General features: G+C 46.5%; 1 protein-coding gene across 1 annotated transcript; it reads left to right on the top strand.

The window, feature by feature from the left end:
- The first annotated feature begins 47,487 nt into the window (after positions 1-47,487).
- On the top strand, positions 47,488-137,560 carry LOC125943767 (pre-mRNA-splicing factor CWC22 homolog). The gene is made up of 10 exons (XM_049663272.1): positions 47,488-47,537; positions 64,813-64,902; positions 71,836-71,910; positions 74,072-74,137; positions 75,989-76,132; positions 107,326-107,415; positions 109,563-109,714; positions 123,026-123,145; positions 132,290-132,349; positions 134,886-137,560. Exons 2-10 carry the CDS (start codon positions 64,873-64,875, stop codon positions 136,138-136,140), a joined length of 1,992 nt encoding a protein of 663 aa, XP_049519229.1. The 5' UTR covers positions 47,488-47,537; positions 64,813-64,872; the 3' UTR covers positions 136,141-137,560.
- Positions 137,561-144,179: the final 6,619 nt, after the last annotated feature.

Genomic DNA, 144,179 nt, shown 5'->3' with positions numbered 1-144,179 from the left:
GCCAACCCTGATTCATTCTGTGCGCCGGGCCGCACGAAACCGGGGCACGGGGCTGCCCCGGCAAGTACCGTAAGCCCATAAAGCCCTCCCAGCCGGTCTCCTCACACCCGGCCTCGCCACCACCTCGTACTACACATCAAGGCCGCGCGCCCTTGCTTCAACCCAAGTCCGGCTCCCGGTCCAAGGCCCCGCTACCGGCTACTCCGGAACACTTCCCGCCAGTCGCGGCTCCACCTCAGGTGAGCAGCTGGACAGGGATTGGCTCCCAGCCTCTCCCCTCCATTCCCTCCGCTGCCCCCACCCCGCTGGAACTTACCCTCCAGCGGCAGAACTCCGAGCTTCAGCGCCATGTCACTGCTCTGGCCAAGCAACTCGAGTCCCTTCGCTCCCAACTCCTTCCCCCCAACACAAGTCGGCCTTTCCACTTGCCTCAGTTGCCGTTTCCCCCCATCCTAACCCCAGGTCTTCTTCTCCCCCCGGGCTTCCCAAGCAGGAGCACCCTGCAAACTCGGGCAGTCGCCGCCGCGGTCTCGCAGGATCCCTCCTCGACCCTCCCCCCAATTCAGGTCCCCTGGATGACCTGCCTGCGATCGATACTACTCTTCCCATCCAAGACCGTCTCACTGGTCTCGAACAACGCAGCCTTACCATGGAGCGTGCACTCAGAACCCTACCCGATCTGCTCAGCCAACGCATGGGAGAGACCATTGTGCCAAAAATTATGGCTGAGGTTCTCAAGGCCGTCCAGATATGGGCGTGCTCTCAATTCAGGTTCAAAAAGTCACGCTCGTGCTCGGCGTCTCCCAACGCCACACCGCGCCGATGCAAACTCGCTGGGACCGCTAACCCCACCCCCACCCCCTTCAACCCGGTACTCGTTCCTCCCTCTCCTGCTCCTCCAGTACTGGACCCGGTCCTGGCCCCGGCCCAGGCGATGAAGGACGACCCCTAACTCATCTCTTTCACTATGGCGGTGCCCTCCTCGAGCCCCTCGACAGCTTCACAATTCGAGCTCATCCAGTGGAACTGTCGCGGTTTCGGGAATAGGCAGCAGCGCTCTCAGCTGCTCTTCTTCCTTCAACCCCGGGGCTCTCTGCCGGCCGTCCTGGCTCTCCAGGAGGCTGGTCTCAATCTTTCTCTTTCTAGCTGCTGTTATTACTCGGGGGGCCCGACGACCATTATCCTCGTCCACAAATCTTATCAGCGGTGCAAGTCGACCTCGATCTCACCCTCCAACACGATTACTCCATGATTACGGTGCTCCCCTCAGGGCGCCACGACCGCCCAATTCATGTTCCTATTGTCTATTGCCCTCCTCATCTTCCGCGCGTCACCTTCTGGGAACATTTTTCGTGCCCTTAACACCAATGCTCGTGGCGGTCATTGTTGGGGACTTCAACGCCAGTGGTAGCCCCAGTCTGCACTGGGGCTACCACTATGAGAAGGCCCGGAGCCGTAAGCTCAAGGAGCTTATCTCCACGCTCGGTCTCACGTTGCTCACGGACCCGGCTTGTCCCACGCGGGGGGTGGGGGGGGCAAATCGGCTGCTCGTGGCACGTGTCCGGACCTTTCTCTCACCAAACATATCCGGGACGCTATTTGGGAGAACCTCGAGGAGTCTCTTGGTAGCGACCACTGTCTGCTGCGAATCTCCTTCTCAGCGCGGATAGTGCGCAAAACATTGGGTACGGCCCGCCTCACGGACTGGACTGCGTTTCGAACCCAGCCTTTCCTTCCCCTGTCCTCCCTCGACGGCTACTCCGCCTGGGCCGCCCATGCCCTCTCGACTCAAGGCTCCCACACCCGTGTCATACAGACAACTCAGGCTGCTCCCGCCGTGGACCCGCACCTTCTCCACCTTTAGGACGCTCGCTGCGGCCTCTTGCGCCGCTCGCGTCGCCACAATCGCAAGCTAAAAGCGCGCATTGCTGCCCTCACAGAGGAAGCAGCTGCTTATGCTGCCTACCTCAACGACACAAACTGGGTCGAAACCTGCACGAAGGGCGCAGGTCACATGGGTTACAGGGGAAACACCTCTCTTCCACGCGAGGGGAAACACAACGACAACTGCGTCCGCGCTCTGCACGGGTTCCCTGGCACCTCGGCTCAGCTCGCGGACAAGCTGCGCGACCGGTACCTCTGTCGCACGGTGGACCTGGTTGGGCCGGAGTATCAGTACTCGGGCCGTCCCAACCCTGAGCTTGATGCTCTCTTCACGCTGCCTGACCTTCCGGCTGCGTTGGCCAAAATGAGACGGGGTACGGCCCCGGGGCACGATGGCATCACGGTCACCCTGCTGGCTAACCTTCCCGACTCGGCCTATCTCTCCCTTCTTCACCTCACGAATTCTGTCTGGGATGGGCGCCCCCTCCCCACGGAATGGACCACCTCTCTCGTTACATTTATACCCAAACCTGGCAACCCCGTTGACAACGAGGCGCTCCGCCCCATTTCTCTCACCTCTTGTGTAGGGAAACTCATGGAAGCGATGGTTAGGGATCGCCTTTCCGCCTACCTGGAGCGGGAGGAGACCTTCGCGGACACAATGTGCGGCTTCCGCCCGCATCTGTCCGCGCAGGACGTCCTCCTCCAGCTTCACAGTGACATTATTGATCGTACTACTATGCGCCACAACGACAAAGCCATTCTTGCGTTCGACCTGCGCGGCGCATTTGACAACGTCACACATAGTATCCTCGCCAATCTCAACACGACACATTGCGGCTCGAAAGCGTTCGCATACATCTGCGCTTTCCTTTCTCACCGCCCTGCCTTCATCTGCGTCGATGACTCTGAACACGGGCCGTACCCCATGGGCACGCGGGGCACACCTCAGGGAGCGGTTCTCTCTCCGCTCCTATTTAATCTGGCCATGCTACGCCTTACTGCTCTTCTCGCCCAGGTGGAAGGTATCCAACACGCACTTTACGCCGATGACATCACCGTCTGGACTAATTCTGGCAACCCCGCTCAAATCGAGCAGCGATTTCAACGGGCTGCTTCTATAGTGGACACTTACTTACGCCCCGCCCCCTCTTGTGGCTTGGAGTGCGCCCCGCAGAAATCAGCACTTCTTTCTCCTTCGTGTTTATCTCCACCCCGGCTCTCCTTGCCCTCAGGTCCCATCCCCATGGTCCCCGCGCTCCGAGTTATGGGACTTTTTATCTCATCCTCTCTCAATTGACCCGGGCTCAACCCTTACCAGCCTCCGCCGTACGGGGGTGAGCCGCATGATCGGCAGGGTGTCTACGGAACGTGGCGGTCTGCGAGGGCGGGATGCCCTTCGTTTGGCCCAAGCGTTCATCAGTCGGATCACGTACGCGGCCCCCTACCTCCCTCTCGGACGCCAGCACGAGGCCCAGCTGGAGGCTCTCATCCGGTCTGTGAATAAGCGTGCGCCGGACCTCCCACTGTCCAATTCCAACCATCGTTTTGCGGCTTTGGGGGTGCACAACTCCTACTCGGAGCTTCGGGAGGCTCACCTCGTTAACCAACTTGGCCGCCTGTCTCAGACGTCTCCTGGGCGCCGTGTGATTGAGTGCCTTGCTCTTCAACCTATTCTTCCTCCGGCGCCCCCCAATTGGATTCCCGACTCTTGGCGCCAGAAACTCTGGGTTGCCCCTCTCCCTCGTAATATGGATACTTTCTCCCACCCTGGTAGTCGGGCCGCTCGTGTTCGCGCCCTTACATCCCAACACGGATCTCGCCCCGGGGTATTCTATGTGGATGTCGCGGGTCCTTCCCCCTCTGGCTACTTTTCGGCTGCCGTGATCCACGAGGGAAACACGATTGATGATCTGTCCTTTTGGGCCTCTACTTCAACTGAGGCGGAGGAGGTGGCCATTGCCTTGGCGGCCTCCCACCCCACCGCAGGGGTAATCATCTCGGACTCGCGCTCTCCCTGCTCCCGATATCTTGCCGGTTCCGTCTCGCCCCTCGCGGCTCACCTACTCCGGGCCGCCTCCTGGCGTTCCGTAGCTCACCCCGTCCGGCTTGTCTGGTCCCCTGGTCACGAGGGCCTTCCTGGTAACGAGGCCGCCGATGCGGCCGCCCGCGCACTTGTGTCCTCACCTTAAGTGTCCTCACCTTAAGAGTATAAATCATACCCCGTGCTCCAGGCGCATGTCTGCCGTCGGCGTCGCCGTCGCCTTGAGCTTCAGTATAAAGTCCAAGGGCGATAAAATCAGCGCCGCGCAGCGTATGCGGTATGTGCGAGTGAAAGCAAGCGAGGGTGAGCCGAAGATCGCGGCTCGCTGTCAAAGATACAGCGAGCTAAAGTTAGTTTTCCTGGTACCAGCAAACCTCACTTTAATGAGTTCCTAACGTGCATTTGCATGAGCATGCAACTGCTCTACTCAAGGAACGATGCTATTCGAACTCAAATTGATACGCTTTCCGTAAATATTGGTCGTTGTATTTGGCTACGGGTTGCAAGCCGCGGAACTGCTTTTGATTTGGGGGGGGGGGGGCGTCCTATTCTGGGCAGCAAGGCTCCGGAGGGAGGGTAGGGAGGGGGGCACGCGTTCTATTCCGGGCGGCCCCGGCGACCGCGCACCCCCGCCCGGACCGCTCTATCTTGACAGCCATCTGCGTCGCAGACACAGTCAGCCACGCGCTCTATTTTCGCTGCTTAGTTAGCGTTGATGCGAGACGCAGCACGAAGGTCAATTCGCTTTCGCCGCCGCGCTTCCTCACTCCAGCGTTTTTACAGTGAGAGAGAGAGAGAGAATAAACTTTAATCAAAAGAGCACGCGAGAGTAGGTAGCTCCTCCGCTCTGCAGTGGGTGGTCCCCTCAGTCCAGGAGTCCAGCGGCCTTAGCTGCCCTTCTCTTTCGGTTGACCAGGTTGAGCTGGCCGTCGAGTCGGAGCTGGACAGCGCTGCGTCCCATTGCCGTGTGGTGGGGTGTGTTATGGGTGTGAGCTGTGGTGTGTTTGCGCAAGCCCATACCATGTGGTAAAGCGTTGCACATTGATCGCAGTGTGGACATTTATAGGAATACAGCGCAGGGTGTATGGCGTGGTAAAGACTCAAATGTGGATATGTGTTTGCTTGAAGTTTTTGCCATATTACGGCTTCCTCTAACGTCAGAGCATTATGCGGTGCGGGTGGTGTTCTTCGTGAAAGGCGATAGTGTTGTAGGATGTGCGTGTAGGTTAATGGTATGAGCTCTGGTTGGAACTGCTCGGCACGGTCATCTCGCGGCTCCCGGTGTGCATGCGCTCGGGCGTAGCCGTGTGCCTGCTGATTGCCGCGTGAGGACTCATGCCCCGGAGTCCACACGATTTGTATGTTTGGTGGCAGCTGGTGCGCTCCATTCAGAATGCGTTGTGCGGCCCTGGAATAATTTCTGCATGCCGTCTGAGAGTCCGTCAGAACTATGACGCAATCGCAGTGCGGTCTCGTCGTGAAGGCTAACGCTATCGCTAGTTCCTCTGCCTCCGCAGCGCTCATTCTGGAAACGGACGACGCATTTATTTCGGTCCCGTGATTGTCGACTACGCTGGTGACGAATGCGGTGCTTTTTGCCGGGCTGGCCGCGTCTACGTACAAGACATTGGGGTGGTTTCCATACTTTCTAGCGAGCGCTTGCGCTCGGGCTTGTCTCCGCCCGATGTGGAAGTTTGGGCGCATGTGCCTGGGAATCGGTGAGACGTGCATAGTTTCCTGTATTCGTGTTGGGATTTTGGTCAGTGCGCTGGTCTTCCGTACGTAATATCCAAGACACAGCGTCCCGCTTTGTGCGTAGTAGTCTTTCCTTCTGGCTTATCAGGTGGGCCTGTATGATTTCCCGTGCGTTGTTGTACACCCCTGTCTCCTTGAGGCGAAAAGGCCGCTTCGGGTGGGAGTCCGAGCGCTTGTTTATACGCCTTGCGTATCAGCCGGTCGAGTACCTCCACTTCCGCGTTACTGAAATTTAAATATGGTGCCGTGTACTCAATACGGCTCACAATGAGAGCCTGCACTAGTCGGATAAGGTCTTGTTCCTTGAGTGCCCGCTTCCTGCTCGGAATTCGTTGAATCATGCGCAATTAAGATCTGCGTGGTTGTGTGTTGTAGCTTCTGTACGACATATCCTCCACCCCCGTCCTTTTGTAAGTGTAAGCCGAGGATCCGAAGTCTGTCTACCTTGGTAATTTCTCTAGGGCCTTTTCGCAGGTGGATGGTTGGTGCCGGGGCTGTTGAACGTCCTCGTGAGCGCTTCTCGATTATGAGGCGCTCCGACTTCTCCGGCGCGCATTGCAGTCTGCATGTGTCCGCGTAGCTTGCTACGACGTCTACTGCCTCCTGTAATGCCTCTTGTTGTTCTCCTATGGACCCTTCGACCGTCCATATTGTGATGTTGTCTGCGTACAAGGCGTGTCTGACCCCGGTATTTTCTCGAGTAGGGTTGTGAGCTTCATCATGGCCACATTAAAGAGTGTCGGCGACAGCACTGCTCCTTGTGGCGTTCCTCTGTTAGGTGTGTTTATTCGCTGTGACCTCACATTTCCCAGCCCTATTGTGGCAGTGCAATCAGTGAGAAAAGCCCTCACGTAGCTGTGCGTTCGTCGGCCGCAATTCGTGTCACTGAGATTGGCTAGTATGGCTTCGTGCCCCGCGTTGTCAAAGGCTCCCTTTAGGTCTAGTGCGATGATTGTTTTACAGCGAGTTTCCGCGGTCATCGAGTGAGGTGTGCATGTTTGCCTGTGGGTGCGTGATACCATGCTTGTTCATTTAACTATGCCTATGTTTACAAGCTTATAGGGACGATAAAACTACTATCCTTACTTCGTATAACTGTCCACTGATTGGACATGACAATCGATGCTTCGCCTTTGGGGCGAAACTGCAACGTTTTGAGTTTCCGGAAGAGGGTATTCTTTATTCGAAGTCGCTTCGTTCATTTACACGAATTCTACCAACATCAGCACCTCGACAACACGTTGCGTGAAGACAGACACAAAAGGAAAACCTCTTTACTAATATATTTACAAGCTGATCAACCACTGAAGAACACAGCAGTCCAAAGGCGTCTGCTTCATCGACGCTTTTCTAGATCACTAGCACCGTGGCCATATACTGCACGCAAACACATTTACACCAGTGTTAAAGGCCAAGTGCACCGAAATTTTCCCGGTCTGATTTGGTAATAAATGAGCAGTATATACTACAAAAATCATTCTTGTAAAATGTGCAGGGCTCGTCACTGTTTAATTTTCTTATTAGCAGTCGCATCGCATCGTTGGCTTAGGTCCTAAGCCAACGATGCGTGCACTTGCAGGGTGCTATGTTGGGCGAGGTGGCGCATAGCTAATAAAGGTAATGTGGCGCAATGTAAAACAACATACGGAAGAATAAGGAGACGGCAGAAAGAGCGCCAAGCGGGTGGGCGAGTGCACCTGATGGCTAGTGGATATGACGTTCGGCCGGGGACATCGCGCTACCTCCGGTATTTTTCGCCATTCCGCGGGCAGCCGAGGCGCTGCGCGATCTGGGACCTCATGCCAATCGAGGAAATACGTGTTCCCATTCATGTGTCGCTTTCGGTGAGTGGTTATAGCAGCGTCGTTCACAGTTGCGTTATTGAAAACGCCGTACAATTGCGAGCATCCAATCGTCTTACAGCTGCACTATCTGAAACGAGGCTCTTCATAAGGAACCAGAATTTGTCCCAGCTGGTTTTTGTTATGAAACTCGCAAGTTGGCAAGAAAGAAATACGTTTAAGCAGGGACTAGAATGAATGAGTTAGGAATCAAACCACGTGACGGAATTGACCTGTTTTGCTGCTACCAGCAAACCTCACTTTACTGAGTTCCCAACATGCTTTTGCATGAGCAACTGTTTGTACTGGAGCGCAATGTCATGCCTGGAAGTCAACCAGTGCGCATGTGCAACACGCCTACTGCTTATCGCAATGCTCCTTATATACTCAGCTGCGTTTCTGAATAAAGTGCTTTTTGTTACCTGCTACTCGTCTGGCATACATGGTGTCAGAAGTGGTCACGGCAGTTCCTGCCCGTGCGGCTAGTTTTTTTCCATGGGACCACAGCCTTAACAGCAGTAGTAATTCCTGTGTAGGAGGCAAGAGTTCATCGGGAACGACAACCACGAGCCACAACGATGACTTCGACACTGCTACCACCGCCCAAGCCGCTCGACGCTACTGGTGACATTTTCCACGGCTGGAACATCTGGAAAAGTGAGTTCGAACTTTTTGCAACAGCGACAAGGCTGAATCTACAGCCCGAGGATGTTCAGACCGCTACGTTTTTAATGACGATCGGTGAAGATGCAAGGCGTGTTTACCGCACCTTCAAGTTTGAAAACGAGGAACAGAAGAATGATCGGAAAGTTTTAATGCAGAAGTTCGAAGAGTATTACAGACCAGTTACAAATCTCACCTACAACGAGTTTCGGTTTGGTTCCAGGAACCAGCGCGAGGGCGAGTCATTTAACGAATGGCTCACAGAACTGAAGACTCTAGCTGCGCAGTGTGAATTTGGCAAGATTGAAGATAGACTTCTACGCAGTAGAATAATCCTTGGAATACGGGACAAAGAACTGCAGCAGAGACTTATCTCTGAAAATCCCTCATACGGAAAAACGGTTGAGATTTGCCGTGCTAAGGAACAGAGCAAAGAACACGTCGCTGAAATCCGAGGCAGCCAGGGCGGCAGCACTCCTTTTGAATCGGAAAGGAACATTGACGCTGTAAAAGCAAAAACTGCCACCTGCCCGAAATGCGGCTTACAACATCAAAAACCGACAAGATGTCCAGCAATAGGGAGGTATTGCAAGAATTGTAATGGCCGAAACCATTTTGCTAGTGTGTGCCGCACACCAAGCTCGAAAACGCGGCCAGAAGGACGGCACGTACGACAGGTGGAAATGACTGGCGATGAGGCATACTTCCTTCAAGCGTTGGAGGTTCAAGCGGTCACGTGCGACGAGCACTGGGTGTCAGTGTTAAATGTGGCTGGTATCATGACCAAATGTAAGATAGACACAGGGGCGAACTGTTGTGTTATGCCAGAAACGGTCTTTCGAAAGTTATCAGCGGCACCAGCGCAGAACTGTTGCGCAGCCTTGCGTACGTTTTTCGGTCACACAGAAAAAGCAATCGGAAAGATAAACCTGATTGTCTCTAATAAGAATCGGAGCACCGAGGTTACGTTTTTCGTTGTTGCCCAAGATGTGCCAGTTACATTAAGCGGACACGTCGCTGAGACACTGAGCCTGATAAAACGCATAGATGCCGTCAACGAAGTGTCCGAGATCCTGATATCTGGCTTTGAAGACATCTTCCAGGGTCTAGGACAACTTGAGGGCATCACCTATCGCCTGCAGCTGAAGCCCGATGTACGACCAACCGTAAAACCAGCGAGGAGAATTCCCGTCGCCCTCCAAGAGCCCGTGAAAGCGAAGCTCGACGAGATGGAACGCGATGGTGTCATTGCAAAGATGACAGAGCCTTGCTCGTGGTCCAGCTATATGGTTGTAGTACTCAAAAAGGATAAGGTACGCATATGTTTGGATCCTTCCGACTTAAACAAGGCGATTTTGCGGGAGCATTACCATATGCCTACATTGGAAGACGTACTGCCACGGCTGCAAGGAGCCAAATATTTTTCCACCCTCGATGCCGCGTCAGGGTTCTGGCAGATAACCCTCGACGAAGAAAGTTCGCGTGTTTGCACCATGAGCACGCCGTTCGGAAGGTACAGATTTCTGCGCATGCCATTCGGCATCACATCAGCGCCAGAGGTTTTTCAACGCGCCATGCACGAGGTGGTTGGAAGCTTGGCTGGCGTAGCTGTCGTGATGGACGATATATTGGTCTGGGGAAAGACAAGGCAAGAGCATGACGCGAACCTCGCCGCCTTGCTTCAACGCTGCAGGGAACGCAATCTAAAGCTAAATAAAAAGAAATGCCAATTTTTGCAGGGCAGCGTACGTTACATGGGCCACCTCCTCACTGCCGAAGGGCTGTCACTGGACCCGGACAGAGTTCAAGACATCATGCAAGTGCCCCCGCCGAAGAACCGTAAGGAGCTTCAAGTGTTCCTTGGAATGATAAACTATGTATCTCGGTTCATCCCAAACCTGTCGGTCTCATCCGCACCCATTCGGGAGCTGCTTAAGAAGGACGTCGCTTGGACGTGGACAGAAGTGCAGGAAAACAGTTTCCAAAGGTTACGAGCTAGTCTTGCTACAGCACCAGTCCTAGCATACTTTGACCAGTCCAAGCCAGTGAAACTGTCCGTGGACGCGAGCCAGTACGGTGTCGGAGCAGTCATTTTGCAAGATGACCACCCCATTGCCTATTCGTCCCGCTCCTTAAGTGCCACACAACAGCGGTATGCGCAAATTGAAAAGGAAACCCTAGCCATAGTTCATGGCTGCATGAAATTCAAGGACTACATACTAGGACAACCCCTAGTCACGGTAGAATCCTACCACCGACCACTGGAATCGATTTTCAAGAAACCGCTTTGCGATTGCCCTCTTCGCCTTCAACGCATGCGCCTCACTCTTCAAAGATTCCCTATCAGCGTGATATACAAACCAGGAAAGGAACTTTCTTTGGCCGACGCACTTTCGCGCTTTCCTTGCAAAACAGAGCTGGTGGATGAAACAGAGCAATTTCAAGTCAATGTTGTTTCTTCGTTACCTGTTTCAGATCAACAGCTGCTCAGCATGAAAGCGGAGACTGATAAGGACACCCTCATGACCGAACTCTGCCGTTACGCAAGTACAGAGTGGCCCCAAAGCAAGCAGCAGCTGCCGGATGCTTTAAAACCATACTGGAGCTACCGTGATGAGCTCCACGTCGAGGATGGGCTGCTTCTCAGAAGCAACAAGCTTATAATTCCGCCAGCGAAACGCAAGGAAGTTCTCGGCCTCCTCCACGCTGCACATTGTGGCGAAGATAAAATGAAGGCGAGAGCAAGACAGGTAATGTACTGGCCAAACATGAATGCCAACATTTCTGATGTGGCGAAGTCATGCGCTGTTTGCAACAAGTACAAAAAAAGAAATGCAAAACTGCCCATGCTGAGTCACGAACTACCGAGTTTGCCATGGCAGTTTGTCGGGGTCGATCTTTTCCACCACGAAGGCAATGATTACCTCATAGTGGTAGATTCTTACTCATTTTCTTCGAGGTTCGCAAGCTTAATCGGACTACCGCTACTGCTGTAATCAACGCAAGTGCCGAAATCTTCGCGACACATGGCATTCCCGCCAAACTGTGCAGTGACAACGGCCCTCCTTTCAACAGTGCAACTTTCCAAGCATTCACAAGTCAATTTAATATCAGCCACACCACTTCTAGCCCGTACTACCCTTCGTGCCAACGGCTTGGCAGAACGTGCCGTTCAGGAAGCTAAACATCTGCTAAACAAATGCCCGTTTTCCACCCTTGAATTTTACAGCGCGTTGTTGGAATGGAGGAACACTCCAAGGGACGAACAGTTGCAGTCGCCAGCTCAAAGGCTCATGGGACGTCACACCAGAAGCCAACTCCCGGTTCTCAACTGCCACCTGGAGCCCAAGACGATACCCACGGAAGCAGTTCGTCAGCGACTACAAGAAATACGACATAAACAGCGTTCCTACTACAACAGAACGACACGGGCTCTGCCAGACCTTCATAGCGGAAACAAGGTGTCCGTATACGACACACACAGCAGAACGTGGGCTCCGGCCATGGTGGTTGGTCCTGCGGGGCCACCGCGATCCTACGTAGTGGCTACAGACAGCGGACAGCAGTTACGCCGTACGAGAGAGCATCTCAGGGCCACAGATGCTGCTCAGCCTGCTCAGTCACAAGCAGAAACACCAAAACAGGCCGCGCCAAGTACCCCAGCAGACGCAGTTCAAGCCCCACTTCGAAGGAGTGAACGGGTACGCCAAGAGCCGCAACGTTATCCACTACCAGAACGTAGATAGCAGAGCAATCCTTGTTTGCAAATGAAAATGTTCATCAATGTTTTTTTTTTCTTTTTTCCCTGAAGAAGGGAAGATGTACTGGAGCGCAATGTCATGCCTGGAAGTCAACCAGTGCGCATGTGCAACACGCCTACTGCTTATCACAATGCTCCTTATATACTCAGCTGCGTTTCTGAATAAAGTGCTTTTTGTTACCTGCTACTCGTCTGGCATACACTGTTCTACTCAAGGGACGAGACTACTCAAACTGAAATTGATGCGCTTTCCGTAAATACTGGTTGTTGTATTTGGCTACGGTAGCAAACCGCGCAAATGCTTTTCATACAGTTGTGTAGTTCAGTTTTCTTACAGCTATCTTAGAAGCCTTAAGAGCACGAGTTGGAGGCAAGTTGTAAAAAGAAAAGAATAAGGCTCGCCGATAACTTCTCGCCTCGTAAACGTTGCCTCCGTGCACGTTCATAGTGTGTTCCCTCATAAGGGTGTTGAACCTTTTGAATAGTCGTGCAAATGCGGCGTTCAGACGGTCTTTTCGCCCTACCATTGCATTACGACTATTTTTTATCAATTTGAAATGGATACCTACCGTAGACTTGTGCAAAATTGGGCTGTCGCTGATAGTCAGTGCTTCTATACGTCGCATGCTTGCCCATCTTTAATTAAAGCTTGTTTTATCCAGCTCTCTGTAAAAAGATATTAAGAAGCTACATTGTTGTGAAACGTAATTGGTGTTTCGCAGAGCTGCTGCAGGCTTCGCCATCCTGAGCGACCTCTACACGTTCACGGGCATCACCAACGTGCTGCCTCACATCAACCGCGTTATTAGGGACGCGGAGACCCTCTACAACAAGACCCAAGTAGTGAGCACTTCAATTGCGTCCTGATAACTTGCGGAAAAGTCCCAATGATTCTACCCACGTAAGGCTAACGAGTTACGAGAAAAGTTTCACCGTGCTCAACTCACGCCAGCACCGCGACATTATACGCATCCATGCCGCGCGACAGAGCTCACTGCGCACAAAACTGTAGCTTCAATAACGAAACAGGTTTGTCTAAGCTCTTCGTCTAAATACATCACCAGAATGGACTCGTTCCAGTGGCCATACGCTGTCCGGAATTCGATGAGGCCGGTTTCTGTAAAGCGAAAGTGGAGACCTACCCATTATGGGCAATAGATTTTTATTTAGGCAATGAATTACTAAAAAACCTCGATATTTTGGAAAATGTTCAAGTGTCACGTATCAAGTAGCACCTTGGCAATAAAATACCAATATCACAGTCCACTAAACAGCTCCTATTCAGACATCTAAAGAGGACAAAATTAACGGTACTAAACTAAACTGTGTAAGATGTCACTACTAAGTCGGAATTTTACAAAATTGTCGTCCATATCGGCTGGGAACTGATATATTAAATCTGTCCACATCAGATGCTGTGAGAAATTTAGAAATGTTTCTGAAAAAAAATATTAACGCCCCTCATTAAAAAGAATTGTTCTCTGCAACTAAAGCAAATCACCTGTTTTCGGTTTGATGCAACATATTTGATCCAAATCGGTCCACTGGTTGCCTGATGAGACTATGCCTCTATTTCTATAGAGTTCGCCTTGAAAACGTACTATTTTTGTTGTTGTTGTTTTTTTTTTTGGGGGGGGGGGGGGGAGAAAGGCTAGTTAAAAATTTTGGGACGCCAATATGCGGTTGTGTTTTCTCGTGGTAGTGTATTCTTTTCAACGGATATGCGTTCTCACACAAGGTATTACTGCTATCCCCAAAAACATTTTACACCGAAGTGTGCTCAGTAGAACGCTGAATAACGGCCTGCTCACACTGAGCGACTAACTTCGTGCAAAATAAAAATAGTTATGCGGATCCAGTGTACTGTGGCAATGGATGTAAGTTAAACTTTCTGTGCTGTTTACGTTAATTGACGATAATTGGCAGCTATGTCTATGACGGATGTTTAAGTTCATCAGAGTTTAATGCAATGCTATAGTGATGAATTGGCTTTAAAGGGACCCTAAACCACCCAGAGGTTGAAATTTAGTTGTGGTGTTGCAGTTGTGCACGAGTCTACAGCGAACACGTAGCCTCGAGAATTTTTCGAAATGGTGCCATAATAGCGGAGTTATACGCGTTTGATGATCGAAACACGGCCCTCGCTCGTTTTGCTCTTTCCATCGCTATACACTCCTCGTCGGCTGGTCTCTCCTCGTCGTCGAGTGCTCCTCCAAATGTCACGTCACATGTATACGTCATAGCCAACGCTCTTCTCAGAACACTCTCCACTTCCGGTTAAGGCACGTCCAGACTACCGGCAAATATTAGCCCCGAGAACGCCCTACAGGGGCGCTGCGAGCGCCGCTCGCGTAACGTCAGGGCACGGACTCGCGCCTGTCGTCTGCTGCCGTTCAGGCGCTGTCCGGGCGCCTTCTGTAGTGTTTCCGTTTGTTGCTGTCGTTCCCTGTGCTTGTTTATTTATGACGGTCATCTCAAATACGTTTTTACGACACCTTCATTCGCGCAAACTTATTCAATGAGCTTATTTCCTAGACGAAAATTTATTTCTGAAGGGCAACGCTGCAGTGCCAGCCGAATGAGCTCAGACCAGCCCATTGGGTGTTTTTCATGCGCGGATCTAGACTTTGCAGATTGAGCCATTTGGACCGTATGGCTGCAGCTAGACTGAAGCCGAAACCTCATTCATTAGAAGTATGGGGCTTATTGAAGATATCGTTATTCCCCTGTGGAGGTCAAAAATCAAGTGAGTTCATTTGAGGCTTGCGAAGGAAGAAAGCATAAATATCACCTGACTAATAAAAGCATAAACGCATAAACATAGCACATAAGAATCCAGTTATGATACCATACCTGCAGTGGTGCAACGAGCATGCCACTATGTCTGCTACATATGACTGCTACATTTACCTCGATTTTAACCCATTAAAACGTGTTTGCTTATGACGAGTAGCTCAGGGTATAATATCTAATTTTTCAATTCTTCACAGAAATGCTCGGCAGTAACTCGGGACCTGACATTGCAGTTTATATTCAACCAGCACCACTTGTTTCTTTAACTGCTTCTGAAAATCAGGCCTTTCTTCACCGGTTAATTTCAAGTGGCGGTAAATTAAAGTAAAGCTAATTGAGGCTTACAGCTATCAGCAGAATACGCAAAAGAATGTACCAATATTTATTCACTGTTCCGTGCTACACGTTCAACTCACTTGTGCAATTTACTGCTGCTTGTTTCTTGAGGAACAGACATCATGAATCTGTTAGGCGAACTGACACAGGCTGCTCGGCCCAAATGTTTTAGTGAAATATGCCTTTTGGACCGTATGGCTGCAGATATAACGAAGCCGAAACCTCATTCATTAGAAGTATGGGGCTTATTGAAGATATCGTTATTCCCCTGTGGAGGTCAAAAATCAAGTGGATTCATTTGAGGCTTGTGGTGTCTTCTCTATGAGGCGGGTATGTGAGGTTTTGTTTTATGTACTCACGAAACGAATAGTTCTCAGTTTGTGTAGTTAAACAACGCAGGATCGAGACATGGTGTGGCAGAAGGCGTTTGAATTTTCCTCTTCAGCGCAGCCTAAGCTGCGCTCTATAGCCTCGAGTATACCTTAGGCATTGCAATTGGCGCTTAAAGAACTGCTTCATGGTTTCAATTCGAAGTTGTAGTGAACTGATGGGTTTCGCGAATAATGCGTGCTTCGCCATAACGACACTCGGTAGATTTATTTACGTAAGGGCTATTCCATGATGTCGATGGAGAGAAATGACGGTCACTACGAAACATTTTCTCGCTTGCAATTGATAGGCTCTCGATATAACCACGAAACTGTTCTTTGAGGTGATTGCTGTTATTGTATTCGTTAATTATATACATACTATACGTGACGCGCCGTCTTGTTAACAGCCATGAGCAATGCGTTTTCTGGGTACCTGTTTCAGAGAACGGTGAAAGTATCAGCAAACTTTTTCATGCAAAACGCGCGCCAAACTCTTCCTTTTACGCATTAACAAACAAGCCATATTCGACTAGAACAACTCACCATAGTAATAAGAATCATCATGAAATATTCGCTGTGCAGTTTCCTTGTAACGCGGATTTATAATATTGGCATCAAATACCACTACCAAGATTTTTCTTCCTTGTACAATGCAATGTCTCTCATAGCTAAGCACTAAGGGAATGTTAATTGCTTTGCGGAGCATCATACACAACTTCGTGTGTTGAAATTGCAGACATTCTTTTTACGCAAAGTTTATGGGCAGACACTGCGCCTATACGCATTGCAATACCAGTAGACCCCTTTAATGCTTCATAGCTTGCGATATCCACGCCGAAAATTTTCACGACTCGCGGTTTTGAAGAAGAAACTGCCGTTCAGACATGACAGTAAAAAATGTCACAGTTTCGCCCTAAGGGCGAAGCAATGAATGCGATAGCAACACAGCAATGTCATACGAAGTAAGGTGAGCGGCTTTGGTAGCAATATGAATTGTAGTAAACATGAGCTGATTAAGTAAGCAGGTGTGCTGCGGCGTAAGTAGACCGACATGAAGAGAGACTCGATGACCGCGAGAAGGCGCGTGTGAAACGGTGGTGTTGATGAGAAGCGCTTCCCGTGGGCAGCGCGTGCGAAGGGACACACCTGTAACGCTACACTGCCGATCCGGGCAGCATTGCATGTGTAGCGTGCTTTGGAAAATGTGGCCCGACTATTACTAACTGTGGTGTGAGCGCGCACAAACAAACATGAATAGATCACACTGAATTACTGCAGACAACGACTGTCAAAACGCTGGCAGCAAGCGCATATATACGCCGCAGCAGCGGGCGAAGGTACGTGCGGTCTGTGGCTTTAACGGAAACTCAGCGGCGAATGCACGGCGCAGAAAGGTCAGAGCCGTGTGGAGATAAGAGACAGTGCGGACGAGCGACGAGCGCGGTTGTTGGCAGCGTAGAATGCCCCCCCCCCCCCCCCCCGCGCTCCCTCCGGCGCTGGCTTCCCGCTTCCTTGCTTGCGCGTGGGAGAGATAAGAGACTGTGCGGACGAGCGACGAGCGCGGTTGCTTGCAGAGAAGTGCCCCCCCCCTGCTCCCTCCGGCGCTGGCTTTCCGCTTCCTTGCTTGCGCGTGGGAGATAGCGCGCGTCCCCGCAGCGCAAATAGAAATACGCGTCCCCACACGCTTCCGCTCGGGCATACAGGCGCGCGGCGAACATTTTATCTATAGGGAACCTCACGGCGACGGCGACGACGACGACGACGGCGACGGCAGAAATCTGGTAGAAGTGTCCATATAATTGCTATCGCAATAAAATAAGCCGACATATCCTTCAATAAGTACGGCTCGAGCCACCAATACCCCAAGCATGCGCGAAGAGAACGAGCGCGCGCAACAGCCGAGCGAGCACCGTCCTGGCCGTGACGTCACTCGTAGAGGGCGCCACTCCAACTTCTCGCCGCTAATACCGACGGCGAACCGGCCTCCCGTGCCCTAGAACGTCTGCCGCGCAAGAGGTGTCCAAAGTAGACGGTACTTCGGCCGGCGCACCGCCCGCAGCACGATCAACGGGCAAATCGACGACCGCGAAGCTGTGCGCCTACGCCACCGGCGACGAAAACATCGGCTGCAGCTTCTGCTCCAAGCAAAATAATTTCCGCTAGATTAAAAAAAATACATTATGGGGTTTTGCGTGCCAAAACCACGATCTGATTATGTGGCACGCCGTACTGGGGGACTCCGAAAATTTTCAACCACCTGGGGTTCTTTAACGTGCACCTAAATCTAAGTACACGGGTGTTTCCGCACTTCGCCCCGATGCAAATTCGGCCGCCGTGGCCGTGATTCGATCCCGCTTTCCGCTCGATGAAGCGATGCATAAATTGTACATTTTATGAAAACGATATCGACTGTCAAACGTTAAACATGAACGAGAGCTCTGATACTTGTCGAGCTCAGCTGCAGTGCACGGCTACCGACGGGAGACGACCGGCTCGGCTGTGCTCGCATCGCAATCGACGGCGCCGCTAATATCAGCGTATTTTTCTTTTTTTGTGTACAAATATTGCGAAGAGCGATAACAGCGATAAGAAAATATTGCGGCTCGTGAGGGTCGGTAATTATTTCCGAAGCCCCGTCAGCTTTAGCTTTGAAGTGAACCGGAAAAGGCCTAGCGAAGATATCGGCGCCGTCGAGGGATCAGCGGCGGTGAGGCTGCCGCACAATTGGGTCCCGGTCTCATCTTCTCTATGGCAAGGAAATCTCGCCGTTCGCAAGCAAAACCGCCGTCTAACGGCGGCCCGCGAATGGCAAACGGCGTGCGGCGAGTTACCGTGCCGGTTACGTGGACGGGCCTAGCCGCGCCTCAGCGCTTCTCGGCCACCCGATGTTGCTGCCCTGCTGGCCCGTGCTCATGCGAAGCGTGCCGCTATGGGCCCTGTGTTGCGCGCACGTGTAGAAAGGCCAACACCGTCGGACTCTGTTCGCGCAGCTAATCAGACCGCTAAGCACGACTGTGTTGGAACGTGAGCGATTTGGCACTTGCGTGTGGCGGACTGTAATTACCGATTCGCAAGTGCGCACAAGCGAGCAACACGACGAGGCAGAGCAGGGAGCGCGCGTACCTGCTAGCAGACTAACCGGATGTCGTAGGTTCTTGTTGGACCAATGGACATTGTCACCGCCATTGACATCACCAGATGCACCCTGGTTTCATCGCGACGACCGCTGGGAATACCGGAAAGGCCAGGAGGGGAGGACGGCATTGTTTATTTGATATTGTGGTGCGCCCGCGGCGTGTAGCGCTGCGGCGTTTGACATCGTTAGTCGTGACGGCATTCTGAACTCGATGCGCGTGTTTACTTGAAATGTTCAAAAATATCTGAGGTGGTTTAGGGGCTCTTTAAACGTTACCTGGCGGCCCCGCTGCTGTTTGCCTGCGTAGTGCCTCGAACACACTGCGACACGTGTTTGCTTGAGGCGTTGTCGTGCGCCGTTGTTGATAGCCTACGAGGAAGTTAACACTGGCAATGCCTCACATGACGCAACGCATCATGAAAGAGGTGTGAAAATGTAGTTAAATAATGTGGTTTTACGTGATAAGCCCACAGTCTGATTATGCGGCACACGGCAGTGGGACACTTCGTTTGGTTTTCATTACCTGGGAATAATTAACGTGTACCTAAATCTGAGTACGTGAGCATTTCATCATTTCGCCGCCGTCGAAACGGGACTGCCGCGGCCGGGATGGAACCCTCGGCATCGAGCAATGCCATTGCCACAAAACTACCGCGGCGGGTACAGAAGTGTCAGTTTGATGGGCGGCCGCTTGTGTGGCGTCGCCTGCGGTGCCTTAATGCGGCTTTGCGTCCCCACACCCTACGTCAGTTGTTCGCTTGAAAATTTTGCACGGTGTTTATTTTACAGATGTAGTATAAACGTACCGTAGCGTACTTTGAATCTAAACGGATCCAGCTGGTTAGCAACTGCTGCCGTGTCTAGTATAGTATTGTTTCCTTGCCTTCGTACGTCGCCTTTTTGATCTCCCGCCCTCTCCCCATGTATAGGAGCTTTGAGCGATTCATTTGTTTCGTGACTGCGTCGGCTCACCCGGCTCCTCTCTTTAGCCCCTGTCTACCATTATTTCTACATCCCCTCTGTAATGTTGCACCTTAGTAGAAAGGTAAGCGCTGCAGTTTCTGCACTGCTTTTTCGGAGGGTCACGGATAATTACAGCAGTCGAGAGGGTATTGTAGCGACGCTCTACACTGTTGTACACTCTATCAAATCCAATATGGTCTCCTCAATAACCTCTTCTCCTTCATATACCCGTAGCGAGGTGTCCTTACAGCGCACGCAGCAAGGAATGCTCACTGCAGAATGCTCAATGTGGCAATGCAGTCATACCTAATCAGGAATTTTGGCGAATAAACGCCTAGATACAAAGAATATAAGAAGAAGCGGAAGCCCCTCACAATATTCTGACAGTGTTCATATATGAGCAGGCGCGAGCTGTAAAACGTTTTACGCGATCGAGGGGTTTTACAATGTTGTATTATTTCTACACATTCCATTACACCTATTTAACGTCCGCTTAGGTCCCAACGCCCCATAATAAGGGTGTTGGCGAGAAAATCGACACACCTATTTGAAATTACTATAAATAGGATTGGTAAATGGGTGTTGAGCAAACACATGAGCACAGTATAGCAAGTTGTTTTTTTTATACAAACAAGAATATACCGTTGCAACGTAAGGGTGTTAAGGGCAGGTTCCAAGTATAACGAACGTTTTTGCTTCGATGCAAGATGCAAGCAAGATTTCCTTAAATGAAGCGGCTTATGATAAAAAAAAGTTTCATTTAGCCATAATCATATTCGATTATTAATAACACTCACATTTCTTACAATTTTGTGCGTGTCAGCATAATTATTATTTTTTTATTATTTTTGAGGGGAGTGTTTCTAATAGCCGCACGAAACTTTCCACGCTGATTTACTCATGCAACATAACAATAATAAGTGGTTATGAGCGAGTCATCCCACAACGGTCGCCAGAGGTAAATCTGTGTCCCATTTCTGGCCACATGTAACCATTATCAGAAAAGTTGCTCGGCTTGAACAATAGCACAAGTTGCCAGACACGAATATCAAAACAGAGGCGCAGTGGATACAGTACATCGCTTTTACGTGAAGTTCCTGGCTTCCACCTCGGTGCCTTTCTTCCGCAATTTATTTACGAATAAATTATGTTCTCTTCAATCCAGTACCATCTTGTGGATAAGACATTTTATTTTTCATTTTGCTTTTAGTTTCAGCAAACATCTTCTATTACGGGTGTTCAGAGAAGGTTGCTAGCATTTGCACTTTAAGGACTTTGTTGTACGACTTGCCTATTTACACCTCTTTAAGAGGGGTGTGAGATTTTTTGCTGTGCAGCCGCATTCCCAACAAGTATTATAATGTAACATTGCTGTCCTCATGTCAAAGAAGTCGCGGTGCTTGTCGAAGTAACATTTCTCTGCAGTTCATGTACATGGAGCGCACGTTAGTGGTGCAGTTGCGAGCTTCGTAGCCCAAATTCTGTTGAGTATGAATGCTCTAAATGATAAAACAATGGTGACTTCCGTTAGTTTTTTTGCGTTTGACAATGGTAACAAGCCTTTGAAAACTAGTCTTGCTTTTCAAGCAATGTTTGGATAGTCGCTGAGACATAGCGTTTACGTGTTTTCCGTCAAAATATTCAACTTCGTGTGTTTATTCCTTATAGGAAATCGACACCCTCCTGATGAAAGATTTCAATATATTCGAGATGGAGATGGGACAGAGACTGGACAGTGAGTAAAATGAATCTGCTTTTTATTGCCGTAGACGGCTTAATATGACAATGACCCTTTCGAATATATCATTTTCAGTAAAGCACAATATTCTTAAATAAATATACTTTGAAACGTACAGAGATGCTCAAAGTACGGCTATAGAAAAAACACGCAGTTTGCAGAAAGATGGAAGCATGAAGCGACCGTCATTGGTCGAAAAAGGAATATCGCTGCGCGTTGTCTCAAGACTCGTGAAACGTTGCCTAAGGCGACAATCTTTATTCGAACACTGCTTATCACTAAGTGCAGCAGCCTTTTCAATAAGATTGCAATGCTGAGCATTGAAATAGTTTTGCGAGAAATGAAATCAACGTGTGGGGTTTTAGGTCCCTAAGAATGACACGGGCTATAAAAGCTTCCGTGGTGGAGAGAACTGTGTGTTTTGTAAATCAAGTCAACATTCTACGGAGGACTGCTCTCTCGGTCTCTCACTATCATAAAAGAAGCACATTTTGTCTGAAGACATGACGTGCTTTTCATGTACGGCTAGAGTTTACAGGGCGCGTGATTGTAGACGCATGGTTAGGTGTTCTACCTGCCGAGGACGTCATGCGACGAGTGCGGGTGATCCACAAAAAGCAAGCGAAAAGACACGTGAAACCGGCAGACCAAATGCCAGAATACCAGCAAGGCATCCAAGCACAAACACGGCTGTGCGCGCATCTCTAGAGAATATCTGCACACCATCAAGGATTTATAGGCAATCGTCGTCCTGCAGACGTTCCGTGTTTAGGAAGTAACAGATGTCACATGCTGAATGATAAGTTGGACACGCTGATCGATGATTTGGTGGCACGGATTAACATCAAGTTGGAAAACTTAGGACTAGGTGAGCATGTTTCGCTCTGCGAAAGTGTTCAGTTCATGAGCAAAGAACTGGACACGATGAAACTAAAACAGGAAGAACTAGTAACCTCAAATAAGGCGCTCCTGTCACGTAATGAAGCACTAGAAAAAAGAGTGGCTGATCTAGAGCAATATTCGAGAATGAATAATGTGGAAATTAAGGGAATCCCTACATCGCAGGGCGAAGATTGCGGAGCCATTCTGAAGCGAATTGGCGATGCTATTGAACTCCCTATATTAACCACTGATATCGACACGGCACACCGTGTTGCCTCTAGATCAAATGAAAAGAGCATCATTGCTCACTTCTGCTCACGCGATAAGAAAAATGAGTTCATCAGGAAGGCGCGAAGGGCTAGGCTTCGTACTGATCACATTGGTTTCACTGGTGGCACTAACATACCAATCTATGTGAACGACCACTTAACCATTGACAACAAGAAGGTGTTCTCGAAGGCGCTGGCACTCAAAAAAGAAAATAAGTGGAAGTACTTATGGACAGAAAACTGGCAGATAAAAGCCCGCAAAACTGATGACAGCAGGGTCTATCGCATTATCACTGAATCCGACCTTCGAATCTTCACGTGATGCATTGTAAATGTTTTTCTTTTTCTTGCTTTTCTCCCTTTCTTTTTTCATGGCCTTGCTCTCCCACGTTGACGTAAAATCTCGTCTTACCGTAAAAAAACGATCGCTCATTCACTTCAATGCTCGTAGTCTTCGTAAGAACATAGATGCAATTACTAACTTCATCACCTCACTACAGCATGCCTTCACTTTCATCTGCATATCAGAGACTTGGCTTTCTGAAGCCGACAACAATCTGAATGGTTTTCCATCTTATCAAGCAGAGTATTGCGACCGTCCAACTGACAGTCATGGTGGTGCCGCCATTTTTATTTCACAAGATGTCACCTACACGCGTAGATTTGATCTGGCAGTTAACGTGAATCATTGTGAGTCAGTGTGGATAGAGGTCGACCGGTCATTCCTTAATCACAATAACAAGAACTTGATTCTTGGTTGCATTTATCGCTCACCGTCATCTTCCCTTAACGATTTCTTGCTTTGTCTTGACGTCGTATTGTCAAAGCTAACTTTTGAAAATAAGGATGTTCTGATTGTAGGTGATGTTAACATTAACTTACTTGATACTGATTCCAATTCGTGCACAATTTACACTGACGGCTTTACTGGATATGGTTTCGAATCACTCATTCACTGTCCAACTAGATTAGCTTCTAGTGGGAGCGGTACGCTGATTCATCACGTGTTGTCTATCATATCACCATCGCCTTTTCCCGGGGTTGTTGATACTGATATAACCGATCATTTTCCAGTTTTTATTACATTTAACAAGGAAATAGATAAGGACAATACTAGCTACTATACTTCTGTATTTAGTGCAGATACCTTTGTGGAAACCATCAGTAAAACTGATTGGTTGCCAATTAATACCACGTTTGATCCCGAAGAAGCACTGAATAAGTTTTGCTCCTTATTCTTGTTGGCCGTCTCAACTAACACACGCACTGTGAAATGTGGGAAAAAATATAAATATCCGCAGAACCCATGGATGACGGATGGTCTTTTAGAAAGTCAGAGGAAGAAGGAAAACGTACAAAAAAATTAAACGTCAGCCCTTTAATACTGGACTGGCTAAACGGTATAAAAGGTACTGTAATTTATTGAGCGTTTTACTTAAACAGGCGAAAAAAAAGTACTACGAAAATAAATTTGAACAGAATAAGAATAACCCCAAAAAACAGTGGCAACTATTGAACGCTTTTCTTAACAAGTCATCTGTTGATGCTTCTATAACCAAAATAAATTACAATAGTCTCACTCTTTCTGAACCCAACGAAATTGCTGATGCTTTCTCGGACTATTTTTCTTCCGTTTATACTAATAACTACATACATGTGCCGTTGTATAATACTTTAAGCCTTACGACACAATCATTCTTCCTCTTACCAGCTACACCAAATGAAGTGTTTTCCACGATTGCTAATCTTAAAAATGCAGGGCCTGGCTTAGATAACATTTGTGTAAGGCATTTAAAACTGGTGACACATTTAGTTTACGACACGCTCTGTAATATTATCAACCTAATCTTTAAACACGGCTCGTTCCCTTCATTTTTAAAAAACGCTAAGATAATTCCTGTTTTTAAAAAAGGCGACAAACAAACGGTTACTAATTACCGACCGATTGCAATTCGTTCCTGCCTTAGTAAACTAATTGAGAAATTATTTGTTAAACGTCTCAACGACTACTTAACAAAGTTTAACTTGATAAAAAACAACAAATTTGGTTTCCGCCCTGGAAGTTCCCCTAATTTAGCTGTGCTGTCTCTAACTGACTACATAAAAAAATGTATCGATTCGGGAAACTTGGTCGGATCTGTTTTTTTAGACTTTACTAAAGCGTTCGACACGGTTAACCATCGGGTCCTGTTTAATAAACTTGAGTCTTATGGTATAACCGGTCCTGCGCTAACATTCTTGCAAAGTTACTTACTTGACCGGCAATATACAGTACATGTAGCAAATACTTTTTCTGTAACAAAATGTATTAACCAGTGTGTACCACAGGGCTCAGTCTTAGGTCCTTTGCTTTTCGTTCTATATATTAATGATCTTCCGGATTCTCTTAGCTCCTCCAACTACGATCATTGCGTTTTATACGCAGATGACACAACCATATCTCCATCTGATAAATGTATTACTGCTCTTACTTCGAAGTTAAATATTGCATTGAGTAACATTATGAAATGGTGTAGTAACAATTACTTGGTTCTGAATCCTCTAAAAACTAAATATATGTTGTTTAAAACTGCTCAGAGGTCCTTAACCTTTATTCCTGAACTAAAGCTTGGAATTCATTCAATTCCCGCTTGCACCGATGTTACTTTTCTTGGCATTCATCTTGACTCTAACCTTACATTTCGCTGTCATTTCCAACATCTCAAGCTGAAGACTGCGTTTGGTATCCGCGCATTAATCAAAGCTCGTACTTTTTTCTCTCGTGAGGCTCTACTAGCGTTGTATTTTGCTTTCATTCATAGTCACATTAATTACGGTATTGTTTCATGGGGAACACGTACGCTTGTCACTTATCATCAATTCAACACATCCAAAATCAGTCAATACGCATTATCACTTCTAGTACTATGCAATCCAATGCTTCAGCGTTACTTCGCTTGTACAGTATCTTGCCTGTTAATAATTTGTTCCAGTTTAACATAGTTGTCTTACTCCACAAGTTGCTTCATAATAACCTTACGTTTGCTTTCATTGCAATTGACCTTTTGCAGAATAAAAATGCAACCAGATTTGCGGCTAATAACAATTTCTGTTTACCTATGGTGGTTCATACCAATTACGGCAAAAAAACATCTGCATTCACAGCTATTTCTCTTTGGAATGAATTACCATCAACTATTAAATCATGCTCTTCTCTTGAAATCTTCAAAAAGTTACTTAAGTGTCATTTCCTGCGATAACTATACTACGATCCTGGTGGTGTATCTTAAAACTTTTCTCTCACATGTCACTTCTTAGGTTTCATCCATGTTGTTTTCATCCATGCTTGTTCTCGCGTTTCTTTCTTACCATGTTCTTTCGAATTGAATTGAATTGTGTAATAATGTATTTAATCTGTCGATGTTGTATGATAATAGCGTTCATTTGCTGTGTATAGATATCACCACGTTGTATCATTTACCAAGGGTCCCACTACAGTTCTTTCACTTTGTGACCCTTGTCTGTATATTATTGATGTTGTAATAACAGCTTTTTTGGAACTAATAAAATCTGAATCTGAATCTGATGTATCGGAGGTGTCATAGACGGAGGCAGTCAGCGCACGTTGGTCGCAGAGCGGCTGTCACGATAGCTAAATTTACAGTGTGTGGGCTCTACCATCATTGAACTGAACACGTTTGCAAGCACGTCGAGTCGGGCAGTGCAGAAGCAGCGTGTTGTGCAGCTCCCTCTGCGGAGTCAGTTCTCACAGACGGAAGTTGCCTTGCAAGCGACAGAAATTTCACACGTTTGTCAACATATCGAGGTAAGTGCAACTAGCTCACTGTTCGTCGTGGAAATCCAGAAGTCTGGAAGGTACATCGCTGATAAATGACTACGAATCCGTTGTCAGCGCAGCAGGCATAGCGTTCTCATCGGTTACGACCAAACCTGGAATGCGATGACAGGAGAAGTCACTTCGAGACGCGAGACACTTATTGCTTTGTATTGTAAGCTAGCGTGGATGTTTCAAGGCAGCACCACCTGCTTGACATCGGGTATAACCACTTCGCGGATAAATCCCAAGGTGCGATATTCTGTTTCGCCGCGTCTGTGTGCTGAAGACAGGTGTACAAGAGAGCGACAAATTCCTCCGCTCATTTTGGGAGCTTGAGAGTGTGGGAATATCAGACACCGTCGTAGAGCAAGCTCAGTCCAGTATTGAAGCAATTCAAAGAAAGGAAGCCGTCAAGACGGAAGATACGAAGTGACGTTGCTCTGGAAGGAAGACGTTGAGCTCTGGAGCTACAAGCAAGTCGCAATACCTAGAATTTATTTGGAAACTTCTTTCCGATTGTCGAGCAAGCAAGGTCTTTTAGAGACGTATGATAGCAGCATAGCTGAACGCTTGACATGCGGAGATTGCTGAAGGGCCATCCCTGGATCGGACAACGGTTTATTGTATCCCTTTCCGCTGCTCTCAGATCACCGGGAAGTAATCCGGGAGCACGCACTAACCATAAAGATCAAAATCGTTTTCGCCACTTATTCGCAAGCAAAAATGTGCTTCTCACTAATGCATCGGAAAAGGCGAAAACTTGTACTAAGATTTGGTGAAGGCGCTATTACGCTTCAGAACGCACCATATAGCTTTGCTAGATGACATTGAGAAAGCATTCCTTCCATTCTCCATCGCAGAGAAAGATAGAGACGCATTACGATTCCTCTGGTTTGAAGAAAAAAAGGGCACTGCTCTTCTCAGAAGAGGAGATTCAAGAGCGGAAAATGACGCGAGTGCCATTCGGAGCAACATGTCGGCAACTATACTCCACCATTTTAATTAAAGAGTGTGCCTTCAAGCAAAGCCAGTACGCGAAACTTCTCAGCGAGTCTTTCTACGTAGGCGATCTAGTGGCTGGAGTCGAGTCAGATGCAGAGGCACTTCAAGTCTGCCGAGAAGTCAGGGAGATTATGTAGGAGGCAGGAATAATGCTACCGAAATAGACGACGAACTCAGATGACCTGATTGACGCATTAGAGCATGAGGAACAGTCGGAAGGCAAAGAACTGGCTGTCCTCCACGCGACAAGGTACTGGGAATCACATAGAATCCGCACACGGATACTTTTACATTTTCTTTGAGGAGCCTTCTGGAATTTAAGTAAGAGAAATATGGTATCAAGTGGTTCGCTCTTCAAGCTGCTTCATGGATATTCGACCCAATGGGATTTGTTGCGCCATTTACCATTGCCGCGAGGATCTTCTTCCACTAGTTACGGACACGTGGAATAGGCTGGAACGAATGGATGTGCCAAATACTAGTATTTGCAGATTGTTTCCATATCGCCTTATCTTGGAAGTAGAACCGAATCGGCCCAAGAGCTACAGGTTCACATATTTTGCCACGCAAGCCCTTCGGCGTACGGCGCAGCGTTTCACGTCGTACCGAACTGCCCAGCCAGGCCCGAGTTACTGATTGTAAAATTACGCGTGTTACCTACAAAGGCAACGACACTACCACGGCTAGAGCCTTGATCAGAGCAAGGCTACTTAATTACGTCTGTAGCGCCCTCACTAACTTCGAGATCCACTGCACAATGTGGTCGAATTCCACAATCACGCTGTCGTGGATAAAAGGCGACACAACGAAGCTGAAGAAATTTTTGTTGGACATAGTGAAAGAAACCAGGGGGAAAACGATCCTTCTATATGGAGGTATTGTCCGGGACAGGTCAATCCAGCAGACTTATTGCCACGTGGAGTTTCAATGCATAAGTCATTGTCTAACCGTACGTGGCGGCATGGACCAGACTGGCTATGCGAGTCAGAACAGATAGCCACTACAACCGCCAGAACCTACTAGCACCGACGATAGGACAATCGGGGAAATGACGGCATTTCAGGTTGCGATATCCAGTGAGACGACGTCAACATCGGCCGTGGACATTGATAGCCACAGCAGAATCGAAAAGCTGCTCAGGGTAACGGCATGAATATTCAGGTTCATCAAGCACTGCCGATGCAAAAGCAGCGCGCAAATTGGTTTTCTAGTAACCGAAGAGATCAATGAAGCCTAGAAGTATTGGATTAGGCATGTACAGCAGCATGCCTTCAGCGAAGATATAAGACTGATTTCGGCTGGTACATATGCAAAGGCGACCACTCGCATCTAAGACCTCATCCCGTTCCTGGATGCCGACAACATCATTCGGGTCGGCGGGCGCATGTTACACCTTGACGCATTTAAGGAGGTTTAACACCCAGTCATCCTCCCACACGATCATCACTTCTCGACGTTACTGACAATGCGAGCGCAGCGAAATGCTACACGCATGGCGTGCGAGACACTATGTCACAGTTGCAAGAGCACTATTGGATGCATCGGGTACGAGCACTGAAGAAGATCGTACACGCTGCTCTACGTGGAGACTCTTCAGAATTTGCTCTGGCGACGCTCCAACTGCTCCTATAGCACGCCATTGTTTAACGCCGACGAACCCATTCGAAGTCACTGGAGTCGACTTCGCAAGACCACTATTTGTTGCGACTCTAGCCGGAGAGACAAAATATTACATAGCGCTCATCGCATGTACCACATACCGAGCAGTGCACCTGGTACAGGTTTCCAGCATAACCTCAGAAGCCCTCCTAATGTCTGTAGGACGCTTTGTAGCACGAAGAGGGTCTACCTCGCGTCATTTATTCAGACAATGCAAGAACGTTTGAGAAGACGTCAAAATACTTTGAGCCGCTATTCAAGTTGCTTTCTCAAAAGGACGTAACGGAATACTTGAGTTAGGCGAGTAGCACCTGGCAGTTTATTCTTCCCAGCGCTCCAAGGTGGGGCGGCTGGTGACAGCATCTGGTCAGGACGATCAAGCTTCCACTGAGAAAGTTTCTCGGTATAGTTTGATTTAACTTTGTAGAGCTGGCGACTGGGTAACGGAAGTATAAGCGGTCGTGAACTCGAGGCCTCTAACCTACTTTGAGCCGGACAGCAGAAAGCCTGGCGCATTAGCACCAGCAGACCTCATCATTGGACGGGCGCTAACTACGAAGCGATATTCTACGATAGGTAATATCCATGTCATCAATCAGGTAATCGAGAAATATGCGGAGTACAATCAACCTCTCTATGTGTCTTTCATAGATAATGAAAATGCATTTGATTCAGTAGAGATACCAGCAGGCATAGAGGCATTGCGTAATGAAGGAGTACAAGGATTCCACAGCTACCTTGGTTGTCCACAAGAAAAGTACAAAGTTACCTATGAAGAAAGGAGTCAGGCAAGGAGACATAATCTCTCCAATGCTATTCACTGCATGCTTAGAAGAAGTATTCAAGCTCTGTGACTGGGAAGACTTAGGAGTGAGGATCAATGGCGAATATCTCAGTAACCTTCGGATTACAGATGACATGGTCCTATGCAGCAACAATGGGAATGAATAAAACAAATCATTGAGGACCTTAACCGAGAAAGTGTAAGAGTGGGGTTGAAAATTAATATGCAGAAGACAAAGATAATGTCCGATTGCCTGCCAAGGGAACAAGAATTCAGGATTGTCAGTCAGTCTCTAGAGTCTGTAAAATAGTACGTTTATCTAGGTCAATTAATCACAGGGGACCCTGACCACGAGAAAGAAATTTACAGAAGAATAAAATTGGGTTGGAGTGCATACGGCAGGCATCACCAAATCCTCACTGGGAACTTAGTACTGTCGTTGAAAAGAAAGTGTACAATCATTGCATTCTACCGGTGCTAAAATATGGGGCAGAAACTTGGAGATTAACAAAGAATCGCGAGAGCAAGTTTAGGACCGCACAAGGAGCGATGGAACGAAAAATGTTTGGCATAACGTTAACAGACAAGAAGAGAGCAGTGTGAATCAGAGAGCAAACGGGGATAGCCAATATTCTAGTTGACTTTAAGAGGAAAAAATGAAGCTGGGCAGGCCATGTAATGCGTAGGATGGATAACCGGTGGACCATTAGAGTTACAGAATGGATAGAAATAGAAGGGAAGCGCAGTCGAGGACGGCAGGAAACTAGGTGGGGTGATGAAGTTAAGAAATTTGCAGGCACAAGTTGGAATCAGCTAGCGCACGACAGGGGTAATTGAAGATCGCAGGGAGAGGCCTTCGTTCTGCAGTGGACAGAAATATAGGCTGATGATCATGATGATGATGATTGCGACACACACATCTGTGCTCTAACGCATGATATCAAAATAAACATTTTGCCAAGAATAATGTCATAGAAATATACAAAAAGCGCTTATGCAAAAATTCTTGCAAACGTTTTCTGAATCGTGATAGAGCTACTGCACCGTAACACACGTTTGATGCATCCCATTTCTGCGACAGGAGCTGTGGAAGATCTTTATGCAAAGGTGAAGTCTACCAAAAAAGAAGTATTAATTTTTTCTGCTCACAGAAATTTTTCACCGTCTTACAGACAAACACATAAGAATCCCAAGGTGCGTGAAGCCCTCAAAGATACGAAAATAGAAAAACGCTCTATTCACCTTGGTTGATATCGAGTGCTTCTTTTTAATCTACGAATTGATTGTGAGTGAGAGAGAGCTACAATTTTGAACTATAAAACCTAGAGATGATGATATTTTGTGATATAGTTTTTGAAAGATTTTTAAACATACACTGTTGAGTGCTTCATCTTTTATTAGAACATTTGTTGACCTCACTCCAATAGGCAGCAGTTTGGGATATTCTCCTTACCCATTTAGCGGCTTTTCTGGTGTACTTAAGTTTTTCATGCTTGGTCCACTTCATGCGAATGTAAGCAGGAAAGTTGGCTATTGAATATGCTCTACCTGCTCGTTGGCTGGATGTTGGCTGCAGGATCGGCATCGCCAAAAATTATGCTGAGACCACTGACGATGGTTCACAATGTCAGCAAACAGCCCGAACGAATGAACGAAGTAGAGTTGTAATTATAGCCAGTTGGTTATTCATTGCCTTCAAAACGCGCTGTTATGCACAGGAATTGAAGTGAACCGAACAAACTTCCACAAAAGTGCACTGTATGGTGTATGCTACTTGCGTGCGCTCACGTGTGTAAGTGTGTGAGTTAGCTTTAGAAAAATAATTTTATAAATATTAGCTCGGTCACTAAAAGACAGACAGAAGGCAGGGCAGGTCTTTGAGGGGTAGTTGGTGTTAAGGGAAACACACTGCTGCTTTTTTTTTGGGTGGGGGAGGGGGGTGCCTTCTGATGTCGGTGTCATTTATGAGGCGTCACTTTCACGCGGTAAGGTAGTATATTGGCCAGACGGGGTGATGCGTGAATGCTCGCCTGAGGGAACGCTGCAGCTCCTTAAAAGGTACACAAAGTTCCCACATGTCAAGCCATTGCCGGTATTCCTGCTGCGTATGAGATTTTGCAAACACGGGCATAGTTATAATACACAAAGGTCGGCGTACAAAAGAGGTAGCTGAGGCTTATCATACCCAGAAGCACGCACAGATGTGTGTGTGTCAACCGTCTATCTCTAATTCAGGTTGAATGTACATACTTGAGAAATATTTAACGATATGTCTATGGTGTTTGATTTCTTTCTTTCCTAGTTTGGTACGTGTTTTTGCTAGGTTTTTTGTCTGTGTTTCTACATATGTTTATATTTGTCACGTGTCTTTGGAACTCAAGTCTCTGAAGACAGCGCTTTTGTCGCCTCTTCTCCTCCATCTTACTTCGTTGCGCTGCTACGCAATGAATCCATTCCAACTTGTCCAATTCCCTATTCGCGTGCAGCGTTGGTTATTGAAGTAAATATCGCGGTTTCATTCGCCATCACCGAGTTGCAAGTGAGCCATACATACATACATACATGCAAGCATACATATATACAAACATACATGCGTGCATATACACATACATACATACATACATACGCACATATTTACACACATACATCCATACATATACACATACATACATACATACATACACACATACATCCATACATATACACATGCATACATACATACATACATACATACATACATACATACATACATACATACATACATACATACATACATACATACATACATACATACATACAGGCATGCATGCATGCATACATACGTACGTACGTACATACATACACACATACATACATACATGCAGGGACACACAGACACGCGTCCAAGGGGCCATAAGATATTGTTATTCTATAAGGTACGCACAGGACATTATGACATCGCCACATCGGTGCGTCATCTTAATGCGGTGCACGTCTGTTCTTATAGGCTGCGTGAAGGTCATAGCTGAAGATATCGACAAAGCAACAGGAGGTCCTGTTTCTCCACTGCTCGCCGTGCAAAAGCTGATCAACCGTAAGCTCCCATTTTTCTTTACACAACACTTTAACACCATTTTAGATACGCAAACGCTGCTCGCACAGTTGTCTATGTGATTTTGCAAACGTACTTTTCTGCAGCCGTTAAAATAAGCAATTAGCAAAAAGTTCTTACTCTCTTTTTTCAATTCCGCAGTTAAGGTACATGTTTAGATGAGAATTGGGACATTTGTATCAACTGAGTTTTCTATGATTCTTTTATGGAAATTGTTTTCCGAGGCATTCATAATAAAATGTGCGATTCGCAAGGCAGTTTTGCATCAACGGGTGGAAGTTAACACAGCGGCCATCACACCATGTGACAGCTGATTGCGCATAGCAGGCCAACATATAAACAGCAAAAAGCTACGTGCCTGCCCTCGACTCTTGTACAGTGTCGAATTCATTCTGCAGTTAGCTGATCGCGTGAGCTTTTTGTATGGACACTGTCACTTTTGAATTCCAAGTTGGCATAAAGAGGATCGAACTTGGCCAATACCTGGGTACACAAGTGCTCTGGAAGAAACATACAAAATGAAAGTATTTTTGAATACCACTGTCTTCAAGTTTGCAATATATACATGCGCCATAGTCACCAAACATAACATAAACGCAATAAATTTGCGGTATCACGCATTTGTTGAGTGTACGTGCGCGCATGAATCATGTCTGCCAAGGCGCATAAACTATGCATGCAAAGTACCATTTGCATAGCTAACATAGGACTTTAATAAAGCTGTTGGTACTTTACCTGAAGCCCGTTACAAAATGAAGCCTTCCAGAGCCCCATTTGCAGTGTGCCTTGGCAAGCGCCATTTTCATGCCTGCGTTTTCGTACTTAACAAAACAAGAACATAGCAATGGGAGTGGGTTTCAAAAAATTGTTTACCCAGAAATGTTCATGTTATATGTACCGCAATTGATTTTATCATGAAAGCTGTTTTAATTGCGACCGAGTTATGAAAACTTGCCTTGCATGAGAAACATTATGAAATGTAATTTCTTAATTATAATTGGTGAAAAAATGCGCGGGTTACTTTGTAGCAGTTTTTGATCATTTGTTTTAGGTGTCCATTACTGTTGAAATAAACTTTCGAGATATTTTCAACTATTTTGTTGTCTTTAAAGAATAATGCTTTGAATGGAAATTGTACAACGTTTCTCGGGTGTATATCATTTACGCAACATTCCATATTTTATTTAGCATAGCCTGAAGCTATTGTTTTTTCACGATGCCTTGCTCCGCTTCGAGACCTTGATGCGCTGTGTGCAACCGCTCATAAAATGGACATTCCAATTGTTTTGTGAGCGCCTGCCAAAGCCTATGCCCGAAACAGGCACCGCATGATCTTACATTTCTTGTCCAAGTTTCAATTATTGGAGTGCAATAAAATTGCTTACTTTTAAATATTTCATTATTTTCATCAGTGTTTTTGTTTTTCGTTTTCTATGCCGTCCGCACATTCTGTGTGAGCATAATGCCACAGTTTGCAGAATTTTCACAGCATTAATCCTCTAAGAATACACATCGGTATTGCGTTCCGTCTTTGAGCGCTGTAATGAGCCTAAATGGTGCCTCCAAGAAACAAGAGTACTTTCTCTCAATTAGACATCGCCGCGATGAAGAAAGCAGCAGAAAAGGCGAGAGAGTCAGCGCTGCACCTGGCTGACAACGTTTCCAAAGTTGCAGAAGCGTTGACCTTTCCCACAACAACTTCCCACGTGTCAAAGGTCAGCGAAAAGTGCTTCGCCCTGGTCCCAAGACCCCTACCCTGTGAACCCGTCTTGGACGCTAAGGCACTTCTAAATGTACAGTCCGGCTATCTTCCTATGGTGAGATTACCATCTCTTTTTGCCATTTATATTTTGCTGTGCTGATGGTATGCAATACCCCAACATTCAGTCAATTCTGAAGGTGCCCCTAGATAGCCGAAGCAAATACTATGAAGTGAATTTGCCGTTTATATTTTGCTGCGCTAGCACCGCGCACTGAAAGGTGCGCTACGGTGGCGCGATGGTGCGAGGGAGCATGACGTCATACCAGCTGTGGGGGCGTCGATAGCGCGGCCGTGGCCTGATAACACGGCGCACCTTTCCAGTACTACCGCAGCCATTCCAGTACTAGCACAGATGACGTACAAGAGTATAGGCCTAACTACAACCAAGTTTAAACCTTGACCTAGCCAAGTTCGACCTAGCTACAACGAAGAGACCCAATCAATCGACCAGCTTCGCTGTGTCTTGAGCTTTGCGCGGCCTAGTGCAAGCTTTCGTTAATTTTTAATTGAAGAGAGTAGTTAAGGCTCGTCATGCCTCCTGAGATTGTGTCTTATTTTAGCGCTGTAGCTCTTTCGCAAAAATATGTTAAGATAGTTATGCGTAAGGCGTACAACAACAATCATATTTAGCACACGCTGACATTGATAATAAACATGGCACCTGATAAACTGATTGTGCAAATGTAGCTCAAATTGTCTTCGAACATATTCAACCTTTTCGCAACAATGGCCATATTATTATAGTTCCTAGCAGCAGAGAAATCTAACTTAACGTTCTGGCTGATGGGGCTAGATCTATACTGACTGTTCTACACTGGAGTGGAGCTTCGGGATTTGCGGGTTGACGGACAAAAACAAAAGCGTTACTAGCGAAGCAGGACAAATGACCTGGGAACGAAGCACCTGTGAATGAAGCTCCACTCCGATAGCCCGAATGCCTAAGAAAGCCACTCATATTTTTGCTAGCTGCAGCTCTGCATCGGTCTGGACCGAATTATTTTCGTTACCGGGGTTGTTGGTGATATACAAATGCAAAATTTATAGAAATGCTGCTCTTAGCTTTCCTGAAGTCTCGCTACATCGCATGCTGAACAAACTAAACTAAAAGTGATGAAAACAAAATATTGCATTTTACATTATCTCAAAATAGGGCCTATTAGTAAGGTCTAGTTGTTGTGCGCATGCTTAAAAGACGTCGTCTAACAGGCCTCAGTGTTGCTTGTTCATAAGGCCAAAACGAATAGATAAACTTTAGCCTACAGAGAGCAATGTAGCAGAAAGCGGGCGAGTGTGATATGTGTCACGCGCAATGTTGCAGTGTATATATTTATACCAATGAATCATCTAATTACATGATATATATATATATATATATATATATACCCGCCGGGGTGGCTCAGTCAGCCAAGGCGTTGCGCTGCTGAGCACGAGGTCGCGGGATCGAATCCCGGTCCCGGCGGCCGCATTTCGATGGAGGCGAAATGCAAAAACGCCCGTGTGCTTGCGTTGTAGTGCACGTTAAAGAACCCCAGGTGGTCAAAATTAATCCGGAGCCCTCCACTACGGCGTGCCTCATAATCAGAACTGGTTTTGGCACGTAAAACCCCAGAAAGAAGAAGATATATATATATTGATCGTTGCGTGTTTCATATCAATGCTTAATACATGTAACAGTCAGGGAGCTTGTTATCTGTACTCTAGTCCCATCATCACTTCTCAACATGAAATTAGGCCTCCCCCGCTATTTCAAATGTACCGGAATACACCCAATGGCAGTTGGCTTTCTTTATGTTTTTTTCCTGTTTTATCGTAATAAATGTTTATTAGGTCTGTTGGTGCGATTATTCTCGGAGGAAAATTTGTATAGATATTACTACTATAATAATAATAACCCCGGTTGCGCTAGTTGTGTGTTCGGGGTTGTCTGGCATGGTTGATTCATTCGTTCTGCTTTGGTTGTTTTTAGGATATATATATATATATATATATATATATATATATATAATATATCCGTGCGTAAAATGTATAATAAGGGTTGAAAAATCAATTCGGCTAAGAAAACATTACCTGAGCTGATAATATTACAGCAGTTGTAGGTAAGAGTGCAGGGACATTTCATCCACGACGACGTAGTGGTAGGCGATCGAAAATACATATACATATGCTGTGGTGGCGTTGTGTCCGCTGATTTCGCCACCATGAACATTGAACAAAGGGTTTTGTATCGTAGTTCGCATGGTTATTCAAAAGAGCCGATATTTTATATGCAGGTAACACCACCCTAAAATGACGTTTTTTTTAGGACCTTGTCCATCAGAATTCCTCAAGTGTCTCCGTTTACGCGCCTTACGTGTTTATACGCAACGGAAGATTTAGTGTGCTCGTGCCTTTCCATTCTTTATCAACTAGTGTCCCATCGTTTAGGCCACAGCTCCATCCTGTCGCAAACAAGATTGGTTCATCTTTTGCGCTGGCGCTCGTGTGACTGAGTTCTCTCATTTCTCTTCGAGCAGCACGAAAGCGCTGGTTAGAGTATTTTTAATTATGTCAAAACTGAAGCTATTGGCGCGTCAAATTGAGGCAAGATAACAGGTGAAATCAGTTGATCGATCAATAGATGACGCTGCCGCGCACGTGACAAGACGATTCTGCCTTTGTCTTCATTTAGATCCCAAGTGTCCGCCGCAGAAGCAAAGTTTTACTTCTGTTAACTAAGGGGTATAGCAACTACTCGTCAAACTATTTACAGCGTATTAATCCGTTTTGGTTGATGCTAAAGCTCCATACCAGTCTCACTTTGATGGACCTTGGCTACCACTGCCACCATGTGCAAAAAAGACTTGTATTGTGAAGCGCAAAAAATTGGTGTGGTTTAGCTTTGGTTAACCCTGGTTGACAGCGCTGATAGCACTACCCTGGCTAGGCCCATTGTCGAGCTGTGGCCGAGGTGTGGTTTCGCAATGATATAAAAACATGTTTGCAATAAATACAGTGTTTATTCATCATTTGTTATGCCTATGAAGACACTGCGGTGATAAAAATTGGAGGACGCTTAAGCTTCGCCTTTAAGAGTAGAACGCGATATCTTTATCTGACCCGTTCGCATCGCGTCGTTCGCATATGGCAAGTAGGCTTTATTCACTGCAACACTGAACGTGGGAAAGCCAACTTACAACGACCAAGCTTACACCGATTCCCTTAAAGCCAGCTTCACTTTTATACTGAAATGCATTGCTGGAAAGACGTTTTTCCAGGGGTAATATAAGTGGTCTTATATTAAAATGTGAAGGCCCTAGCACTTTCTTTATTATTTTATTTAATTGTTTGCTATTGCCCCGATGCGCGCAGGTCTAGTAGAAATGCTGGAAAAGGGATATCTGTTTGAGTTTCCTCGTAGCAGAATTAGGTTTTCTCGTACATTAAATTACAAACCGACGCGGATTGTTGAACAATCCGGCGGCGAATCGGGCGCCGAATTGTAAAGTCGTACTTTCCCATTTTTCTGACGGATTTCCCTGTGAGAAATTCAATTTTTGTTCACCCCAGTAAAACTGCCGTGCTTCTTACAATCCCACCTCAATTTTTAAAGGCTCTCATGCACCACTGAATTAACAAAAGTACACCATCATATTCGTCCAGAGCATGCTCGTACTTGTAAAGTCTGGTTTGTCACCGGTACGAATGTAATCCTTGTACGTGCTAGCGGCTATCGTGTAGTATGGTGCCCCCTCCCCCCCCCCCCCCTTAAAAAATGTATTTGCTCTGCGTTTTCGGTGGAACGCTGCAAATTTTCTATGAATGATTTTAAATCATTTTAAATGAGTGTTGCATGTTGATAATGACACCATTTTAAAGCCTTGTGGGGAAACCTGCAGGCCTCCGGCGTACTAGACGTCCTCAGTAACTACACTGCGCAGCTTACCTTAATCGACGCTGGTGCCCAGAAAGCTCAAGTTGGACAGGTGAGTAATTGTTGAAAATTCAGCTACAACACGGCCTTCGACGCAGACTATTACCAGCGGGTGTCCTTAACAGACCATGCATCCAGTAGATGTCGACTGAGCATGCGAGCTCGCTTGTAATGCGGTATCGATTGTGAGGAACTTAGTGCGGTAACGTTCGGGTACAGTTTTATAACGTAATCTGCGGGAAAAGCTTCTGTTAGTTGACCAGATTGGTGCCAGAGTACATCGTTAGTTGCCTGATGTTTGACAGGCATTTACGAATTCACCAAGGCTTATCTAACTTTACATCATTCAGGGTTAATATCAACATTTTTGAAATGCAGTATCACTTTGTGTCATGCTCTAAAACTGCCGATAGCTTTAACTAACCTCTAAATTCTCATTTAGACACTGGACACTCAACACATACCTTATAGTGTTTTTGATACTCTCTTTCAAGATTTTTGTTGTGTGTAGTTTAGTAAACTAACGAAAAGTTACTTACTCTAACAATTATTATCTGCATAAAGGACATTTATTTGTTCTTTTGTACAAATGTACTCTCATGGCCCGACTTAAAGGTGACCAAGTTCCAGTTACTACTTTATACGGGGTGGTTTGAGCCTTATGTGATTAATAAGAAGCTGGCACGTGAAAGTAGAGCCTGATTTCTTCACTGTGGTACGTTATGGCTGCGTGCCCACTGCTCATGAAGGTGGCTTTCGCGCTGCTGATTGATAGACTTCGAATATTCAAAACTCGAAATCCACCGTCAAGGGGAGAGGGCATTGCCGCGACGTGCCTCTTGTAAAGCACTGAATGAACTGAGCGTATTTATCTCTCTCCATTTATTCTATAACGCCGATGATTTAATTTTGCTCGGCAAATAAACTATTTCCCTAAAGGCGGCTATGCAAAAACGTTAATGAGTGGGCTTTATGAGATCATTAGTCTGCTTGGCTCCCGATCGAGAAAGCGAAAGTTCACTGTTATGAGGAGGGCACTGATATATAATGCGAATGCGATGGTTCCATCGCCGAAACCTGTGGGCGCGTGCAGTAATCATGTCGTACCAACTTGCAGAAACCGGCACGCTGCCTCTAAATCGGAACAAACTACTTTGGTTTTTACTGGTGGCACGATGGCTTGCAGAACGAGTTCTGCTTATCAAATTAGCCCATATAAAAACACAAATAAAACAACAGAAAACACACATCATTCTGTGTGTCTAGTCATGTCCTCCTACCCATTGACACCCTCATCGTACCCCAGTGGAGGTGTTTGGTTGTTTCTAGTGTTAGATTTTGGCAATATTTAAATAGACGTGATATTAAGTATCTGGTCTATCCCTATGTTATCAATATACAGTTGTGGACAAAATAATGTATATTTTGAATTTTCACTCTTTTTTTACCGATACTTATCAGAAAGTTGGCACAGCGCTATTCTGGCTGTTTACCCCGTAGAATTCCTTCCAGAACATTCACTTCTTTGTCATTCATACTGCGCAGCGGGCCCGAACAGCCCACACGCACTCACCTTGCAGGCGATAGTTTTAAATGCGAAGCATTTCTTGGCGAACATTTGACACTTTTACAGTATCTGTCTGTCTGTCTGTCTGTCTGTCGATTTATTTATCTATCTATCTATCTATCTATCTATCTAGCCGCCTACGCCTTGATGCTCTCATGGTCGTCTCCTTAACTTGGTACCTACCAAAATTGGCATAGTAAGAAAAGAATGTATGATGAACATAAATGATAGGGCATGCCTTGAATGTCATGATATGTGTGTCATGTAGGTTATGAAACAGTTGCCTACATCTTGGTGCTCTCATGGTCGTTCTGTTAACTTGGTAGGTACCAAAATTCGCATAGTATGAAAACAGTGTAAGACGAACATTAATGACCAGTCATGACATGAATTTGATAACTTGCGTGTCATGTAGGTCATGAAACAGCCGCCTAAAATGACAATGACTTAGCGAAAAAAACATTAACACTCAACAACCACTGAAATGGGTTCGCACGTGGGTACTAAAGGAAGGAAACAGTAAATGATGGCGGTAGAAGTCATAGTCATGAGCATGATTCTGCAAAATGACAATGACTCAGTGAAAGAATGTTCACACTCAAAAATCACCGAAATGGGTTGTGACGTGGGTAGTGAGTGAAGGAAACACTAAAAGATGATGCTAGAAGTGATAGTCATGAGCATGATTCAGCAAAAATTACAGACTCAGCAAAAAATGCACTCAAAAACCACCGGAATGCGTTGTCACGGGCTTATTAAGTGAAGAAAACACTAAAGAATGATGGTAGAAGTCATAGTAATGAGTATGACTCAGTAAAAAGGACAACAGCGATAAAAGATACGCACTCAAAAATCACCGAATTGGGTTGTGACGTGGGTAGTAAGTGAAGGAAACACTAAAGAACGACGGTAGAAGTGATAGTCATGAGCATGACTCAGCAAAAATGACAATGATTCAGGGAAAAAATGAACACTAAAAAACACTGAAATGGATTCGGACGTGGATACAAATTGAAGGAAACAATGAATGATGGTGGTAGAAGCCATAGTCATGAGCATGACTGCAAAAATGACTGGCTCAGCGAAAATGACTAACACTCAAATGCCCCTTGAATGGGTTCGGGCGTGGGTACTAAGTAAAGGAAACACTGAAAGATTCTGGTAGAAGTCATAGTCATGACCATGACTCAGCAAAAATTATAATTGCTCAACAAAAGATATTAACACTCAAAAACCAATGGAATGGGTTTGGATGTGGTACTAAGTGAAGGAAAAGACTAAAGGTTGATGGTCGAAATCAGTCATGAGCATGACTAAGACTTCGGCCTTTACGGTCTCTTAGAGTAACTAAAGGGACTCCTGAGGACTCACGACATGAATGTCATGACATGCGTGTCATGTAGGTCATGAAAGAGCCGCCTACGTCTTCGTGCTCTCATGGTCATTTCGGTAACTTAGTAGGCTCCCCGCACACTGCTTCGCATAACATCGATTCTCACAGGGCGTGGGATCTGATGGCTTTTTTTTATAATAACGCTTAGTAGTACTCTGTAGCACGATGCTAAAAACGACGACGAGTCCAGCTTTATTGAGTCTCTTCTTTGGTAGTTTATACCAAAGCCGACTGTAGGAATAAAATCAAAACAAAAACCGCGCCATTTACCGACTTCTAAATTGTAATTTTGTTTTCATGCATCTTTTTTATCTATGTCGAGCAGTAAACCGAGTCGCCCCTATGTGGGCAAGCGAGAAAGCTTGACAAGCTTCGTGCATGTGCCCCGTCCACTGAATGCTGGCCCTTCCAATATAATGCTCTGCAGGGCGAGCTGATAGATTTTCAGTCAAGGATACGTGCACTATGGTCTCTTATCTAAGGGCCGCTAATGCGAGCAATGCCAGAGTGTGTCCTGCCAGTTTTAGGCTGCCGGCATCTTGCAAGAACGACACTAGTGCCAGAATAAAAATTTCGTTCCGCACGATAATCGCAATCGTGCCTCCCGTTTCAACGCCAGAGGCAACCACCGCCATTACGGTTTTGCTAAAACTGAATCATCCGTGGCGCTACCTCCCCTGGATTCAAGCAGAAATATTGCTCAGATCTGCCTATTTCATAAAATAACATCCGTCAGCAAACTTATCTCCCTCTTTCCCAACCGCCACGAGCATCTCACCGTTATCTCTCCCAATAACCACAGCTTCAAACGCATTTTGGACGCACCAATGCTTTGAATTCCCCCGGCATGCCACTAGCACTTGGAATGAGGAATGATCTTCCTGGTAACGTCGTCAACACCCATATTCCTGTAAAGTTTCGAAATGAATAACTGCCATTTTTTCATGAGAATTTGTTTTCATTGTTACCTTCTGTTGTTGTTTGTTAACCATGTATTCGCTTCTCGCTAACGGTACTCTATAAGTTATAGGTATTAGAAGATGGACGCCTTTTAAGGCGAAAGCCTTTAATGGCTCATACTCGCGGCGTCCGTCCGTCCGTGCCCTGGAACGGTACCAGCTGTGGCCTCTCCTCCTCACACTCTCTCAGCAATCAGGTGATGGCGCAGCCGCGCATAGCAACAGTTGCGCCGCCACAGCTTTGGCCTCACGTGATGGCACAGCTGTGGCGTGATGGCACATCATCTGATGGGACAGCACAATCCCGTGACCGCACAGCGGCGCGCGCGGCAACGCTCCTTCGTCAGACGCCTCGTTGCAGCAGTGTAGTTAGTCGGATGGCTCCCAAGCGGCGCGGTGATTATTCCACGGCAAGCGGTTCGGAGAAGCGCCCCAAGAATGTGGATTCCCCCGATACCAAACGCCAAAAGAAGAATGAGCGAATGCGCATGCGGCGGTAGTCAGTCGAATGGGCACAGGCTTTCGCCGACACACTTTGGAATTTACAAAGTGTCCTTCAATTTTTTTGGGTGTGTCTGCACCTGTTTCATTGTTTGCCGTGTTTCTGCACTTGTAACAGTTAACTTCACTTTGATTGAATATGTATATCATAACACTTTGCTTTTGTGTGGGGGTATTGTTACCTTTTAACTTTGTAAGGTTTCCACTTCAGAATAAGAGCGGTATCTAAATAAAACCGGAGTGCAACCAAAACGGAAAAAAAATATAAATTCTCTAAAGATGAAAAGAAGTTAGAAATATTCTCTAACTGAGTAAATATAATTGTCCCACGTTTTCTGACACTGTTCGAAGCAACTCAAGAGCTCCTCATGTTGCGTGAGCACTGCAAGGTCATCTTCACCTCGTGTACCGTGGGAAATCTCCTTTCTTTCTTGAATTCTCTTTTGAAAAAAGACAATAACCACACAGAGCTAGGGCCGACAAATAGAGAGCGTTGGTAACGCTGGCTAATCCATTTTGGGTCAATTTCAATGTGATTGTTCAAATCTAGGCACAAAATCAAACAAGTAGTCTTGGTTGTGCTTTTTGTCCTCCTTGTGTAGGAAGAAAATAAGCATCGTTACAATTCTCCTCATGCCTGATTACACAAAATCCAAAAACCATACACACGAGCTTGAAATCATGCCAGCTGCTTCTTAAGTCTTGTCAGCTGTGTGGCAATGAGTCTCGTTGAGTCGTCATGGGAAAACATCAAATGGCCCATTCAGCACAAAAGCCGGCGTCTGAAGCAGCGAAATGACACCTAACGGCTGCCAGGTCAAGAGCGCGCTTCGAGGGAGCAGAGCGCACGAAACGGAACACCTGCTGCCGCGCTAGCGCGCCAGGTGTTGCGTGAGGGGAGAGGGCATCGCCGCCACGTACCTCTCTCTCACCCCCACTGGGCTGCCTTGCTGCGCGCGCCTGCCAGCCCTGGTGGTCGCTGCTGCTTGCTCGGTCACTCGTCGCACAGACATCGGTGGCATGCGGCGTTGGCACCGCAGGTTGCTGTTGCTTGGCGGCTCGGGCAACGGATGTCTGAAGCATTTACATCGTCGGTGGTCGCAGCCTCGTTAGTAGCGAAACATGACCGTCCACGCCAATGCACTGCACGCGAAGCAAGGCAGCGGAAGAACGCAGCAAAACAAGCTAAGAGGCAGGCAGCGAAATCCACCATCGTCGTCAACTCTCCCAATACACGGCGGGCGGATAGAGCAGCGCCGCAATATTGTGCTGGGAGACAGCACGAAGCCATTCGAAAGCGTCCTCTACCCGTCTGACGATGAAGACATCGTGGCCAGTGAAGAAGACGTCGTCAACTTGACCCTCCCCATATACGACTACATTAGCGAACGGACTGCGTGAAGATAAATGCAGTTGATGTCTCAAATATATCGTCCAAATGATTCAGGTATACAACCAACATGCTCACACAGAAACTGTAAAAACAAAAATAACACGCATGATTTTAGTCGCAAAACTCGAAAACATTAATCCCATCGTATAACTCGATGGACCACTCAGTGCCGTTCAATTGGACATTATTGCTTTCGCATTCACAACTCATAAGATGTGCTTAGGTGTCCTCAGCGTTTTTAATTAATCCTTTGCGCTGCCTTGTAGGTACGATTGCTTGAACATCGTCTGAAACGAGAATGGTCGTTGACGTACAGTCATGATGAAAAGTTTGGGGACCAGAGGTGTCACTAAATGTTTTTCTTCTTTCGCAGCCTAGGCTTAAGTTAAGGCTGAAATCAAGCGGTGCTGCCTGAGTGCGCCTGTTTGATCAGCGTCATGAATTAAGGATATTTCACGTTTCACGGCTGTGCTAGAATCAAATAATTTTTTTAGCTTATGCCGCGGTCTCCGAACTTATGAGCGCGGCTGTACATTTGTATTCTGGACACCAACCATATCACTCAAAAACTCGAGTATGGCTCAGTACCTCGTCTCTAAATCTAGTTTGAACTGTATTTGAACTGTTTCATTCGTGTTTTTTGAAGGAGTAATCAAAATTTCAAGGAAGCTCGTTGTTTGTCACAAACAGACGTCGGAATTTTGCAAAAGTATAGCGCGACAAAAGTCGGTGCAATTTTCACGACTAGCCAGTAAGACATTTTACGGTGACCTCGGCTTGTGTACTGACCTCTGAAGTGTCTACCTCCACCCACCTAGAGGGAATAAACAGGAATGCAAACGCAAGGAAGTCCATAATAGTGCCCAGTTTTTATTATGGACATTCTAGGCGAATTTCTGCCGTCGTCGCCGCCGTCGTAGTCGCCGTGGGGTTCCGTAAAATTCCACGAGCGATAATATCGTCGCCATGCACCGCACGCTGTATGTGCGAGTAAAAGCCTGCGACGGTGAGCCGGCAATTGCGCCTCGAGCACACGAGGGCGGGGAGCGGGAAGGAAGCGCGCAGTCTCCCAGGGAGGGTAGGGAGGTGGAGAGGCTTCGCTTTACTGGAGCCGCGTGCTCCCGCCGGACCGGAAGGCTCCGGGGGGAAGGAGGGCATGTGGAGGGGCCGCGCTTTACTGCGGCCGCGCGCTCCCGCCGGGCTGGAACGCTCCAGGGGGAGGGGAGGGAGGGGCGCGTTCTGCGCCGCGAGCGCCCGCCCGCGCGGCTGTATCTTGAAAGCCATCTGCGCGGGGCAGAGTCCGCCCTCCTTGTGTTTTCGCGGCTAAGATCGCGTTGATGCGAGCGCCGGCACGCAGCTCACTTCGCTAGCTGCTGCTGCTGCGCTGACTCGCTCGAGCGTTTTCACAGCGAGTTTCCGCGATAATCGAGTGAGATTCGTTCACGTTTGCTTGTGCGCGCGTGACACCATGCTTGGTAATTTAGTTATTATGCCTATGTTTACAAGTTTATACGGCCGATAAAACTACTTTCTTTACTATATATGGCTGTCCACTAATTTGCTATAGCAATCGATGCTTCGCGTTTCGGGCGAGACTGCGACTTTTTTTTTTAGTTACTCCCTTGTATGTGTTGCATAACTCCCTCACGCAATACTCCGTGCGCCTCTGAGGCTTGTCGATAAACAAAGAGTAATTGTTGAAATTATGGGCACAGTTGCTCGTTAAGCAAAATAAAAAAAGAAAAAAATACACTTTCTGCGGTCTTACGTGCCAGAAACACGATATGATTATAAGACACGCCGTACTCAGAACTCCGAAATAATTCTGTCCACCCCGGGTTCTTTAAGGTGCACTGAATTCACGGTACACGGACGCTTAGGCATTTCGCCGCCGTCAAAATAGTTTGGTCTCTTGTGATACGGCTTTTCAAGTCTATGCATTCCAGTATGTAACTAGCCCAAATAACTATCATTTGTCATTATGTTAAATACGGTGTTTGCTTGCTCAGGATCCTTAAGCGCTCCCCGGAAGAGCAATGAATATAAAGTCGGGGGTATAGGCTATTAAAGTTTACCTTTTTAAACATGCGCAGAAACGTTATAATCGCTCAACAAAATTCCCGCTAATGCAATTCTTTTATTTAAGTGCCTGGATATAGTGCGACATGTGATATTTGTGTACAAAGCCTGCGTGTATGGAATGTTTTGGTGCAAAGTTCGCGTTTATCGAAGTATAACAAATTCCATAGGCTTCTCACGTTATTTCAGACCGCCCAGGGGCCGAACACGAAAGATCAATTTCTTCAGGCCGCTGGCGCTGCCGTTCAACGTGAGTCTCTCACCTCATCTTTGCTTTTTGTACCTAAAGCATTCAACGTAAATTTTCATGTGTTCTTTCAATTTGTCTTCGTAAATTTTGGACGCAGTGGACATGAACTGGCTTTCTCATTCTCCTTAATCTTCTAGAGCCCCAAAGCTCAATTATCAAAATTTTATTAATTTTGTACAAAAGGTCTTTATATTCCACGTAAACTTACATCTGGCCACATGAAGCCCTCGTAATAGGAAGCATCCACATAAAATTTCATTGAGCTCTAGCTCGAATTATTCACGGCGTAAGTGTTCCAGAACTTTTGGAGTGGATGTTTGATGTGCGTATTCTCCATCACTTCTATTGTCTCAACAAATGGTGCGCCGTAAAACCCGACACCGCGCGCTGCTGCGTTCTCTCTATATAGTAAATTCACTTTATTAATAACATGTGATGGCTTCACGCAAATCGAAAAACAGCGCTCCCAGTTCTGTGGGCTGGTTCGGTTTGGTTAATTAGGCATTTTATCAGCAGAGATTTTCACTTTACCGTGCTTGTCAAAATGAAAGACAGGACGCCGACAGCGACCTAGAGACATGAATCGCGGTCGTGGACTCACCTTCTACTTTTGCTTTATTACGTCTGCTAGGAGTCTGCGACATAATAAGGTATACTGCTTCGGAATGCTTCGGACTAGCATGCAGGATTACTTGGCGCCGAACTATCGCGGATTATAGCGGTTTCGCGACCACCCGCAGTATATGCTACAGGCTGTGCCTAGATGACCTACATAGCCGATATTTACATCCTACTGAACATGCAGAGGCCAAGGATTACATCCACCAGCTTGGAAACGACCTAGGCGACAAGGCCAACTTGTTCTATATCGACCTGCTCGAGTATCGGGAGGTACTTGCGCAGATTGTCCAAGACAAGTTGGGAAAACCTTACAGGTAAGCGCGTATGTTTTCTCTCTTCTTTTTTTTGTGGTCTGAAGTATTTAAGGTTTACTTAGCCAGCTAACATGTCAGCAGGACAATGAAAATGCGATAACAAGAGTATCAGCGGCTCTGGGTAGTAAGTGTACTTACTGTCAGTAAAAGCGGCTAGCCAGGAAACGCATAAGTTCTCTCTTTCCTAATTGTCCCCTCATAAAGGAGAAGGTCCGAGACCGCGCTCTTCATGAATGAGGGCGGGTTCTGAATTTATCCAACCGTTCGAAATCATTACTCAGTTACTAAACCTGTCAATAAAGTGCTATCAAGCCGGCTTGAGTAAAATGCTGTGAAACCCATCATAGTGCCCCTACGCGGTAATTTAAGAGCGCACTTCACTTTCATATTGCCTGACTCAGTCACCCATCATTGATTCCGATACTAGTTTTCTAGAACAATCGAAGGCTGCCATCGGCAAGCTGGATCTCCGAATTCTGTAGCACACAGCAAAATACGGAAGTAAGTAAAGTAAAGAAAGATGTCAGGAGCATAATAAGAATAAAATCGAACTAATAACTTCCTTACGAATATATATTTCATAGTGCTGGGCACAAACACGTGCATTCATAATTCCTGTCACTAGCAGCAAAGAAAATAATAATGTGGGATGGTGAGCCTGCCGCAATACAGCCTTTTCTTTTCTTCAGAAATACTGCTATCAACGCTCGTGTTGCTGCACCAGAGAAACTTCTCAACTACAAGCTTCTGCGATGAAACGCTGAGGTGCATATTATATACAGGAATAAGGAAGCGCTGTGGAAATTCGTTTCGTCCTCAGAGGATAAAATCTTTTCTCGTAGGAACGAGGACATTGTCCTTGGTGGCATAGTGGCTTTGGTGTTGTGCTGGTAAGCCCTAGGGTGCGGGATCAAATCGTGGCTGCGGTGGGTGCCCTGAGGTAAAATGCAAAAACACCTCCTAACCGTTCATCGGCTGCCCGGTACGGAACCTCAGCTGGTCAAAATGAATCCGGTGACCCCACTACGGCATGCCTTTATAATCATGTCGTGCTTTTGGCACATATAACTCCAGAATTTAATTTTTAAGAACGACGGCTCGCCTGTGCTGAAAATGAGAAATGCAAACGACTTCAACAAATTAACCACGGAAGCACCAGTAGCTGCCCAAGAATGAAACGTTGATAGCTGTGATTGGGAACGAGGTAACAAATACCTCCTGTAGAATTCAACAAAGGCACATTCCCAATATACTCGCGAACTTAGTGGCCTTGATGGCCGAATGATTGCAACTGCAATTAATGAATATTTTATCACAAGTTGTGATTTTGATCAGGTATCTGTTGACGAGGATTTTAAATTAGCGTCAAACGAGTATGGTGTCTAACTTTATAGTGTTGCATGCTACTTCATATCGTCAAACGGAAGAATTGACAACAGCAATTGTGCTGCTTGTGTGGCTGGATGCGTTGAATTCAAACCCATGCCAATAAAATGCGTGACTGATTTAATATCACCCGTACTCTTATACTGGCATTTTTTCCGACCAAGCGAATATCGCTTGCGTGGCGGCCAATCTTTAAGTGTGCTAACGAACAAGAGATAGCTGATTGTTGTCCTAGATCGGTACTACCGGTTCTACTGAAAATGTTTGAAAGTGCAAATAATAAAACGTTAAATTTTTAACACAGTAAATGCGGGGCCCAGTTTCACTTCTGAGAGCACTTAATGAGGCCTGCTTGCATTACTCGACAAAAATGAGATAGAAGAATTTTCTTTTACAAAAAAATCTGAGCCATACCACTTGTAAATGTGCAATACCAGCGGTAATGTTCTTTGGCTGTACGCACTACACGCGGCCTCCCCATACCAGCGCACGCAACGTACAGTTTACTCAGTTTTTTGCGCATGCGCGGAAAGACAGCAGATGGCTTGTTAGCAACCACCTGTCACACCGATCAATCGATGCTCGTTACGGCCATTAGCACTTCCCAGACGCAGCCAAACCGAGCAGCTGGCTAGGTCAGGAGCTGAGGTAGCTGTCAAAACCGCATCACGTTCACCCTTTGCGACATCTCGAACGTTATCAATCACCATCAAATCGTTCTCGAACGTAACACACGTAACATCTGTCGCACACCGCACAACTAAATCTGAAATGTCTGTTCAGAAAGGCCCTCTGAAATTTCGCATACTGCTCGTTTAATTTACTGGCGTGATACCTGAGTGGCTCCGCAGCATTCTTCGCTTCCCTGCATCCGTCCTCCTGTCGAGCCCGGTGCTTACGGGCAGCCTCTCGAGCACGATGTTCGCTGCCACACACTGCCTGTCAGCACATGCCTTACTGGCCTGTTTTGTCTGCTCATAGAGGGCGCGGACTCTGAGGCACGAGTATGGAAAAACCTATGGGAAGGTATACATACACAGCTCCGCAGTATATACTATACACACTCGGACACTGTGTCGATTTGCGTAAGACATTCAATACGGTGTGCAATGGTGTTATTCTATCCAAACCAAAGTAAGGCGTCCGTGCCGTAGCATAAAGTTATTACAAAATTGTTTCACAAACCGTTAATATTATCAAGTTCTAAGTCAAGAAGCATGTTCTCACGCTCACGTTGAAAACTTTGTCCAATAAAGATGCATACTTGGGCCACTGTTATTTATATTTGATGTAAATAACCTGTGTCACATTCAGGATTCTGCAGAATTGATTAGGTACGCCGACGACACTAATAGAATTTCTATTATTTTATCCCTGTCTGTGAAACGAGTGTAAATACACATTTAAATCAGCTGTTTTGCTAGCTTAAGAAGAGCAAGTTAGGGGTTAACACAAGTTCAACTAAATACATGATGTTTGCCCCCATAAATAAGGTGCGGGATTTCAACTTCCACATTTCTTTTGAAGGCCAGATGTTGATGCAAGTTCCAATTCAGAACATAACCTTAGTTGGAGTTAGTTTGTGGGCCATATCAAAAAAGCTTAAGGCGCAAACATTTGTGCTATGCAATATTTGTGCAATTGTGCCACAAGAAGGCATGTGATAAGAAACACGCCTCCGCGTTTACGCAGTGTGTGTCGGGGGTAGTGTATCTCGCCCCACTTAGTTGTGGGAAAGGGTACATTGAGTAGGCAGGTGCGTGCTTTAATGATCGGCCGCAACGATACCGACTTAATGTGAAGAATGTTTTGGGCCGCCTAATTGCCATACATTGTAATGAATGCAGTGCTGTCCGAAGTTTGCTCGAAGTTGATAGGCTGAGCTGATGGTAAGACAGATATGGAGATGCTACAGGCTTAAACCACAGCTAATTACCCATATGATTTTCCTTGGCTTCATTGCCTTTTGGATTTATATGGTTGTGATTGCCAAAACTCGAGTCTGTTTCCCTTCTCATGCATTCATAGCGAGGGTCTCGAGTCTGGCACCCTTGATGTCATTAGGCACCATACGAGGGTTTATCAGCCACGTACCTGTACTCCTGCGTTCACGTGTTACGTGACTCTATCAGGCAAAAAAGAGTGTTCCAGATCCGCCCGCCATGGCTTGGAGTGGCACTGGCCAACACTCCAAGGGCTAGATCTAGTGCACGTAAATACACGTACGCGTAAACAGTGGACGGATTGATGGTAGGCACTATAGACCAATTTGTAGTGCATCACACGCGTAATGCGAAAGTTGTGGATTCGGCTCCCTCCGGCTACAAGATATCTATTCGCCCTCTTTCATTGTGGTTTTCTACATTGCAGTTTCAAAGACAGCTAATGACCTCCTTGCTCTCCATGGCTTCATTGCCTGTTGGCTTTATATGGTCGTGGTGAATAAAAACCAAGCCCCTCTCTTTCCGTATTTATATATGACCATATAAAGCCTACTGACAACGACGTTACAGAAAGATTGGGAACTTACATGTGGCGGAAATTGAATTGTAGAAAAAAAGTTGCAGTTTCGCCAGAAAGGCGAAGCATCGATTGTGATAGTAAATTAGTAGACAAGCATAGCAGCTTTATCGGCCGTATAAAGTTGTAAATATTCGCTTAATAACTAGACAAACAAGCACGGTGTCACGCGCGCACAGGTAAACATGAACACATCTCGCTCGATGACCGTAGAAACTCGTCAAAATGCTGGAGTGAGAACGCGCGCCGGCGGCAGCGAGCAAATTGACGTTCGAGCTGACTCTAGTTTCAACGCGAACGAAACGTCGAAAGCACAACGCATACGAAGCTACCGGCACTCAGCGCCTTCACTTCGTACCCTTCGCAGATCGCTTTAAAGATGAGGCCTGTACGGGCGCGCACTTCAGCCACATCGCTGATCGCTTTCAAGATAGGCGCCTGCAATGCAACCCCCCACCGTCTCCGTCGCATCCTCCCCGTGCCTCGCGCGCATAGAGTTAGTGTACTGACTCTACAGGAAAAGTTGAGCGGAAAAAGCGGGAACCAATTAGGCGCCGCCATGTTGCTATGACTCATTTTTGTAGCACGAAACATATTCAAAATATTATGCAAAAGGAAGAACTACGCGCGTAGCACGGACAATGTTTGAAGTTCATTCAGTATATTTTTTAGAGCGATTGGATGGCTATTTAGAAAATTATTGTGCAAAATTGACGTTGTCCTAAAGGCTGCGCTTGCAGGCGCTCTACCAGTCAGTATGGTAGAGCTAGATGGCTCTACCATACTGACGCAGGCTCGGGATCGCGTTGCTTGCGCGCCTCGTCTGAATCGCATCTCGTCGTCTGCGCATGCGCGCGAGCATAAGGTAGCAACATGGCAGCGCCCCTTCTGTTCCCGTTTTCAATACATGGGCGCTATGGAGAGCTTTTCCTCTAAAGTTGGTTATATTAACTCTATTCTCACGCGCGAACTAAGACCGCGCGCGCTTCCGGCCGCCTTCCGCTTTCGCGTACGCGAGATTAAGCTGCGGTTGCCGGCTCTCTCTCGCAGGCTTTCAGTCGCATACGGAGCGCGGCGACGGTTTTATCGCTGTTTTCTCACCGGAACCTCACGGCGACGACGACGGCAAAATGCGCTTGGAGTGTCCATACAATTGCTATCGAAATAATAAAGAAAAAGGGACATGAAAGTGGACGAAAAGATAACTTGCCGTTGGTGGGAGCTGAACCCACAACCTACCCATTACGTGTGCGTAGCACTACCAACTGTGCTACGGTGTCGGTTACCAATCCGTCGACTAACTTGGGCATTTTATGTTTACTAGATCCAGTCCTCTGAGTGTTAACCAGCGCCACTCGCAACCATGTTGAGCGGATGCGGAACATTCGTTTTTTTTTTTTTTGCCGGATGGCGTCACGTAACACGTGAATTTAGGAGAGCAGGTATGGGGCCAAGAACCTTCGTTTGCCATCTAGTGATATCAAGGGTTCCAGATTCTAGAGCCAGGCTATTGATGAACGAGGGAAGAAGGACTACGCATGAACGCGATTTTTGTTAATTATGGCCGTATAAAGCCGAAGACAATAAAGACAAGGAAAGCATCGAAAAAAATTAAATTATGGTGTTTTTCGTGCCAAAACCACGATCTGATTATGAGGCGCGCCGTAGTGGGGGACTCCGGAAATTTGGACCACCTGGGGTTCTGTAACATGCACCTAAATCTAAGTACACGGGTGTTTTCGCATTTCATCCGGTAGCCTTGTCATTAGGTAGCATACGAAGGTATATATATATATATATATATATATATATATATATATATATTATACACAGAACCTCTAACATTGTATTACTAAAACCCAGACTTGCAAGGAAAATGTATTTACACTACAGTGCCACGCGTCTTTATTTATATCTTCCGGTGACCTGTTTTTCAGCGGTTGACAAATGTTAAAGCTAATCTCCGAGCTCAAAACTCGCCTTTCTGTATCGTCAGTTCCTCGAACATTACAGCTGCTTTTACCCGTTCGTTATGTTGCAGCCGAGACGTGTGTAATCAGGTTGCGTGCGCGAGGAGAATAGTGGTGTATATTCTAGAACTTATGCTATTTACGCGAGCACTAGCAATGGTCGAAGGTTCATTGTGCCATCTATAAAATATCCGATGCGTCTAATGCGCAGGTCATATTTCGACGAACGCCAATTGCACTCGCCGCTGTCGTTCTCATTTTTACTTGTTTTTGTGTGCACAGGTTCGCCCAATAAAAAGTTAGTTTCGTGAGTCACCGTTCTTGCTGCTGTGCTCTTCACCGTCACTACAACATGACAATATTCTTCTATAATTTCAACGGCGGAACACGATATTTGAAAGCCTGCGCCAGACGAAAGCAGCGTCATCATTGACACGGCTCCTTATATCTCTGTATAAGGTGCATAACAACATTAGAATATAGCTATTTTTTGTTTATATATTTCGAGCTTTCCGCTGGGGATTGGCCTTGTTGACGCAAACCTGTCTTGTAAGGGTAAGGCTACACATTTTTGCATGTGCAAGCGCAGTGACATGCATCAAAACGTGGCTGGTAATGCAGGGCGGCCGAGCCATATGTGGTAATCTACGCGGTCGTCAAGCTGGCACTTGTCGGCGTGCTGATGGTCGCCATGCTCGGCTACGTGCTCGGTTTGCTCGTGGTTGCGTGGGGCCAGCCAACCGGCTGCTGCAACTATCGTTCGGGCCGTTGGTGCTTCTCTTGCGGAGCCTGCTTGTTTGTGCTGCTGTTCGGACTCATGGCGTTGGCAACCACCGTGGGCCTCCTGGGTGCCTTCATTGTTTCGCGGTGCGGCTGTACGCTCGCCGAGCACCTTGGCCAACCCGTCCTCATCGAACCCATAAGGTGCATATTGTCTCTCGTTCTGTTGTGCTATACCCCGGGGAGTATTTCTTAAGAATCCACGTACGACTGCCCATCTCGGCCACCACTTATTGGCTAGAAATGTACACGCGATACGGGTACAGGCAACCCCAGCCGGCCTCCTTTTTTTCTGCTACCCTAGTCCAGCCAATCAGCACTACAGCAGCTGTCGAAATGAATAGCGCACTAGGAGGACACTTACAGAATACGCCATCTGGTGACGTTCATAACGAAGTGTGCAGCCTGCACATATAGGACATATTGACGCTTTTCGCGGAGCAGTTGGTTCTAGAGAAACCAGAAGGCGCTTACGGCTGGCGCGCCATAAGCTGCCTCAGCGACACCACACGAATACGAAAGCATTACCACTTCTACCTTTGTTCTGTGTGATCGGCTGTCGGAAATGCAACCGAGTTTTCGCTAACGCACTGTGCTCCATTCATGCTGGTTTGAATCATGTGGATTGAAGACGCGTTTAGTAGTTGGGTGCAAAAGCAGTGACTGGCATATTAAGGAATGTAATGAATATTTGGGGCGAAGTTCGCGGACCGCTGCTGCAACTGTCCGTACGTGTTTCCGGCACTTCGAGATGTGCGGTTTTTCTCGATGATACAGAAATTTGCTTCAAACCTTCAAAGAAAGGGCTTCAGCCCCGGTACGTCGGCAAGAGTGAGTGCCGCTCGTTAAACAATGATAAAGGGAGTAGCGCCGCTTGCTGTCATTGTAGGTTTCGCGCCCAGTATCTACACCCATCTACCCCAACCGCCACAGAAACTTACGCCCTCTCTTTCGCCAATGTGTCAATGAATAAGTGAATTGGCGCTCACTTGAGTATATATTCCATATATTGTGCACTCACTATATAGAAATGTTTAACTTGGCTGCCGCAGTGTTGTTTTCAAAGTCTGTTTTGTGGACAAAAAAGTTGTCGCAGTTTCACCTAAAAGGCGAAGCATCAATTGCGATAGCCAATTTGTAGAGAGCTATACAGAGTAATGATATTAGCTTTATCAGCTGTATAAGCTTGGACATGCAGCAGCACCGGCAACACGCAAAGCAACACGCAGAAGAGACGCCTACTTCTGCAGCCCTTAAGGGAGCACGGCGCAGAACGCGCGTTTGTTCTCCGCGTTGCGTCACTCCCCGTGAAAGCGCGCGCCCCTCGAGCCCTTTCACTCGCACATACAGCGTTCGGCGCGCGACGACGATTTCATCTCCATTGACGTCATACGGTACCTCACGGCGACGGCGGCGCCGACGGCAGAAATCTGCTTTTGAGTGTCCATATAATTGCTATCGCAATAATATATAGCGGTGGCTCAATCATGTTTTATATCATATTGCTAATGTCACCACAATATTTCCTGATTCTTAGTGTTCTGTCGCCTGTCAGTGGCTCCTTAACACTGCCAAGCTGTTTGACACGGCTTTCTTGCCAAGGAGGCCAACAGCATATGTATAGATGTGGGAAAATCACTTGAATTGAAAATGAGTAAATTGTATTTGTTACATTTTTCAGAAATATACCGCATATAATATACCACATATGTTGTTCGTGCTTAAAGGCTTTTAATATTTTTAAGCTTCATAACAGTCATATGTATACTCTATAGTTCTTGATCTACGTGACTATTGCTAAATCTCGATGCAGTTTTTCATAATCACATATGGATACCCTGCTTTTTTTCTTGTTTATCAGAAAATATATCTTTCAAGTCTACAGTTCACGTTATAAGCGCACTGTTGCTAAATCGTTTCCATGTACTGTTATTCGTGCGTAAGTTTACCGCGGAAGCAATGTTTTAAAGGAAACTATTTGTTCATAAACTAAATGTAAAACGGAAGACGTTGATGTATCGTCTTGCATAAACTAGAAGGCTGCCCGAAGTCTTTCAAAGATTACGTTGCATGCTCTTTCCTGCCTTCAAGAAAGGCTCGTTGATATGACAGATGCGCACATTTCTTGTTCTCTCGTTGATCTGACGGTTGCATAGCAGCGACATACCATTGTCATGCTGTTTCTTTGCAAAGGTGTCCAAAGAAGGTATCCCAGTACGCTCAAACACGACATAATGAAAGCGTGCTTCAGATGTTCTAAAACAACTACTGCGACGCATGGCGCCATCCTTCTACCGTCAATTCAGTTGGGAACTTACGTCTTTTGTACGTGTAACTCTCCAAGTAGTGCCGGTTACAACGACCTGGTTGAGTACTATATTGTATAACGGAGCTGAATATGTTCATTTAGCAAGCTTGGAACCGATGTGGTCTTTTCATAGTGCATTTTAGGGCACACAAGCTGTGGTGTAAACAGTAACAGAATGGGTCCCAAGGGAAAGACAGTCGACAGCGACTGACGTGAATGTGATTAAGCACTTTTGAGGCATAGGATAGATTCAGCAGGCGAAAGAGTTGGGCCATTCGAAAATCGCTGAGAGGGTTTCGTACTGCGGTGATCATGATGTGTGTTACCATTATGTGAGCACAGCTTGCTTTATTTGACCTTTATTTTTGAGGAAGCTCCGTCTTACGTTTTTCAGATGTCTTTATTGACATATTAATGTAACTTTATTTGACACAAATGAAGTTTTCACTGAATCGCTAAGTGATAGGGTTTCACCGCTTCTACTCTGCATGCGGCTGGTACTTTACTGTTCCATTTTCAATAATTGGTCGCAGGTTTCTCCAGGCGGTAGTAAAACAGCACATCGGCGGCGATACCTTAATAAAGGTCTCCACAGCGGTGAGCGCCGAATACATGGTCGGAGCACTTGCACGCTTCGACGAATGCGAGGAGAACAATTTCAGCGCTTACCGTATAATGGGCGAGCCGTTCGTCCGCAACTTGTCTGTGGCCTACGGCTACGAGAAGCAGGTGGCCTTTCTCTGGGACGGCTTCGACTGGACGCAGCTGTATAAGCAGCTGGATGGCATCGCTGGTCCTCTCGGCGGCGGCACGGTCGACCTCAGCAAGTTGAAAGAGCTGGGAAAACTGCTTAGTCCTTTGAAGAATTTCTCACTGGATATTCCAAAACCCCCCTCCGAGCCGGATCTCAGCACCCAGGTGATCTCTCGTGCAAAAGCTCTGCGATTTGGGAGCTCTGCAAGAAGTCGAAGTATATACCTTGCGGTGCTAGGACTAACTGAGGCTCCAAGGACGTAGCCTGGGGGAGGGGGGGGGGACATACCACCGCCCCCCTAGATGTATTCTTGTGTACCTGCGATACCTGGTATAAAATTACCTACCGCCGGCTGCCGGGCCTCTCTCCTTCGTCGAAATGCGTGCCCGCCCTCGCCCCGAAAAAACATTCATGACTTCGTGACTGGTGACCATTTCTTTCCTCAAAAGCGGTATTTAAAGGCGAACTCGTCGCATTTTGTCACCGCTCGCTAAAGACACTCCCTAGCATGTCACTCTACATCAATCACAGAAGCACACATAGTGTTGCTATCCTTAGTTCCAGACACAATTAACGGCATTGCTTACGTGGCTGAGGAGCCGGCCACCACATAGGCATTCTTGTCTTTCGAACGCTTGCTCTTCAACACGAAGAAACTGTATTCCATAGGCAGCTTATCAAAAACGGTCGTCCATTTATTCAATGCCAATTCACTACTTTTTTCCAAAATGTTGGTTTAAAACTTACCTCATTATCCTTGGCGAATAAATTATCGTTAGAAAATGTTTTTAGGTGCTTTGAGTTGGACAAGGTGATCTGAACAATGCTAAAGTACTGTTTTACTGACAGTAGTTGAAAAGTATCTGCTTGTATGCGAGGTAATGTGTAGTGACATACGCTTCAGGCAAAAAAAATTAAATAGTGGGGTTTTACGTGCCAAAACCAGTTCTGATTATGAGGCACGCCGTAGTGGGGGACTCCGGAAGTTTGGACCACCTGGCGTTCTTTAACGTGCACCTAAATCTAAGTACACGGGTGTTTTCGCATTCAGTCAGTGCGCACGGAGTGAACAAAATTACAACGATCCTTTTATATTCTTACTTGAAGCATGCGCCAAGGCTCATCTTCCACAACACACCCACTGTTATTCTAATGGTATTCATTAGGTACGTTTCCACTAGGCGCATCAATACATATTTTTGAGGTAGCAACAGGTAGGGAATGTAGATATCAGTACACATTAGGCCAAAATGTTTACAACTTTCAAGTGAATTTTCTTGGTGCATAGGCTATGGGGTGAAAACATGCTAACTGAACAACGTATGTCTTTTCAATCTCCTACAGGGAGAGCTTTGTAGTGATTTTTGGAAGCACCATCTGTGTTAATGTCGAGGTATGTGTCATAGGCAGAAATTCTCAACATTGCTCCTTCGTCCATCTGTCGACCTTTACCGCACTGCGCTAGCTTGACACAATACACAATGCATTCAATAAAATAATGTGCGATCGAAGCTGAGTGGAAAGATTGATCGATCTTGTTATCGATCGATCTTCAGTTAGAAGTTCAGCACCGTCGAGCGGGTACTTCTTTCTAATATCATACGCATTTATGGGCGATAAGTCTAACTTCCCTGCTGCATTAAAGCAATGTTTCTGTCGTGATTAAAACACTTGTATAACTCAGTCGGGAAGTAACAACAAAGTAAAGTAATTTTGTATATTATTGAATGGACGTAATAGAAAGTTGTTGAAGTTAGGCCATTGTTTGAAATTATTCTTTAACCAACAGGATGTCTGAAATTAACGTAAATGCCCCAGGAGGACAGTGTCCCGCAATAAAGGCATCTGCAACCTAATTAGCGAACTAGTGTTAGCATGTATAGATATATAATTATAAATTTGCCAAGAGCTGCAAAGACTTTAGTAAAGTGCAATAAAACCTAAAATACCGACAGGAAAGTTCTTAGTTATTTTGATGTTCTATTGGGCTCTTTCTAATACAATTATAAGCGCTCATTTTAGGGTAATTAAGAAGAAGCTTTAGCTGGAGAGCTTCTGTCTAAATACATGCAAACGGAGAAATCAATTATGTCGGCAACCGTAGCTCTATACTTATTTTATTTAATAAGTACTGCATACACGTAGTCCATGCAGGAAGGGCAAACATAAGAAAAAGAAAAAAATGATCGGTACATGGGAAGACAATCGTACAAAACTGCGAATACAATTTTCACAAAGCCAAGCGATTCAATTCATCGATGGTGCACGGAAAAAATGCGTGCTGAAATATGTTGTTTGAGGCTAAATAGAGAGTTAAAGCATTTGGATGATTGCGTCATCGGGTTTATTGCATATAAAATTAACAAAAAATCTAGTGCCTGTAGGAAGCGGGTTTTTTACTTTCGAGTTTCTTTCAAAAAGTTTCTAATATATCCAGATTCAAGAAGCGAAATAATTGAGTCGTTGAAAAATTTCGTTCATTGAAATGAATTATACCTTCTGTATCAAATTCACACCTTTACCTAGGAAATAAGATATAGGAAGTTTGTAAATTTTAACTAATAATATTGTTAGACGACGCCCGAGAAGGCAGAGCTCTTGTATTGTCACACAGCGCGAGGCAGCCCACGAAAACCAACAAGACAAAATGATCATGATTATGAGGATGGGCGTATACGGATGGGATTATGAGGATGGGGATGAACTGCACAGTTAGCGCTCACACTAACTCCCCCCCCCCCCCCCCCCCCACGAAAGCGGCCGGTAACGCAGCGAGTCAGAAACTGTCGGAACGCCGAAGATACGGCTTCAGGCGAGAGACGTGAACAATTTCAGTGCTGCGGCAACGGCGGTCAGTAACCGAAGTAACAGGAGCTACGCGATAGTTCACGGCAGATGTTCTTTCAAGCACGGTATATGGGCCGCGATACCTGTGAAGAAATTTTTCACAGAGCCCTGGCACTCGAACAGGTGTCCACAGGAGCACTTCGTCGCCTGGGTGGAACGAAATGACACGACGGGTTGCATCACAACAAACTTTCCTCTTGTCCTGAATGGTCGCGGTGTGGGCGCGCGCAATTTCGCGGCAGTGGGCGACGCGGGCGGCGAACTCCTCTGGTAGAAATGTGGATGGACAGAAGGCGTAGACAGAAAAGTGGTGTCCAAAACAAAAGACGCTGCACGGCCGTACACGAGGAAAAATGGGCTGTAGTTTGTTGTGCGTTGAACGGCAGTATTATATGCAAACGTGACGAAAGGAAGTATAGTGTCCCAGTTTGTGTGGTCGGGTTTCACATACATGGAGATCATGTCGGACAGAGTTAGATGGAAACGCTCGGTTAGACCATTGGTCTGGGGATGGTACGCAGAGGTGGTCTTATGGATAGTGTTTGAGGCTTGCAGGACTTCAGCAAGAACATGGGAAAGAAATGGCTTGCCACGGTCACTTAGAAGAACACGAGGTGCACCGTGGCGCAAGATAATGGCTTGCAGGACAAACTCGGCGACCTCAGAGGCCGCACCAGAAGGAAGAGCTGCCGTCTCAGCGTAGCGAGTGAGCTAGTCTACGGCGGTGACAATCCAGCGGTGACCAGCGGGTGTAAGCGGAAGGGGTCCGTATAAGTCGATGGCCACGAATTCAGAGGGAACGGACGGGCACGGCAATGGTTGTAAAGGGCCGGCGGGATGAGAGGTCGAACGTTGTCGACGTTGGCATGACGCACACGAACTGACGTACTTGGCAACACTAGTAGACAGGCCAGGCCAGAAACAGCGAGTCTTAATGCGGTCGTAGGTTTTATGAAATCCTAAGTGGCCAGCCGTTGCGTCGTCGTGAAAAGCTTGTAAAATTTGCAGTCGAAGTGAGCGGGGGACGACTGGCACCCATCGCTGACCGGTAGGGTGGTAAACTTGCCGCAATAATGAGCCATCATAATGTTTAAACCGTGCGAGTTGTCGTCTTAAGCGGCTGTTGGGAGGACGGCATAAGCCAGTGAGCCGGTCGATAATTGTGCGGCAGTACGTATATGCACGTTGGAGGGAGGCGAGGTCTTTTGAGGACAAAATGTCGACCGAGGTCACGAACCGTACCGGGGCCATGGTTGTGGTCGGTTGGCTGGGCAGTGCCGAACGGAGGGAAGGTGAGACATGGGCATTTGGCGACAGCGCGCAACGAGATAAAGCGTCAGCATCTTGATGTTGCCTGCCAGACCTATACATGACGGTATAGTCGTACTCCTGTAAACGCAGAACCCAACGGCCGAGGCGTCCGGACAAGTTCTTCAGGGAGGACAACCAACACAGAGCATGGTGGTCAGTCAGAATTGTGAATTGGTGGCCATATAAATAGGGGCGAAACTTTTGTATGGACCATACGATGGCGAGGCATTCTTGTTCGGGGACAGTACAGTTTCGCTCAGCAGGAGAAAGTGTACGACTCGCTCTTCAGACGCATGGTTCCGCTGCAGTAGGACAGCGCCTATTCCATGCCCACTGGCGTCAGTGTGGAGGATAGCAGAGGCTGTGGTATCAAAGTGACGAAGCACTGGTCCTGATGTGAGGCATCGCTTGAGGGTCTGAAAGGCGGCTTCGCATTCATCCGTACAGGTAAAGGGTGTGGTCGTGGTCAGGAGTTTATGAAGAGGAGCTGCGATAGTCGCGAAGCCACGGACAAAGCAGCGGAAGTACGACGCTAATCCGAGAAAGCTGCGAAGGTCTTTAGGTGTGGTTGGTGTAGGGAAATGCTGTACAGCAGCGACCTTGTCGAGATCTGGCTCAATGCCGTGCTTGCTGACCACGTGACCTAATACTTTGATGCTGCGGCTCGCAAATTGACACTTCTTAGTATTGAGCTGGAGACCGGCCTTGGCTAGACACGTGAGAACGTCGTCTAAACGTTCTAGGTGCTGGGAGAAGCTGGACGAAAAGATGACAATGTCGTCCAGGTAGCATAGGCAGGTTTTTCATTTGAGGCCGCGTAGTACGGTATCAATCATTCGTTCAAATGTGGCTGGCGCATTGCACAGACCAAAAGGCATTACGTTGAATTCGAAAAGGCCATCAGGTGTTGCAAACGCTTCTCGTTGTCGGGCTCATGCATCGGGATCTGCCAATATCGAGAACGCAAGTCGAGGCTCGAAAAGTATTCGGCACCTTGTAAGGTATCCAAAGCATCGTCAATACAGGGCATAGGATATACAGCCTTACGGGTAATTTTGTTTAGTGCCGTATAATCGACGCAAAAGCGTACCGAACCGTCCTTTTTTGACTAGGACAACAGGAGACGAGCAAGGGCTTGCTGAAGGCCTTATAACGTTCCGTGTGAGCATGTCGTTGACTTGGTCTGCTATAACTTTCCCTTCAGCAGACGATACACGGTAAGGGCGGCGACGAATGACGCGGGAACGACGACGGGGTGAGCGAGAAGACGGGGACATGTTTTGAGACAACAGAGGTTTTAAAGCGTAGAGAATAGATGCATTATACGCTGATCTGAAATATCCCACCGATAAGTGAGTAAGCCTTTTGCCAAATCCATGTTAAAATTGACAGAGCGTTGCATAAACCGTAATTTCCTTAAACCGATTTGTGAGCTTTACAGCTCTAACAGTGTAGTTTACAGAACTGCGACGTTTGTTTTTAATTTTTTTAGGTGCAGAGTTACGGATTTGTAAAATTCTTGCTTTCATATTATGGAGTTTGCTAATTATGGGCTATTTTTCTAATGATGATGATGTTTGGTGTTTTATGGCGCAAGGGCCAGGTATGGCCAAAAAGCGCCAGACACGTTTTCTAAAAAAAATTTCGCGTCCTATATTAACTAGACATTAAGCTTTCCCTCACATGCAGCTAATTTCCCATAAAAGCAGCTCTCCGTTTTACATTTACTTCTATAAGGAAATCGGTTTTCGAGGCGCTGGGCTAAAGCTTCCTCTTATAAGCTATTCACTAAAAATCGCCCGAGGCCGTTATCACTTCTGCATAGTCCCAGATGTCTTCATATTGCCCGTAGTAGTAGTGAGGCCCAGGCTACGAACCTGGCCAATGCAAGTGGACAACACTTAGTGCACTCCCCAACACTTTCGAGTATTCGTCTCACAAGAACAGTGCACGTGTGATATTTAGGGCAAGAATGTCACATCTACTTCAATCTTAAAGCCTTTGGTGTTCTTTGGTGGAAAGCTTAGCTGTTCCTTATCATTCCAAGAGCAACTTGCAAGCGTCCAAGCACTCTTCTCGGCGGCCATTAACAATTATCGCGTCAGGTGGTGCGACTGGTTCGGGCCACAAAAATATGGCCGCACATTGTCCGTACTTCTGCCCACATGCATCCACGTAACGTAAACGGCACTCAGCGAGCTCTCGACTTTACCCACTGGTCTTTTCAATAATTTTTGAATATGTGTCTGAGTTTATATTGTTACACTCGTGTAGAATATGCGCCTCAGTTTATATAAAGCCTTTCAAAATCGAAATAATTGAAATTGAAATAATGAGTTATCGGAACATCATTCCACTGTAATTTCTTCATTTCGATTGATTGCACACTACACATCGCAAAAGACATGGCGCCTTGAACTCATTACATATAGACAAGAAAAATGCCCAAACGAACGAACTCTTGTTGGAAAAAACGTAGGCGTGCTGACACGAACGCTAGCAGAGGTAGATGGACAGCAGAAACGCCTTTTGTGTTTCCGTTTTTTCCTCCTTGCCTCCGTGTCTGCACGCCTCATGAACCAACATGAGCCCTCACAAACTAGTTCGTTTTTGTCATTCTCAACGAACACTGTCATGTGCCGTGGGCGCGTAACGATTTTCTGCGAATTGGCACCTACCAATTCGGATTGTAATATACTTGGGCTACTATAATAATTATTATTGCAGTAGCACTGGCAACGGAATATTGGCTGTAGATAATTTTCGTCTGCAAACTTGTCCGGAGAAAAAGTTATTTCAAACGAAATAAAACTTGCGCGTCGCAAGGTTTTACCAACCTGGCCTGACCTACATTGAGACGTCGAAATTGTCACCTCTCCTCTTTAGACGAGCTGCATGGAGTAGCTATTTTAACCGTATCGGAAGCTAATTAGACCGACGCACAGTGAATGAGCTAGGTATATCGATTCGCCATGTAGTAAGCTTCTACAATGCCTGAAATAGCCAAGGAAGGAGAACCATGAATTGTGCTGGACTGGCCCTGCACAAACTCAAAGAAAAGAGCATGGTGCAAACCGCGCGAGCGCTGCGCTGTCAATCAGACGATAAAAGTGCTGCACATCCAGAACCAGCTTGGTATGTGCAGCGAAATTGAAGATACTGATTGGTACAACGCTTTGCACAAAGTTCAGGTGGCAGAGCTCTTGCTGATGACGGTGACGCTTGACACGTCCTGCTGCGAGCATGTCTTTCGGTATCTCACAAATTACCTACAATTGCGTTTCCCTATTTGCTTTCTAACGATGCATCGATATCTACTAGCTAAATATATCCAACTTTGCGGTAGGTGAGAAACATGGCCTGTATTCTCTATTCTGTCATTTTCTCACCTATTTTCAGGTGCGTACAATTAATACAAATACTGATAATGCCGAGAAACTCAAACAGGCCTTGGAAGATATGAAGCCAGTTGCAGCAGCTGCCGGTATGGTGAGTGCAACTGATATGAATGATTGCGCATATTATGCGCAGCCTGTTCCTTGTATTGTAGAGAGATGCGATCGGATTTTGTCGCTTTTAAAATATGTGGATACAATTCTAGTAACAAACGCTCGCCATATGAACTTTAAATACTAAATAACTAAGTTTAGACAGCTTTCCGTACGCCTGCTATAAGCTCGCGTTTTCGCAAATGCTACATAAAGATTGGCGATAATGGCTCAAAATAACTGCGGAGCAAGTGAAAAAGCACTTATTCTAGCCAAGGTAAAGCGGGCCGCACTTGAATAACCGCGTGCGCGAGCCAATCAATCGGTCTTACTTCTATTTCGATTGACCTATAGGTTCGGTAAAGCAGCATCTATGAATACACCGTTTGTGTATAAAGAGTACAGGTAATATTTGGGAGCTATGATAAATATCTCGAGCCATTCTGAATCTCCAGTTCAGGTGAACAGGACCGCGTGAGGATTGGCTAAGGGAGGGCCACCGTCGAAGGAAATGAATAGTAGTGCAATAGAGATGTTCTGTTGCGCTGCTATAAGTGCATGGTAGTTTGCGATTTGCATACTGAAGCGGTTTATGCTTAGTCTTGAGGGACAAGCAGCTGATATAAATAAATGGGTGTGCCTTTTGCGAGTTTCTTTGATTGCGGATTACTGTAGGCGTTATCCACGTCCCCAGTTTGGCTGAAATGGTTAAGAAACGACTGTCCTTTTGTTACCACATTCGCCGTAGACATGGTGTTTCCCAGCACAACCATACCGCATTGATCAATAATTTACTGATGGAAATAATTAACAATAATTAAATCTGCAATTATTATTCATGCATTTCATTCAAATTCCAGCTAATAAAGCGGAAAGTAAACACAAATGCTCCACGGATGCACGCCAATGCGTTCAACTCATACGCCAGGCAGCGAAAGTATGAGGTAGTTCGACGCTTTCGGAAAACCTAGTGATCTATTCCGCCAAACTTGTCCAGGAATTTTGGACGATGTCCCTTCGACTGTTTGTCTAACCTCACTCCAATGAACCAGAGGAACATATTGAGCCGTAGAAAAAAATTATACGAAAGGCTGCGCCATTTTAGCAACTTTCAGTTAGAGAACTTGAGATCTTGTAAATGTATTTACTACATGTTATGACAGGTTTTTTTTTGTTTACCGTTTCGTACGGTTCTGTGAGGCGGTGCCTCACCGAACCCAATTGAGGGCCAATCCGTTTTTTTCAAAAAACCCACACAAACATTTAATAAAACTAAAACGAAAAGCAACCCATAAAATAAACACTCAACGAACAATCACAGCAACAAATGCACTTAAGTTAGGATGGTATCAACAGTACGCGAGTCCGGGCTGATCACGAGGGTGAGGGTATGTAGAGCATGGGAGGCGGCGAAACAACGAAAGACGTTGCGTTCGTCTCACCAAAAGTCGGTGTATTGGATCGCTGGGTAGTTTACCAGAGCGCGGCAGCTTTGGCTCAGAAGAGAGGAAAGGCAGGCGGCTTGGCGGCACGGGCAGATGGCGGCGGCTTTCTGGCCAGGCAGCTGGGTGTGGAAAATGGGCCCGTAGCCCAACTGCTCACGTTCTGCCCACGGGCGCAGAAGCTCGCCGGCCTCGGGCAGCAGTTCGCGATCGGGTAGAATGGCGACGCCCGAGAACAGGATGGCAGAAGACCCCGGTCGGGTGAAGTCCTGGTGGCTCGGGTCTGGAACCCGACGGCCCGTCTTCGCCCCCGGTCCGGTGGCCGACCTTCTCCTGGCGTCGCTTCCTGGAACATCTCCCCCCTTCTACCAGCGCGCCTCGCTTTTCTATCTCTCTGGCTGATTGTTGTTTTGCTGATTGGCTCAAAGCTTCGTGTTTTATTCTGATTGGACGCCTTTTCTTTTTATTTTCTCTTCTTGCGCCGCGTGTTCACGTGCCGGACGCTCTTCGACGTTATCGTCTTACATCCAGCACGGAATTCGCCTTCGCGCGCGCACTCCTTGTCGTCTGCTTCTTGTTTATCTCCATTCACCGCACCGTGTCGCGCACTCTACACACCACACTACAAAATCATCATCAACCTATATTTATGTCCACTGCAGGACGAAGGCTTCTCCCTGCCATCGCCAATTACTCCTGTCTTGTGCTAGCTGATTCCAAATTGTGCCTGCAAAGTTCCTAATTTCATCACCCCACCTAGTTTTCTGCCGACCTCGACTCCGCTTCCCTTCTCTTGGTATCCATTCTGTCACTCGAATGGTCCACCGGTTATCTATCCTATACGCATTACATGGCCAGCCCAGCTGCATTGTTTCCTTTTAATGTCAACTAAAATATCGGCTATCCCCGTTTGCTCTCTTATCCACACCGCTCTCTTCCTCTCTCTCTCCTAATGTTAGGCCTAACATTTCTCGTTCTATCGCTCTTTCTGCCGTCATTAACTTGTTCTCGAGCTTCTTTGTTAACCTCCAAGTTTCTGCCCCATATATTAGCACCAGTAGAATGCAATCGTACACTTTTGTTTTCAAAGACAGTGGTATATACCTCCCAGTCAGAATTTGGTAATGCCCGTATGCACTCCAACCCAATTTTATTCTTCTATGAATTTCTTTCTCGTGATCAGGGTCCCCTGTGAGTAATTGACCTAGATAAACGTACTCCTTTAGAGACTCTAGAGGCTGACTGGCGATCCTGAATTCTTGTTCCCTTGCCAGGCTATTGAACATTATCTTTGTCTTTGGATATTAATAATGAACCCCACTGTTACACTTTCTTGGCTAAGGTACTCAATCATATGTTGTATTTCATCCGCATTCTTGCTGAATAGGACAATGTCAACTGCAAACCGAAGGTTACTCAGTTATTCGCCGTTGATCCTCACTCCTAAGCCTCGCCAGTCTAAGAGCTTGAATACTTCTTCTAAGCATACAGTAAATAGGATTGGATAGATTGTGTCTGCTTCCCTGGCCCCTTTCTGGATAGTTAACTTTCTACTTTCCTTGTGGAGAACCAAGGTAGCTGTGGAATCCTTGTAAATGTTTGCTAAGATATTCACGTATGCCTCCTGTACTCTTTGATTACGCAATGCCTCTATGACTGATGGTATGTCTACTGAATCAAATGCCTTTTCATAATCTATGAAAGCTATATACAGAGGTTGATTATACTCCGCATATTGCTCGATTACGTGATGGATGACATGGATATGATCCGTCAAAGAATATCCCTTCGAATATCAGCCTGTTCTTGGTTGGCTGAAGTCACGTATTACCCTCATTCTATTGGAAATTATCTTGCTGAATACTTTATACAATACTGGAAGCAAGTTAATGAAATTATAATTCTTAAATTTTTTAACGTCTCCCTTCTTATGGATTAGTATAATGCGGGCGTTCTTACACCTCTTTGGTACATTGAAGTTGTGAGGCATCGCGTATAAAGGGCCGCAAGCTTTTCAAGCATGATATCGACTGTTATTCGACTGTTATTCCATCTTTTCCAGCAGATTTCCTCTGGTCATGTCTTGCAAGGCCCTTCTAACCTAATCACTAGTTGTAGAAGGAGCCTCTGCATCCTATTCATCGCTACTTCGAATGAAAGTAGCTTGGGTGCTCTGGGCGCTGTACAGGTCAATATAGAATTCTTCCGCTGCTTTTATTATGTCATCGAAATTGCTGATGAAATTACCCTGCTTATCTTTCAGCCCATGCATCTTGCTTTGTCCTATGCCCAGGTTTCTTCTCACATATTTCATGATGCGTCCATATTATACTGCTCCCTCAATCATTTCCAGGTTGTGATTTCGAATATCCCTTACTTTCTTCTTGTTGATCAGTACTGACAGTTCATCGAATTCTATCTGATGTCTTGGGTTTGACGCTTTTATTTTTGTCGTTTCTTTATTAGGGCCTTTGTTACTTGTGAGATCATACCTAGTGGTTGCCTTGGTGCCTTACCTCCGGTTTCAATTGTTGCTTCTGAGATCAGCCTAGTTACAGTTTCATTCATTACCCCTATGTTGTCTTGATCTTCCTGTTCTAAAGCTGCGTATTTGTTTGCGAGCACCAGCTGAATTGGTCTGCTTTTGCCGTTGCTGCACCTAGGTTGGCCTGTTTCTTCTTAACTAATTTATTCTTTCTCTCCAAACTGAGAGAAATCCTAGACCTCACTAATACCCGTGCCACACGGGCAAAGTAAAGTGCACTTTGAGCGAGTGCACTTCTGGGCTAGTGTCATTCGCAGGCTGCCACACGGGAACGCTTAATGACACTCATTGCAGAGCGCACTCGCCGGCGAATGTGTTCGGCGAACTCCCTTCGCGGCGGCGAAGTGTGTAGCCTCGTTAGCAATGCTTAGAAGATACATAGTGATATTGAAAGAACAGTCGGGAGTAATTTTAATAACATTGTTTTAAATTGCTAACCTTACAAGATAATTAAATGTGCCACACCGCAAGAAAACAAGAAGATAAGCAAAAATGTTGCAGTGGCTTAGCTCGGCTATGCCAGGATATATGTAGCGTTAGAAAAGGTTCAGCTGATTATTCTTAGCTTTCCTGGTTGTCTAGATTGTCAAGGATTAGCTTGATTGTCATGCTTACTGCTGCTCCAATGACACACACAAACGCCAGTCAGAAGCGCAGCGGCTCCAGCGCAGTGTCAGACGGCGACTGCACAGCGAGCGCGCGCCAGCGCCAGTGCGTCTACCATGGCTACGACGTCACTCCTCTGGAATGCGCAGACCGGCGGCGGTGAGTCGCGCGCGGCGGCGGCGGAGTGCGCGAGAGGTGCCGGCTCCGGTGCGCAAGCCGTGTGGCATCACTGATCCTTGCGCATGCGCAGCACGGCTCTTGATGTGCCGCGCGAAACGGGCTTGGCTAGGCCAGTGTAGCTAACGCTACAAAAGCGACTCGCTCTCGGGCTGTTCACGACCACGCTGGGCTATGACTGCGCAGTTATTTGGCAGATCGAGTCGTTTTGACTACTGCTGGTCAAGTAGCCGTCGTTGCTGGCGCCTGTAAAGGTGGATTTCAAATGTTCTTGCTAACAATAATAAACTTTTTTCGTGCACACATTTTTATATTATTAAATATATGCTTTCCCGTCAGACTCCCTATCGCGATGGCCATGAATTTGTCAGAAAATTTTTCTTTCTCGTGTAGCAGCGCGCCGCGAAAAGGAAACTCAGCGCGCTGAAGTGCACTCGCTCAAAGTGCACTTTACTTTGCCCGTGTGGCACGGGTATTACCTATGGTCACTGCACTTTACCTTAACTAACACTTCTACATTCTGCACTACGCTGGGATCGGCAGAGCATATGAAATCTATTTCATTCCTTGTTGGTCCATTAGGGCTTTTCCAGGTCTACTTCCTGCTGCTGCGCTTCCCGAAGAAGTTATTGATTATTCGGAGCCTATTCCTTACCGCGAATTCTACCAACATTTCTCCTCTAGTGTTACTTAAATCGATACCGTAGTTACAAATTGCTTGCACACCAACCTGTTTTTCCCCCACTTTTGTATTGAAGTCGCCCATTGCTGCACTATACTGAGTTTGGACCTTTCTCATTGCTAATTCAACATCTTCATAAAACTGTTTTATTTCTTCATCATCGTGACTGAAGGTTGGGGCGTAGGCTTGTACTACCTTCAGTCTATACCACATATTCAGCTTTATTACGACGACTGCTACCCTCTCACTAATGCTGTAGAATTCATCAATGTTGCCCGCCATGTCCTTATCTACCAGAAATTTTGCCCCGAATTCTCTTTTATCTTGAAGACCTCTGTAGCAGAGGATGTGGCCGTTAGTCGGCACTGTATAAGCCTCATCAGTTCTTTTAACCTCACTAGGCCAATAATTTCCCAGACAATGCCACTTCCGTTGATAATCCAGGTATAAAACCGAACTGAGATGAAGTATTAAGTGAATGTTTATCAAGAAACGTAGACAGTCTTGAGTGAATTAACTTTTCTATTGGCTTAGAGAACAACGTGAAAATAGATATGGGTCTGTAGTTTCCTAGATTATTTCTGTCGCCGCCTTTAAACAAGACTATTACTTTAGCTACCTTCATTTTCTGAGGAAATATGCCGGTACTTAAGACAAGGTTATAAACGTCGGTTATACAAGGAGTGATGATGTCAAGGACGAATATTACTGGTTGCATTTTTATGCGATCGATGTCTTCACATCTGGTTTTTTTAAGCGCCGTGAATGTGTTAAACACTTCGCTACAGTATGTTGGAGTGAAAAAAATTGATGACTCGGAAGGAGACCTCAAATAGTCATGTATGAAGTTGAAGTTGAAGTTGAAGTTTATTTCAGGCAACCAACAATACATATATGTATACGTACACACATATACATATAACGGGATTGTGGGAACTCTGAGGAAGTGATGTGAAATACTCGTTAAAGACATTTCCTAACATTTCCCCATTTTTCCACATAAAAAGGTATATCTCTCTAAATTAGTGTAAGCAGTAGCAACCAGTAGCTCTAAATGACTACAGCTGTTATTGATTTCAGTTGAACGTTTTTCATCATGTTCGTACAGAAGACACAATGCCTATGAGTTGCAGGAGTGTCTGTTATAATATTACATGCATAATAGTACATTTTTAAAATGTCGTCGCTTGCTGAAAAATATCATGTTTATCATGAAATTTCACGTTTTAAAACGAATCAGCAGGTGTGTGACAATGACGGTCGTTAGTCATAATAAGATTGCATTAGGTGTAGCTCTTCACAATGACATGGACACGTCAAGTGTAGTTGTTCCTTCATGCGTGTATGCCGTGCTATTGCGCTACACTTCATCCCACGTCATAAAGCGATTAGAATTTGAACCCCATAGTTCCAAACAGCCAAGCAGAGCATCCTCACTATGTCAGACCTGGTACTGACAACACGACTCCCCTTTTTTTGCAGGGAACGGATGTTACCAGTGCGCAAACAGAAGTGGACGGTATTATAATGAAGTTTCAGCTGTGCACGAAGGCGAAGGTAACTGACCATCGTACTGCGCATACATCGTACATCGTACCGTACCATACTGTACGGTACATCCCCGTACAAACTAGTTGTATAGTGATATGGTTCTGCCCTCGTGCTCCAAGGCTTGTGATATCAGCTGTTTCAGCGTCTCACTGAAAGCACGAGACAGTTGGTGTGACTTCTCAGAAAAAATGGGGACTCGTGTGAAGTTTGAAACGAGCTACACCGAGAATGTGTTGTGTTCGTGTACAGTGCTGTAATGCTTGTACACTGAATCCGCAGTTTTGCGCCTGTCAAGAGGCGAGCCGCTCAGGCAATTTTGTACAAATACATATAAATGTTTCTTTGTTCCATTTTGTACACCGGGCCTCTGCAGAAACCAAATCATACCTCACCTAAAAAGGACGAGTTCTCGGAAGTTTCTAAGGATGTACTCGACGCGAAGCTTATACCATCATTCACGAATGCTTATCTTATCGATGGCGAAATTCACATCACATCGTCAACTGCTCCTCGTTACTCAGAGAAGCATGGTATTAGTGAGGCGTGTAACTAGGCAGGGCTTTAGTGTTTCTTACCAGGACGTGCGCACGAAACTTCGATTTTGGTGGCTGACAGAAGACTCAATATTCCAGTTAGAAGGCGACATAAAGCATTGAAAGGTTCGGAAGTTCAATGAACATGATTAGAGATCTACCCCGTGATGCCAGTCGATGTGTTGTATTTAACTTTCCTCGGGGGCTTCAACCGAGTTAGGGTATTTGATCGCATCTTGTGGCCTCTCGAAAGACCGAGACTATCTCCTTTGTCTAGTTGATCTTAGGGTTTACCTCATATTTAGTGCATGACTTATTGTGACTCACCAAGCTGGATATATTTTTGTTTGCGTTTAATGTATAAGAGCGATTCGCATATGATTCATTTGTGGAAAATGTGCCCAAGGTAATAATAATACTCATGTCAGTGCATGGTAAAAACGCACACTTTGCTACAGCGTTACTATTGTTGTGACAAGAACAAGGTCGTGATCGCCGGCAGCAAGAACTGAGACGGAAGGATTAATGACTCCACGTGATTCAGAATATTCCGATGAAATAAAAATAAAACCTATGGCATCAGCTTCTCCATGAATGAAACTCTTCTGCCATAACCTAATGCAAAACGTACTTCATAAAATACCTCTGCATTCTGTTTCCCTAGTGCACTTATGCCGTGATCACGAACGCCGAACTTTTATGAAGACTGGACGCGAAAGTCGCCTTCGGTAGGCAAATATTTCGTGTAATGAAAAACAATATAGCAAACAGCTGAGCAGGACCAGTCAACACAGGTGTTCTTTTTTATTTTTTTGCCTAGAGAATACAAAACCAACGATATACCTGGTTCACCGAACAGGTCGATTATGGTTACCAGTAGATAAAAAAAACGATATCGCTGTTAAATAGGTCGCAGTTTGGCAGCGTTGGTAAGGCCATTTGCAGCGAAATGGGTCATTGAGGAAAAGAGGAGGTTTATTATTTGTTATGTGGGAAGTGTAACGGTCCTGCGCTTTCTGAACTACGTTGTACTTTATTGGGATAAGTGATACATGGCACAGGTCTAACTGATGTCGTGGTTCACTGCTGTGAAAGAAACGATCGAAGCTGCCCTGGCGTGCGGAGGGATTATAATAATAATTTTTAGAAAGAAACAGGTGCCGTAAAGAAAATGAGGCAGTCTTAATGCAATATGCCGGTTGCCCGTGCACCGGGCAACCGGCAACCGGCACCGGCAACCGGCAACCGGCAACCGGCAACCGGCAAAAAACACAATCAGTGTTTCTTTCCGCCACCAAACAAGAAGAATGAGAAAGTACGAAGCTATAAAAAAAGAACGATTAGGAGTTTAGGAGAGCAACTTTTCAAATAATGAAAAGTATAAATATTTCATCATACATTGGTATGCATTAGGGTCCCATGGACCGCAAGTTCACTTTGTTTTACTTTGGTTGAATTTTTCATATTTTTCTTCATTAAGTATATGAAGAGTACCATAGACTTCCTATACTAGTTTTTCGGCTGTTTTTATACAAGACGAAAAATTTCGCCTGTCTGAAACACGGGATTCAACTTTCATTCAAGTTATCATAACCGTGTAATGATCAACAAGAAGTTATGTTCACTGTCTGCAGAACAAGGTAGTCGAGAACCTGGAAGCCATTGAAGATCTTGTCAAGATCGATGGACGACCTGCAGACGTAAGTGAGGAATCACACGCCGAAAAATGCATTGAGTCAAACAGTACTGATTGAATATTATCTGCCATTTATTTCGTACTTGATTTGACTGTTCGCTAATAGAATTTGCCAAATATTCGTTGTATTCGAATACTATGAAGGAAAATATTTTTACACTGTACAGGGAGAAAGGAATGGTGCATGTGGAGAGACGTCTGAGTAATTCTGAGTGACAAACGCGGTCGTACTTGAATTGATGGTGAACCAGATGGCCCATTCTCAAAGAATGCAAGGAGGTCACGTCTGCACAATAGCTTCTAGCCATGAAATCAGCATTTCTCGCGCGGCAACCTAAGAATTCTGCGTCTCAGTTTAGTCAAATCAATTTATTATTTCGCCCGTCTCACCATGGTTGGATACTTGCCCCCGCTACTTGCGCCTCAAAGACTGCGTGGTGCTATCGCTAAGGCTGCCAACTTTCCCGAATTCAGCGGGACATTTCTGGCTTCTGAGTGGATGTCACGAGCCCCAACTTGGCCGAAAGGTCCTGATTTTCCCTCTTTTCAACTGAATAGCTATCACTGATTCAGATTTCATTTTAAATGGAAGCTTTCTGTGTCTGTTCCTTCGACTTTTACACTGCTGCTGCCGCTGTCTTTCACGCCGCGTCGGGAGGTGGCCCAAAGCGTGCATTTACATGGCAGGAACGCGGCAGATAGCTAAAGCGACGCGAGAAACTCGTTTGGACCTTTGCATTGATGGTCGTCACAATGCCCTCTGGAGTTCGCTGGGAGTCGGTACAATATCATCTTGACAGCTGTAATTATGTGTCACCCCCCGCAAATGCATTGCAGAAACTGCAGTGCTTACATTTTTACTATCGTTCAACAGCCCAGAGGAAAGGTAGGGAGAGCAGGCATAAAATTGGTAGAACCAACGCTGCCATGAAACGAGCAGCCACTCTGCTCGCAGTTCCCATACACGTAGGGAAGGGCGGGAAAGCGAAAAGGCCATTCGAGAAGGCGAGGAAACGCTACTGCTAGAAACGACAGCGGTTGAGGACAAACTGGATAAATTTAACTTCAAGGTACGGTGACGTACGTTTCTGCTATTTCTCAAACACCGTGCAAATTTGTCAAGCGGACGCACGGTGTGCAGACGCAAAGCCGCAGCACCGCAGCGTATAGGCGACACTACGGAAGCGGTTTGCACGTCAAATCAACCCTTCTGTGCCCGCCGCGGTAGCTTTGCGGCTATGGCACTGCTCGAGGTCGCGGGTTCGATGCCAACCACGGCAGCCACATTTCGACAGGAGAGAAATACAAGTACGCTAGCGAACTTGGATTTAGGAGCTCGTTGAAGAACTCCAGGAGGTCAAGATTAATCCCTAATCCGCCAGTACGGTGTGCCTCACAATCCGATTGCGGTTTTGGGACGAACAAACCCATATTTAGTTAAAGTTTAACACTTCAGTGACGGCTCCTCGCACTGACAGGGCCGATCGCCGCCCCCTTCTCACCGTGCCAAATGTGTCCACTCGACATTTCGCAACCTTAGCTATGACAGGTGTTGTAATCGGAGCAGGCGCACCAAATTGTCGTGAACTCACTCAATGTACAAAGCTGGTCCCTTTGTTTCGTTCTTCTTTTTCTTTCTTTTTCTCTGCATGTCTCGTACTTCGCGCTGAAAATAGTAATGCAAGCTGCAGGAACCAAATTGCCCGTCTCACCACCTAGACAGCTATGCTTTTGCGATATTGTTAACGTTTCAAGGTGCAATTTCAGGTAAAATTTGAAATATTTGGTTTATCGTGGGATGTTCCGGCGCTTCAAGCCTTTCAGTACTGGGCCCCCTGTTCTGTAAATGGCGCAGGAATTCAAGGACGAAACCATCAATATCCTGGGAGACACGCAAGCGTCGCAGGACCTGCTAAAGAAGGCCTCCGCGTTACTTGAAGAACGCAAGCGCAGCCTATCTGGCGTGGTGCAAGGCTACACTGACTACCTAGTCTACCAGGTGAGTGGCAGAATCCCGTTTCACATTACGCATTACATAAGTGGGCTTTGCGAATTCCCCGAGCGATTCAGAGTGAAACTAATGATGCAACATATTAATAAAGATTAGAGGTAGGATGCCTTTTTTTAATATAACTTGTATTTTTGGATGTATACCGTAAACAATTGTGATACTCTTCGACGATACAACAGTAGGCTAGGCCTTAGCTGGCACCATAGAAGTAATACACCTGTAAAAATTTTACTAGGCTGGCACTGATCTTATTACAATGATGATGCACCTTAGTATCGAAATGCGTTGCATTTGTAAAGCACGTCCTAGTAGGCGAGATAATTTTATCGGCCTGTCATGGGACAGGCTGAGTTGTTGATGCTTGTTTTTTTAATCGCCTCAAAGTAACAACGTCTCTCATACGGCAGCTAATAGTAATACACTTTCATGCGACTGAAAAATAGCTAGAAATCGCGTTACAGTAGACTCAAGCAGTTCCTTTATATGTGCACAATCCGGCGACTGATAGAGCAGATCTATATTGAGCAATGAGGACAGTGATGTGTTGCAAGCAGGTGGCAGCGATGCAGCGGATATCGTCGTAGCGCGTGAGTGTGACTAACCAAAACGATACATCTAACCTGCGGATCTATGACTCCGACAAGCTTATGACTATCACACCTATTACTAACCTGTAATCTGGCCGATGCATTCATAATATACGCCCGACTCGTACATTAAAAGTGGTGAATACCAGTAACAAGATGCTGTAGTTACAAATTCGTAAAATTCAACGATCATAAAGTATAATTAAAGTATTTGATTAAATCCCCATGGCTAAACATATACTAAGTCCTCAAATGCGCACAGCTGTGTGCGCCTGTACAAGTAAGGAATCCCGGCCATGGCGGCCGCCTTTCGATGGGGGCGAAATGCGAGAACACCTCTGTACTTAGCTTTAGGTGAACGTTAAAGAACCCCAGGTGGTCCAAATTATTCTGCAGTCCCCACTACAGCGTGCCTCATAATCGATCGTGGTTTTGGCACATAAAACCACATAATTCAATCAAATATTTAATTAACATGACAAGTAAGGGATCGAGGAGCGATTCATTTGCAAAACAGCTTTAGTTATGAAATTCTTGACAAACTCCCGAGAGTGGACGAAAACATTGCACGCCTGATAAGTAAATCTCATGTATGGTAAGTGGTGCAGGTGTAAGGCTGTGCAGGTCTGTTTGCTTTGTTAGGGTAGTATATACTCTCCTAATTCGTTTCTGCATTAGTCATTGAGCTATGTACTATCAACCAAATTTGTTTACGGACCACAGGATCTCAGAAAACGCTAAATATCTCAGCCACCTTTAAAAGTAGCCAGTAAAACCGTACATCACAATGTTGCCCGCAAATACCAGTAGAGCCTGGAAATGTGAATACCAGGCTGCGTTTTAAGGCTGCGGATATATGAAACTTTGGCAGATCATTGGTCTGTAAACTTTTGGTCGATTGTACCTACCTATCGTTAAAGCTACACTAGAACCACGTGGTAGTAAACCCGTAATTGGTAACGAAGGGTTGCATGAACTGAAAGGGCAATCGCGATTAGAATTCCACAAGCGTCTGTGTATTTATTCCCCGATTTATTGAAGTTAGGCGTAAAGAAGCAATTATAAAACCGGAAACACATTTTTTAGAATATCCGAACGCCATGATAGCCTTCAATTCAAGAACCCAGAAAGCTCAGAATGACAAACGAAGGACCATAAAAGTATGAATTCCTACGATGACGACCTAAACAATGATCGCGCTCACCTTGATTTTAGCCTTTGTTCATACACTAAATGCTTTGAATCGCTACTCAAACCGGCACTGCACAGTGAAATCCCCACGGTCTATTACCATGGTTCCTTGAAGAAAAGCGACGTATAACTCTAGCTACTAGGCCCGACGTCTGAGTGTAGGTGCTTGGCACGTTTAGGACTACAAACTACCGTTAGACGTCGCTGGCTGCCTCCGGAACGCCCCAGAGGTGCCGTTGCCGTGCTCAACACAAGGGTGACGCCGACTGCACACACTAATAGCTTCATAAATCAGGTGCGTTTCAATTTTCAGCCATTTCTTCTGCTTGCGACCACCCTGCATGTTAATGTAGCAAATTTTACCTTCTCTATTCTTATTTAGTGCGTCTGTTTTATTGCAATAGCAATTATATGGACACTGCAACCGGATTCCTGCCGTCGCCGTCGCGTGTCGCCGTGAGGTTCCGTATAGATAAAATCTGCGCCGCGCGCCGTATGCCCGAGCGGAAGCGTGCGGGGACGCACGCTATCACGGAGAGCGAACGCACTCAATCTCCACGCGCAAGCAAGGAAGCGGAAAGCCAGCGCCGGAGGGAGCGGGGGGGGGGGGGGGGGGGCTCTTGTACTCTGCCAACAACCGCGCTCGTCGCTTGCTCGCACCGTCGCTTATCTCCACACGGATCTGACCTTTATGCGCCGTGCATTCGCCGCTCAGTTTCCGTTGAAGCGATAGACCGCACGTACCTTCGCCCGCTGCTGCGGCGTATGCGCTTGCTGCCAGCGTTTTGACAGTCGTTGTCTGCAGTCATTCAGTGTGATCTATTCATGTTTGTTTGTGCGCGCTCACACCACGCTTGTTCAATCAGTTAGTAATAGTCGGGCCACATTTTCCAACGCACGCTACACATGCAATGCTGCCCGGGTCGGCAGTGCAGCGCTACAGGTGTGCCCTTCGCACGCGCTGCCCACGGGAAGCGCTTCTCATCAACACCACCGTTTCACACGCGCCTTCTCGTGGTCATCGAGTCTCTCTTCATGTCGGTTACTTACGCCGCAGCACACCTGCTTATTTAATCAGCTCATGTTTACTACAATTCATATTGCTACCAAACCCGCTCACCTTACTTCGTATGACATTGCTGTGTTGCTATCGCATTCATTGCTTCGCCCTTAGAGAGAAACTGTGACATTTTTTGACTCCTGGTCGTCCAATTCTGGCCGTTACTGGTGTGTCGCTACGTTGAATACTTAATCCTGCATCCGATTGCCTGGGGCCCGCGTAAAAAAGACAGCACGCCGCGAATCGAAGTCTAACGAGTGCTGCCACACTATCGCTCAAATGTACAAAAGCGCGAAAGCGCCTTCGCGGCCGGCTCGGTGCACTTCTCGGTTGATGCGAATGGCCGAAAAACCATTGCCTTAGCTAGCGTCCAAATTACGTGTTGCTGCAAGCACTGCCCTTTCGATTGTATACCCCTGCCTTTCAACCTGTGGCACCGTGGACACTGCGATTTGCACTTCCTTTGGAACATTCCACAGGTCGGTAACCCCTTTGGCTATTTGCTTCCAATCCCCGTCTTCCGCCCTTGCAGTACGTCAATCACTCCGTCCATTATCACCATTAGTGCCTCTCTACCATTGTGTCCAACAGGTTTAAGTGCACGGAAGCATCAACCGGTCAGCAGTCAAATAAGCAAGAGACGTTTAGAGTATTGGTGGAAAAAAAGCAGGGTAGAGATTGATAAAACCTGATTTAATCTCTTACAGTCATAGGTAGCGGTATAATGTATACTCTCGCGTCATCCAATAGAGAAAAAAATATGTCACAGTTTCGCCTAAGGGCGAAGCAATAATGCGATAGCAACACAGCAATGTCATACGAAGTAAGGTGAGGCGGTAGGTGAGAAACATGGCCTGTATTCTCTATTCTGTTCATTTTCTCACCTATTTTCAGGTGCGTACAATTAATACAAATACTGATAATGCCGAGAAACTCAAACAGGCCTTGGAAGATATGAAGCCAGTTGCAGCAGCTGCCGGTATGGTGAGTGCAACTGATATGAATGATTGCGCATATTATGCGCAGCCTGTTCCTTGTATTGTAGAGAGATGCGATCGGATTTTGTCGCTTTTAAAATATGTGGATACAATTCTAGTAACAAACGCTCGCCATATGAACTTAAATACTAAATAACTAAGTTTAGACAGCTTTCCGTACGCCTGCTATAAGCTCGCGTTTTCGCAAATGCTACATAAAGATTGGCGATAATGGCTCAAAATAACTGCGGAGCAAGTGAAAAAGCACTTATTCTAGCCAAGGTAAAGCGGGCCGCACTTGAATAACCGCGTGCGCGAGCCAATCAATCGGTCTTACTTCTATTTCGATTGACCTATAGGTTCGGTAAAGCAGCATCTATGAATACACCGTTTGTGTATAAAGAGTACAGGTAATATTTGGGAGCTATGATAAATATCTCGAGCCATTCTGAATCTCCAGTTCAGGTGAACAGGACCGCGTGAGGATTGGCTAAGGGAGGGCCACCGTCGAAGGAAATGAATAGTAGTGCAATAGAGATGTTCTGTTGCGCTGCTATAAGTGCATGGTAGTTTGCGATTTGCATACTGAAGCGGTTTATGCTTAGTCTTGAGGGACAAGCAGCTGATATAAATAAATGGGTGTGCCTTTTGCGAGTTTCTTTGATTGCGGATTACTGTAGGCGTTATCCACGTCCCCAGTTTGGCTGAAATGGTTAAGAAACGACTGTCCTTTTGTTACCACATTCGCCGTAGACATGGTGTTTCCCAGCACAACCATACCGCATTGATCAATAATTTACTGATGGAAATAATTAACAATAATTAAATCTGCAATTATTATTCATGCATTTCATTCAAATTCCAGCTAATAAAGCGGAAAGTAAACACAAATGCTCCACGGATGCACGCCAATGCGTTCAACTCATACGCCAGGCAGCGAAAGTATGAGGTAGTTCGACGCTTTCGGAAAACCTAGTGATCTATTCCGCCAAACTTGTCCAGGAATTTTGGACGATGTCCCTTCGACTGTTTGTCTAACCTCACTCCAATGAACCAGAGGAACATATTGAGCCGTAGAAAAAAATTATACGAAAGGCTGCGCCATTTTAGCAACTTTCAGTTAGAGAACTTGAGATCTTGTAAATGTATTTACTACATGTTATGACAGGTTTTTTTTGTTTACCGTTTCGTACGGTTCTGTGAGGCGGTGCCTCACCGAACCCAATTGAGGGCCAATCCGTTTTTTTCAAAAAACCCACACAAACATTTAATAAAACTAAAACGAAAAGCAACCCATAAAATAAACACTCAACGAACAATCACAGCAACAAATGCACTTAAGTTAGGATGGTATCAACAGTACGCGAGTCCGGGCTGATCACGAGGGTGAGGGTATGTAGAGCATGGGAGGCGGCGAAACAACGAAAGACGTTGCGTTCGTCTCACCAAAAGTCGGTGTATTGGATCGCTGGGTAGTTTACCAGAGCGCGGCAGCTTTGGCTCAGAAGAGAGGAAAGGCAGGCGGCTTGGCGGCACGGGCAGATGGCGGCGGCTTTCTGGCCAGGCAGCTGGGTGTGGAAAATGGGCCCGTAGCCCAACTGCTCACGTTCTGCCCACGGGCGCAGAAGCTCGCCGGCCTCGGGCAGCAGTTCGCGATCGGGTAGAATGGCGACGCCCGAGAACAGGATGGCAGAAGACCCCGGTCGGGTGAAGTCCTGGTGGCTCGGGTCTGGAACCCGACGGCCCGTCTTCGCCCCCGGTCCGGTGGCCGACCTTCTCCTGGCGTCGCTTCCTGGAACATCTCCCCCCTTCTACCAGCGCGCCTCGCTTTTCTATCTCTCTGGCTGATTGTTGTTTTGCTGATTGGCTCAAAGCTTCGTGTTTTATTCTGATTGGACGCCTTTTCTTTTTATTTTCTCTTCTTGCGCCGCGTGTTCACGTGCCGGACGCTCTTCGACGTTATCGTCTTACATCCAGCACGGAATTCGCCTTCGCGCGCGCACTCCTTGTCGTCTGCTTCTTGTTTATCTCCATTCACCGCACCGTGTCGCGCACTCTACACACCACACTACAAAATCATCATCAACCTATATTTATGTCCACTGCAGGACGAAGGCTTCTCCCTGCCATCGCCAATTACTCCTGTCTTGTGCTAGCTGATTCCAAATTGTGCCTGCAAAGTTCCTAATTTCATCACCCCACCTAGTTTTCTGCCGACCTCGACTCCGCTTCCCTTCTCTTGGTATCCATTCTGTCACTCGAATGGTCCACCGGTTATCTATCCTATACGCATTACATGGCCAGCCCAGCTGCATTGTTTCCTTTTAATGTCAACTAAAATATCGGCTATCCCCGTTTGCTCTCTTATCCACACCGCTCTCTTCCTCTCTCTCTCCTAATGTTAGGCCTAACATTTCTCGTTCTATCGCTCTTTCTGCCGTCATTAACTTGTTCTCGAGCTTCTTTGTTAACCTCCAAGTTTCTGCCCCATATATTAGCACCAGTAGAATGCAATCGTACACTTTTGTTTTCAAAGACAGTGGTATATACCTCCCAGTCAGAATTTGGTAATGCCCGTATGCACTCCAACCCAATTTTATTCTTCTATGAATTTCTTTCTCGTGATCAGGGTCCCCTGTGAGTAATTGACCTAGATAAACGTACTCCTTTAGAGACTCTAGAGGCTGACTGGCGATCCTGAATTCTTGTTCCCTTGCCAGGCTATTGAACATTATCTTTGTCTTTGGATATTAATAATGAACCCCACTGTTACACTTTCTTGGCTAAGGTACTCAATCATATGTTGTATTTCATCCGCATTCTTGCTGAATAGGACAATGTCAACTGCAAACCGAAGGTTACTCAGTTATTCGCCGTTGATCCTCACTCCTAAGCCTCGCCAGTCTAAGAGCTTGAATACTTCTTCTAAGCATACAGTAAATAGGATTGGATAGATTGTGTCTGCTTCCCTGGCCCCTTTCTGGATAGTTAACTTTCTACTTTCCTTGTGGAGAACCAAGGTAGCTGTGGAATCCTTGTAAATGTTTGCTAAGATATTCACGTATGCCTCCTGTACTCTTTGATTACGCAATGCCTCTATGACTGATGGTATGTCTACTGAATCAAATGCCTTTTCATAATCTATGAAAGCTATATACAGAGGTTGATTATACTCCGCATATTGCTCGATTACGTGATGGATGACATGGATATGATCCGTCAAAGAATATCCCTTCGAATATCAGCCTGTTCTTGGTTGGCTGAAGTCACGTATTACCCTCATTCTATTGGAAATTATCTTGCTGAATACTTTATACAATACTGGAAGCAAGTTAATGAAATTATAATTCTTAAATTTTTTAACGTCTCCCTTCTTATGGATTAGTATAATGCGGGCGTTCTTACACCTCTTTGGTACATTGAAGTTGTGAGGCATCGCGTATAAAGGGCCGCAAGCTTTTCAAGCATGATATCGACTGTTATTCGACTGTTATTCCATCTTTTCCAGCAGATTTCCTCTGGTCATGTCTTGCAAGGCCCTTCTAACCTAATCACTAGTTGTAGAAGGAGCCTCTGCATCCTATTCATCGCTACTTCGAATGAAAGTAGCTTGGGTGCTCTGGGCGCTGTACAGGTCAATATAGAATTCTTCCGCTGCTTTTATTATGTCATCGAAATTGCTGATGAAATTACCCTGCTTATCTTTCAGCCCATGCATCTTGCTTTGTCCTATGCCCAGGTTTCTTCTCACATATTTCATGATGCGTCCATATTATACTGCTCCCTCAATCATTTCCAGGTTGTGATTTCGAATATCCCTTACTTTCTTCTTGTTGATCAGTACTGACAGTTCATCGAATTCTATCTGATGTCTTGGGTTTGACGCTTTTATTTTTGTCGTTTCTTTATTAGGGCCTTTGTTACTTGTGAGATCATACCTAGTGGTTGCCTTGGTGCCTTACCTCCGGTTTCAATTGTTGCTTCTGAGATCAGCCTAGTTACAGTTTCATTCATTACCCCTATGTTGTCTTGATCTTCCTGTTCTAAAGCTGCGTATTTGTTTGCGAGCACCAGCTGAATTGGTCTGCTTTTGCCGTTGCTGCACCTAGGTTGGCCTGTTTCTTCTTAACTAATTTATTCTTTCTCTCCAAACTGAGAGAAATCCTAGACCTCACTAATACCCGTGCCACACGGGCAAAGTAAAGTGCACTTTGAGCGAGTGCACTTCTGGGCTAGTGTCATTCGCAGGCTGCCACACGGGAACGCTTAATGACACTCATTGCAGAGCGCACTCGCCGGCGAATGTGTTCGGCGAACTCCCTTCGCGGCGGCGAAGTGTGTAGCCTCGTTAGCAATGCTTAGAAGATACATAGTGATATTGAAAGAACAGTCGGGAGTAATTTTAATAACATTGTTTTAAATTGCTAACCTTACAAGATAATTAAATGTGCCACACCGCAAGAAAACAAGAAGATAAGCAAAAATGTTGCAGTGGCTTAGCTCGGCTATGCCAGGATATACGTAGCGTTAGAAAAGGTTCAGCTGATTATTCTTAGCTTTCCTGGTTGTCTAGATTGTCAAGGATTAGCTTGATTGTCATGCTTACTGCTGCTCCAATGACACACACAAACGCCAGTCAGAAGCGCAGCGGCTCCAGCGCAGTGTCAGACGGCGACTGCACAGCGAGCGCGCGCCAGGCGCCAGTGCGTCTACCATGGCTACGACGTCACTCCTCTGGAATGCGCAGACCGGCGGCGGTGAGTCGCGCGCGGCGGCGGCGGAGTGCGCGAGAGGTGCCGGCTCCGGTGCGCAAGCCGTGTGGCATCACTGATCCTTGCGCATGCGCAGCACGGCTCTTGATGTGCCGCGCGAAACGGGCTTGGCTAGGCCAGTGTAGCTAACGCTACAAAAGCGACTCGCTCTCGGGCTGTTCACGACCACGCTGGGCTATGACTGCGCAGTTATTTGGCAGATCGAGTCGTTTTGACTACTGCTGGTCAAGTAGCCGTCGTTGCTGGCGCCTGTAAAGGTGGATTTCAAATGTTCTTGCTAACAATAATAAACTTTTTTCGTGCACACATTTTTATATTATTAAATATATGCTTTCCCGTCAGACTCCCTATCGCGATGGCCATGAATTTGTCAGAAAATTTTTCTTTCTCGTGTAGCAGCGCGCCGCGAAAAGGAAACTCAGCGCGCTGAAGTGCACTCGCTCAAAGTGCACTTTACTTTGCCCGTGTGGCACGGGTATTACCTATGGTCACTGCACTTTACCTTAACTAACACTTCTACATTCTGCACTACGCTGGGATCGGCAGAGCATATGAAATCTATTTCATTCCTTGTTGGTCCATTAGGGCTTTTCCAGGTCTACTTCCTGCTGCTGCGCTTCCCGAAGAAGTTATTGATTATTCGGAGCCTATTCCTTACCGCGAATTCTACCAACATTTCTCCTCTAGTGTTACTTAAATCGATACCGTAGTTACAAATTGCTTGCACACCAACCTGTTTTTCCCCCACTTTTGTATTGAAGTCGCCCATTGCTGCACTATACTGAGTTTGGACCTTTCTCATTGCTAATTCAACATCTTCATAAAACTGTTTTATTTCTTCATCATCGTGACTGAAGGTTGGGGCGTAGGCTTGTACTACCTTCAGTCTATACCACATATTCAGCTTTATTACGACGACTGCTACCCTCTCACTAATGCTGTAGAATTCATCAATGTTGCCCGCCATGTCCTTATCTACCAGAAATTTTGCCCCGAATTCTCTTTTATCTTGAAGACCTCTGTAGCAGAGGATGTGGCCGTTAGTCGGCACTGTATAAGCCTCATCAGTTCTTTTAACCTCACTAGGCCAATAATTTCCCAGACAATGCCACTTCCGTTGATAATCCAGGTATAAAACCGAACTGAGATGAAGTATTAAGTGAATGTTTATCAAGAAACGTAGACAGTCTTGAGTGAATTAACTTTTCTATTGGCTTAGAGAACAACGTGAAAATAGATATGGGTCTGTAGTTTCCTAGATTATTTCTGTCGCCGCCTTTAAACAAGACTATTACTTTAGCTACCTTCATTTTCTGAGGAAATATGCCGGTACTTAAGACAAGGTTATAAACGTCGGTTATACAAGGAGTGATGATGTCAAGGACGAATATTACTGGTTGCATTTTTATGCGATCGATGTCTTCACATCTGGTTTTTTTAAGCGCCGTGAATGTGTTAAACACTTCGCTACAGTATGTTGGAGTGAAAAAAATTGATGACTCGGAAGGAGACCTCAAATAGTCATGTATGAAGTTGAAGTTGAAGTTGAAGTTTATTTCAGGCAACCAACAATACATATATGTATACGTACACACATATACATATAACGGGATTGTGGGAACTCTGAGGAAGTGATGTGAAATACTCGTTAAAGACATTTCCTAACATTTCCCCATTTTTCCACATAAAAAGGTATATCTCTCTAAATTAGTGTAAGCAGTAGCAACCATAGCTCTAAATGACTACAGCTGTTATTGATTTCAGTTGAACGTTTTTCATCATGTTCGTACAGAAGACACAATGCCTATGAGTTGCAGGAGTGTCTGTTATAATATTACATGCATAATAGTACATTTTTAAAATGTCGTCGCTTGCTGAAAAATATCATGTTTATCATGAAATTTCACGTTTTAAAACGAATCAGCAGGTGTGTGACAATGACGGTCGTTAGTCATAATAAGATTGCATTAGGTGTAGCTCTTCACAATGACATGGACACGTCAAGTGTAGTTGTTCCTTCATGCGTGTATGCCGTGCTATTGCGCTACACTTCATCCCACGTCATAAAGCGATTAGAATTTGAACCCCATAGTTCCAAACAGCCAAGCAGAGCATCCTCACTATGTCAGACCTGGTACTGACAACACGACTCCCCTTTTTTTGCAGGGAACGGATGTTACCAGTGCGCAAACAGAAGTGGACGGTATTATAATGAAGTTTCAGCTGTGCACGAAGGCGAAGGTAACTGCACCATCGTACTGCGCATACATCGTACATCGTACCGTACCATACTGTACGGTACATCCCCGTACAAACTAGTTGTATAGTGATATGGTTCTGCCCTCGTGCTCCAAGGCTTGTGATATCAGCTGTTTCAGCGTCTCACTGAAAGCACGAGACAGTTGGTGTGACTTCTCAGAAAAAATGGGGACTCGTGTGAAGTTTGAAACGAGCTACACCGAGAATGTGTTGTGTTCGTGTACAGTGCTGTAATGCTTGTACACTGAATCCGCAGTTTTGCGCCTGTCCAGAGGCGAGCCGCTCAGGCAATTTTGTACAAATACATATAAATGTTTCTTTGTTCCATTTTGTACACCGGGCCTCTGCAGAAACCAAATCATACCTCACCTAAAAAGGACGAGTTCTCGGAAGTTTCTAAGGATGTACTCGACGCGAAGCTTATACCATCATTCACGAATGCTTATCTTATCGATGGCGAAATTCACATCACATCGTCAACTGCTCCTCGTTACTCAGAGAAGCATGGTATTAGTGAGGCGTGTAACTAGGCAGGGCTTTAGTGTTTCTTACCAGGACGTGCGCACGAAACTTCGATTTTGGTGGCTGACAGAAGACTCAATATTCCAGTTAGAAGGCGACATAAAGCATTGAAAGGTTCGGAAGTTCAATGAACATGATTAGAGATCTACCCCGTGATGCCAGTCGATGTGTTGTATTTAACTTTCCTCGGGGGCTTCAACCGAGTTAGGGTATTTGATCGCATCTTGTGGCCTCTCGAAAGACCGAGACTATCTCCTTTGTCTAGTTGATCTTAGGGTTTACCTCATATTTAGTGCATGACTTATTGTGACTCACCAAGCTGGATATATTTTTGTTTGCGTTTAATGTATAAGAGCGATTCGCATATGATTCATTTGTGGAAAATGTGCCCAAGGTAATAATAATACTCATGTCAGTGCATGGTAAAAACGCACACTTTGCTACAGCGTTACTATTGTTGTGACAAGAACAAGGTCGTGATCGCCGGCAGCAAGAACTGAGACGGAAGGATTAATGACTCCACGTGATTCAGAATATTCCGATGAAATAAAAATAAAACCTATGGCATCAGCTTCTCCATGAATGAAACTCTTCTGCCATAACCTAATGCAAAACGTACTTCATAAAATACCTCTGCATTCTGTTTCCCTAGTGCACTTATGCCGTGATCACGAACGCCGAACTTTTATGAAGACTGGACGCGAAAGTCGCCTTCGGTAGGCAAATATTTCGTGTAATGAAAAACAATATAGCAAACAGCTGAGCAGGACCAGTCAACACAGGTGTTCTTTTTTATTTTTTTGCCTAGAGAATACAAAACCAACGATATACCTGGTTCACCGAACAGGTCGATTATGGTTACCAGTAGATAAAAAAAAACGATATCGCTGTTAAATAGGTCGCAGTTTGGCAGCGTTGGTAAGGCCATTTGCAGCGAAATGGGTCATTGAGGAAAAGAGGAGGTTTATTATTTGTTATGTGGGAAGTGTAACGGTCCTGCGCTTTCTGAACTACGTTGTACTTTATTGGGATAAGTGATACATGGCACAGGTCTAACTGATGTCGTGGTTCACTGCTGTGAAAGAAACGATCGAAGCTGCCCTGGCGTGCGGAGGGATTATAATAATAATTTTTAGAAAGAAACAGGTGCCGTAAAGAAAATGAGGCAGTCTTAATGCAATATGCCGGTTGCCCGTGCACCGGGCAACCGGCAACCGGCAACCGGCACCGGCAACCGGCAACCGGCAACCGGCAAAAAACACAATCAGTGTTTCTTTCCGCCACCAAACAAGAAGAATGAGAAAGTACGAAGCTATAAAAAAAGAACGATTAGGAGTTTAGGAGAGCAACTTTTCAAATAATGAAAAGTATAAATATTTCATCATACATTGGTATGCATTAGGGTCCCATGGACCGCAAGTTCACTTTGTTTTACTTTGGTTGAATTTTCCATATTTTTCTTCATTAAGTATATGAAGAGTACCATAGACTTCCTATACTAGTTTTTCGGCTGTTTTTATACAAGACGAAAAATTTCGCCTGTCTGAAACACGGGATTCAACTTTCATTCAAGTTATCATAACCGTGTAATGATCAACAAGAAGTTATGTTCACTGTCTGCAGAACAAGGTAGTCGAGAACCTGGAAGCCATTGAAGATCTTGTCAAGATCGATGGACGACCTGCAGACGTAAGTGAGGAATCACACGCCGAAAAATGCATTGAGTCAAACAGTACTGATTGAATATTATCTGCCATTTATTTCGTACTTGATTTGACTGTTCGCTAATAGAATTTGCCAAATATTCGTTGTATTCGAATACTATGAAGGAAAATATTTTTACACTGTACAGGGAGAAAGGAATGGTGCATGTGGAGAGACGTCTGAGTAATTCTGAGTGACAAACGCGGTCGTACTTGAATTGATGGTGAACCAGATGGCCCATTCTCAAAGAATGCAAGGAGGTCACGTCTGCACAATAGCTTCTAGCCATGAAATCAGCATTTCTCGCGCGGCAACCTAAGAATTCTGCGTCTCAGTTTAGTCAAATCAATTTATTATTTCGCCCGTCTCACCATGGTTGGATACTTGCCCCCGCTACTTGCGCCTCAAAGACTGCGTGGTGCTATCGCTAAGGCTGCCAACTTTCCCGAATTCAGCGGGACATTTCTGGCTTCTGAGTGGATGTCACGAGCCCCAACTTGGCCGAAAGGTCCTGATTTTCCCTCTTTTCAACTGAATAGCTATCACTGATTCAGATTTCATTTTAAATGGAAGCTTTCTGTGTCTGTTCCTTCGACTTTTACACTGCTGCTGCCGCTGTCTTTCACGCCGCGTCGGGAGGTGGCCCAAAGCGTGCATTTACATGGCAGGAACGCGGCAGATAGCTAAAGCGACGCGAGAAACTCGTTTGGACCTTTGCATTGATGGTCGTCACAATGCCCTCTGGAGTTCGCTGGGAGTCGGTACAATATCATCTTGACAGCTGTAATTATGTGTCACCCCCCGCAAATGCATTGCAGAAACTGCAGTGCTTACATTTTTACTATCGTTCAACAGCCCAGAGGAAAGGTAGGGAGAGCAGGCATAAAATTGGTAGAACCAACGCTGCCATGAAACGAGCAGCCACTCTGCTCGCAGTTCCCATACACGTAGGGAAGGGCGGGAAAGCGAAAAGGCCATTCGAGAAGGCGAGGAAACGCTACTGCTAGAAACGACAGCGGTTGAGGACAAACTGGATAAATTTAACTTCAAGGTACGGTGACGTACGTTTCTGCTATTTCTCAAACACCGTGCAAATTTGTCAAGCGGACGCACGGTGTGCAGACGCAAAGCCGCAGCACCGCAGCGTATAGGCGACACTACGGAAGCGGTTTGCACGTCAAATCAACCCTTCTGTGCCCGCCGCGGTAGCTTTGCGGCTATGGCACTGCTCGAGGTCGCGGGTTCGATGCCAACCACGGCAGCCACATTTCGACAGGAGAGAAATACAAGTACGCTAGCGAACTTGGATTTAGGAGCTCGTTGAAGAACTCCAGGAGGTCAAGATTAATCCCTAATCCGCCAGTACGGTGTGCCTCACAATCCGATTGCGGTTTTGGGACGAACAAACCCATATTTAGTTAAAGTTTAACACTTCAGTGACGGCTCCTCGCACTGACAGGGCCGATCGCCGCCCCCTTCTCACCGTGCCAAATGTGTCCACTCGACATTTCGCAACCTTAGCTATGACAGGTGTTGTAATCGGAGCAGGCGCACCAAATTGTCGTGAACTCACTCAATGTACAAAGCTGGTCCCCTTTGTTTCGTTCTTCTTTTTCTTTCTTTTTCTCTGCATGTCTCGTACTTCGCGCTGAAAATAGTAATGCAAGCTGCAGGAACCAAATTGCCCGTCTCACCACCTAGACAGCTATGCTTTTGCGATATTGTTAACGTTTCAAGGTGCAATTTCAGGTAAAATTTGAAATATTTGGTTTATCGTGGGATGTTCCGGCGCTTCAAGCCTTTCAGTACTGGGCCCCCTGTTCTGTAAATGGCGCAGGAATTCAAGGACGAAACCATCAATATCCTGGGAGACACGCAAGCGTCGCAGGACCTGCTAAAGAAGGCCTCCGCGTTACTTGAAGAACGCAAGCGCAGCCTATCTGGCGTGGTGCAAGGCTACACTGACTACCTAGTCTACCAGGTGAGTGGCAGAATCCCGTTTCACATTACGCATTACATAAGTGGGCTTTGCGAATTCCCCGAGCGATTCAGAGTGAAACTAATGATGCAACATATTAATAAAGATTAGAGGTAGGATGCCTTTTTTAATATAACTTGTATTTTTGGATGTATACCGTAAACAATTGCGACACTCTTCGACGATACAACAGTAGGCTAGGCCTTAGCTGGCACCATAGAAGTAAGACACCTGTAAAAATTTTACTAGGCTGGCACTGATCTTATTACAATGATGATGCACCTTAGTATCGAAATGCGTTGCATTTGTAAAGCACGTCCTAGTAGGCGAGATAATTTTATCGGCCTGTCATGGGACAGGCTGAGTTGTTGATGCTTGTTTTTTTAATCGCCTCAAAGTAACAAACGTCTCTCATACGGCAGCTAATAGTAATACACTTTCATGCGACTGAAAAATAGCTAGAAATCGCGTTACAGTAGACTCAAGCAGTTCCTTTATATGTGCACAATCCGGCGACTGATAGAGCAGATCTATATTGAGCAATGAGGACAGTGATGTGTTGCAAGCAGGTGGCAGAGATGCAGCGGATATCGTCGTAGCGCGTGAGTGTGACTAACCAAAACGATACATCTAACCTGCGGATCTATGACTCCGACAAGCTTATGACTATCACACCTATTACTAACCTGTAAATCTGGCCGATGCATTCATAATATACGCCCGACTCGTACATTAAAAGTGGTGAATACCAGTAACAAGATGCTGTAGTTACAAATTCGTAAAATTCAACGATCATAAAGTATAATTAAAGTATTTGATTAAATCCCCATGGCTAAACATATACTAAGTCCTCAAATGCGCACAGCTGTGTGCGCCTGTACAAGTAAGGAAATCCCGGCCATGGCGGCCGCCTTTCGATGGGGGCGAAATGCGAGAACACCTCTGTACTTAGCTTTAGGTGAACGTTAAAGAACCCCAGGTGGTCCAAATTATTCTGCAGTCCCCACTACAGCGTGCCTCATAATCAGATCGTGGTTTTGGCACATAAAACCACATAATTCAATCAAATATTTAATTAACATGACAAGTAAGGGATCGAGGAGCGATTCATTTGCAAAACAGCTTTAGTTATGAAATTCTTGACAAACTCCCGAGAGTGGACGAAAACATTGCACGCCTGATAAGTAAATCTCATGTATGGTAAGTGGTGCAGTGTAAGGCTGTGCAGGTCTGTTTGCTTTGTTAGGGTAGTATATACTCTCCTAATTCGTTTCTGCATTAGTCATTGAGCTATGTACTATCAACCAAATTTGTTTACGGACCACAGGATCTCAGAAAACGCTAAATATCTCAGCCACCTTTAAAAGTAGCCAGTAAAACCGTACATCACAATGTTGCCCGCAAATACCAGTAGAGCCTGGAAATGTGAATACCAGGCTGCGTTTTAAGGCTGCGGATATATGAAACTTTTGGCAGATCATTGGTCTGTAAACTTTTTGGTCGATTGTACCTACCTAGCGTTAAAGCTACACTAGAACCACGTGGTAGTAAACCCGTAATTGGTAACGAAGGGTTGCATGAACTGAAAGGGCGATCGCGATTAGAATTCCACAAGCGTCTGTGTATTTATTCCCCGATTTATTGAAGTTAGGCGTAAAGAAGCAATTTATAAAACCTGGAAACACATTTTTTAGAATATTCCGAACGCCATGAATAGCCTTCAATTCAAGAAAACAGAAAGATAAGAAGGACAAACGAAGACCATAAAAGTATGAATTCCTTACGATGACGGACTAAACAATGATCGCGCTCACCGTGATTTTAGCCTTTGTTCATACACTAAATGCTTTGAATCGCTACTCAAACCGGCACTGCACAGTGATAAATCCCCACGGTCTATTACCATGGTTCCTTGAAGAAAAGCGACGTATAACTCTAGCTACTAGGCCCGACGTCTGAGTGTAGGTGCTTGGCACGTTTAGGACTACAAACTACCGTTAGACGTCGCTGGCTGCCTCCGGAACGCCCCAGAGGTGCCGTTGCCGTGCTCAACACAAGGGTGACGCCGACTGCACACACTAATAGCTTCATAAATCAGGTGCGTTTCAATTTTCAGCCATTTCTTCTGCTTGCGACCACCCTGCATGTTAATGTAGCAAATTTTACCTTCCCTATTCTTATCTTTAGTGCGTCTGTTTTATTGCAATAGCAATTATATGGACACTGCAACCGGATTCCTGCCGTCGCCGTCGCTGTCGCCGTCGCTGTCGCCGTGAGGTTCCGTATAGATAAAATCTGCGCCGCGCGCCGTATGCCCGAGCGGAAGCGTGCGGGGACGCACGCTATCACGGAGAGCGAACGCACTCAATCTCCCACGCGCAAGCAAGGAAGCGGAAAGCCAGCGCCGGAGGGAGCCTCTTGTACTCTGCCAACAACCGCGCTCGTCGCTTGCTCGCACCGTCGCTTATCTCCACACGGATCGGACCTTTATGCGCCGTGCATTCGCCGCTCAGTTTCCGTTGAAGCGATAGACCGCACGTACCTTCGCCCGCTGCTGCGGCGTATGCGCTTGCTGCCAGCGTTTTGACAGTCGTTGTCTGCAGTCATTCAGTGTGATCTATTCATGTTTGTTTGTGCGCGCTCACACCACGCTTGTTCAATCAGTTAGTAATAGTCGGGCCACATTTTCCAACGCACGCTACACATGCAATGCTGCCCGGGTCGGCAGTGCAGCGCTACAGGTGTGTCCCTTCGCACGCGCTGCCCACGGGAAGCGCTTCTCATCAACACCACCGTTTCACACGCGCCTTCTCGTGGTCATCGAGTCTCTCTTCATGTCGGTCTACTTACGCCGCAGCACACCTGCTTATTTAATCAGCTCATGTTTACTACAATTCATATTGCTACCAAAGCCGCTCACCTTACTTCGTATGACATTGCTGTGTTGCTATCGCATTCATTGCTTCGCCCTTAGAGAGAAACTGTGACATTTTTTGACTCCTGGTCGTCCAATTCTGGCCGTTACTGGTGTGTCGCTACGTTGAATACTTAATCCTGCATCCTGATTGCCTGGGGCCCGCGTAAAAAAGCTACAGCTCACGCCGCGAATCGAAGTCTAACGAGTGCTGCCACACTATCGCTCAAATGTACAAAAGCGCGAAAGCGCCTTCGCGGCCGGCTCGGTGCACTTCTCGGTTGATGCGAATGGCCGAAAAAAGCCATTGCCTTAGCTAGCGTCCAAATTACGTGTTTGCTGCAAGCACTGCCCTTTCGATTGTATACCCCTGCCTTTCAACCTGTGGCACCGTGGACACTGCGATTTGCACTTCCTTTGGAACATTCCACAGGTCGGTAACCCCTTTGGCTATTTGCTTCACAATCCCCGTCTTCCGCCCTTGCAGTACGTCAATCACTCCGTCCATTATCACCAATATGTGCCTCTCTACCATTGTGTCCAACAGGTTTAAAGTGCACGGAAGCATCAACCGGTCAGCAGTCAAATAAGCAAGAGACGTTTAGAGTATTGGTGGAAAAAAAGCAGGGTAGAGATTGATAAAACCTGATTTAATCTCTTACAGTCATAGGTAGCGGTATAATGTATACTCTCGCGTCATCCAATAGAGAAAAAAATATGTCACAGTTTCGCCCTAAGGGCGAAGCAATGAATGCGATAGCAACACAGCAATGTCATACGAAGTAAGGTGAGCGGCTTTGGTAGTAATATGAATTGTAGTAAACATGAGCTGATTAAGTAAGCAGGTGTGCTGCGGCGTAAGTAGACCGACATGAAGAGAGACTCGATGACCACGAGAAGGCGCGTGTGAAATGGTGGTGTTGATGAGAAGCGCTTCCCTTGGGCAGCGCGTGCGAAGGGACACACCTGTAGCGCTGCACTGCCGACCCGGGCAGAATTGCATGTGTAGCGTGCGTTGAAAAATGTGGCCCGACTATTACTAACTGATTGAACAAGCGTGGTGTGAGCGCGCACAAACAAACATGAAGAGATCACACTGAACGACTGCAGACAACGACTGTCAAAATGCTGGCAGCAAGCGCATACGCCACAGCAGCGGGCGAAAGGTACGTGCGGTCTATCGCTTCAACGGAAACTGAGCGGCGAATGCACGGCGCATAAAGGTCAGAGCAGTGTGGAGATAAGACACTGTGCGGGCGAGCGAGCGACGAGCGCGGTTGTTGGCAGAGTAGAAGTGCGCCCCCCCCCCCCCCACCACTCCCTCCGGCGCTGGCTTCCCGCTTCCTTGCTTGCGCGTGGGAGAGATAAGAGACTGTGCGGACGAGCGACGAGCGCGGTGGTTGGCAGAGAAGTGCCCCCCCCCCTGCTCCCTCCGGCGCTGGCTTCCCGCTTCCTTGCTTGCGCGTGGGAGATTGAGTGCGTTCGCTCTCCGTGATAGCGCGCGTCCCCACACGCTTCCGCTCGGGCATACGGCGCGCGGCGAAGATGTTATCTATAGGGAACCTCACGGCGACGGCGACGACGACGGCAGAAATCCGGTTGAAGTGTCCATATAATTGCTATCGCAATAAAAGATAAATGAAATGTATACAGAAACTCTAGATAAAAAAGTTGTCGCAGTTTCACCTGAAAGGCGAAGCATCATTTTCGATAGCAAATTTGTAGAGAGCTATACGGAGTAATGATATTAGCTTTATCAGCTGTATAAAATTGGACATGCAGCAGCACTGGCAACACGCCGAACTGTTGTCGACGTTCTCGGCGTTTTGCCCGCGTTCGCTCAAAATGCGTGCGGCGTTGGTGACTGTTGCCGGAGCCTCTGATATAAATAGGCACTTGGTGCCGCAGCTAAACGTCGCCTCCCTTCCCTCACCCTTCCCCCCCCCTCCCCCACGGCCTCTCGCGCGTCGGAAGAAGGCGCGTTTGCTCTACATATATGGTGATTGTAAAGGAGGAAAGAGACGCCTACTTCTGCATCCCTTAAGCGAGCACGGCGCAGAACGCGCGTTTGTTCTCCGCCGTGCGTTCACTCCCCGTGAAAGCGCGCGCCCCTCGCGCCCTTTCACTCGCACATACAGCGTTCGGCGCGCGGCGACGATTTCATCTCCATTGACGTCATACGGAACCTCACGGCGACGGCGACGACGACGGCGATGCCGACGGCAGAAATCTGCTTTTGAGTGTCCATATAATTGCTATCGCAATAAAAGCACGAACAGTGACAATTGTGTACGTTGCTGGTCCGTAGTTCATTTCGCGCCGGTTGCTTATAGAAAATTTGTAGAGAGCTATACGGAGTAATGATATTAGCTTTATCAGCTGTATAAAATTGGACATGCAGCAGCACCGGCAACACGCCGAACTGTTGTCGACGCCGTCGGCGTTTTGCCCGCGTTCGCTCAAAATGCGTGCGGCGTTGGTGACTGTTGCCGGAGCCTCTGATATAAATAGGCACTTGGTGCCGCAGCTAAACGTCGCCTCCCTTCCCTCCCCCTTCCCCCCCCCCCTCCCCCACGGCCTGTCGCGCGTCGGAAGAAGGCACGTTTGCTCTACATATATGGTGATTGTAAAGGAGGAAAGAGACGCCTACTTCTGCAGCCCTTAAGCGAGCACGGCGCAGAACGCGCGTTTGTTCTCCGCCGTGCGTTCACTCCCCGTGAAAGCGCGCGCCCCTCGCGCCCTTTCACTCGCACATACAGCGTTCGGCGCGCGGCGACGATTTCATCTCCATTGACGTCATACGGAACCTCACGGCGACGGCGACGACGACGGCGATGCCGACGGCAGAAATCTGCTTTTGAGTGTCCATATAATTGCTATCGCAATAAAAGCACGAACAGTGACAATTGTGTACGTTGCTGGTCCGTAGTTCATTTCGCGCCGGTTGCTTATAGAAAATTTGTAGAGAGCTATACGGAGTAATGATATTAGCTTTATCAGCTGTATAAAATTGGACATGCAGCAGCACCGGCAACACGCCGAACTGTTGTCGACGCCGTCGGCGTTTTGCCCGCGTTCGCTCAAAATGCGTGCGGCGTTGGTGACTGTTGCCGGAGCCTCTGATATAAATAGGCACTTGGTGCCGCAGCTAAACGTCGCCTCCCTTCCCTCCCCCCCCCTCCCCCACGGCCTGTCGCGCGTCGGAAGAAGGCACGTTTGCTCTACATATATGGTGATTGTAAAGGAGGAAAGAGACGCCTACTTCTGCAGCCCTTAAGCGAGCACGGCGCAGAACGCGCGTTTGTTCTCCGCCGTGCGTTCACTTCCCGTGAAAGCGCGTGCCCCTCGCTCCCATTCACTCGCACATACAGCGTTCGGCGCGCGGCGACGATTTCATCTCCATTGACGTCATACGGAACCTCACGGCGACGGCGACGACGACGGCAGAAATCTGCTTTTGAGTGTCCATAAAATTGCTATCGCAATAAAACATGAATAGCATACCTGAATAAATCAAGCGTGCTAGCTGACTATTTGTCACCGCCCCGTTTCAAAGGGGATGCCATTAAATCATCATTATCATCACCACATGTGTTCCTTGACTTTCGCTACCAATTCCCTAATCGGTTTCCCGGAAGCGCACTAATCTGTAGTCGCTCGGCTGCACCTACCCTCTCTATTATCAACGGCCCTACTTTGCGCATGTTTGAATCCCCCCCAAAAAACACAACTCTACGCCTTTCCTCCTCTTCGCCACCGAAAGCTGCACCTAAGTCCGCGATACCCTCCCCTCCTGCCTTACCTTCGCTTTGCTGACTTCTTTCGCGGCCGGCACATCTGTGGTAGCCCCTTCGTGACCATCACTGACGTGTCCGCAACTACATCCCGGCGTGGAGCCTTCGGCTTCGTAACCTGCTCTCGCTTCGGCGCCAGCCCCCTTCCGTGCTCGCTTCGAAGCGTTTACCATTGCTTTGCGGAGTGGCGGCCGCCAGCTTCATTTCTACGTTCTCTAGCTTGTCTTCTATCCCCTTCCTCTGCTTTTCTTCGCTCTTGAGTAACTTTTTTAGCTTTCCAACCCGCTAAGCTAGCTTATTCTTCTCCTGTTTAGACGGTCTAGTCGCGATTCCTAGCACACACATCCTTCTGCTAAAAACTGCCTTGTTTGCTTCGAGTACTGACTGATACAGCGTTTCTTTCAACGCGTAGGAAGGCTCGCACTCAGAACAACGGGCGCGTGGTTTGCTCGTAGTACCAAAGATCTTGTATTAACGAGTCATAGTGCAAAAGTAACCCTACGTGCAGAAAAAAAAATATTCGTTTCGTACTTACATCTAAGCAAAACAAAAAAGACCAAGAAACTGAAAAGCTGCGTTGAGAAGTCACTTCCACTCGGAAGGTCTGTTTCCTTTGGCGTCACTGGAAAGAAAATAGATACTTTTGAAAAATGCCACCTGGCGGACAGATAACATAAATAGCATAGCATAAAAACAGAACAAAACAGAAAAAGAAGAAAAAATGAAAAGTACAAGGCATAGGTAGGGGCAATTTAAACAGGAATTCGTACGGTCACATGCACAGCAAGATTAAGAGGCTCGAAAAAGTAGCAGATATTCGACTTCTTTATCTGTTAGAGCTATCGAAGGTTGGCTTATACAATCATATTGAAGTTGACAAATATGATATGTGAAAGATTTGCATCACAGAACAGAATTATGAGCTCGCCTTTTCAGACATATTGTTACGGTGAAGGGAAAGAAGACGGTGACGCGAACGAGAGGAAGACGAAGTTTCTGGCCGTTGCCTGAACGCCATATTTCTTCGCTTGTAAATATACATCCTTCTACACTCGTGGGCCTGCTTTCTTCCTGCAACATTTTGGTGGAAGGTGCTGGGTACAATCACGGAACTTCGCAGTGGACGTCATCTACCTGCCGCCACAATGGCAGATCAACCGACACAACCGACAACGCCTCAGCAGTCCACGCCAACGGTCATCCTCACTCATCTGCGGGACCCGGGGACATTTTGTGGCACGGACAACACCGACGTCGAGGACTGGCTTGCGATGTACGAACGAGTGTGCGACAACAACAGGTGGGGTCCAACAATGATGCTAGCAAACCTCATGTTTTATCTGAAAGGAACTGCGAAGCAATGGTACGATACGCATGAAGCTGACCTAACAAGCTGGGATGTCTGCAAATAAAAAATGCGTGACCTGTTTGGCAGACCTGTCGGTCGTCAGTTGGCAGCAAAAAAAGAACTTGCATGCCGCGCTCAGACGTCCACAGAATCCTATGTCGTGTACATACAGGATGTGCTGGCTCTCTGCCGCAAGGCTGATAACACCATGACCGAGGCGGACAAGATTGGTCACATACTAAAAGGTATTGCAGACGACGCCTTCAATCTCCTGATGTGTAAGGATTGTGCCACTGTGGATACAATTATAAAGGAGTGCCGGCGCTTCGAACAAGCGAAAGGCCGCCGCGTCCCTCAACATTTCGACAGGTTGCCCAATACCGCCGCGACATCTTCGTGCGCAGACCCGCCGCGGTTCGTTCAGCCGACAGGATCAGAAAATCTAACGCGTATCGTTCGCCGTGAGCTTGAGGCCATGGCTCCGGCTCCAATTCGTTCCGACTGTCGGGAAAGTGTGCCCGCTATCTCGCTTATACAAGCGGTCGTTCGGGAATAAATAGCGAGTTTGGGCATTCCATCTCTCTGCTCTGTCCGCCATACGAACACATACCAGATTTCTCCGGCCGCTCGCTCCCAGACGCAAAGCTTCCCGCCACTCCGCCGCAACCCCGCGGACTGGCGCACACCGGATGACAGACCCATCTGTTTTAATTGTTCCGGTATTGGACACATCGCCCGTCATTGCCGTAATCGCTGGTCGTCGTCTCCTCGGTGGTCGTCTCCGAGTCACTACCGCCAAGTACCAGACAATCGCACTTTCTCGCCCTACACGCCGCCTCGGAACATCAACGCCGACAGTGCTCCACCAAGATCCAGCCGCTCCCCGTCTCCGCAAGGCCGTCAGTCCCGTTCGCCTCTCGTTCACCGCTCTTCGTCCCCATCTGCAACCGGTCGCTTCCTTTCGGGAAACTAGGCGGTGCAGCTCCCGGAGGTGAAGCTGCAACTCCGACCCGGCCCACAAATCCTCTGTTGACCCTGCCTACACGTGGAAACCTACTGGACATTGAAGTTGGTGGTGTTCCTGTCACATCTCTCGTTGACACAGGAGCGCAGCTTTCAGTTATGAGCGCTGCTCTCCGCCGAAGGCTCAAAAAGGTTCCGACTCCCGCCGTACCGTGCACTGTGCGAGTCGCCGATGGGAGTACTTCACCTGTTCTTGGAATGTGCACAGCACGTGTGACCATTGCGGGCCACTATAGCGTTGTTTTATTTATCGTCCTCGAGCACTGTCCACACGACCTAATTCTCGGCCTCGACTTCCTTTCGAAACACTCTGCCCAAATTGACTGCTCCGCAGGTGTTGTACAGCTGGATCTGCCGCTTCCTGCCGACGCAGACGCAACAACTTGTGCTTCACCCCGCCTATGTTCTGCTGAGTTTGCAAGGCTGTCTCCACAGGCGGCTACCAATGTCCTCCTGACGCCCTGTCCTCCCGTACCTGATGGCGAGTACGTCGTGTCTCCGCTTACTGACGTGGTTTTGTCACGAAATATTGCCCTACCGAGCACCTTAATCCGGATCCTCGAAAACTGCGCTCGGGTGCCCATCCTCAATTTTGGATTTTCGACGCATGTGCTGCCACTCGGCATTGCCGTCGCACTTATCACTCCTTTGGATGATTTTGAGATTTCTTCTTTGGCCTCCGAATCCTTCCTGAGTACCAACGCACCTTTGTCACCCATTCCTTCGTGCTCGACGCCTGCGGACGATGTTTGTAAGATGATCGCCCCTGACCTTCCTTCCGAGCAAAGAACAGCTCTTTGTCACCTCCTGTCATCTTATCGGGATATCTTTGATTTGGACGACCGTCCACTTGGTCAGACATCTGTTGTCACGCATCGCATCAACACCGGTGACGCCAGCCCCATTCATAGGCGGCCATATCGTGTCTCCGCAACAGAAAGGGCCATAATCCAGAAAGAGGTCGACAAGATGATGGACAAGGTTATCATTGAACCTTCCAGTAGCCCGTGGGCATCACCGGTTGTCTTAGTAAAGAAAAAAGACAACTCGTGGCGCTTCTGCGTTGACTACCGTCACCTCAACAAGATAACAAAGAAGGATGTTTATCCCCTGCCTCGCATTGACGACGCTCTTGACTGCCTTCACGGATCCCAATACTTTTCATCAATTGACCTCCGCTCCGGCTATTGGCAGATTAGCGTCGACGAGATGGACCGCGAGAAAACCGCCTTCGTCACACCGGACGGTCTGTACCAATTTAAAGTCATGCCCTTTGGATTATGCAATGCGCCAGCTACATTCGAGCGCATGATGGACTCTCTGCTGCGCGGCTTGAAGTGGTCTACATGCCTCTGTTACCTCGACGATGTGATTGTGTTTTCGTCGAACTTTGAGAGCCACCTGAGGCGCCTCACGACCATACTCTCCGTGTTTCGCAGGGCTGGCCTTCAGCTAAATTCCTCCAAGTGCCATTTCGGTCGCCGTGAAATTACCATGCTCGGCCATCTCGTAAACGCCGCCGGAATCCAACCTGATCCACAGAAAGTCCACGCTGTGCGCAATTTTCCTGTGCCTTGTTCAACAAACGATGTCCGTACTTTTCTGGGCTTATGCTCTTATTTCCGGTGATTTGTGAAACAATTTGCCGACATCGCTCGCCCTCTCACTGACCTTCTTAAGAAAGATGCATCTTTCTCTTGGGGACCACTGCAGGAGCAAGCCTTCTCTACCCTGATCGAGCGGCTTACAACCTCCCCGATTCTGTCACACTTTGACCCTTCTGCGCCTACTGAAGTACGAACTGACGCGAGTGGTTATGGCATCGGCGCTGTCCTCGCTCAACGTCAACAGGGCCACGACCGTGTCATCGCTTACGCCAGCCGCCTTCTTTCCACGCCCGAGCGAAATTACTCCACCACTGAGAGGGAATGCCTCGCGCTCAATGGGCGGTCGCGAAATTTCGGCCGTACCTTTTCGGTCGGAGCTTCTGCGTCGTAACCGATCATCACGCCCTCTGCTGGCTCTCCTCTTTGAAGGACCCAACTGGACGACTTGCACGTTGGGCATTGCGTCTACAAGAATATACATTTTCTATTACGTATAAGTCAGGGCGCCTGCATAAAGACGCTGACTGCCTGTCCCGCAATCCCGTGGATCAACCGGACGATACCGATGCAGACTCGGACATCAGTATTCTGTCTCTCTCCGGCTTTCTCCATATTGGCGACGAGCAACGCCAAGATCCTGTTCTTCGAACACTTATGGAACGCCTAAGCTCCTCGCCTAATGACCCGTCTCTGCGGATGTTCACCTTGCGCGATGGAACTTTGTACCGTCGTAGTGTTCGTCCTGATGGCCCGGAGCTGCTCCTAGTCGTTCCAAAGCACCTTCGACTGGCCGTGCTCCAGCAACTTCACGACGCTCCTACTGCTGGACATCTGGGCATCACTCGTACGTACGACCGCCTGCGGCGCCGCTTCTTCTGGCCCGGCATTTATCGCTCTGTGCGCCGTTATGTCACTTCTTGCGACCTGTGTCAGCGCCGCAAGACGCCTGCTATGCCTCCTGCTGGTTTGCTTCAACCAATTGCTATCCCTACAGAGCCCTTCTTCAGTGTGGGCCTCGACCTCCTTGGCCCCTTTCCTATTTCTATGAAAGGAAACAAATGGATTGCTGTAGCAACAGATTATGCCACGAGATAGGCCATTACACGAGCGATGCCAACCAGCTGCGCTACAGATGTCGCCGACTTCCTACTATACGACGTCATCCTGCACCACGGCGCCCCTCGCCAGTTACTCACGGATCGCGGCCGCTACTTTCTCTCGAAGGTCGTCGATGATCTGCTCCGCTCCTGTTCTACAGAACACCAGCTCGCTACCGCATACCACCCTCAAACGAACGGCCTCACCGAACGACTCAACCGCACACTAACCGAAATGCTGGCCCTGTACGTTTCCGACGATCACCGCGACTGGGACGTCGCTTTACCGTACATCACTTTCGCATACAACTCGTCCCGTCACGATACTGCCGGATTCTCCCCATTTTACCTTTTGTATGGCCGCGACCCCACCTTGCCCTTCGACACGTTGCTACCTTCCGCAGTACAATCACCCAGCACTGGTTACGCTCGCGATGCTATTGCCTTAGCCGCCCAGGCCCGAGAGGTCGCGCGTCATCGCCTCACAGTCTCGCAAGCTTCTCAAAAACGACGCTACGACCTTCGGCACCGAGACCACCATTTTTCACCTGGTTCCCTTGTCCTTCTCTGGACGCCTTCACGTCGAGTCGGCTTGTCGGAAAAACTCCTTTCCCGTTATTCTGGTCCATACCAGATCTTACGCCAACTGTCCGACGTGACATACGAGATCGCCCCAGTCGGTCAGCCTTCAGTGTCTCCCAACGTCACCAGCGATGTTGTTCACGTCGCCAGGCTCAAGCCCTATGTCTCCCCATTAAGCGACGCTCCATAACCTGCACCGGGACGGAGCTAACCCCACCGGGAGGGTGATGTTACGGTGAAGGGAAAGAAGAAGGTGACGCGAACGAGAGGAAGACGAAGTTTCTGGCCGTTGCCTGAACGCCATATTTCTTCGCTTGTAAATATACATCCTTCTACACTCGTGGGCCTGCTTTCTTCCTGCAACAATATTATTGATGTCTGCAGAATTATCCAAACAATGAACTTCGTTCTATTGTTACACTGCGTTCGTTTGTTCGGGTGATTGATGCCTTGTATACTCAAAAATCCGGTGTTTGCATGTCGTCTAAAGTAGCACCGGTACTCAGTGACATTGTTCTAGCAGATTCGACAGAGTAAATAAGAACTTTCATGGCTTGGCCGAGAAGATTTTCCGTTATGTCGATGACTATTTAGTCTTATTTAAGGTAACTAATTACAACAGAACCTCAATAGACATTCTCGCGTCATTTCGAGAGGAAGGTCTTGGCCTGCATTTTACAATGGAAAGAATATCTGATGACAGTCATCTCATATTTCTAGATTTGATTGGGAGTTTCACTCCGACACATTTATGTTGGCATTACCAGCCACGGTCTGTTAAGCCGTTGCTGTAGTTTGCATGCAATTATTTCAAGGTTGTTAAACATTCAACTGCTTCTTCGTGCCTTCGATCTGTCCTTTCAAAACCATGTAACCATGGCATGACAGTTAACTTCCAGGAGCAATTATCTAGGTTGCATGCGGCGGGCTACCCCAGCTACTGTGTACCCACGGCTTGTATCAAGCTTGTAATTTGAGTGATACAGATGGGATAAAAAAACACTTGAGCGCCGCCATGAAAAGAAGCCGATTGTGGTGCCAAACATGCACAAGCTGTCGAATAACGTGAAGAATATTGCTAACAGATACAGCAATGACACCGTCTTCTCCTGAAAGGTTAAGCTTTCGAGACTGTAATCTTGTTAGAACTAAGCTATCAGAGAAGGTTGGGGGTGTGAGCGATTGTGATGTTAGGCGTGCGTATTCTTTTGTGCCATACAAAGACGGTGTTATTTACCAGCTGCCATTATCGTGTGGAAAGGTGTACGTTGGTCAGAGATCACATGCGTCAACGTGAGATTAAAAGAACACAAGCAACCAGAGAGATAGAGCCAGGGATAAATGCGCTGTCGGTAAACATAGAGCGCAAGCGCCACGAGCAACGAGGGAGAGAGACGGAGCACGGGAGCTACTGCTAAGCACGTAGCGCAAGCAGTACAAGCAATGAGAGAGAGAAAGATCGAGCAGTGTCGCTGCCGTTAAATATATGGCGTGAGCACCACGGACAACGAGAGAGAGAGAAAGAGAGCATGGGCGCTGCGGTTAAAACTGTTGTGCGAGCGCCTCAAGCAATGAGAGAGAGAACACGTGCGCTACTTTTAACCATAGAGCCCGAGCAACGAGAAAGCAGGAGCACGGGCGCCGCGGGTAAACATATAGCGCGAGTGCCACAAGCAACAAGGTCGAAAGACAGAGCACGGATGCTGCTGCTAAACACATAGCACAAGCGCCATGAGCGACGAGAGATAAAGAGACAGTGCACGGGCGCTCCTGTACAGCATATAGCGCGAACACCCTGAGCAGCGAGAGAGAGAGAGAGACAGATCACTGGCGCTACTGTTACATATAGCGCGAGTGCTACGAGCAACGAGAGTGAAAGCTAGAACACAGCCGCTGCTCCTAAACAAGAACACGAGCTCCACGAGCAACGAGAAAGCAAGAACACGGGCACTGCTGTTAAGCAAATAGCGCGTGCGCCACGAGCAACGAGATAGAGCGACAGCACACGGGTGCGTCTGCTTAACACATAACGCGAGCGCCATGCGTAGCGAGCGAGAGAGACATAGCACGAGCTTTTGAGCACTAGCGCGAGTGCCACAAGCAACGACAGAGCGATAATGGACCCGGCCGTGAGTAAGAGTTCGCAGTGGCGTGGTACCATGTTCATAAAAAGAAACTTTTAAGCGCGATATCGTTAAGGGCCCCGTGTCGCAGAAAATCCGGTGTCTGCTTCGGCTTTGGCGCCCGCGGCCGAGAAAATCATCCCCAATCATGCAGGCCCTCCAAATATATTTAGGTATGCCACACCATTCTATCATTAATGTTGCTCATACCTTATCTAGCATTCTTGGCAAAGCTATTCCTCGGAATTTTGAGAATGACAATCCACAAACAAATGTCATGAAACAAAACATCCACAGCGCATGCCTTTTATGTTAAATCTTCTCAGACTGAAATAATAAAAGTGCGAAACAAAAACGGAAGCCTGAAAATTATGTCATGTTTTTTTTTTGGTGCGACTGTGCAATATCTCCGGGATCGCCCCACGCAAGGGGCCGCGTTTATACCATGCAGAAAGCTGGCCTTCGTCCATAGCGTTCGCCGCCAATGTTTCCCGGTCCCCAATACGGTTTCTTAAACTGCAGTTGTCGGGAAGCGTGAGAATCAGTCAGGAATCTTTGAATGCTATCGCTTTCCACTCTTAAAAGCGAAGCTTAAGCGTCCTCCCATAATTTTGACGATTGGGACGGCCTCAACAGGTGCAGTAGCGCCGACTGGCCAAGTTCGTCGGGTCATAAAGCAGGAGACGCGCACTTACCTGCCCCATCTCATCGTAGCGCGCGTTTGATCAAGTGACATCCAACATTGGCCATGCCGAAAGACGACATGCAACCGTCCTTCTAGCGTCACCCTCGTACGCTTTCCATCACACACTGAGCAAAGAGCGCGCGGGACGCCATGTTATCGCACTTGCACTTTATACTTCAACTCACGGCAACGCCGCCGACGAGTACGAAAATTAGCCTTGAGTGTCTGTATGATTGCTATCGCAATCAACAAACGGCCGAAGGAAGAGAAACCCTCGTTTTGTTATGCATGTTATAATAAACATAAGCGCTCTGCCAGCCGTGATCCCGTATTTGTTTCGCCTTGTTTGCGATGTTAGGCCAACCATTTATACGTACAAGCTCCCCTAACTTTCCGTTCTTGCTGGCTACGTATAAGCATCTACGTATCTGCCCCAGAAGTGAGATATATACTCACTCCTGTCTCCTGTAAAGTCACATCTCCCAGTGACGTTGTGTCTTCTCTAGACTGCTTGTCAAAAATTTTGTTATTCTATGTATTTGGTTCAACTAATCTGTTGAACAACAGCATCTTCAGTCAAACAGCAAGCTTCAGTTGACCGTCTGTGTTAAAAATAAACTTGCACCAACCCACACAACAAGCATGTATGTAAAGGGTTCACTGTAACAAGGTATTCTACTCTTAGAAATATCGCAAGGTCTTTAAATTTTGAAAGCAACATAACCAGAAAATGTTTGTGTTTTCTTGGAACGTACAACGTTCATTCCTATTGCTTTTTACAGTGGGAAATTCCGCAATGCACAGTTCCCAGTTATATATTTTAATTGTGCAGTCGCGTTTAGTAGTGTAGTTTTTTTGCACATACGATAATATAATTGGAGGGAGCAAAGAAGTGTTTTTTTATCTTTCTAGTTGGCGTGTTATTGAGAACGTATGGTTGGTTCTTTTGACTCTGCAGATCAAAGAGAACCTGGGAAAGTGCCATCCAGCTTACACCATGTACGCGTCGTCTCTAGTGGTCGCCTGCGATGGCGTTGTCCACCCTTTCGTAAGTAGTGGTGCATGAGAGACCACTACTACCTTATATTCAGTGTACCGTTATTCGAAACCTCTAAAAGTGTCATTGTATAAAAATCGAGGTTAACAAATAAGCTCGAGAAAAAGTCAAGGACTGCGCAAAGAGCGATGTCACGAAAAATGTTAGGCGTAACATTAAGAGACAGGAAGATAGCGGTGTGGGTCAGAGAGCAAACGGGCATAGCTGGATGTTCTAGTAGACATTAAGAGAAATAAATGGAGCTGGGAAGACCATGTAATGCGTTGGGTAGATAACCAGTGGGCCATTAGAGTTACAGAATGATTGCAAATAGAAACGAAGCGCAGTCGAGGACGGCAGAAAACTAGGTAGGCTATTGTAGGCTGATGATGATTATTTTTTCAGACTTATTGCCAAGTATTGTTCCTAAGCTTGCTGCTCGATAGAGCTTGAACAGGACACAGTGCACTTATGGGCACCTGTTGGTTTATCACACAAAAACAAGACACCTGATATGGAGTTTCCTACCGAAGAATACAGGTGTGTGGCTGGAGCTGAGGTATTTGATTCACGCCCCAGCACTTGATATTAGGCTTATAAGCTAGCAACTGAAATATTGCTATGAAATTCCCCTCGCACTGGCATGGCCAAGAACAGTGTTTGGTTTACTCGTATTTACGACCACCAGGTACGCTCTGTGCGTCGACTTTCTTTAGTATTTCTCTATGTGCTTTGTTTCCCAGATGCTAAATTTGGCAGCATTAAGGTTTTTTTATTTAGTTTCCTAGGGTTATTCCTATTTCCTACAAAGAACTTTAGGTTTCAATTGAATTCAATTCAGTTTGTTTCAACACCAGATGAGACTATACAACAGTCACAACAGTGATGCAGATACTAATCAATCAATGCCATTTTAGTGTAGTTTCTCCGGCTTGCATGCTGTTTACTGTAGTGTACAGCATACATTTTCAGACAGGAGAAATAACTTACTGAAAGGGGTCGTCTTGCGCCCACATTGGCGCCAAGCAACTTTTAAATTTGTGAATAAATCACGGGTCAAGAATGGTGGTGTTATCACTGTAGGGCATCATCATTATTTGAACTTCTAGGATCAAACGTACTATACATACGATAAGTGCGGTTTTAGGTCGTTTGTCCTACTTGCATGCTGTTCACTGTAGCGTAGAGCATAAATTTACACACAGCACAACTAATGGGCAAAACTGCACATTACTGACCAGCAACTGAGATTTTTATTTCGGGAACAGAAAATACATATGTTAGGTACATGTACACAGAGATGAAGAAATGCACATGTAAAAATTGTTACTTGATTCTCCTTCTCTCAGTAGCCTGTTGGCACATGGTGCCCCTATATGGAATATGGCATATTGATAAGGCGTCGAAAGGACATCGGACATTGAATTCCCTTCCGGCGCTTGGTAACACAGTTAAAACTCGATCTAATGGAACCCGATTTTACGACGTTCCCGATCTAACGAAGAAATTACCGTTCCCCGGCAGATACCCATAGGGGATAAATGTTGTCATGAAGCCGAATTAACGAAAATAATGGCAGAGACGGGTTTGACAGAGACGGGGTTTTTATCGAGCGTGCGCTCTAATGCTATCGAGCTAAAACATCTAGGCACCCTAGTCACGGTCTTTGCGCTCGCGTCTTTGCATATCGGCAGCCTGTCATAGCTTCACGTGACCGTCTACCTGGCTTCCATCGCACATAGCACAAGCAATTCGGGCCGCCCTCACGGATTTTTCACACGCGCAGGCGTGGGTTAGACGCAAATAGAAGGCCGCGGTAGCTTTTGCGTGCCGCTAGGTTACAATTTTAGATTTTGAAGCACCGAAAAGTCTCTTCATCGATTTTACGAACTTCCCGATTTAAGGAAATTACTCGAGCGTCATCATCACTTGGTTAAATCGAGTTTCAACTGTACAGAAGAATGTGTTGAACATTTAAAAATAAATTATTATAGAATTCAAATAACTGCCTAGTAGCCTTTCCTCTATATTTGTAGAAAAGCGACACAAATTTTAAAGTCTGTTCAAAAGCTACGGGAGATATAGTTTAGGCACGACCTTTCCAAGCAACGCGCTAGGCCATGCAGCTCATTGACAGGTGTTTGCTCGCATCGCCGCAGACGGGCTTCTGGTTCTGTGTAGCAACGTACCTTGCCATCGGCATTCCGGCGATGTTCATGGCCCTTTTCATGTCCACGCTGTACTCAAGAAAGCCCAAGCCCAAGCCGAAGCTTCCACCTTCTGAGCCTGTGGAGCGCTTCACTCCTCCAGTGTAAGTGCACTTTGTCATCTGCTTATTAACTTCGTCTAATGCTCACACGACGTTGCTAGGGCGCACAATCCTAACGGGAGTAATGAGAGTAATAGGCTAATTTTGCGTATTAGAGAAGTTAGTTCGAGAATACACTGAAACCGCTTTTGCATATGAGAGTGCACACTGCATGGAGATAACAGTGGTGTTTCAGCAATTTCTTTTTGTGTTGATATTGCACAAACCGTACATACTGTAAAGTGAGAGGCACATCCAGGGCCACATGGTTTCGATATATTTGAGAGAGACTGGTATCTGTAGGAGTAACTTCCGCAAACTGTAAAGGTATTTGAGCAAAACTATCAAACGTAGCAGGATTCTGGCTGCACGGGAACATTGATGCTCCTCAGAAACCCCTTTATGATCAAGAATTGTAAAAAAAAATACACGTGAAAAACAATGAGTGCTCAAGCGTTTTCTAACAGTTTGCGGTTTTCTTAATAATTTCCTTCGGTTAATAAAATGTGGATGCGCAACAATAAAGTATAAATTCCTCCCAGTTAAGGCCCGAGGTTTGCTCGCTCATTAGGGCAGCCTAGTTTTATGGCAGTACATGCGCATTTTTTAAAATTAAAAACGCATAGTTGCGTGTGTCCACTGTCTTAGAGTAGAAGCAATACATTCGATAGGACAGTACGGTTCAGAACTCAAGAGCGGCGGCGGGGCGTCGCACACTGTGACCACTCGGTATCCAAATATTGTGCCTCGTTTTGAAGCGACCCATACTGTAGCTCCTCTCAAGTGAAATTTTGGACTGATTTTGGAGAAATCAGAAGCGAGAAGCTTTCACTGGCAAAATAATCAGCGAAATAATTACATTGGGCGAAGAATAATGAAACTACGGGAAGAGTAAAGAAAGTCCATCGGTATTCTTAACGAGAAGTATTACAGCGCCGAGGCAACTATAAGCTGAATTGTGGTTTGCAGAAGAAGATTTGTCTCCCACAAAAACGAGCAAACCTCTCACGGGATGAAGGATAATAGAGTAAGGATCAAAAGAAGCCAACATCATCGTAGAGAGCACAGCGTAATGTAGCAGGGAACAAGTTATCAACCCTAACCAGTTGAGCTCATACCAAAGATTCATTAGAGTTGCAGCTGCCGTGTTCAGATTTATAAACAACGTCCGTCGACGCAGAATGAGTGGTCCACTGAAATCCTGATAACAATAAATGCAAAATCATTTCTCATTAAGCAGAAACAGAAGCGTCAGATTAAAGCAGAGTTCGATGAACCCGAAAGGTCGGCAGTATTCTAACTTTGAGAGGTTGTTAAATCTTTGAACATGAGGATGCGCTGCTGAGGATTCGGGGAAGGCTGCAAGAAGTATTAATGACGTTGGATGAAAAACACCTGATTGTGGTACCATGTTACAACAACTTCACATAAAAGTCGCAGTTTGGCCCAACAGGCGAAACAGCGATTGTGATAGCGAACTAGTGGACATCTATTCGAAGTAAGGATAGTAGTTTTATAGACCGTAGAAACTTGTAGACATAGGCATACTAACTAAATGAGCAAGCATGGTGTCACCTGGGACACGCTCACGAAGCTGAGGACCAAGTTTTGGGTGATAAAAGGACGACAAGCCAATGAAGCGAAATATTATAGTGTGTGTTTCCTGCAGCTGGTACAATTCAAGGAATCTTATACGAGAAAGACCCCCCCCCCCCTCCCAGCAGCTGAAAGAGTAACCCAAGCACAACGATTCGAAGTCATAGGAGTACACTCTGCGTGTTCACTGCAAACAAGAGCGACCAATCCCACCTTGGTTTCTCAGTGGTTATGGCGTTGGTATACGGAGCACGAGGTCGAGTGATCGAATCCCGGCCACAGCGGCGGCATTTCGATGGGGTGAAATGCAGAAAACACCCGTGTACTTAGATTGAGGTGCACGTTGAAGAACCTTAGGTGTTCCAAATTAATCCGGAGTCCGCCACTACGGCATGCCTCATAATCAGATGGTGGTTTTGGGACGTAAAACCTCACAATCTTAATTAAATTAATTTAGGAGACACCAACACTGAGAATACCTGTGATGATATTGCAACGACGTGGGATCGTACGAGGACGCGGAGCAGCACCAACAAAGACACTTTATCAGTCGCAAAGAAAAAAACCAACAACGTCTTCTTCGTCTCCACGCTTAACCTAAAAGCCCGCGCTGCTTCAACCTTGTCCCCACTGGCACATACCCGCGGCAGTATAGTTGTTCCATTGGCTCCCCCCGTAGAAAAAAAAATGATCGTCCCTATGACAGAGGCTTAGCAAACTGCGATAAAGAAAAAGAACTGTGCAGTCTTGTCAGTCTTCAGTAGTACGGCTTCATACGAAGCACGTAAACGACTTCGGGTTAATGCCGTCGGCGCTTTGAACAGTGAGAGCCATCCGGAACGACTTCGTAGGTGACGTCACTGATGCGTCGAAGAACTATGTAGGGCCCGAAGTATCTGCGCAGGAGCTTTTCAGAAAGCCCACGCCGACGAATAGGTGTCCAGACCCATACTTTGTCGCCGATGTTGTATGTTACGGGTCTGTGCCGAAGATTGTAGCGTCTGGCGTCACATTCCTGTTGTTCGTGGATTCGCCAACGCGCAAGCTGCCTAGCTTCTTCTGCTCGCTGTGTGATCTCTTCAGCACCCGTCTCGTTGTCATCAAATTCATGAGGGCGCATTGCGTCTAATGTTGTCGTAACCTCACGGCCGTACACGAGGCTGAAGGGTGTCTGGTGAGTGGTCTTTTGACGAGCCGTATTGTACGCGAAGGTGACATAGGGTAAAACCTCGTCCCAGTTCTTGTGCTCTATATCGACGTACATGCTTATCATGTCAGCCAGTGTCCTGTTGAGTCGTTCCGTCAGCCCGTTTGTTTGAGGGTGATAGGCCGTGGTCTTCCGGTGGGCGGTACCACTTAAACGCAGAACGATGTCCAAAAACTTGGCCATGAACGCCGTACCTCTGTCCGTGATGACTACTTCCGGAGCGCCATGTCTTAAAACGATGGATTCAAGAAAAAAATGCGCCGCTTCATCTGCTGTTCCCCGTCGCAGAGCACTTGTCTCGGCATATCTAGTGAGATAATCCGTGGCGACGATTATCCACCTGTTGCCGGTAGTAGACGTTGGGAAGGGGCCCAGAAAATCCATACCTACTTGTGCAAATGGTGTGGCAGGTACTTGAACAGGGTGCAGAAGGCCGGCTGGCTTGACGGAAGGCGGTTTGCGGCGCCTGGCAATCCAGACATGTCTGAACATAATGCTTAACGACTGCAGCAAGTCTCGGCCAGTAGTAATTCTCTGCCGAATCCGTGCCAATGTGCGAGTGTAGCCCAAGTGCCCAGCGGTCGGCTCGTTGTGGCAGGCGTGTAAGATTTCACGTCGAAGCGATGAGGGAACAACGAGTAAGTAGTTGCTGCCGCTAGGAGAGAAGTTCTTCTTGTAGAGTACGCTGCGGCGCAAGCAGTATGACGCCAGCCCTCTTGTAAATAGCCTCGGCACGCTGTTGGTTCGTCCTTCCAGGTAATCAATCAGCAGGCAGCAATTCAATGTCATCCTGTTGCTGGCGTGAAAGATCGGCAGTGTCCACGAGTCCCAGAAAGATTGTGTCGTCATCGTCTTGGGCTGCCGTCTCAACAGGAGACCGAGAAAAGCAGTCGGCGTCTGCGTGCCGTTTCCCTGACTTGTATGCGACAGTAAAGTCGAACTCTTGGAGTCGAAGACTCCAACGTGCGAGCCGGCCGGAAGGATCTTTCAAATTAATGAGCCAGCAAAGCATATGGTGATCGCTAATAACGGTGAAAGACCGACCGTACAAATACGGACGAAATTTCAGAACTGCCCATACCATTGCGAGGCATTCTTTTTCAGTGGTGGAGTAGTTAGCCTCCGCTCGGGACAGTGTCCTGCTGGCGTAAATAATCACCTTTTCGCTGTCGTCCTGCCATTGTACGAGCACCGCCCCTAGACCGACATTACTAGCGTCTGTGTGCAATATCGTCGGGGCGTCTTCATCGAAGTGCGCAAGCACGGGAGGCGCTTGCATACCTTGCCGGAGCTCGTGAAATGCCCGCTGCTGGTCTTCGCCCCAAGTGAAAGGTATATCTTCTCTGGTGAGCTGTGTTAACGGCCACGCGATGCGTGAGAAATTCGCAATAAATCGCCGGTAATATGCACATAGTCCCAGAAAACGTCGCATGGCCTTTTTGTCTGATCGGGTCGGGAAATTAGCGACGGCAGCAATTTTATCCGGATCAGGTCGGACTCCTTGGTTACTGACGACGTGACCGAGGAACTGGAGCTCTTGAAAACCAAAATGGCACTCTTCAGGCTTTAACGTGAGACCGGCAGATCGTATTGCTTCAAAAACAGTTTTCAGCCTTCGTAGGTGTTCGTCGAACGTTGCGGAAAAGACGATCACGTCATCCAGGTACACCAGGCATGTTTGTAATTTGAGTCTAGAGCGCACAGTGTCCATTAAACGCTGAAATGTTGCTGGCGCTGAACACAAACCGAAGGGGAGTACCTGAAATTCGTAAAGTCCGTCAGGCGTCACAAAGGCGGTTTTCTCACGGTCTCTCTCATCCACTTCGATCTGCCAATAACCGCTTTTCAAGTCCATTGAGGAAAAGTAGCACGCGTTTCGCAACCTGTCCAAGGAATCATCAATACGTGGCAGTGGATAAACGTCCTTCTTTGTGACCTGATTGAGCTTCCGATAGTCTACGCAGAAGCGCAGGCTACCGTCCTTCTTTTTCACTCAAACTACAGGTGACGCCCAAGGACTATTAGATGGTCGAATAACGCCATCTTCCAGCATCGTCTTAACTTGTCTTTGGATTGCCTCGCGTTCCTTTGGGGCCACGCGATAAGGGTTTTGTCGAATAGGTCGGGCGTCGACATCAGTAATGATGCGATGTTTGGTAAGTGGCGTTTGACCAACTCTGGACGCAGATGAGAAACAGCCCTGGTACTGGTTGATGAGCTCAAGAAGACGGTCTCGCTCAACGGCCAGTTAACGTCGAACTAACGTCTACAATAGGCGCAGCTGTGGAGATCGTAGATGTCGTCTCCTGCGCTAAGTGGCAGTCTTCTGTCGGTATTACTTCTTCGAAATAAGCGACAGCAGTGCCTCTCACGATGTGTCGACGCTCCTTACTAAAATTCGTCAGCAAGAGTTCGGTGCTTCCGTCGATTACATTAATAAGTGCTCTGGCAATGGATATGCCGCAATTCAGTGCTAGCGCATTGATGTGTTCAGCGACTCCAGTCCCATTCTGCGGGCTGTCACAGGGCACGGGTACGAGAGAGCAACTCCGCGGCAAAAGTATCACGTCGTTTGCAGCTATACGTAAGCGACGTTGTGGATGCTCCTCATGCGTGACATTATCCGAGTTCGTTGCAAAGGTGACGCTTCTGTCGCGGATGTTAATCACGGCACCATACTCACGCAGTAAATCCATCCCCAATATAAGTTCCTTGCAACACTCAGAAAGAATGACGAGGGTGGCGACGAAGGTTGAACCGGCGATTAAGAGTCGGGCTGTACATTTCCCGACAGGTGTCATGAACTGACCTCCGGCGGTTCGTATGTTGGGTCCGTGCCATGGCGTATTCACCTTCCTTAGTTTGTCGGCGAGCTGTGCGCTTATAATTGAAAAATGAGAGCCAGTGTCAACAAGAGCGGCTACTTGGTGGCCGTCAATGCGAATGATGAGGTCGGCGCTGACGACGTCAGTTACGTCTTTCGTAGTTGAGTCCGTCGTATTCGTCGTTGCATTCGCCGTCTTCGCCGTATTTGTCGTTGCATTCGTCGCAGTCTTTACATCGTCGTACGTCGATAATGGGGGATATGGCGAACTTCGAGTACTGGCAACCTCACCCCCGGAGGTCGCTGCGTCTAGTTTCCCCGTCGCGGGCTAGGAGACCTGCCCCTAGTGACGTCGGCAAAACTGCGACGAGTCGGTGAATTGTAGCGCGCAGGTGATGGCGAAGGAGAACGTGATCGGGGAGTCGTCGTATTTTGCGGCAGGTCGTTCACAGGAGTGTCGTAGGCGCGTCGACCATCATACGGAGAATAGTATTTGGCAGGAAAGTTTGGGTATTGGGCGGCGCGATAGTTGTTTCATTTGTGGCAAACACGATAGACGTGTCCAGCTTCTCCACAATGGTAACACACTGGTCGGCGATCGACGGTGCGCCACAAATCGGTTTTCCGACGCTGATAGTTCGGTGGCAACTCTCCATGGAGCCAAGGATTGGCGTGCGTGTGTCGAAGATACGACATTGTTTGTGGTGGCGTGATCGCCGAGGCCGGTAGAGTCGACGGGGGTGACGATATCGACTCTGTTTGTAGCATAGGTGATGGTCTAGTTGCGGGTGTCAACGGCGTCGAAGTTACGTTGACTGGACGGCGAACAGCCTCCGTATAAGTAAGGCGCCGCGGCGCGTTACCACAGTCTGGCGATGAAAAAGCTTGCCGGACTTCTTCCCGGACCACATCAGCTACCAAATATACCGTTGGCGCCGGTTCCGCACCCGTAGTCGCAAATCCGAGCTGCCGAAGCTCTTCTCGCACAACCTCTCGGATAATTTCACGCAGAGGCTTGTCGTTACTTGGAGCCAGAACGGAAGTGTTCGCCGCCGAGTTACTCATGTCATGCTGGCGGTATCGTTGCTGCAGGGCCCGTTCAATGGCTGTGGCCTCTTTTGTGAACTCCGCCACTGTAGTCGGTGGATTTCTCACAAGGCCGGCAAACAGTTGTTCTTTCACTCCCCGCAAGAGATACCGCAGCTTTCGCTCCTCTGGCATGTCAGGGTCTGCTCTACGGAAAAGACGGGCCATATCTTCCGAGAACATAGCAACGCTCTCATTGGGTTTTTGAATTCGGATTTCGAGGAGACGCTGCGCATTTTCCCTCCTGTCGATGCTCGTAAAAGTATCCAGCAGCTGTGTGCAGAAGTCGTCCCAGGTGGCAAAGCTTCTCTCTCGGTTGACGTACCACGTACGAGCATTGTCCTTCAGATAGAAATAGACGCTCGAAAGTTTGTCCGCCGAGCTGGTCACATGGTTGTGCTTGGCCACGCGCTCGAACTGATCAAGCCAATCTTGGACGTCTTGAAAGGCATCACTATGAAAGCTCTCCGGAACCATAGGGTTCTGCAGGGTTACTTGCGTTGGAGCCGCGGTGGCCATAGTAGTTGCAGGGGGCGAACGATTTCTTGGGGTTTCTTGCAGGGGAGCGGACTCGGGCGCTAGGCCTAGTAGGCGGCGACTGAGCCGGTGGACCGGTGTTTCGATGCGCAATGGCGATTCCGGGCTCGATCGTTGGCTCCGCGAAGGGGTGCCGAGCATGAAGGATGGAGAATACCCAGCACCTCCACCAGTGTAACGACGTGGGATCGACGAGGACGCGGAGCAGCACCAACAAAGACACTTTATCAGTCGCAAAGTAAAAACCAACAACGTCTTCTTCGTCTCCACGCTTAACTTAAAAGCCCGCGCTGCTTCAACCTTGTCCCTACTGGCACATACCCGCGGCAGTATAGTTGTTCCAATATGCATAGTTATGTTTATTTGTGCGGTGACGCTCGTCGAGAATTTCAAAATTGTAAGAACGTAGCAACCGAAAGCTCCTTAAAAGCTTTTCGATGGTACTTAGCAAGAGCAGATATGTGCCAAGTAATTTACAGTGACAAAGTACCTACCATGAAGAGTGCAGCCAAGGTACTCCAAGCTGTCATGGGCATCTCCACTGATCAAAAGACTCTGTTACCAGTCATAACGTAAAATGGCAATATATTTCAGAGAAGGCCCTTTGGTGGGTGGTTTTCACGAAAGATTGATCTTGACTTTAAGGACATCCCTTCGCAAATACATTGGATGACAATCAGTGGACGCTTACGAATGCATACCATTGTCAGTGAAGTTGAAGGAATCTTGAGCAACAAACCTCTGACATACGTATATCATGGACCCGGGGAACCTACGCCGCTAACACCCGCTTACATCGTAGGAGGGAAAGGAAAAGTGAAAGTGTACCCTACAATGCAATGACAAGGAACAATTGTGACTTAGACAGGATGTGTCCTTAGATGGTGGCGCAGGTGGTACGAGGAATACACAATGAAGTTCAAAGGGACAATAATTAAACCATCCAGAATGAAAAAAGAAAGTAACTTGAAGACTGGAGCTATAGTTCTGCTCGGAGAACGTCAACCTGATGCTTGGATGAAAATGTCGCGTAGTGGAAGAAGTGCCTCCGGGGCGTGACCTCCTTGTGAAGATACAGGACAAATAGTTAATAAAGAGGCCACTACGTTCAGTCTTTCCACTAGAGGATGCGTCTAAGGGCCGTCCAGGAAACTGTTGAAACCATTGCAAGAAAAAAGACATCGAAGCAAAAAAGCGAAAGACAAGTGTGGCTTGCGCGCGCGTCGACGAAATACGAACGAAAAAAACGGGTCTATATCGTACGGCTCTGTGGCGTCTCCGTTTGTAACAACGCTGACATTTTACCGTCGTTTTCACTTCACAAATGTCATCCCATTCTCGTCGTCATTCGGCCGTTTCCATACGGTCTCCGTCTTCCTTTCAACGTCATTCCTTCTACGTCATTCTATTGTAACCATGCTGCCGTCATTCAATCGTATTTATGCCACCGCTGGCATGCCATCGTCGTCCGATAGTCGGTGTCATGCGTCGTTTGTCCTATCGTCTTATCTCGCGCCGTCGTTGTCATTCCTGTTTGCCATCCGGTTGCGGTATCACCATCGTCGTCATACACTCGTTGTCATCCCATTTGCTTTGTGCCAGCGTCGTCACGCTGTCGACGGTACGCCACAGTTATCATTTCAAAATTGCCATCTCATGGTCCTCTTGCTGCAGTCGTCATACCAGCTTTGTCGTTCTTTCGGCTTCATTCCACCTTCGTTGTTCTATTCTCGTCACAGCGTCGTCCTCATACAGTCGTCGTGATGCCGTCGTGCTCATGGGCGAACTTGGCAAGCGAGTACCACAGCAACGTGGGACGATTGTGGAGGCAGCTTATGTCGCATGTAGCCGAAGCAACGGAAGTCTTATGACCACTACAGATATTAAATGAACGTGACTTCGATGATGCGGTGTGTCGCTACATAACTGAATGCTAATTCCATTATGCCGTAGACAGTCGTCGTGAGATGGCTTCTGCCGTAATTTTTTCAACTTCTACGTCGACGCCCATGAAAACCTTGCTCACTCTTGAAGTACGTTGATTTGAGCCAGTTGGTAAGTATTCCCGCGGTAAAGCTCCATTTCTCGCCCTGTAACACCGGCGATCACACATTCACTAGAACACTGCTCCATCTGTTGCATCTGTCAACCGTTAGCTACTTCACGAGCAGCCGCAGACTAGTTCCGTCGTCTAGTATGGTCGGCTCATGACGCAAAGCTCTTGACGAAGACGCCTTCAAAGCTTTAGTATTGATAGTGAAGCCGCGTCAAGAATTATGTCCTGTGACGCAGTCGAAATGAGTATCTATACACGTAACTATGTAAATTAAGATATTTAGCGAGGGTTCAACTTTCCTTATCCAGAAACCACGCCACGTCGCCGTTAATCGCGTTCCGTCACCAGTAAATATTTGTACAAGTATACGCTCACAGGGACACTTACATACATAATTCTCATGCACAAGGCTATTAAAGAAAAGAAACTTACTACAATGCGTGGCCAATCGATGTCAGAAACGGATGGTTGGGAGCATGTTTCTCGGCTGAATGCACACACCAATCACTCCGTACAAGACTCTGTTACCAGTCGGAACGCAAAGTAGAAAGATATTCTAGAGAAGGCCTCTTGGTAGGGTGGCTTTCACGAAAGATTGATCAGGACTTTAAAGGCATCCCTTCGGCAAAGTCAATGAATGGCGATTAGATGAATGGTTGTGATGACTCTGAGTGGCGCTGGACTAATACTATCAGGGCTTGATCTAGTACACGTAAATACCCAATATAGTGGCCGGATTCAGCGCATGCGTAATGCGAGGTCAGTTGTGGTTTTGGATCCCACTGGCGGCAAGCTATATTTTCGTCCATTTTTATTTTCCATGTTCCCTCATATTTTTTTCAACATTTCTGTTCCAACCACAGCTACTGTCCCCAATACAATCCTTGGCTTCATTGGCTGTTAGCAACAAAAACTGAGCCCCTCGGTTTCCATTCTTCTCTTACGTGTTATTACAGTTACACTCGGTGACAACTTTAACTTCAATTAACAAAGTCGCAGTTTCGCCTGAAAAGGGAAGCATCCATTGTCATAGAAAATCTGTGGACAGCTATACAAGGTAATGATAGTAGTTTTGCTGGCCATAAAAACTTCTAGGAATTCGCTTACCAACTAAATTAACAAGCATGGTGTCACGCGCGTACAAGCAACATGAACACATCTCACTCGATAACCGCGGAAACTAGATGCTAAAGCGCTAGAGTAAGGAAGCGCGGCAGCAGCAGCGAGCGAATTGACCATCGTGTTGCCATGGAGACGCAGCAGCCGCCGGTTGAGAACGCCCTCTCCTCCCCATGGTGCCTTGCGCGAGATAGAAGACGGCGCGCTTCCGCCCCTCTTTCCTCCCTTACGCGCGAGCTTGAGCCGTCGTCGTCGGTTCATCCTCGCACGCTTTCACCCGCACCTACAGCAAACGGCGCGTGGCAACGATGTTATTAGCCTTGGACTTTATACGGAACACCACAGCGACGCCGACCGCGGCAGAAATGCGCCTGTAGTGTCTATGTAGCTGCTACCGCAATGAAATCCACCACCACAACCGCACTGCCTCCGCATCCCGAAACAGTTCCTCAGGCACAGTAATATGTAGTTTGCTCCTATTTGTTCCAGCATGTAAATCAATTGGGAGTCCAAATTGTACATCTTAAGAATGCAGCTTCTGTTTTCCACCAGTCTGCGAACGCGCTCGAGCCTCGCAGCTTGTGAGGCACAAGCTGCGCCTAGTGCCTCGTTCGCCTCGCTTGCGCCTCGTTGGCTTGTGCCTCGTTCGCCGCCTAGTATGCAATTTCTTACGCAATTTCTTTGCAGTTTTTCGACGGGAACATATCGCTTCTCTGAGCACGCGTTTCTCTTCTAGTCGAAACAGCACTCACGCTTATGGTTTTGCACACCGGCCACGTCTACGGGTTTTCAACACAGGCGTAATTCCAATTAACCCGCTCGCTTGATTGCACTCTGTCCCGCTGCTCCCTATAGAGGTAGCAGGCATTCGTCATTTATGGAAACGGTAGGCACGTGTCCATGAGTTAGGGTTTTGCGCTGCCTCCTCTTGAGCATGCGCAGATACGTTTCGCATGTGTCTTTTCTGCTATTGTGCGAGCTTTCAGTTGGTAGTCAGTGCTTGCGTTGTATTTTTCCCATCGTCGGTTAGTTAGCATTGACCATCAGTTTCTCGCCAGATACATTTGTAGATATATACACGAAGCTTACATATGATGGTGATGCAAGTGTCCGCCACTATGTTGGCCGTCAAAGTAGTGGGAATCACTGAATCCTTGTTCTCTGTAAGAAATATAAATGATACATAAAGCCTTAACACAAAATGTCGCCTTAAACACATCCTAAAGCGCACCAACCTATCAATAAAGATAGATTATTATATTCTACGGCTTCGGCTGATTTACTTTTCCTTTGTATTTCTTTTGTATTATTTAGGCCTTCGGTATGTGTCACTGGGTGCGTGCCAATTAACGCCTAATTGTTCATATTAATGGGTATGTGCAACTCTAGAATGAGAGCTATAGAAGTTGCGACATTTCTTCTGCATAAACATAATCGTTGCAGAAGATTACACGTTTCATGGCAAAAGAAAGTAAACAGTTGTACGCACGACCCTCAGTTGGAGAGCATTTATTTACCGCTTCATTGCAGCATCGCCTCACATAGTCTCCAACGTGTGCGGTAGATCTGCATATTTGTTTTTTTTTCGTTCCTGCTCGTGTCTACATGCCTACGTTTCAGCAACACGAATCCCTGCTAACTTGATGAACTTTCAGTCATGCCATGTGTAGCCTAACTTTCACTCCTCTGTGGCGTCTGATCGCTAGACCGCAAAGTATATTTTGCATCGTTGCTGACTTCGGTGCTGTCTCCTCTAGGTGGTCCTCTTTCCCGTAATTGTCAGAATTCAAACGCGACTTAAGATGGCGGTTGTCCGGCGAAGACGGCTAAGGAGCTGTCGTCGCAGAGATGTGGAATACACCCAAAAAAGGGAGTTCATCTTCCCCGTGACGTGATTGCAATAAGGGAATGTAATTTCCTGAATCGTCTTACAACTTCTCCTTGAGTTGGCGGTCATGTACATGATTGTGTATTCCTATGTTGTCATCAACCACAGACGCAGAAGCGGTAAATATTTCACTGAAAGTTTCCAGTGCTGCTTCTTTCAAATCCCTCGTATTGCTTTGGAGACTAATATTCAATATATTGTGAAGCCATGCTTACTAAACCGCTAATGGCTTTATGCAATACTGTAGTGTTGTGGCATACCAAAATTTTCATTGCCAAAAGCGACTTATTGCTTGATGAACGTTCGAGGCAGTATTCGTTGCAGCATATTTTCTTAAGTTAATTTTGGTGTTAACGTCGCCGAATTTAATTAGCTCATGGCCGTTTATTTAATGTTCCTTCTTCTGTAGTGTTTTGTTCAATGAAGCACCCGACGTTACCTAACGCAATTCACTGATACTCTGATTCTGATTAGATTTTTGTTCCGGTATCTAACAAGAGAAGCCAAGAACGCCAGGTTTTGTTTCGTAATGTTCTTGGTGTAAATTGCCATTATTTTACTGGTATGTATAAATATAATGTCATTTTTGCTTATCTCAAGATCTACGGAATTTGCCTTGTTTAAGAGTATAACACCGTGTACTGTTTTATTCCAAATCGGGTCGGGCACATTTGGGCACGCCAAAGAGGAGTGAAAGTTAGGCTACACATGACATGACTGAAAGTTCAGCAAGTTAGCAGGGATTCGTTTTTCTGAAAGGTAGGCATGTAGACACGAGCAGGAACGAAGAAAAAATGTGTAGATCTATCGCACATGTTGGAGTCTATGTAAGCGATGCTGCAATGAAGCAGTAAATAAATTCTCTCCAACTAAGGGTCGCGTATAGAACTGTGTTTACTTTTTTGCCCTGAGACGTGTAATCTCCTGCACGAGGTAAAACCTCGCACCGCTTATTTTCCTTGCGTGATATTTTGTTCTCTTTAAATGCACGCTCGACGAAGAATTTTGGACGCATATCCAAAGCCCAACTACAGCACGTCCACGGAATCCGTGGCAGTGAAGCCTAGCAAGAAGACGAAGAAAAAGAAGCCACCGCCTTCATCAAGTTCGTCAAGCTGCAGGTAGGTACTTCACACATACTGAAGCGCTGAAATTGGAACCGTCGCGCATACGAATACCCACACGACATTATCGACTTGCTATCTTTTGCGGTAAGCCAAGGGCCACTCTCTATAAACCTTAGAAGTATTAGCGGCCAGTGCTAGAGTGCCATAAATAGTTTATATGAAATGAGTTTCTGAGAACTACTCTTTGTTTCGGAACTGACGAAGTGGACGCCTCATGATGTGAACTTACACTGGTTCGCCCCAAACTTGTGACCACTGCAGCTAACACATGCGGACGCAGCCGAAGAAGCGGCTACATTACCCTTCTTTAACTTCTCTTTATCTCTCTCTCTGTGTGTGTGCGTGTGCGTGCGTGCGTGCGTACGTGCCACCTTACCATCACTGTCAGTCTATTATATCTCCAGTGCACCATGCAGGCCTCTCGCAGCGAACTCCAACCACCCCGGTCTTTTACCAGCCGACACTAGCTTTTGTCTGCAATGTTCTCAATTTCATCACAGCAGTTTCAAGTGGCATCCATTCTATGAGTCTAATAGTTTCAGTTTCAGTTCAGTTTATTATCCATTCAATACAATGATTATGTAAACGATACTATACAGACGAGGGTCCCAAAGTCAAAGACTGCAACGGGAGCCTCGGTTCAAATTAAAAAAAATGTGTACAAGGCATGGGTTAAAGCCGCAAAATTAACAACGTTGAAAGAAGACAAAGGAACGCGCAAAATACAATACAATAGTCCACTTGGTATCGCCAATGCGCGTTGCATGTGCTGCCAAATTCCATTTCTTCCTACTATTCTCCACAAGAACATTGTTTACTCCCATTTGATATTTAATCCACACCACTGTCATGTGCTTTAGCTTAATGCCGACCATATTTTGTTCCATCCTGCGATGCGCGATGTTTAAGCTCTTCTGAAGCTCCGGTGTTAACCGCCAAGTTTATGCTCAATGTGTTAGTGCCGTTACAATGCAATGATTGTATACTTTTCATTTCAACGATAGAGGTAGGCCCCCGGTCATGACTTGGTAATACCTGCCGCGTGCGCTACAAACCAATTTTATCATTTTTGTAATTTTTCGCCTCATGATCGGCATTGCTTGTGAGAAATTCGCATAGACAAACGTATTGTTGCGAAGATTCTAGCGGTGTACGCCGCAACAGGAATTCTTGTTTTCTTGTCTGGCCATTTCTGACCTACTGTTGCACGTTGTAGGCTAGGGCCCGCAGTGATTGGTTGAAAATTATCTGTATAGTTGCTGAACAGGAGAATGTCGTCAGCAAAACGCAGGCTGCTGAGATATTTGCCATTATTCCTCATTTTAATTTGTATCAGTCTAATAGCTAGAATACTTGTAAGCACGAAGTTAATAGCACTGAAGAGATAGAGTTTCCTTGTCTGACGCCCTACGTAATCGGTATTTGTCCGCAATTCCTGTGAAAAATTAGCGTGCTTGAGAAAACTTTCAGATAAGCGCTAGGATATTCAAGAACTCTTCCTGACTCCTGGGTTACCTAATGCCTCCATGACTGCTTCTACGTACACTGAATCAACCACCTTTTCGTAGTAAGTTTCCTTTTATTTGTATAGCACAATACAGAAGGCATGGATGTGATTCATTTTCGAACGTCTCTTCCTAACGCTAGCCTGCTTTTTGGGTTGATTGAAGTGTCACCCTGATTCTTTTGAAGATTACCTTGGTGAATATTTTATGAATACTAATAGCAAACGAATGCGTCTATAATTACTCACTTCTTTAGCGTCCGCCTTGCTGTGGATTGTATGATGTTGGCATTTTTCCAACTCTGTTGGTACACCTCAAGTCTTGGCGTTTTGCCAAGATATCTCCTCCATCTTTTATCTAATCAATTGATGTTCAACCTTCGCCTGACACTCTTCCCCGTGACATGAGTTGAACAGCCATTCTAACCTCAGTGCTCGAAACACATGAAACTTCTGTTTTCTGTTCTTCGCCACGTCAAATAACGCTCAAGAGGCTGTTCTGCATATTCTGTAGTATGCCTCTGTTGCCTTTACTATATCATCAAAATCGCTGAAGATATTAGCCCGCGTATTTTTCACTGCTAACACCACTTTCTTTCCTACGCCAAGTTTCCTTATCTCTGCTGCCCCCATTTTTTATGCTTTCTTAAAGTTTTAGGTGGTGGAATCGGGATTGTCACCATTAGGCGCAGCCTTATACGCTACACGACGTCGGAAAATTTTTTTTCTGTCACGACAGTGCGGCTAATCTCCAGTCGGGTACTCTGAGACGATTTGAGTGTCGAATAAATATATCTTTTAATAATTCTGAAATTTCATACACCACAAATGGTGGATGTAATAATACTACTGCAATAAGTGTGTACTAGATAATACAACTTCGAAAATATGTATTAGTATTCCTTAGGCAAACGCCAAATTTCATAGCACTATCTTTCTAATTCATGACGTTGACGTACATGACATTCATTGCGTTTGAAGTGATAAAGACGCAAACAGAATATAAAAAACATAGGAACAGAATACGCATATAGACACAGAAAAATAAAATAAACTTTAACGAATGCGCGTAGCTGTCCACCATGCTAGATGACAATTTCCATATTCAATTACTTCTCAGTGGCTATGGTGTTGGACTGCTGAGCACTTGGTCGCGGGATCGAAGACCAGCCACGGCAGCCGCATTTCGATGGGGGCGAAATGCGAAAACACCCGTGTACTTAGATTGAGGTGCCCGTTAAAAAACCCCAGGTGGTCCAAATTTCCGGAGTCACCTACTATGGCGCGCCTCATTATCAGATCAAGGTTTTGGCATATAAAACCGCGCAATTTTAATAATCATTTACTTATGCGCACGGTGTTTTAACGCACACAAAGCACCGTGCTATGCGCTCATAGCAAAATCGTAACAATAGTGCAGAAACGAGGTTCGAACGTGTGTTCGCTACGACGGTGGTCATAGGCCTCTTGCGAAGGAGTTTGAGGTATAGTAGTGGCGCCTGGTGGCGGCAAGAAATGTTGGCTCGGTTGGGTAATAGTGAGCCCTGGCTGGAGCGAAGCACGTTTCTAGCCTGACTTTTGCGTCAATTCGCATTTTTGTCTGCCCTGTTGTGAGTGCGAAAAGGCTCATCGCTTGTCACAGACCACTCTGCGAGCTGGCCGTAGCCTAGTTTTACGAAAACGGATGCTCCGTAGTGCCGTGGGACGTAATGCTGAAAGCAGAATGAATTAGCGACGCCTATCCGACCGAGAGACCTAGCACAGCCGCGAAAAAGCACCACTGTCGTTACTGCTGCGTCGTGGGCTGCCACGAGCAAGAAGGTCTGAATCCAAACATCAGATTCTCCCGTTTTCCTTCAAGGCCTCACGGAAGTGGAGCGTCGGGCGCGCTGTATAACTTCACTACCCCACTACGAGCAGCACAGGTTCGAGAGTTAAATGTGCTCATCATTGACCTGAAGCCAACACGTTAAGGCAGCGCAGCAAGGCAGTATTGATTACAGCACATCGTTGTTGGAGCGATGTCTTTAAAAGCCACATCAAGCGAGCAGCGCACGAGCTCGCGCTGCAGCGAGATTTGCACGTACGTTACTGCGAGCTCATATGCATTGCATCAGTTATTTATCAGTTGCTAAAGGGACAGAGGGTCGCTACTATACAGCGCAGATATGACTACTTGTTTAGCTACATGGAGTCCACAAAGATTGCAGGAGGCCCGCCGTTTCGCGGAGTGCTGAACGACCGCTGATGGCGCGGCGCGTACCATCGTGCGCCCGAGCAGTTCCGTACACATGATGTCTGCTTATCGCTGCTGTGAATTTATTTATTGGAAGTATTTCCTCGTGTTTGTGTGCCTGAATATAGCAGCGTGCAAACCTTAGGTGAAGTCGAACTTCGTACGCGACTCGCTTCATTTGCGATTGACACCGCGCGAAAACTTCGCCGTCTATTTCTTGAACGGCGTACACGTACTTGGCGTTGCATAATTTCTTGCATTTACGCAGCGTGCCACCCTTGAAAACATCTTCGGCGTCCAATATTCCATGCATTCCGTGGCACTACATCAAGCGAAAGTGGCGGATCCATAATGTAAACGTGCTTTCCGAAGCAGAAAACCGAGCTTGGTACTACCCAGCCCAGGGCAGCACCATTTTCGCTGCGCCCCCTGGGCAAAGCAGGACCTGTATAGGAATATCTCAAACTGTTCTAATGTGCGAAAACGAAACAAGCGGTAGCGTGTTAGGTGCTCGGATTTCTCTGTATGCCGCAATATGAAGTTCTGCGTGCTTTAGCTTACGTTTCATATCAATTCGAATGGGTCCCAGCGGCGAGTCTCAAATCTAGCAGCAAACGCAGAAGAGTTTGCAAAAGTGAGAAGCAATCTGTTCAGGTCTTGTTGTCACACTAACCACTGTTCAGGCTGTGAAGTTGCCATCTCAAACCTGCCGAAACAGGTTTGATGTTTGAAGTTATTTTTAAAACATCACAAATATACTCGTACATAAGCGTGTTTGTATATGCTGGTATATGCTGTTGGTATATATAATGGTATATGCTAGTATGTTGGTATATGCTACGAAAGCATGTTCGAAAGTGATCCATTTAGTGGGACATCCAATCGTTGCTGAATTAGTTGATGGAAAGGCAGATGAGTCCACAAATTTTCAATAGGCGCGCAAAAGATAAAAACACGCAACGAAAATAAACATAAATTGTGACAGAAATTGCAAAAGAGGTTAAGGCACGAACGCAATATATATACACGGTGTTTCATTATAGCTGCACTAAATTATTAAAAATTGCCTGTGGCAGAGAGCACAATTATAATCCTTGATCTAAACTACTCGATGAGGCGGCCATTACTTCCACGATAAATCAAACCCCTAATTGAATAATTAACATAATTACGCTAATTAACTTTTTAATTTATTATTTTATGGCACATCTTTCAATGTACGAATTGTAGCCGCTGATTTCGCAAGGCATATCCACTTGGAACGAATTCTCGGGACTGAACCAGTTTCGAGATACTAATTTTCAGTGTCCGACGAAATGCATTGGTGTTCCAGTTACTTTCGTGCTTCAATGCATAAAGCAGCGTTTTCCTCAAAAAGTTAACTGGAACGCCCATGCATTTCGTCGGACACTTGGAAAATTAATATTTCAAACCTGGTTCAGTCCTGAGAATTCGTTCCAACTGGATCCGCCTTGCGAACTCAGCGGCTATAATTGGTACATTGAAAAATGTGCCGTATAATAATAAATTAAAAAGTTAGTCAGCGTAATTATGGTAATAATTCACGTAGGCGTTTTGATTTCTCTTCGTAGTAATGACCGCCTCATCGATCAGTTTAGATGAAGGATTATAATTGTGCTATTTGCCTCAGGCAATTTATAAAAATTTGGTCCAGCTAAAACGAAACACCCTGCATGAACTCATGGACAAAAATAAGAAAATGGGAAACAAATATAATAAGAGTGTCTTTCGGGCGCGACGAAGCGGCATTAGCAGAAATACAAACAGTTAATTCTAAAGAAAACAAACATAATTATTGTACACCTTTTACAAAAAGCACATCACGTAGATATTCCAAAATATCATTATTAGCAACACTGAGAGAACACCAGAGCTGGAAATTCGCGATATACAATATTCAGTTCAGAAATTGGTGTTATTAAATCCGGAGGATTTCTTGACGAACATTTGCCAATTTGACAGTATCTATCTATCTATCTATCTAGCCGCCTACGTCTTGGTGCTCTCATGGTCGTATCATTTGCTTGGTATGAACTAAAATTGGCATAGTATGAGAAGAGGATATGACACATAAATGATAGGTTACGACATGAATGTCATGGCATGGGTGTCATGTAGGTCATGAAACAACCGCTTATGTCTTGGTGCTCGCATGGTCGTTTCGATAACTTGGAAGGTACCAAAATTGCCGTCATACAAGAGTGTATGACGAACGTAATCGATAGGTCATGACATGAATATCATGACATGTGTATCATGTAAGTCATGAAACAGCCGCTCAAAAAATAACAATGAACCAGCGAAAAAATATAAACACTCATAAACCACTGAAATGGGTTGGGACGTGGGTACTAAGTGAAAGAAACACTTAAGGATGATGGTAGAAGTGAGTCATAAGCATGGCTCAGCAAAAATGACAATGATTCAGCAAAAAAAAGATTAACATTCAAAAACCACTGAAATGGGTCGGACGTGGGTACTAAGTGAAGGAAACACTAAAGGGTGGTAGTGGAAGTCATAGTCATGAGCATGACTGAGCAAAAATGTCAATGACTCAGCGAAAAAGATTAAGACTCAAAAGACACCGAAATTGGTTCTGACGTGGGCACTAGGAGAAGGAAACACTAAAGGATGATGGTAGAACTCATAGTCATTACCATGACTAATCAAAAATGACAATGAGTCAGTGAAAAAGATTAATGCTTGAAAACCAATGAAATGGGTTCGGACGCGGGCACTAAGTGAAGGTTTGTGGTAGAAGTCATAGTCATGACCATGACTCTGCAAAAATGAGAATTATTCACTGAAAAAAATTAACAGTCATAAACCAATGAAATGGGTTCGGATGTGGTACGAAGTGAAGGAAAAGGCTAAATATTGATGGTCGAAATCATAGTCACGAGCATGACTAAGGCTTTCGCCTTAAGGTCTCTTAAGTGTAGCTTAAGGGAGTCCTGAGGACTCATGACATGAGTGTCATGACAGGCGTGTCATGTAGGTCATGAAGGAGCCGCCTACGTCTCGCGCCGCGCACGATTTGGCTCTCTGTGCACGAGAACACCGGACTAGCGGCATAAGTCAGTGCTACACTAACACTGACGCAGACACAAGCGGAATACAGAGCATGATCGCTCGCTGCAACACGGTAGAAAAAGACGTAGTTTCGCTGTCTGCGCGTGCGACTGCACGAAGTGGGAAAAAGCGGACCAAACGGAAGTACGTCTCTCTTGCTGTGGTGCGAAGTCAAGCAAAGACACGCAGGCATTCGGTTTGTCTGGTTTATTATTTCTCTAAACTGTAATTCGTCAGTTGATCGAAGCTGCAGATTACAGAAATAACAGAGGTTGCCTTGAATAACTCTCGAAGTGTCACGTGTCACTATGAGCGACGTCATAGCATATACATGTACGTAGGTGCACTTGTTGATATACGTCATCCCCTCGTCTTGGAGCGCGGCGCCCGCGAGGAGAAGGGTAAACTACATTTGGATTGAAATTTCGTCCCTTTCCGCGGCGCGTAGCTACGTAATTATTAGCAGACACGATCGTGAGCGCGCATTGTATGCACTGCGCTTGTCAGCTCAAAATGACCAGACCTGGTGAGGGCCTCTTCAACAACGGTAGAAAAAAAGTTTACGGTGACGCTGCAATCACGGCTAGAGGTGGAGGAGAAAGTCTGCTCATTCACAAGTGCTGTGATCGTGCGCGCAAATTTTCGACAGATATTCTGTAAGATAACGATTGGACGTAGCAAAGTTCATTTGGACGGAATGTTTGAAACGTGAAGGAGAATACGTGGCTATAGCTAAAAATGTTTAGAATAGTGAGAAGAGCAGTGGTGGATCTCTAAGCATGTCGTAATAAAGCTTAGGGGCACACTGATATACGTATCAAGGCGCGAAAAAACGGATACGAAGATACACAGGTAAAGAGGATGTTTACGTTTGTCTCTTGGTCTTCGTTCTTTCACGCCCCACTACTTACACTAGTATGTCTGACCAACTAGGTCAAAATAAATTTAGGGGTACTACCTTGTTTTCAACGGAACGCCAATTGAGAACTGTCGCGGGGCTCATCGGTACAAAACGTTTTAAAAATAATAGTTTTCGGAGGTAGTTATTTTCGGGCGTCACCGAAGACAATTTTAAATTTGTACCTGTAGGTTATTTGTTAAGTATAGTTGCCTATAAGCACATCAAACGTAAGCAGCTTGCAAATTGCTCCGCGTATCAGGACAAAGCTTCGTAGAAATAAAATGTCTGGCGGCAGCCCCAGGCTGCAAGAATTTTGAAGTTGTATACACGATCCTTATATGCTGTCGGAGCGCATCAAATGGTGAGCCGAGTAATTTAAGTAGATTTTACAGTTGCAACTGAAGCCAACGGCTAACATTTTAGTTTCCTTGTTTGTGGATATAAAATGGATAGCCTCTGCGCTAAGAATAAGAAGCAGAAATTGTATTTGAAAGTAAATACGTGTTGTGGGAAAGGAAGCGCCATTTTGGGACGGAAGCACAGCAAACTATGCGGGGTGATGAAATTAGGAAATTTTAAGGCGCAATTTGAAACCCACTAGCGCAAGACAAGGATAATTGGTGATCGCAGGGAGATGGCTTCGCCCTGCTGTGGACTTGAAAAAAGGCTGATGGTCATGATGATGATGACGTGTTAATATGGATAGTAACTAGCCGGTCGGTAAACGAATGGGAACTGGTCTTAAGTATAATGTAGCCCGTGTGGCCGAGGCACGCTGACTCTTTAAGAGGAGGGTACCCTATGGCTGCGAATACGAAATTGCTACAAGAGCTGGTAAACGGTCTCTGCCGGGAAAGCGCCATGAGCCTCTGAAACCGAGAACTTAGTGGACGCCGCGGACGTTGTTTGTGGGGGATCTGCTTCTCTGGAGTTTGTGATTCTGCAGATAGAGGACAAGCATGCCGCGCTTTTTATGCCTCATGGCCCAGCCACGAAAACGCTTGCAAAGTTAGCCTTTACCACTCAAACATTCAGGCCTAACGATCTATGGGAGGCGCCTACGGACCTTGCTCAATGCTCGCGATGCGCACGGCTAAATTTTTTTACAGGAAAGTACCAACCGGGGATAATGTGATTCGGCCTATGCGACAATCATCTAGACTACCCTATATGCAAAGAAATGCGAACGAGCTACCCCAATATTTCGCAGCTTTTTTTCGTATATCGCAGTGCTACAGATTTATTTAGAGAAAAAAAAAACGTTTTAGGACCGTCAGCTGTGCAACCAACCAAAAGATGTTTGAGTCATCAGTGGTTATATAATTTTTATGTACTGTCTGACTGCCAAAAATTGTTGTCTCGGGTTAATATATTTGACTCATTTTCCGCATTCTTTCATCGCAGCTGCGTGTACACAGATACGCCGACGCCAGAACCGGAGCCAGCAGCAAAGAAGAAAAAAGCGTAAGTATTCTGTACGCGACAAGCAGCTCATTTGAGGTGAATGGATCACAGGTTTATATTAAGTTCCTCGTTCTCCTTAATAAATGATAAATTAATGGAAATGAAAACGGATGAAAACGCAACTGCGCGCATTCGCAATACGCGTGCGATGGTCGAACCAGTGAGCTACCTCGGCACCGTTTTCCCATTCACTTTCTGTAGTACTTATGTATAACTATTAGAACTAAACCTGGGAGTGTTAGCCAGCACCACACCTGACAAGCCTTGGCGGCGGATGTGGAATATCCTTTTTTGTCGCAGGCTTCACGTGTGCGTGAACTTGTTGGGTGAACGCAGCTGGTTAATAAACCCACATATGCTACCTAAAGGCATCAATGCTGCCGGATTCAGGCCACGCAGTGCTGCAGGACACGCTATGTGACGAACGAGATGCAAAGAAACCGAGGGCCCGGTTTTCATTACTCACATCATAAGAAACCTAGAAACAGACACCAAAGGCATGAAAGGGGAAATTACATGTACTTATTATTTGAATCAAAGATTGATAAATTAATGGAAATGAATGTGGATGAGAACACGTCTGGCTGCAGGTGGGACACGAACCCACGTCTTCGCATTACGTGATCCCATAAATTTATAATTCTTTAATTCAATTAAGTACATTACTTTCTACTATGCTGTCCTTGGTGCCTTTGTTGGCTTCTTATGATATGACTTATAAAAAAATGGGCCTCGGATTTCTTTCTTCACGGCTATCTCTTAAAAGATAGACAAACAATGATTTATTATTAAGGTTTAATTTGATTATACCCTCAGGGCCAGTAGCATTAAAGAGGGGAACGGGGGAAATGTTCATGATAAAATAATCACAAGAAATAGTCCCAATAACAACGCTAAATATTCATATTTATCACGTTTTGCGAATTACACATCGGATACGCAATTCATAAATAACTTTAAAAATTTAAGGTGCATAATTGAAGGTAAATAAGGTACCAAATACTCATGGAAGGTAATTCATTGTTAGTATTTAATAGAAAAAAAACATTCAGACGGTGCTCATGAACATATGATAAAAACATGAAAGCGTTGCCAGGGCAAGTTTCAGTGACTAACGTTTGAAGACCTGACTTGTGCACGATGTAAATCGGCCAGAAAATCTGCCTACTGTAACCTATTGCTGAACGACGACTCAGAAGGGTTTGGGTGCAAATTTATTTTTTACACCTTTATTAACCCTGAAGAGGTGCCTCATGCAGCAAAGGTGCGCGCAGACATCGAGGGATTTCCTAGTCAGTGCTTGGGAGGAAGCGGAGGGAGGCTACATTAGCTTAGAAAATGCCTTTATAAACGCGACATGTGGCGTAATTGTTATTAAAGTACAAAAATTAACCTTTCAAGGCAGAGTTAGCAGTGTACACGGACGAGAACTAAAAAGGAAACTACAGATTGAAGACTCTCGGTGGGAATGACTATCGGAATGCCAACCGACCACCTGCTGTTTTCAGATAGCTGACGTCCTCGTTAGCAAGAATGCAGATAACTTGCCGCAAATTCTTTGTGTTCGAACAGCGCATGAGAAGGCTTCAGAATTACTATGCAAAAAGCAAAAGTAGTGTTAGCCCTTTCTGGTCCATATTTTATTACTGAAGTGAAGAAATTATAATTAATGCATTTGAATCGCAAAAGACAATAAAAAAAGGAATGATCTCAGCGCACTTTTCAGCAACATATCAAATACTTTTCTGATGTAATAAACATACATAGCGGTGTTGGACGCAGTGTATCGTTCATTATCTTTCTTCTGAATCATACCGGGGTGAAGTATGGTAAAAAGGTATGGGTAGACCATTTCTGTGCCACCTATGGCGAATGGTATGCATACGCTTACGATACCGCATAGGGGCCTAACCCGAGCTTGATGGGACGCACGGAGAACTGCGAAATATCTTCGAGAACCACGCCTGCCTTCGGCACCAGACTGATAAGTTGTGTAATTAAAGGTGCTTACGCTCAGATTTCTAAATGTACTTTTGGTGTTTGAAATCGTCCATGTCCGATATTTGTTGTAGAGCTTTGTTAATCCTACCCAAAACATTCTACTGCAAAAGTTTCGGAAGCTTCGCGATAAGGAGGAAGAGTTCGTGTTTGATAAGTTCTTCATGCTGTATGGAATGATGTTTACTTAAACGCCAACAAAGTCAAAGCGGCGAAGCTCCGCTTGGGCACATTGGACAGGACTGGTACTGTTTTAATTGCGGTAATGTCCTTTTACGTTTCCGTGTACCCGCCTTATCTTATATCTCCGGAGAAAGCGATGGGACTATCTTTCGACCTCGCAATATAACAGCAACAGTAACTCATTCTAGTATTATCACCTGGATTCGCCTTCAGAAATGACCATTCAACACCTATAAGCGTCAAAATAAACGTCAATGCATGTTTCAAGGCAAGGGCGAAGCGGGGGAAACCGCTTCGGGGATATTTAAGGCGAGTGCTGACATTGAAATAAATGTTCAACCATTTTCTTTTGCAGTATTAATTACTACGATCGCTCGCCGGACGACGACGATTTCAATATATATATCAAAGTAAAGAAGGCGCACGGACACGAAGAGAAACCAGAGTCTAAAGTCAAGGACCACGGAAAACGAGAGATTGAAGTAAGTTCTAGTGGGGAGATTTTCATCCGGTACGATGACGGGAGCAAAGTCGAGACGAAGAAAAGCCCGAAAGGCGAAAAAGAAAAGGACAAACAAGGAGACAAGGAAGAGCGCAAAGGGAAGTCTGGCATCAATGAAAAGGAAGCAGGTATGCACGAAGACAAGCACCTCGACACGACAAAAGCAAGGGACCAGAAGGAACCCCCCGCAAAGAAAGAACTTTACGGGAGTCCGGCCACCGACGTGCACGAAGATAAAGAAGGCAAAGCCGTGCGTAAGGAATCGAAAGATAAGAAAGGAAGCAGCGAAAAGAAAAAGGAAGACTTGCCAAAAGGCACAGGCGTTGGCGGCAAGAAATCAAAGGAAGGGAATGACAGTCCTGAGAAGAAGAACGGAGAATCTGTCGCAGGCGTGCATGGTGAAAAGGATGCAAGAGTTGAAATAAAAGAACAGGGACGGATTGAAGGTTCTCCTAAAACAGAGCGAGCGCGCAAAGCCAGCTCAGCCGCGCCCGGAGAGAAAGTTCCCGAGCTTGGCGGAAAGAAAGCCAAGGAATCGAAGGGCGAAAGTTCACCGAAGCGGAAAGAGGACACCCGCAAACACAGCTTCGACGCATACGGCGAGAGAAGCGGGAAAGAAGGGAAGGACGGCCACGGGAAGAAGGGGACGCGAAGATATTCTTTGGGTGGGCACGAAAGCAAAGATGATCAGGCGGATGGCAAAAAGCGGAAGGACAATGCGGAAACTGCTGCGAAAGACAAGGAGCGCACGGATGTAAAGGAACGGGGTGAAGGGGAAGACCCGATCCAGTCTACGCATAAGGACAAAGCACAGAAGAAAGCAAAAGCGGAGGAGGAAGAAGAAGAGCCGAAGAAGGCACGTGGTTCCCGTCGGAAAAAGTCAACCACCGACGTGCGAGCGCTACTCTACGAGCCTCCGCAGAGCGGAGTTGCAAGAGCCCTCCGCGCCGTATCCCAGAGGGCACTGTCGGGTGGCCTGGGATCCAGTGTGCTTCACAGCATCACCAACAGTAGCGTGAACCTGGCCAGGAGTCTGTTCAGCCGCTACCAGACCGTGCGAGGCAACTCTGAGGACGAAGGCCCATCTCAGCAGCCGGTTTCGCCTTGACCCTAGTGGTCAGCGTGCGTCAGTTTGTTAAAGGAACACGTGACCGACGCCGCCAGTTGTTTTATTACGCTGCACCTGACTTGTCGGACTTTGTTGCTTCCTATATTCGTGATATAAGACACAAAAGGGATAACCTTTCGCTTTACGATCAATCCTGGCTACAGGAGAACAGGTCATTGAGTCCCTTTTTATGTGCTGCCTAATGCATTTTTTTCCGAAAGACAAAGTATTATTTTATTGCGAATAGGTGCCAACGTGTTTCCTGCACTTGTTTACTTGTGTCTTAACAAAGCTATACATTAGTGCATTCTGTCGAAACTATTTGTCGCCTTAAAATCTGCAGGTTCATAAAAGACTAGATTGCTTATTTTAGTCGCAGTTTATATTGCAATCATCGCACCGCCAAATTGTGATATCTTTTACAGTTCCTGTATGAAATGGCAATATCATCACGGGACATTTGGACATTTCCAGCAATAAATGCCTCGTTCGGTCTATAAATTTTTCGTGTAACCGTCTCTGAGCAAAATCGTAGCAGCAGCTGACTTCTAAATCGGAAGTATATGAAAGATACCTAACTTATTTTTATGCAACCATCTTGTTTTTGCTTTTGCATCACGTTACGGATTATATGCTGATTATTGCGGCGTAGCTATGCACGGCAGTGCTCCACACGAAAGGGTGCTGTTTTTCCCGCCTTTTGCTTAAATGTTGATTAATCCCGCTTGATCAACTCTAAAGCCCAAGGTGGACGTGCTGCTTTTTAAAAGAAAACCCTATCGTACGCAATGGTAAATACAAAACAAATCTGCCTGCCAAATAGTGGCAGAAGCAGTCGTATCCAAACCATTACCACCAGCCTCTGAACAGTAAGAAATTCGAGCGTTCGTTTCTAAAGTTGTAAACATTGCTCCTAGTCTTTGTGCCTTGAAGCAGCAGCTTGCCTAGGCAGTGCGTGTGTAATACTCCATCCACACGGCACACATTCGATCAGGATATATCCTGATGGGAATTTCAAACGCAATTGGCTCGCTTACGCCACTTGCGCCAAGGAGCTAATTGGTATTGAGAAATTTGTTTCCGGCCGTGTTCATGGGTGATCTCGCGTGACAGCGTTATAATAAGTGTCGTTCAGAAATCTTGTTCTTCGGATAACGTCAGAAAAGAAGTTATGAAGGTTCTCTTCATTCGAGAAACCTATTAGGAAGTTTGTGTCCGCGTGTGCACACACAAGCTGCGCAGCCATAGCAAAACACAGCCATACACTGTAAGCAAGTGAATGAAGTGAAAGGAAAACGCAAGTTAAATTAATTCTGAATATTTTAAAGTAAGAAATACCGATTCGAGGCTACTATTTCGGCAGCGAATATTATTTATATTTCAGTTACGCGGATCTGTAAACACGTTCCTATTTACGTAATGCCAGATTTCTGGGGCAATATATATGAATTATTATACATATTTCTTCCTATTGTAGCGCGCACATTATTATACGTGCCATATAAATAAAAGTTATGGATTCGTAATAACTATAAAACCCCTAATGTAAGAAAAATTATGCATTTAAGTCCTGAATGTACCTACTACCCAGCTAAAGAGAACTGTAATAATGAATTCCTTCAGTCACCATCTCTACCATCATACCGAAATTTTCTGAAATCACTGGTACCTTCTGTGTAAGTGCATAAGGCCTTGCGATTTTTTTTCTTTATGCACAGTAAACAGATGTTTTGACGACTGTGTTTCACATGATCGGGGATGAAGCTCTGATCAAATGTTTTGTGTATTTTTATGTGTTTTCAAAGTGTTGTACACATTGTAACGTTGTGTACTTGTCTGGACGCTGCCTATGTATTCAGACGACTGATTTTTGCATTCTTTGTCAATGATTTAGCTTTGATCGTTTCTTTGTGTTTTTTAAACATTAGCGTGTCAACATTTCCATCAATTAATTATGTTTTTGTTCAACTAAATGAATTTTTAGATTATCATCTATAATGTATAGGCTCAAATATGCTGTACAGCTGCAGTTTGCTGCTGTATTCCACGTTCCGAACATCGTGGAGCTATTCAGCTGCAGCCAGCGCCTTGTGTTCTTGTCCTTTTAGTTTCCGGGAAACAGAAAACTGAGAATGGTCAACAAACAAATAAAAAAGAACTACAAAAAATTGTGAAACATCGGTAGTGACTTATTCCCTACACAATTTTTTTCTGTTCTTTCAACTGAACTTTGCGTGCAGCACAAAGCCGTCTCAGCACGCAGTTGTTGAATGGAGCGTGGCAAGATTTTGCTACCAGCGCTGCTGCTAAAGTACACGTCTCCAGTAAGCCAGTATTCCGTGAAAGGGTATACGTTTACGGGCACGCTAAAACACACTTTTGGCCTTGTGTGCTGCCTATGGCACTCCGTTGACCATGGGGACTCGCTTTTGTGGTCTGCAGGATGGCTGCGTATGGCGCGGCTGAGGGCGGCCGCGTGGTCCCCAGCTTGAAAACGATCTGCAATGGGTGTAGTCTAGATGCGACGACGGCTTATAGCTTGTGTTCTGTGTTCTCGTCTCTAAGCTCGCGTTGAAGCGAAAGGCAGCACGCAGGTGAATTCGCTCCTTGCTGCTGCGCTCTTAAAGACGCCAGCGTTTTGACAGCGAGTGTCCGGAGTCATCGAGTGAGATGTGTTTGTTTGTCATTGCGCGCGTGACGCCATGCTTGTTAATTTAGTTAATAAGCGAATGTATACTAGTTTATACGGCCGATAAAACTGCACTCCTTAAAACTTCACATAAATATCTAATGATTTGCTATCGCAATCGATGCTTCGCCTTTCGAGTGGGACTGCGACTTTCTTTTTATATATTTATGTATGTTCATTTTGACAAAATTCAGTTCTGTTCGTCAACATAACAGTTTTTTGTCTGCCTTTCATGAAAGCACATCGTTTGGGACAGGCAGGTCAAAGCACTATGTCATGCATTTAAAGTACTCGTTGAACCTCCGTCGAACCTCCGTTGAACCTCTGGCATAGCTCTGCTTCTGCTTTACGTGAGACAAACGTGACCAACTTTTGCAGCGACGCTGTTACTCGGTGGTTGGCGTTGTTCGTGTCCTGTCCGTGAACAAAAATTATCATCATCAGCAATGGCTCATACCCCTATAAGCATGCAAAAATGCAATGGCTCATCTCCCTTGTAATGCAGGGGCTACCAGAACTCAGCAAAGTGAAACGAACAGTGCATACGTTGCCTGGAATCGCGCATACATCGTACAGAACAGCGTACGTTGCAATAATAAAGAACAAACTCAAGACGAACATCCGAATCATCAAAGCATAAATACACCCCTCAGCAATTTTAGTGGTCGTTTTGCATCAGCTTCGCTGGACATCCACTTTCGCAGGGCTGCTATGGCGAGCAATTTTGTAAGGCGAAAGATTTAAGTGGCTCGTTGCGCAATGGTCTCGCAAAAAAAAAAGAAAAAAGAAAAACGAGAATGTTACTGGCATTTTGCACCCAATGCGGGTGCCTTGTTCACAATGAACGCGGTACGTGACGGTCTTTATTATATACACACCGAATGACGTAATGCATTTGCGTATAGCTCAGGGGGAGCCCCGTGTCCGGTCAATCGTGAGTGCCGTAGATTATATGCAAAATGATTCAAGGAACAAGCGGGATGATAATTTCTTCTCCTTTTCGATGACGAAAGTCGATTTCCAATCAATACTGTGTCCTGTTTTTTCGTGATGCTCTGGCAGTGCGTTTGACACAGTATGCCACTTGGTTACATTATTGCGGCGCTGCTGTAGCCTTCCTTCTAAGTTCCCAGTTTCGCCTATATATTTCGCATTCCGCTTTTATGCTCCACTGCTGTCGCACGAAAACTTGAGCAGAAGACTTCCTCGACAATGGCTATCCCGACCAGCCTATAACGACGGAAAAAAGGCGTGCTGCTAAGCCTCCTGCCAGAGCAAGGACAAGGCACTACCTTAGGCACGAGGGCTGAGCGAGTAATTTCAAGGATTTTCAAAGGGTACGAAGTGCGAATGTGCCACATCTCTACAAGAAAATAACGCAGCAACTCGTCAGAGTCAAAGACCATCTCAAAAAAATTACCCTGGCATCGTTCTACAAAAATCCGTGCCAAGACTGCCAGGCGTGCTATAAGGCGGAACTGGGAACCTAAAAACAAGCCTACAACAGCACTGCAATGATGTATCCAAAGGGTACAGGGTGTCAAGCGCACTGGTGGAGCATCACGAAAAAACACAGTATTGATTGGCAATCGGCTTCCGTCACCGTGACCGAATTAAATTTTGCTTCGGCTGTGTTTTGTTGGAAAGTGTTGGCTTTCAAAAGTGTGTGTGTGTGGGGGGGGGGGGGGGGGGGCAAATGGCATACTTTGCCCCCCCCCCCCACTTATATACCGCATTTCGGTGTATTTTCCCGGTATCCTCGGCAAACTATGCAAGGACCGTTGCTTATATTTATTCGAAGTATGAAGCAATGTTCTGAGTGAAGAGCGGTAAATGTTTATTCTGTGTAGGCTCATTACAGCGTTTGTAGAAAGTTACTCATTCAAGCATTACAGAGTGCCATACTGCCACAAATGTAAATGTTTTCCAGACTCATAAAATAACTCCACGCTATAACAACTTGAAATTTTGTCAGAATATGTAAAATGTTGAGTGAGATGCGTTGCTTACATTCATGTTCCTGCTTTAAATGGAATTACCACAGATAATTACTAAATCCTTAGTTTTTCCATGTGCTTCTTGTGCATCATATCAGATTCGTAATTTGTTTCTCCGGTGTCCTCGGTGAGCTAAACAAGGCATCTTGTTTATATCTGGGGAAAGCTTGGGGCATGGTATGGGTAATGTGTAGGGATGTTTCAAATGAGAAGGTTAAATGCGCCTTTTCCAGTAACTTAAGGGGAACAACACGCCAAGTTTATGTACGAGTGTAAATGACTGCTGAACAAACACAGTTTTGAAACATCGCAAGCAAGCATTTGAAACTACCGCACGACTGTTACTGGATCGATAGCTCTACTACTCCAGGTACAAATCATGAAAACGCCCGGTTCCGCAAATCTGACCTTCAAGCTCAGCAAAGGTCAAACTGGGACTACCACTACCGGCGGCTGCTGCGTACGCCGCGTGGGCGCCCATATCTTGAAAGCGATCTGCGATGTGGACAAAGCGCGCTGAGTGCTGGTACCTTCGTATGCGCTGTGCTTTCGACGCTTAGTTCGCGTTGAAGTGAGACGCAGCATGAAGGTGAATTCGCTCGCTGCTTTTGCCGCGCCGAGCAGCGTCTGTGTGTTGTATTGTGGTGCAATTGCACATGCGGTAGCCGTTGAACGCGCTGAGCAGTGTGGTTTAACTTGGTTTAACCGCGTTGAACCACGGCAAATCTTTACCCAGGTTTCCCAATGTCCCAAGACAACTCTGCGTTTCAGAAATTTTATACTTTGAAGGAATAAGCAGCATTTTAAATGCAATGTGTCGCGAATTTCTAACATTAGTGGCTATTTAGAAGCGTTACGAATCATTCTTGAACACTCTTCCTTTTCTTGCGTGATATATTAGGCTCGCCTGGTGTTCTCACTGAACTAAAAAAGGCAGCTTCTTTATGTTTGGTAGCTGTAAGGATCAGGTAATGGGTGATGTGCAGGTAAAGCTTAAAATATATAGGTAATCAATAAATTCCCTATGCAAGTGCTCTAAAGCATTATGAGCGTCTCTAACGAGCGGGGCAGAATTGAGACCGCTACCCTGGCACACTATGGTAAATGTTCTGGCGAAGTAACATGAGCGTTGATGAATTACTCGCTTTTTAAAAATTTATCCCAACACGAAGAGCTCCAAAACGTTACACGTGGGCATGATTTCAAACGGAACAGTCATATACGGGCAACGTTTTCAAGCATGCGATATAATTACAGGAAACTGAAAATTTTATTGCAACGGCTCGAAAGAAACAGCTTCGCTGGAAATGGGGTAGTAATTCTCCAAGGTCACACACATCTGCTGTCTTTTTTTTTCTTGTGAATATTGCAAGTAATTTATGTGTATAGTATTTTGATGCGTGTGACCTCAACAATACTATTACGTTAACTAGCGACGCATTCGTGCTGTAGACTTCAACACGAAGTAGCTAGAATTCTTTGTCTAATTATTAAAATTGTTTGTAGCAAATGTGCTTTTTTATTATTGCGCGCCCTACTGCTGTACAGTGCGGGATAAGGGACCTCTGTGAGGCACTCATTGCCTTAGTACCTGCATCATCCTGAAATTTTGTATAGTTCCAAGAAATAAATGCAAAATAAAATAATTTCTCAGTCCCTCATGGTTCACCATGTATGATTGATAAATAGGGCATATAAAAATAACAGACGCCTTTTCCGGGCTCTATCACATAATATAATAGTAATGCGCAATTATAATATATATATATATATATTGTAAGGAAGATGACCATCGTCGGCGCGGAGTCAGCAGCATCGGCAGCATCAAGCGCGCAGCAGAAGCTCGAGCGAGAGGACTGGGCTCGGTGCATCCTACGACCGGCTGTCGCTACGAACCCCAATAAATCTCCTTTATAAGTGTTGGAGCCGTGCTGGGTAACGTTCCTCTCTACCATCCTGGAACTTGGTTCGCGGAAGTTACCCTCTGCCATGCCGGACGCCGACCAGCAGACTCTTCCATCGCCACCCGTCCCTTGCGCTGGCACCGTTCGCCAGTGGGAACCTCCCTTCTTCAACGGAACCGATGACAACGACGTTGAAGAGTGGCTGTCACCTCATCATCATCATCATCATCATCTTATGAACGGGTGAGCATTCACGACAAATGGAATGACTCGGACAAGCTGGCTTACGTATCCTTCTATCTTGCAGGCGGTGCTAGTCTCTGGTTCAGGAATCATGAAAGGGATATCCGAACGTGGTCGGCGTTCGTTACGTCGATTAACGAAGTATTTGACTGACCCCCCGTCAGGATACTCCGAGCCGAGCAGCGTTTGCGTACACGCGCACATGACACGGGTGAGACGTTCACCAGCTATATAGAAGACGTCCTCGATTTATGCAGGCGCGTGAACACTGCCATGATGGAAGCGGAAAAGATTAAGCACGTCATGAAGGGAATCGATGATGACGCGTTCCAGATGCTTCTGGCCAAGGACCCGCGCACTGTTGGTGACGTTATCAGCTTGTGCCAGAGCTATGATGAATTGCGTAAGCAGCGAGCTCTGACAAGGCGACATCCCACACCTAATGCGGCGTCACTCTGCAGCCTGACCACCGGCCCCGAACAAGCCTCCCTGATAGCCCAAATCAAAGATTTCGTCCGCGAAGAAATTGCACGACAGCTATCTCTGGTGTCCATCACTCCGGAGTCTGCCAGCACTTTGCCGTCTCCTCTCCGTAATGTGATCCATGAAGAGGTCACGAAAGCGCTGCCAGCTGTTCACCAGCAGGATGCCGTGGCTACACCGTTAACTTATGCTGCGGTTGCTGCAATGGCCCCTCGCAGTGCGCCCGTACCACGTTTCCAGCAGCCTGTGCACCGCCCTCCTCCTCCCGTTCCCTGGGCCAGCACTGCCGTCGCTAACCCGTGGCGTACGCCGGCCAACCACCCTATCTGCTTTGCATGTCGGTATCCCGGTCACGTCGCAAGGTTCTGCCGCCGCCGATCGCAGGCGTTCGATGACGATCGACGAGCGTCCTATGTGCCGCCCGATCCAAATGCGCCTTACGGACCCTTCGATCTATCACCAGCTCGCTCCCAGACTGATCGCCGTCCTCGCTTCGCTCGCCGTCACCAGGCCGCTACATCTCGCCGCATCGCCGTCAGTACACCGGTTCCACCCGGGGCCGATCTCCCAGCCCTTACCCGGGAAACTAAAGGCAGCAACCGATGGCGGTGCGGTTGCTGTACGAGCAATGCCGAAGATCCTCCGCCGCCGACGATTCGCGAATCATCACGACGAGATATCAGCACGCCGCCTAGCAACAGCCTTGACAGCACTTCGCCGCCG

This window comes from Dermacentor silvarum, chromosome 3, assembly GCF_013339745.2.
Source record: "Dermacentor silvarum isolate Dsil-2018 chromosome 3, BIME_Dsil_1.4, whole genome shotgun sequence".
In the NCBI taxonomy this organism is placed as follows: Eukaryota; Metazoa; Arthropoda; class Arachnida; order Ixodida; family Ixodidae; genus Dermacentor; species Dermacentor silvarum.
The sequence above is the reverse complement of the archived record's forward strand: the minus strand, read 5'-3'. Positions and strand labels throughout refer to the sequence as shown.

What these genes read in the sequence shown, in the direction of transcription:
- LOC125943767 (XM_049663272.1), top strand. Translation starts at nt 64,873, where the DNA reads ATGAAGCCAGTTGCAGCAGCTGCCGGTATG. An exon ending in AGCTGTGCACGAAGGCGAAG is followed by an intron (nt 71,911 to 74,071) that starts GTAACTGACCAT and finishes CACTGTCTGCAG; the next exon opens with AACAAGGTAGTCGAGAACCT. An exon ending in GAGCGCTTCACTCCTCCAGT is followed by an intron (nt 109,715 to 123,025) that starts GTAAGTGCACTT and finishes CGCTCGACGAAG; the next exon opens with AATTTTGGACGCATATCCAA.